The sequence below is a fragment of the Echiichthys vipera genome (assembly GCF_963691815.1).
Source record: "Echiichthys vipera genome assembly, chromosome: 2".
Taxonomy (NCBI): domain Eukaryota; kingdom Metazoa; phylum Chordata; class Actinopteri; order Perciformes; family Trachinidae; genus Echiichthys; species Echiichthys vipera.
The window spans coordinates 14,816,724-14,960,902 of NC_139827.1; the positions used below are offsets into that span (position 1 = coordinate 14,816,724).

Consider the following 144,179-nt stretch of genomic DNA (forward strand, 5'->3'; position numbering starts at 1 on the left):
GGCCGCGGCTGGGAAGTGTGCCGAGCTTAAGCACGGAACAGTTGTTCTCACACTGGTCCAACGAACTAGACTTTAGCCGGGCACGGTATGAATGGTGAGTGTAAGTAGATCCTAAGTGACTTCAGTGATTTCAATGCACAAAAGGGAGAGTGACTTTATTCTCTGTTCAGGACCCCAAGGTATTCTGATCTTTTAAGTTTTGACAGATGAGACAATCCTACTGAAAATTGGTGCAGTCTACTTTGCTTTAAGCCTGTTTGTCTCAGTGTTCCCATTTTGCCACAGTGGAGTTTGTGAAAGAGGATCCGCTCCCGATTTTGTTTTTGCCCTTTGAAGAACACCACCTGAAGGTTGCACTTTGGCGAACATTATATTTACCACTTTATCACTGCATGTACCTCATCGTGCCATGACTTCCACTGCTGAAACAACTCTTTTTGAAACAGGCTTCCCTCTTTTTCACTCTCACTCTCACTTGTTTACCTTATTATGGAAGCTCCCTAAGGGGATCCTTATCAGTTATATTCGACCTCACCTACCCCAGCTCTGAATGATGTTGGGGGGAAGGAGGGCAGACGTAGCAATGGAGGGATGATGGAAGAAGGAGTTTAGAAAAGAGAGGCATAGGTGAGAAGGAAGTGTGGTTAGATTGGAGAGTTACTCTGGGGATGGTGGGCAAGAGAACAAAGAGTGGAAGAAATGCATGCAAATAGGCACAGACACCCACAATTACCATACACCCACACACACACACACACACACACACACACACACAGACAACTACACAACTACACACACACACACACACACACACACACACACACACACACACACACACACACACACACACACACACACACACACACACACACACACACACACACACACACACACACACACACACACACACACACACACACACACACACACACACACACACACACACACACACACACAAAACTCCTTAGGTATTATCTGCACACCTTATTGTTACGCACCGCTTTGAGCAACACACAGCCTGCCTTCTTATTGAATACTGCAGGACATAAAGAAAGAAAGAGAGAGGAGGTGGAGGGAGAGGGCGAGGGAAAGGGGGGATAGATTTTCTCTCACCTGCTCACCTGGGGCATCTGTCATTGATTTGCCGCTCTTTTGAGTGGCTCTTTTACTTACACACAACTTTATTTATTCAGGCTCACGACGGCGCTCAGCCAATTACGTATGCATTATTGACGAGGATGCTCTTGTAGCTCCGATCTCCGCCACTCCTCCTCCTCCTCCTTCTCTTCTCCTTTATCTTCTTTCCCTTCCCTTTCATTTATCTTCTTTATTCACCCACCCCTCTTTTCCCTCTAATTTAATCATACCATATCACCTCCTCCTTTTAATTCCCTTCTTCCTTCATCTCTCCTCCCTCTCCACTCTTCCTTTTTCCCACTCTCCTAGTAGGTTTGGAGGTATTTTTACGATAAAACAAAGATGAATCACATCTCCATCTCACAGTGTTAAGATAAACAGTGAATTTATAGACACATCACACATTTAGATCTTCCTCTGGTTCTCAATTGATATGATGCCATTACATAAATACACAGTAGTGCTTCATCACTAAGGGTCTCCCAAGTTTCAACCCTGCTAATCTTCAGTATTGGCTCCAAGGAGAGAGAGAGAAAGAGAGAGAGAGAGAGAGAGAGAGAGAGAGAGAGAGAGAGAGAGAGAGAGAGAGAGAGAGAGAGAGAGAGAGAGAGAGAGAGAGAGAGAGAGACCGAGAAAGCGGCACATCTGAGCCGAACAGGAAACAGGCTCCACTCCACCTTGATGTGAAAAACCCAGTGGAGATCTGACCACAAGACTAAAGGAGCTGGATGCATTCTCCTCCTCCTCCTCTTCCACTTCAAAAGGATGTCAGCTAAAAAGCTGCTGCACCAGGGAACATGAGAAAGTACTACAAAGAGACAAGTGTTTGTCTTCACATCTGTAGCCGAGCTCGCACTTACAAACTCCACGCCAACACAGTGAGGCATACGAGATTATGCGTGTACATATAAATAAAAACAAACACAAATGTACACGCAAACAAACATATGATTGTATTATCTGAGGCTGAACGGGGACAGTGTGCTGAGTAAAAAAACAACAACAGGGAAAGAGGTAGTGACAGCCACACATACAGCAGCAGCGGCAACAATGTACAAACAAACAAAGTGTACGTCAGCAAAATTGTTGTGCCAAAGGTTTGGCGAGCAAATTGGACGTCTGAGAGCCCTTAGAAAAATGACACACAAAAGAGAAGAAGAATTTAAAAAATGAGAGTTGAGATTTGTGTGTGTTCAAAGGGTGGACTATGTTCTTTAGAGATGCAATGAGTCTGTGTGTGTGTGTGTCTGTGTGTGTGAGTACAGTATGTTTGTGCATCTGCGTGTATACTGTATGTTTGTGTGTTCGTGAGTGCAGGCTACCATGGCCACACATCCCCCTGTCAATCTTTAGCCAAGGAATGGCACATTTTGACACATTTTCTGTGAGTTCCATATTTATCATCCTCATTGGTTCAGTAATTATTCAGCTGTGTACATCAATCTGTTCCCGTACTGGTTAATTATTGTTTAAACAGCATCCATAATATGCTGGGATTCAAATTTCTTAACAACTGACAGACCAAACAGGACCGATAATGAGCTCATTAATGCTGCTTTGTAAATACAGTCGCCCACACAGCCTGGAAACACTAAAAACAGAAACAAAAAACAATAAGACGAAGCACGCATAAGCAAGTCCATTTACTCCAGTACTGTACTTACTTAAGTATAATTTTGAGGTAGTTGTACTTTGCTTGAGTATTTACATGTCCTGCTATTTTATACATCTATACCATGGCAAATCATTTCAGGTCTATTATAAATATGATTAACTGCTTCGCATACAACAACCCACCAGTACGTAATATCAGCTCCATCAGCTACAATATTAAAATGAACGCATTACATTAACGCATCAGTAATGATTATCCAATAAAATTAAGATATAATTACTTTGACAGGGGGAATTATGCCTGCATCATGGGTACTTTCCTTTTATACGCTCAGTACATTTAGCTTATAATACTTATAAGTAATTTTACTTAAAGGTGCTGTACTCAGGGCGTCCACTAGCTCACCTGGTAGAGCGGGCATATACAGAGACCGCAGTGAAAGACCTAGAAATGCTGACCACTCAGAGAAGACTGGGCTTTTTCAGGAAGGAAGCTTTAAAAGGGACCGTTGCCGACCCACTATGCATTTCTGTCATAAATATATTTTGTTATTATGTCGGATGTTCTTTCTAAACATGACCAAAGTTTTAAAAAATTAGGTTAACGTGTTAATGGGCAACCAGTCTAACCCCCTATGATCTGATCAGGACACAGACAGCTGTCAACGCTTCCTTTTTATTAATACTTTCTAGTCTGACAGAAAGTACAGCTATGCACAGCTCCGGTAGAACATGTTGCTGTTCACTACATGTAGCTACATCCCAACGGTTGTAATATTGGTTGCTTGTGTTGTTCATTGTTCCCTAATTTACTATCCCACTCCTGCTACAAAATGTCCTGTTGTGTTGTGTTTGGTTTATAAAGCATTATTTGGGATTTCTGACATTGCTTTATTCCCCCACAGTCCACTGTTTACTACAGTTAGCTACATGTTAATGGAAGACAAAGCTGTAATATTGGTTGCTCGTGTTGTGTTTGGTTTAGATGGCTTTATTTGCGACTTTGGATGGTAGAAAACCCCCCTAAATACTCTGTTTGCCGCCAGTCCTCTGCAGTAGTACACTGACAGAACAGAATAGCGGAGCAGAGACCAGGAAGTGCCTGACCAATCACAGCAGGCTGGGCTTTTCGGAAGGGGGGCTTGAAAGAGACCGATGCTTCAACAGAGGTGCAGCAGCCATGAGCAGTATGATAAAAATAAAATGTTATTTGAACATTAAAACACGTAAACTTTGAGACTTCAAAGCTGCCGATTTTCTTTGGCCACTTTGGGGCAAAAGATTGACAATGATTAATGTTCTACTCTACACACACACACACACACACACACAGGCTGTTTAGCGACTGAAAGAGAACTCATGAGTGTTAATGTCCTGTACTATAAATCTACAGGGCGCGTAGCTGTTTTCTGCCAACAATTTTTCACTAAAACCACATTTTAAATACAAATTGTAAGATCAGATGTATAGGACGAATCATCTCCGTCAGTTTTCCTTGTTAAGTTACGATGCACATGCAGCATGACTGGAATGGAATACAAAAAAACAGTGAATATTTAATATTTGTATGTATGCTCCTTCTCAGAGTAATTGTTTAGTGAGAGTCTTAGTCACGCATGAACCTCCTTTAAACAGAAGACGGATGAGCTGTTTTCAGTAGGAGACTTGATAAGGCATCACCCTCAGTGATCAGCTATTCTGTGGAAATATTTCCCACTGTGGCTCATTTTCTTGTGGATTTTACTCTCCCATCTTTACATTGAGTGGTGAATATTACCATGACTGATAAAAGATATACTTTAGATTTTCACATCTTGATGACACAACAATGACTCTCCTTGGTGAAGCTGTAAAAAAAGATGACTTCTATCATTTCAATCGAAGACTGAGAGCAAATATGGGCTGATAAAGCAACTGGCACTGACATTTCAATCCACTCATGGACATGTTTTGTGCACTATTTGATTCTGTTTCTTTACATTCTACAGTGTTTGGTTTACTGTCTTGGTGGAGCCTACAGTCAAAATGAACTGTGGAAACTCACAGCTAAAAGCATTCTGCTTAAAATAGCTGCCTGAAGGCATTTTGAGGACTATTTAGGCTCATGCTGTGCGATGTTTCTTCACACAAAGCCTGTGTCCTTCAGAAACAAGTCGAGAGGTTGGTGGTGGTGGTGGGGGTGTGGAGTTAACAAAAACAGAAAATGCAGCTGTTGAGAGGAAAAAACACGGCATCTGCTTCTTCAGCAGTCATGTGTAAAAGTTTGAAAGTCACCCTGAGAGTAGATACAGACTTTCAGAGAGAGCTGGAGTTTATAGGCTCAAATTAATATCTGATGGTTGTAATAAAACTATACTAAGCCTTAAGTGGTTCACTTTCATGTGCCTGCATCTACAGTATCGCACAGAAACTACCTGCAGATACCAAAACTGGGACCATAAACCTGGTCTCCTATAGATTACATTTATTATTAGCCAATTTGCATCAGTAATTTATATCCATTGTAAAGCAGGAAGCAGTGAGATTCGTACAGTGCAGTTGGTGAAGGTGAAGGAGGTCAGGTACATGCACACAGTGAGCATTTCATTTCTTCAGTGTTGGCCTGTGTTCAAGTCCTGTATCATACAGAAGGTAAACATTTTTCATGTTTAACCATACCTAGAATCTTTTTTTTTAACCATAAAAAAATAATTTGACGAAGCTGAAAGTCAGTGGCAAAAAACATAAATGGGAACTCAAGTGAACACAGAAAAATGAAAATTAAGGCCTTAAATGCCTTTTTTTGTTAATCCAGTCAAATCTGTTTCACCAAATTGCTTCCAACTGAGTACACAATCCCCTCAGTGGATGACACACAACCAGTTTTAATTAAATACTGAAACAGCTGTACAGGAAATAAAATAACCTCTTTGAAAAACTCAAAAGCATCAGACGTGCTTGGAATGGACACCATTCTCCTAAAGTAGTTTAATTTAGTCATTATAATTAACGCATCTTTTGATCAAGGGTATATCTTTCAGCCTCGAAACCTTCTATAATCACACCTATTTGTAAAGTGAGTATAACCTGTATAAATAATTACAGACCCATAAATGACAAAAGGCCTGAGGACCAACAGTTGAAAATTAGCCTTTTGGCCAACACTGGCACATTTGCAGTAATATTAATAAAGGTGCACTGTCCCCGATAAATAAATGATCTGCTTATTTGCATTCTTGAAGTGGCTTCCTGGAGTCTCCCTGATGGTTGCATGGCAAATTTACTCACAACTCACAATGTCGCGCTCAAACCAGAAGCGATGGACGCGTTAGAAGCAGCACGATTACATACAAAGTCAATCTACATATGCAACTTCAAGACAGGCAGCGTTTTACTCGCATTACTTGCGATGCGATATATGCTAACAAGATCGATATTTGCGTGCAACGCCTCCAATGTGCGAGCTGAAAATATGAAACTTTTGAGCCGAATTGCATGACGCTGTGGCACGTCAGCCAATCAGAAGGTAACAGGGGGTAAGGAGGGGATGCGAGTGACACTTAACCAACTTAAAAACACACTTATTGGTTTTGGTAGAAATTAAACAAACACTATAAGGTTTGAATTGGTGGGCTTTAGAGGTACTGGTAGGCAGATTTTCTTACTGTACAGAGTCAGGCTAGCTGTTTCCCTCTGCTTCCAGTCTTTCTGTTAAGCTAACTGACTCCTGCTCAATCTTCACAATGAACATACTGATATGAGAGTGGTAACAATTTTCCTATGTACCTTAGCAAATGTGAGGGCCAAACTCACCTCACAGCAAGAGGGTTTCCTGGTACAAATCTGTGCTGGTGCCCCTCTGTGTGAAGTTTGCGTGTTCTCACGGTGTTTGTGTGGGTTCTCTCTGGGTTCTCCGGCTGCCTCCCACATGCAGGTGTTAGGTTAATTGATGACTCTAAATTGCCCGTAGGCGTGAATGTGACTGTGAATGGTTGTCTGTCTCTATGTATAGACTGCTGTCCTGTCCAGGGGGTACCCCGCCTCATGACCAATGTCAGCTGGGATCAGCTCCAACCCCATGCGACCCTGTCAGGGACAAGCGGTTGCAGTTGATAGATGGACCTAAGCAAACGTCTATTACTTTGATCAAAAATGTCTTAGTCCCCTTAATCTAATCACACTTCATTTGCCTTAAGGTGATACTAGAGACATGAATAGTATTGTGTTTCCCTCGAAACAAATAGATAATGCTAAATGTGCTCAGCTTTTAATTCAAATGTAGGAATAAATTATGTTGCCACATTATCACGGCTCATTTGATATTGGAACCTTTCTATTCGCTACAGCCAGCTCTCATGTGCCAGGTTCAGTGAGAGAAAGAAGTGATTTTCTGGACGGGGCTTAACTGATTTTTTATGATCATTGTAAATATTTCACTCAAGAAGATGGATGACTTGTAGAAATGAAACATATTCATTGCAATTTGAATTGCCTCTGCTGTGATCACAGTGCGCTGGTGAATGGGGTGACATTTTTCCCCCATGCTGGTGCAGGTCAATGAAGATTTGATTAATCTACTTTCACACTTGTGATTTATTATTCATTTAATTCTACTTTAGTCAGTGGGATTCAGACCCAGAGCAACTGTTTCTCTAACACTAACATAGACACACGCACACACATTACATGGATGGCCTTCATTACTGTTGTGTTGAATATGGAAAAAAAAAATAGATTATAGTCAAAAACAAATACTAAACTAAACTGACTTGAATTGAATTGACTGAAGGTCTAAACTAATCTCAATAAGCAGATGTCTGCATATAAATGCAAGAGTCAGAAGAAGACGGAACAAGATTTCTGCATTCTGGTTTCTGTTTGTTTTTACCAATCAAGTTTTGATCAGGCTTTGGTTACAAGCAGGTAAACAGGTGAAAGTGCATTCTCTGTATGACAAAAGTCTGTTTTTTTAATAATAGCTCTTTTAAAATGTCTAACTGCTAATCATACCCGACACACTGAAGAGGAAATGTAAGCCCAGATATCGACAAATCGGATACTCGCTGGCTACGGCTAAACCCCAGAAATATTGGCCATTGCCCCCAAGGGCAAATCGTTTTCAGACTGAGCTGTTGGGTTCCTATACGGTCTATGGTTCCAGGATTGAAACCAAATCGACTCAAATACATTTCTATTAGAATTAAACATTTTGAATAGGCCTAATGCTGTGAAATATAGTGACTAGAAATAATGCAGACTGAATTTGGGTAAAAAGGAGATATCAAAGATTTGGGACATCTGAACAACGAGCAATTTACTGGAACTGACCAGGACAAACCCGGACGTCTGGTCTCCATCAACTGTGTTAACGATGCTTTTGCACTCAACTGCATTTTCATTTTCTGATTTAGCAGTTCACATCACACATGCTTAAACTGTCATCAGTTTGGGTTGTTCAAATTATTTCAGTTTTATTATTTCAGAAGTTATTCTGTAATCTATTGTAATTCTGTGCGTACAGTTTCTCTAAACCTGCCTTTTTAGCTTTACAAGTAATTCCCTGTGTTTCCCAGAATTCCACTGGACAGACTCTAGATTAAAAAATAGAAAAGTAGAACATAGAAAAGTAAAAGCACATTGTTGCCAATCTTATTTCTCCCTCTCCTCTCTGTCACCTTATCCCTCACTTCGTATCGACAGCTTCGACCTGTGCCAGCTGTCGCCTGCATGTGAAAAAAAATCAAACATGTCTCCCTACAGTCGGATTGATGGAAATGCAGATGAATGTGAATGGTGGGAGGATTGTAACAGACTGTCGTGGGAGCATGAAGAGAAGAAAGAATCCACTCTAAAAAGACTAAAAAGACAGGAAGTAACCAAGTGAAGACCTCAACACGTTGATCCGTTATAATTTTTTTATTTTATGATTTTATTTCCATCATAAAGCCGGGAGGACTCTTTAAAAATCCATTTGAGAGCTCCAAAGGCTTATTTATTGAAAAATAATCTTGTTCACTTTATTTTCATCCTTTCCTCCTCCTCTTTTCTTTTTGCGACAAGTCATGATTGCACGGACCGATGTTGACTCAGACTGGGGGTTCAGTCTAATAAATTACTCTGTCCATCATTGGAGGATGGGAGTAAAAGTGAGAGATAACCTGGTTGTCCATCATCCTTTGTCGAAGTGCAGAGAGGAGATTGGATATTGACCCGAGAATGCCGTCTCCAAGCCAAGATATTTGAAGACTCTGTCATGGAATGACACTATAGACCCGATACTGAGTCTCGCTATAGTCACAGGCTTCTTTAAGTGCACAATTTCCAACTTACTTTTGGTGTGACAGAGTTCCAAAAACGAAATGTGTGTATCAAATCACCATTCAACCTCTTTTACAAACTTTTATTCTGTAGTTGGAGGTTTAATGTGAAGGTTTGTTGGCATGGTGATGGTGGTAGCCCAAACTTTGCCCCTGGTTGTAATGACACCTTGTATCATTGGAGCCTTGTTCTATGAAGTCTTACTGCTTTTCATCTCTAGCAAGTTGACAGCTATTATAATAACTACAGTCAACCAAAGTCCTCACTTACATCCTGGCAGTCAATGGGGCCTTCTTTCAGTTCTTCAAATCCATGCATGCCTGTTCCTCAATATCCTACATTTACCGCCAATCTGTGTCTTCTTTCCTTCCTTTGTGTGTGTCCTTCACGTCCTGTCATTATAGACAGTCACTGCACAGCGCCACCTGGCCGCGGCGGAAGTCCCTGCAGGGGCAAAGACGTCTGTATTTTGGGGAGTATCCTGCACAGCTAAAGAGGAGGGGTTCCCGCTGGAGACCGCACTCCCGCCGCGCCACCGAGAAGGCTGGAAGGATATGGTTGATTTCAGAGTCCACCACCTCGCACTGCACATCCAACCTGAGGGGTTAAACAGAGGAGCAGAGCTCTGAATGCAACCAAAAATGACAGCTCACTGGGTTTCCTTTCGTATTCTTGAAAGGAAAAAAAAAAGTTATTTTTATTTGAGACAAGTAAAAGATAAGTAGAAATGGCATAACCTCAAAATAAATGGAAAGAAGAGACAGGACAGAAGAGAACAGAGACATTCTTTCACTTTCACAACACTACAGATGCCAATTTAAAAAGAGAAATTTAGTGGAGAAGTAACAAGGAAGTTGGAAAAAACTGTGAGGCATGAGGTGTCAGTGTGAGAAAGATAACTTGTGTGAGAGCAGACATGAGCTGGAAGGAGGAGTAACAGAACAGCGGAACTATAAGCCGAGACAGGAGGAAAAGAAATAAACACAAAAGATACTTGGAGGGTGAAACAGCAGCAACAAAAATTAACTGGAGCTGAAAGCAGTCAGAGGGGGATGTTTGAACACATGCAGGCTGCTGTTTGAGTCTCAGAGCTCCAGGATAGACAGAAACTTAAGTGTTTGGTTCAACTGCCTGGCGCTAGTACAGTAAGCTACTGTAAATAAAATAACCTGGTTAGATTCATCCTCACCTGTTCTCAGTGTCAACTAAGATACTGTGAGAGAAGTTTTCCATCAGGGCAATGCAGAAATACACAGTGGGTTTAATGCTATGACTTTGTTTGGATGGAGTGTAACCACAAGGAGCCTTTTAGATACAGAGCCATTGTTTTTCTTTGAGATGATTTGGATTTTTGTGCAGAAAGAGGAAGAAATATACCAAATTGCTTGTTTGTTTCCTCTTTATGTTCAATGTAAACAATATTGACAGTGTTTCAACTACAGATGAAGTTGAGAGAGCTGCACATAGAGAAAGGTTGCGATGAGATGAGAAACATCTTCATCATTTTGTGGGCAAGACCAAAGACTGCACCCGAGGAGTTGTTACTGCATTAAAAAGTATCAACACATGACTTATTTAATGGCAGAAAGCACCTGTCTTCTTGCCTCAGACATATCACTCTGGGTAAATGTAAGGTGTAACGGTGTGAAGAAAGGTTGCTTGTGGGAACTAACTGCTCCTTTAAAGTTTGGTTGACGGACAGCATGTGCGTGCGTATGCAGCTTTCAGCCAGGTGTAACTCAGATGGACTTCAGGCTGACTTACCTGCGCAGGGCCTCCTTGTTGTTGATGAAGCGGAAGTGAGCGGGCTCACAGATGAAACCATCTGAACGGCACGTGTCCACACAGGACTGACCCTCCTGAGATACGAGCAGCCTGAGAGAGCTGAGAGGCGGCCAAGCAGGTGGAGCTGTCACATTGGACGCCCAGCCAAGGGCTGTTGAATTGGGCAGGGGCAGAAACAGAGGTCCTGTAATCCTGCTGCCACCAACAGACCCCTGTCTAGAGAGGTTGGCTGAAATGAAGGGAGGCTCTGGGGCACAGAAGTCCTGGAGGTGAAAAATGTGGTGACATTGGTTTGTGCAGAAATATTAATGTGGTAGACTGTTGGAGGAATACCTACAGTAGGAGTGTGTTTATAGGCAGAAGAGTGAGGCAGCTCGGTAAAACACATACAGTATTAAGGAACTTGCCTGTCTTAGAACAATACTCACTGAAACTGTTTTTTTTTTATCATTCTTCTTATTCATACTGGCTCTCAAGATACCCCTTCCTAATTCACATTGCAATGCAGGTGATTGGAGACAAACCCTCAGTCATTCTAACGTTTCCATGAAGATGATATGAGGCTTAAGCAGTCTGAGTTGGTCAAATCAATCGTCCCTCTGCCAGGGTTCAGCAAGGGGAAGGACTGAGAATATGTTTATTGAGTTTGTTATATGTATGTTTGTTTATTTTTGGTTTTATTTTTACATGTTCAACTGAACTGAACACTGTCTAATGGAACAAAAAAGGGGGGTTGGTACTAATAAGACAAACTTTGATTATATACACTTGATTTGACAAACTCAGACTTCTGAAACGTCAACAATGTTCATGGAGTGAAGACTGTGGAGTATGTCCGCCATTACTTACATTGAAATCTCATACTGTCGTCATCAAGTAAACACTCTGAAGTTGCTCCACAATGCATAATGAAGGATTGGTTTTGTTTGCTTTCTTTTTTTTTTTTTTTTAAACCTGAATGAGCTGTATTTTATTCTATTGTAGCGTTCTTAGTTGTGACATAAACTCAGAACATTCCCCTGGAGCTCTCAGTGTCATCTACAACATCTTTCTCAATTTATCGTCTATGAAGCAGCTCCACACTTTATAGTTCATCACAAGTTTGAGTTTGAGCAATCTAGTTTTTGGATTTGGGACAGAGTTGATCATGTTTAATGATATGTTTGGACTGTCTCAGACCATAGCAAAAACATCTATACATTTTAGGGTTAGGGGTTAGGGGTTAGGGTTAGGGTTAGGGTTAGCGTCTAGTGCCCCTTTAAAAGTAAAGGTTGTTCAAAGAGCGAGTGGTTACTGATGTGTTTGCAGCAGGTGATGTTGGTGTTCTGTATTTTGGATGGGCGCTATACCACCACCAAAGCTGCTGGCTATATTACATATTGATAGCCTGTATAATATGCAGCCCGATTCTGCTATCCACCTACTGTAATTTCATAAAATAGAATAGATTGTTTTACACATGCAATTTATATATTATAGCAAGTCAAGCTAATGGATATCATAAAGAATTTTTCGCCCAGACTGGAGGATCAAAGATCAAAGCTGATGCAAGACGACTTTTGGTAAACATTATGTTTGTTCCCTGCAGGGGTAGGAGTGTAAGCTAAGCATAACTCAGGCGACTCAGTAAAAGTGTTTTGTTTTCCTTGGTTTGGATTTTGTGGTTGCCATGGTCACACGACAAGATGTGGCAGCATTTTTAAAAAAGTTCAACTCTCACTGTGTTTACATTGGAAAAAACGGTACTACTACTACTGTAATACTAATATTTTTTATCTGTATAGGACATGTGAAAGCCCGGCAAGGAGGGATGAGTTGTTTTGTATAGAACCTTTCAACCTTTTCAAAAATAAAAACAAAAATATGTAAAAAACATCCAAGATAGTGTGAGGGAAATTAAAAGAAGGTGCCTATCAAGCCAGCCTCGGCTGTTACAGCATGCCAGTGTATTATTATCAATGCGTATGTGCTGATGAATAAGTTTTCCTTAGTGTAGAAGAATAAGTGAAATAAAAAGGTTGACCAACTGTAAGCACTGGTCTCTGTGTTAAATCTTGATCGGGAATCTACTTGTAGCTTAACTTTCTCCTGTTTCTCCTCCGACAGTATAAATGCTGTAGTAGCGGTTTCTGTATCCAAACCAGCTACTAGTTAGGAGCACACGAAGACTGCTGAGGCACACCTCTGCAGTTTTTCTGACATCTAGAGTGGGATTATTAAAAAAAAAAAACTTTCTTTCAGCCCTTTCAATCCTCCATCATCATCATGGCCATGCGTCTGCTCTTTCTCCTCACTCATCCCTCCTCATTAGTGTCACGAGACCTTCTGCTTTAGAGCCGAAGGACAGATATGTGGTTTGTAATGAGAGTTAGCGTGTAGATTAATCACAAGTCCACATACATAGAGTACAGAGACACTGGCACACACTCACAGAGGCAGAGATACACGATGTTCTGGGTGTTGAATTCACACAATGATGAAATATTGATCAGAGTGGGGAGTTGGAGAGCTGGTGGAAAGAGTGTATATGACAGAGAGACAGAGAGAGAGAGAGAGAGAGAGAGAGAGAGAGAGAGAGAGAGAGAGAGAGAGAGAGAAAGGACTGAAAGAGAGAATCTCTGCATGTGTGTGTTCTGTTCAGAGCTCTCTGTACATTTACCTTGACATGGGCTGAACCTCACCTGATGCTGTATGTAAGCATGTACTCTCTCCAGCATCCCCTCACAGGTGTACTCATAAGGCAGATATGGCTCAACCTGAAGAAGACACAGGGACACACAAACACAGACAGCGCTCCATTATAATCTCCACATTTTGCACGCATCAAAATGTACTTTTTGTTGCTGTTACTTCATTATTCACGCCAATTGCAAAAAAATGTCTCCTCTTTTTGTTCATTTCAGCGATGAATGTTTCTATTGTCGGGTTTCTGCGAGGCCCATTCACAGTCTGCTACTGCTTGGAAACTCATTAGGCTTTATTTATATACCAATAGATCATCCCCTGCTGTGATGTGCCGTTTTTATAATTAAAGCACACTTTTGATTGGCCTAATTAGAGATGAGCTGGAAACACTATATAAACAGCAGATATTCTTTAGTGTTTCTCATTAATACATGTTCAATACGGAACAAACTGACACAAAGCTGGATAAATGTAAAATGGCTCCAAATGCAATGCTTGGATGAATACAAAGTGAATTAGCCTAATTATATATATATTTAAATGCCAATTAAAGTCCCATACTTGATTTAAAAGAAGTTGTTACAATAGTCTAACAAATGGAGAGATTGTTCTCCTCTTGTAAAGGTAGCAGCAGAGATCGAAGCTGCTTGTCTTTATGCCTCTTGATAATAATCTTTTCTTTCTGTCACTAATCTTTACTTTAGCAAGCAAAGGGTTGTAGTGCATGTTCTCATTGACAGGAGCGGCCTCAAGAGGTGTGTTACAACAACAGCGTAAGCCACAAAAATACCACAAACCAAATATATTGCGGTTTAAACAAAAACTTCAAACTACCAAACTTTTGAATTGTGGTACTCACCTCCTATTAAGGAAAATACCAATTTAATCGGATACAGCATTGAATATTGAAAAATAATTTGGCCAAAGACTGTGCAAAAGGCCTCCCACTGCAAACTACAGGTGAAAGTGATGCAGGGAGAAAGACTGAGGGAAAGAAACGAAAAGAGTCCGAAATAGGAACAGAGAAAGGAAAGGAGAAAAAAAACAAAGATGAGGAAGAAAGAAAGAAAAACACAATCAAAGAGATGAAGGATTTGTTGGAACATGAGGGCGTGTCAGTCATCTAGAAATTGCTTTGTCCTGCATGACTGAACATGAGCCTCTGCCTCATGCACGCCCGCCTGTGCACGCCCCCCGCCCGCACACACCCACACACACACACACACACAAAAAGACTCGCCAATGTCTGTAATGTGTGGGTACTGTGTTCTGATATGCCTGATCTATGCTGTCTCTCCAATTGCTTGTGTTTGGATAAATGAGAAGAATATTATCTGACTTTGTGTGTGTGTGTGTGTGTGTGTGTGTGTGTGTGTGTGTGTGTGTGTGGGGCGCATTCTGCCTCCAGTGAAGTGTGAAGGGGTTCATCAGCTCTCTCTCAGTGGCCTGACAGTGCAGACGGAGACAGGGCAGTCAGCCGGGGCTGCTGAACTGTAAACTGACAAAACACACACACACACACACACACGCACACGCACACGCACACGCACACACACACGCACAGATATCACCTTTATCGCTTAACTCCATACACGCCTTTTCTAATCTACTAAAGGCACAAACTATTACTGAATCTTTAACTGATCATGCAGACAGCTGTCTTCCAACTGCACATGATCCCTCTGTGCCCTCCATGCAGTGGAAATGAAAGCCTTGTTGGACCATTTCATCAGATTTTTCAATGAAATACAATATGGAATAAGCTAGATAGCTGAAAACGAAAAAATGCTAAAGCCACATTATTATGACTCGCGATTTCTTTCTTCTTTTTGCAGGAACCATGCATGAGTGCACTGCCTGAGACAATGCTTTCACTAGACAAAGCCATGTTCAGAATTGTGAGCCACGGCGTAATCTCTCATTTGGAGCGTCAATGTCATGCACCTGAAATCTTATGTTTTGTAAACAGACTTTGTTTGAGTTATAAAAGGTTTATGCTGTGTGCCTGGTTGGCACATTTTGCACTCTGAACACTTCTTTTAATGAGTAGGTAAGCTTTCGAGACAATGCAGACGTATAGTCGATCTGAGACTCCCTCTCTCTTTGCTTAAACATGCTTTATCGAGTTCACAGCTCCAACAAGAGGTCATGTACTTTACTGTAACTTCATCACAGCTCCCTGATGGCAAAGGCAAACACAAAACATAAACGCCTGAAAACAGAACAAGAAGTATCGTAAAATAATCGAGAAATGTATTATCACGACTCCAATGTTGCAAAATTGTCTTCATTTTTATTATAGTTTCTCTTCTTATTTCATGACGTACAGATTCTTATCAGGGAACTGAAAATGTCCCAGGTAGCCCCCAGTATTAATATTCAACTCAAGAAGGATGATTTCATGTGGTATCAGTGCAGAACATCTCTTCACATTTATGATACAGATGACTGATTTGACTGAAGGAGAAGCTCAAAGGATAGAAAAGGCTTTTTCAGTTTCAATTTGGCGTCACTGCCAGACAGCTTATCTACCTCAGAGAGAATTTAAAATACCAGCTTTACAATGTACACGCCTAGTTTTCTAACGTTCCAGTGCACAGTGGGTAAGAGTACCTTGGTCCTCATGATTTCCCTGATGGCAAAGTCGAACTCCAGGGAGTTGTTATAGTCCACCGTCATGACGTGAGGTCTGCCGATGTATTGCTCTGCATACGGGTGCTGGGATGACACCTACAGAAAACATATGCACAAAGTAAGAGCTCTATGTGTCTAAAATAAATGTCTTTACGGGTAATTGTGGGGAGTTGGACAATCATGATTGTTCTTTAAGAGATAATTTGTTACCTTTTATGTGGATGTGCAATCAGTGTTGATGGTAAATGTAGTTTATTGAAGCAATATATTCCTCAGTGCATGCAACTGTAAATTGACTGAGTAAGCTGCAGTTGCAGCAGGGCTGGCAAAAACTTTCTATTCAACTACAGGTAAAATATCAGGATGATGCATGTTTTCTGTCTGTATGAAATAACCACTTGGTAAAGCCTTTTTCTGTATACTCCTGTGTGAATTAAATTGGTAAATTAGTATTTTCTCATGTGGGAAAATGAACATAACAGTTTCATATATAAATTATAGAGAAAAGATAATTTTTCCAACAATGTTTTAATATATGATTTCATAATGATATGCTTCCAAGATGTTTTTCTCATATAAAGAATGCACTGACATATAAAGAATGCACTGTGCCAGAAGAATGCACTGCAAGAATTTTCTCCAAATAGATCGTGTTGTACCAGGAACGCCATGTTCCAGCCTCTTATCAAGCCCTAACATTGCCTGCTGCACCTGCAATTTGTGCCAGTTCTTTTAAAATATCTAATGAACAAAGTTACTTGGCAACTTAGGTGGCTGTGAAAACTGCAGTGGCCAAAATATTTTCATCAGTGACTAATGGTGGGGGAGTAATGAACATATGAGCATACCTCTCTAGAAGTGGGCTTGCCTCTGAAAAACTCATGATTGAGTGAGCTGTGAGGCAGGTGGAACTTGGGCTGCAGGAAAATGCAGCCATTGGCTATTGCTTCCAGAGGGGCCGGTCCTTCGTAAGGGAAACCAAAGCCAATGAAGAGCTAGAAAAACAGTCACCGATGTTATCTTGTAATCATGGTAATTAGCTTCAACATATTTTTAGATTAGAAAAGAAATGTATTGTGTGTGCATACATCAAAATCACTTTCTGGATAAATGTGAGCATACTGTAAAAGACAGAACTGAAGATTCAGACCAAGACTATATGCACTTAGAATGACACCATCAGTGTGAAATCAGCAGATAAAGTATGTATGTAAGCATTTTTTTTCTTTACTGTCTTGCCTTGGCTTTGCGCAGCAGTTGTTGCAGCTCATGCTGGGGCAGCAGGCCGTGGTTTTTCACGAAGGCCGGGACCTCTGGCGGTCTCTGAGTCTCATAGTACACTGTGCCGTGGACCTCCATGTACCTGTGGAGAATCTGCAGGAAACCCTCCTTGCCCTGCTGGGAGAGGATGGGGAAAAAGATAGGTTGGTGAGATCGAGAGTGAAGGGTGAAGAGGGGAGGGTGTAGGGAAGTTTTTCAGAAAAGAGCAGCAGAGAAAACATGATTAAAGAATCTGTGTCCAAGTACAGTGTGCTGTGTTTGTTTTGTCTCTGATCTTTGTGTGAGCTGCGTGCATAACTAATTTTATGTCAGTGTGTTTCTATAGTACAGTGCATCCTTGTTTGTCTCAAAATCTAAGACTGCATGTGTACCTTTTACATATGATCACAACTTGTGTGTCTACACTAGCATTTTCAAGTAATTTTCATGAGTTTTTTTTTCTTCCTAATAACCGCACTGCACATTGAGAAGACAATCAAACCTATTTGGAATATGTGTATTTTTGTGTTAGAAGCCCTTTTGCCATCGACTGTAAGAGTGTGTAGGTTTTTTGTATGACACTCATACCAGAAACAAGAAACACGTCCTACTGATACAGACTTCCGAGTTGACTTGAGAGATACAAAGGAGAATATAACAGCTGCAGGCTGTTAATGGTAAACATGCACATGAATGACAATGACTTCTGTCTAACCCCTAAACCGCTCTCAACTACTGCTACTACCGTCGTGTTTTCTCCCTGTTTTCCAAAAGATACCTTTTGGATACACGTTGGATAGTTGTAACCATCTTATTTTATGAACAAGTGAGAGGCTTCCTTGCACATGGCTTTAAATTGACCCTGAGGTACAGAATCTGGTATAAAAGCCTTTTGTAAAATCAACTGGCTATTCACTAAAAGAAAAAAGAAAAAAAAGTAATTGAACTGAGTGCAGTGGTTAGCTGATAGGTATCCCTTATATAAAATAAAGGCATTAATTGCACATGTTGTGCATTCATCTTTGCAAAGTTTTCTAGTATATATACTATAGTCTTTAAAATGTGTGAAAGGGGGAATCAGAGAGGCAAACTGTCAAAGTCAAAGTCAGGTAGAGCATGAGGATTGGGAGAGCAGAAACCGAACAGCATCAGTCAACAACCATAACTGGATCATATGAATGGAGCATGACCCTGATCCTGAGTATTGATCAGCTCTCGTGTGATGAGCAGATTATCGTATCCCTGTACCGTGGCGTGGCCCCCCACAGCCGTAATTGGAGGCTGTAGCGATCGATAGCTTCCTCTGTGAGGATTTTCCCAGCCAATTAGGAGATTAGTTCAAGCGCTAAGTGCAGCAGACAACATGAATTAGCAGAAGGTGAGACAGGAGTGTGTAAAGAGTGCAAATTCCATAACCTGGCTGCACTTGAAGCTTTCTCTCTCTGTGTCCAAGCTAACTCTCTTAACATGCATTGGATTAGGACTGTTTGTTCTGCTGCGATAGCTGTAACCAGCCATGACAGCAACGTGGATATTGTTTTTACTTTGTGGGTCTGTGTCAACATGGTAAAAATTAGGTCCTGGAGTCACAGACAGAGGTGTATTTGTATTAATTTGTTTGTTTATTTAAAAAAAAAAAAAAATGGGACACAATATATTAATGAACATTTACACGTTATATGTCTGTCTCTCTGTGGCCATATTTTGCCACTGTGAGAGTGTCACAACAGTGCACGATACAGTTACGACATGTTAGAGGTGTGTAGTAGGGATCAAAATGAAGTTTGAGTTCAAAGATAGGTGTGGTCTGAGCAAAGGCACGAGAAGTAGGGGGGTAAGTGCCCCGTTGTGCCCCTGGCCCAATTTGGCTTCATTACTGGTGTGATCCCATCACAAGATGGTCTCTAATTATCCCTCACATTGTTTTTTGCTCTATAGGGTTATAAGAAAGTTGTTTGCAGGGCATTCATTTGTTAAGTTTAATGATAAAGAGGAAGCGTATTTGTACATGCCTAATTTTCCTTACTGTTGGTATGCCTGTCAAGCTTTTCCGTTTTCGCATGCCACATGTTGTTTACGAAGAAATGGTGGCAGACTGAGCACACAAGATTCTTATTAATTTAGGAAACAATGGGTCCTTGATTCAGATAGAGGCAGAGAAAAGCAAGCTTCTCATTGTAGTCAGCAAAGCAAAAAATTATGAAATACTAGCTATAAATAAGGCGGGAACCATTTGAGACCACCAACATCATTGTGCATGCTGTATTGGCTACATTTGCCAAGGTATGTTCTCAGTTATAAGAAATTCAATCCTACATATTTTAAATGGCTGCCTGTCCTGGCAAATCCTTGTGCCCCTTGACAAGTGAAATGATAAAAAGATAATCACTATCATGCATAAAACACTTGTGTTCAGTGATGTCTGTTCCTGTGAATTCTGCAGTGCATCTGAGTGCACTTGTGACCACTAGTGTCTCATTGCTTTTTTGGATCCAACCCATGGACTGTATAAAAGAAGTGAAACCAATGTGGAAGTGCCTTAAACCAGCATTCTTACTAATAGCCAGCAGGGGACTCAGAAAGAAGTCAGTTTGTATAAAAGTCAATGTTTAAAATTACCATACATCCCACTTGATTTATTACCTCAGTTATTTTTTTCTTAATTGCTCTCATGGTTTCAATCGAGCTTCAAGTGTTCTTGATCTTGGAATTGACTATTTACTACCACGGCAACATGTGAGTCAGGACAGAGCATAGACTACATACAGCACAGCGAAACAGGTGAGCCTTAAGATAGATTTCAATGTTAAGTCTGAGGCACTTATCGTTATCGCCCTAATTCCACAGAGGTGGCCCCACTGCAGAGAAGGTACGATCCCTCATGCTCGCCAACTTAGTCCGTGGGACAGTGTGTAAATATATATAGAGGTACCTCATTTTAACTTGAATTGCAAGCCTATAAACAAATTGCAATGTCACCATATTTTATACAGTCTATGATTCAACACTAACACACTAATAGATGTCTTTGCATAAATACGTTTATGTCTTCCTTGAGATGTATACAGAGTAACTTTTGCTTTTTTGCAAATGCGTACACTGTGAGATGTCCTTAAAAGGAATATGTGGTGAAAGTAACAGGCTCTTACCTGAAGCTTATGAAGATCCAGCCCGATTCACCATAAGAGAAAGAAAGAAAGAAAGAAAGAAAGAAAATCAGATAAAAATGTAGGTAAAGAATAGAACAATAGGGAAAACAAAGAAGAGAAAGGAGACAAAAATTACACATTGTCGTACATTTTCCGCCTTTTCACCAGGCTTTTGTTGATTCGTTTTTTTGCACTTCTATAACCCCCCCATCTCACTTCTGTGCTTGTCTCTATCACATGCCACAACTATAAAGATATGCAGGGAATTGTACAGGCACACAGTGGAAAGTACTTGCAGCAAACATCTTCATAATCATTTCAACAATGGAGGCACAACTGTTCCGCTCCACAATAAGCAAAGGAACAAGCAGGCAGCTTTTGAGAGGAAAATTGCCTGTAAATTAAAGCTGCACAATTGTGTATATAGAGCCGCATGGAGCTGAGCTGTAATGGTGCAAACAGTGGGGGTGTGCAAAATGCTGTCATTGGATTTTTCTGTTAACACTGCAGTATATTGTGGGGTTAGTGTGTGTGTTTGTGTGTGTGTGTGTGAAAGAGAGAGAGAGAGAGAGAGAGAGAGAGAGAGAGAGAGAGAGAGAGAGAGAGAGAGAGAGAGAGAGAGAGAGAGAAAGGACTGAAAGAGGGAATCTCTGCATGTGTGTGTTTTGTTCAGAGCTTAGTTCAGAGTCTGCATGTATCGACGTTGAAAGAGACTGCTGTATAAGGAAATTCAAATTAACCTGTAGTTGCCTGCATACGTATAAGTACAATGTGTGGGTGTGTATTCTCTGTATAGACTGTGTCGCCCTCCAGGAAATGAATTTACTTTTTACATAAAAAAAACACTGAACAGTGATTTGTTTTGTACCTTCCACATGCTGGCCTCTTTCCCGTACACCACGGCCATGTTGTTGACTTTGTTCTGCTGGATGCTCCTCTTCTCCGTCTCATTCAGTTCCTCCGAAACAAAGCCCATGAATGAGTTGTCTGGTGTGTGAGCTGAATGTGTATGTGTGTTTGAGGGTAGTAAGGTAAGGTGGGATAGTAGTAACGAGAGAGAGAGAGAACAACACAGAAAGAGAGAAATAAAGTTGAATTGTTAGACAGTGAAGAAATACAGAAAAAGAGCCCTACATCTTTATTTGCTTCAGTTCAGAGGCTAAGTCAGTGTGATTATCGGCTCCCTAAGTTTTATAAACAGTAATTGTCATAAAGCTAGCTGCTGCTGGCTGTGTGAGGCTGAGATGGTAATGGTAGTTTTCCAAATACTAGGGTCGGGGGAGAAATCGATTCTTAGATGCATCGCGATTCACTCTAGAAAGTTTATGTCTTGATGCAGAAATGTCAATTAACAAAAACCCAGTTCTCAACATTGTTATCGTCCAACTTTGTTCCTTACGGCTGAACCATTTGGACGATCAAATGTAACCGACGTAAACACGTGCGTTGAGTTCACGTTTAAGGGTAGGCTACCTTGAGTTTTTGGTGAGGAAGGCTAAGCTGGAGCAACCGCAAATTGCACACAATCGTACCTGCACTGCTGGCATAAAAAAATCACATGAGAATGATTTGACTGAAGGGAAAATGGACCTTGTCTAGAGCGAGACTGTATGCAAGTTGTCAAGCACACTTTAGTTTCTTCTCTCGTTGATATATCTCGTTATACTGATATATCTCATTGTTATAACATATATCATTATAGCAGTTGTTAGCTATTCCATTTGTTACTACTTTTGTATAAATAAAAGTTAATGGAAGAAAATTCATTTGTTTATTTTAATCATGGATTTTACAACAAATATTCCATGTTTTAAAAGTAGCAAGTAGTCAAACAGTGAGAAAAACACACTTTATAGAAATCAAAGTTGTGATGCATTGTTGATCATTTTATAATCGCATCTTAGCTCTCTGAACCAGTATTGAATCACGAGGTATGCAGAGATTATCACCCCTACAAAGTACTGAATTTAAATTTACATTATCAAAACTTTTTATTGCATACTTTCAGTCCCTTTTTGCAGTGTACACTCCTGCTGTTCTCTCAGTTAATATGTAGTAGCATGACACAGGCAATAAAGGTTGAGTCAGTCCTAATAGCATAGGATAGTGTGAAATGTGGGCGTCTACAGTAGGCCGCATATTGATGTTATAGTGATTCTGCTCTTGAGTGCCAACAATAGCTGAGAGAGCAGGACCTTGTTGAGAAGTAAATACGAGAGCAGAAGAGAGTGAAGTAGTCAAGCTTTCGTCAAGACCAGCAGATCAGAATTATTGTGTAGCATGTAACAGAAAAAGAAAAGCAAACGTGAGGAAGAACAGATACCGCTCGAAGCTTTGGTGTTGCTTAAAATAGACACATTACTCCAAATTAATGTGAACAAGCAGCCAGACCTGTCGAAGAAAGTGAAAACAGTGTCAAAACTGGTGACAGATCTGTGTGTGTGTCTGTGTGTGACAGTTCAGACTTTTAAATTTCATGTTTTGAAATAATAAAACCTAAATCCTTGTGTTTTACACATTAAAAGATATGAGATATGATGTGAGAGTTGAAAAACATGTTTGTGAATCCTATTTATAATGCCATGTGTAAATCAATATGATCCAATCTGTAAAATCATTAGTATATTGACAGTATGTGTAGGGTATTATAGAAGATAAAAAATGAATTAACTCAAGATTTTTTGTTTATGAGGTTTTGTTCTTACGGAACATGGTCATGTACTGCCTGGCGTTGAGGTTCCAGTATCCCCAGTTGGTCCGGTAGCCGTGTAGCGTTGCATACTCCTCATGATTGTAAGCTGGCTCCGTCCCAAATGTGTCAATCACTCGGATATGACATCTGTAAAGACACAGCACACCCACCTTAAAACAAAGTGTTCCATTGTCATGTTTGTAATGATGTCATTATAGCTATGCTATACAGTGTTATCAAGCATTCAAGACCGGTTTATACATGGATAGAGTTATAAATGTTGACAAAAAAACAAGCTTGCATAAGCAATAAGCAAAGTAATACAATGACAAACACTAAAATTGTCCTTTTATTTGCTTGCAGGTACATTATAAAGTGTTCTCAACCATTGGTTAGTGTCTATATATGGCTACTACATTCTAAAAATGGGTCTGGTTTTAGTAAAGTGTTGCCAAAATATTCGATTTGTTTTGTGTTGACACACAATGTATGGTAACCATATAAAGGAATATGATGCTTCTTCATCATGTGTACTGATATACTTATTTCATAAAAGATATTTAGGCAATCAGTACTTAACATTAAGTAATTTGTGTGTCACGTGCGTCACTTTATTGCTGTCTCATTTTCCACAAAGTTTGTTAATGTATTTTAAGGTGCAGCTGAGTAAATCAGAAATCCTTAATCTACATCGGATCATTCTCATTTATTTTTGGAGCTTGGCGACCTCAGACAAATCTAAACTCTGTCTACCTTGCAGGATATGCATGGAGGGCTGTCCCAGGTGCTGACTAAATTACATGCTAGGTTTACACGCATTGTGAGCTCTGCAAGGCGCAGCACAAATCTGTCGTGCACTTTAAATCTAGTAAATCAAGTATACCTAACCTTGTGTGGTATAAAGATTTCTGTTTTCAGCTTTGAAAAGAGGCTTAGTAACAGAAACTACTAACAGCACAAATGCTAACAATATTCAGCACAAAAAGTACCTATATAATGGTTTGTCACTAAAAAACAAAAGACAGACAAACAATTGAGCAAAAGCCAACAAAAGTTACCAAGTGCAGTGTGGGAGGCTTGACATGAAAATGACAAGATGAAAAATAAATAATAATTGTGAGATAAGGGTTGCAATCACAAACCAATCGAATGCTTAGTAACAGAGCATGAAAACACTGAGGTTGTACATCAGGGCATATGACAGAATCACACGCACAACTCACTATGCCCTTGTCTGTACAAGTGAGTGTGTTCAATCTGACCAGTCTGTTAGCTCAGGGGGATTAACAAGAGTTAAAGGTGGCAGAGTCCACTTTCTCAGCTCTGACAGATAACTGTGTGTGTGTGTGTTTGTGTGTTTGTATTCAGTTGAAGGAGAAAGAGTGAGATAGTTCAATGACATTATTTATTTAAACGTCATTTAGCAGTTTTCTGGCACACCACAGGTCCTGCAGTAGTACACAGGTATTTACCCTCACCGGCCACTTTATTAGGGCACCTGTCCAACTGCTTGTTAATGCAAATTTCTAATCAGTCAATCACATGGCTTAATGCATTTAGGCATGTGGACATGGTCAAGACGATCTGCTGCAGTTCAAAGCGAGCATCAGAATGGGGAAGAAAGGTGATTTAAGTGACTTTGAACATGGCATGGTTGTTGGTATTATTATTAATATTATTGTTATATAATTGGTATATTGTATTATTTCAGAAACTGCTGATCTCCTGGGATTTTAACACAACCATCTCTAGGGTTTACAGAGAATGGTCCGAAAAAGAGAAAATATCCAGTGAGCGGCAGTTCTGTGGGTGCAAATGCCTTGTTGATGCCAGAGGTCAGAGGAAAATAACCAGACTGGTTGGAGCTGATAGAAAGGCAACAGTAACTCAAATATCCACTGGTTACAACAGAGGAATGCAGGAGAGCATCGCTGAACGCACAACACCACCTACTTTCTAGCAGGTAATAGCAGCAGAAGACCACACTGACACTTTATTAAGCACCAGGTGCACCTAATAAAGTAGCAGGTGAGTGTATTTTCACATGCCAACATTATTATATGTTTAGATGTAAGATAAGTGCATTATCTTTTCATTGTATCTTTAACCTTGCAATTTCCAACATTTCCTTTAGTTATTGTTCAGAACTGAAGTTGTTGTTTTAGGTAAATATATAAATCAAAATGATCATTTATCTATTTGATTAACATGTAAGTGCAGCAATGGTGATATATGCAAGAGTCCTAAAGGACTTCTGATGCAATCAGTTGTCTGTTTGCCTTTCATGTGACAGCAGTCCCCCGAGAATCATCTGTTCAGACAGGTTTGTAACCACATCCTTAATCAAATAAAGCAAGTCTTGTTGTTCTGTTTAATGGACTGTTGAAGCTGCTTACAGAAGAGAAATTGCCTGATGGATTTCTTACTGTATACTAATCAAACTAAAATATAATATTACAATCCTGTATCCTGGAAATATCTGGATGAGATGTCATGTTTTCTGTATTCAAGGCACGTATCCCTTTGAATGAGCAATGTCATTTCAACAGTGATTAGAGTGTAAAACTCCTTTACTAATGTATTTCCAGTCTAGTGTCTCACACACAAAAAAAAATTGTCGGATCTCTAACCTTAAATGGTCACAATTTCCTAGAGCAGCAATTAAATTTACATTCAGGCATCTGCTGCAAAGACAGGGCGCTTGAGTCAGTGTTTATCTATTTTCAGGAGATAGTACTTTGGAAGCTTCAATGCAGAAAAGAAAAACATTCCCCAGAGGGCATTCTAGTCTTGATAAAAGACAAGGTGAAGCCCCAATCTTGTTTGACACTTCTAACATATTTCTGTCAATGACTGCAGCATCCAAGGGGCCAACCACTAAATTGACAGTGATCTCGGGAAGGAGCATATAAAAATGGGCTGATCTGCAAGAGAGTAAAAACATGCACTTATCTGTATAGCTTGTTTTGAAGCACTAAGGATTAGATTCTGTGGAAAATGTGTGTCTATTTGAAGGGGTCAGAGAGAGCTGACAATGAATTATTAATAACAAATGTTAGTTTCTCTTGTCTCTGCGTTGTCTCCCTTCCTCCCTCTCTCCAACCTGCCCTGTGCTATCACATATCACCAGCTCTAAAACGGTGAAAATGTTTCTGCCTTAAGATAAGAGATCCCTGAAGGGAGGGAAAAAAAGAGGTATGGGAAGAAGAGGGGATAAGCGGAGGAGTAGCTGAGCTGAATATATATCGGGAGATCAGAGTAGGGGGCTAATCTGGGTTAAACGGCTGCTCAGCAAGGCTCAACAGTCCTCTGGGGTGAAGGGAATATGGGAGGGTGCTGGTGTGTTGTCACCTACAGTGAGGCTTTGGCTTCAGGGGAGTAAGACAAATCAAGATTTGTCTGGAACACAGACCCTTTAATTTTAAGCAGTTTTTTTATAATGCTTTGCCCAGTCCAATGGGCAGTTAAGATCTTCAATCAAGTTTTTTTTAGATTACAATGCCCATCATAGGAGCATTTGTAGCTAACCCACATCAGTACACTCAACGCAACATTGGTCTCAGATGCAGGATGCACTACAACAATTATTGGCTGTCAATCCAGAAGCTTCTGTCCAGTGTCCATCTTTGCTTCCATCTCTGTTGCTCTCTTTTCAAGTTTGAGGAAAAAGCAGTTACAGCCTTAGGGAGACAGCATAATGACACTCAGACAGTCACACAGACTTTTTATACACAACATTTCACTGTATGTCCTTTCCACGACACCCTAACGTTTCCTTGTACTGATGACTGGGATGATGAAATTAAGTTTCAGATGTCACTGATTATTAATATTATTTGGTTATTGTGTAATGTAATGAAGCTTGCCTACGTCAAACAGTCAAGTTGCATTCTACATCCATGTCTGTTCAGACTCATAATATATGCAGTGAAGACTTTAAAGGAATTAAGAACGTTATTAAGTGTATTTTATGGGAAAATGGAAGTTATCCCTAGTGAATAAATTACCATTGAGAAACATGCATTTTTACAGAGTAGAGAGGAGTGGTAGAGAGCTTTGTCAGTTTAAAATGATTCATGTTATGCGGTGTGTACCTTTTTCTCATTCTTCCATTCTTTCAGAGTGTAGTGATGTGTACAATAATCCATCTTTCATCCATCATTTATCTCCCATTCCTCTAGCAGATGCTGTGGCTTACCAACTATGTTAAACCCTTTAGTTTTAGACTTTGTAAGGTAGAACGTCTTGAGCATACTGAACTGGAGCCATGGTTTCACCTACATGATAATACGTTTTCATGTGACAGTACAATTTGTTATACAAAACTCAACTAAATGTGATTCTTTACATTTTTTTCCCCTTACTCCCATACACATGCAATCAGACTGCATGGACATTTAATATACTAATATAAATTGAGGTAAAGGCATGATGTTGTTATTACTATAAATATTATAACCATACCTTAAGGCTTGATGGTTTTGTTTTATGTTTGCATTATCTTAAGTTCTGTATGTCACCGTGTTTTGATGTTTATCTGTGTGTAATTGTATCTTATCTCTGTTTCTATTATTCGTGTATAAAGAAAAGAAACATTTGGATTTTTGCTGAAGCAACTTAAAATTATTGTTGCATGGAGCAGCAAACAGGACCCACAAGTCATCAGTATCTATGTTTTAGAGAAACTCGTATTCCGAATGACTTAAAGTGAGTTTGAGCGAGATGACAACTGTACCGTAATCAAAACAAACAACCAGCTACTGATACCTTAATGAAACCGGCTCTTTTGTGAAAAGTTAGTGATGTGTCCCCAAAGAGTTAGCAGACTCCAGAGGCGCACAGATAATTTAGGTCATCTTGTCTCTTAGTAAGGAGCTTTTTTTTGTTTATTTCCTTTTAGGTGTTCCCCTGAATATCTTCTCTGGCCTGCCTCTATCAGACCAGTAAATTCAGTATGCAGAGGAATCAATATGCTTGTCCTATTATCAGATGAGTTGGTGATATTTAAGACTGATCTCCTATCGCCTATCAGCATCTTTAAAAGGAACATGTGTGCATTTACACAACATCCCATGCACACGCAATCACACAAACAAAACAACACACTGAACAGGACAGCATGGTGTTGTCCAGGCATAATAAATGAATGTGGATGCTGCTGGGAACATAAAACAAAAGTAATTAAAGGGAGCTGAAGGGCCCCAAAGCTCAGAGCACTTGATTAATTATGCCTTTCAGCACAAAGGACTCAACTAGACTGGCCTAACCTGACGAGGCAAGAGAGAGAGAGGGGGGGGGGGGGGGGGGAGAGAGAGAGAGAGAGAGAGAGAGAGAAGGAGAGAGGGTGGGAGAGAAAAAGAGAGAAGCGAGGAGGGTGGGGGGAGAGAGAGAGAGCAGGGGAGAGTCAAATATACGAAAATATGATAAATGGATTAAGAGTCAAGACACAAATGCCTGATAAATAAAATATAAACGTAAAAAACGGAGAGGGGGAATATACAAATAATTGTCCTTTTCTTGCTTTGGATCAAAACAAAAGATTGGTGTGTTACACACTCTATACCTGGTGTTAATTTTTGACTTAATAATGTGCTGTGTGTTTATATAAATCTGACCAAATAATTTAATATCCTGGGCATACTTCTTCATATATTTGAATACGCAAAGCGCATCCTCTCGTAAAAGTGAGGATAGATGTTCCTCGTTCCGTCTGTATTGCTGAAACATTCAGACAATTCCCTCATAGCGAGCTTCTAGGCGAACAAAAGAGTGTCTATAACAAACACTAAAAGTCACATTCTGTTAGGGAAAGCAGAAATCAAGACTCCACACGGTAATGACAGAGTGGGAGGACTGCTGACCTCAGCAAGCAATTAGGTGCAGACTGCTGGCTGGCTGGCATCTTGTCTGGAGGGATTGTGAGATTGTGTGTGTGTGTGTTTGTGTGTTTGTGTGTGTTAGTCTGGGAGAGACAAATCATGAGAAAGAAAGAGCAGCAAAACAGGTTGTGTGCTGGGAAAATAGCTCCCCAGCACACCCGTAATGCATTTCCCTCTCTCATAATTGGATTTTAAAAATACATGGAGCGGTCCTTTATATGTGGTGTCAAGTTGACTCGAGATACCTTCCACTTCTCTCCTTTTTTTGTGTCATCTCTCTTTCTCTGTTCTCTCTTCTCTTCTTTGTTGCCACCTCTCTGCACACATTCAATGTTTTATCTCTTCTTTTCTGTTTCACTTTTAACCTCCTACTCAGACATGCCCTCTCTTCTTTTAACTTTCATTGTTACTTCTTAATGCTGGGAGCAAGAACAAGGGAGGCAAAATGTCAACCGCTGCTACTACATACACAGGGTAGACAGAGATGCCAATGTATTGCACTGGGAAGGATGGTATTGGGACAAGTTTAGCTTTCTTAAGGGACTGGAGAGGACACGGCTCATGCTGAACCTAATGTGTTTCTGATGCAACAACATGGAAGAACTCTGAAGACATTATGATGTGCTCTGCAAGATTGTGCAGCTGATCTTTTCTTTCAAACCCACTGTTGCACTTCATGGCCTAGCTTCCAAGTTGTCCATCTTTGTCACATTGCCAAAAGCCATTAAGCTCACTTCTCTAACAAAAACACCCCAAACTTTAACGTCCCACTAATCTTTCTTCTTTCTCATGAGGCAGATGTCTTGCTGTCTCTTCTTCTTTCTTAATTTAATTTAACCCTGCTGCTGACAGTGAGTCTTAAAACAGCAGCAATAACAAGCTACGGAAACAGGGTTTGATTGGACGAACTAATGTATGTGTCCAATGTGCATGCATGTTAATTTCTCATACGCCTCTCCTTGTTATATTTATATTATTCTTGCTGAAAAGAGCAATGGTGCGTGACAGGTGGTTCAATGTCAGTTTGTGTGTGAGTGTAAAGTTGTTCCGTTTCATACCAACATGTAAAATCACACATTTGACGTATTAGTGGATGGAGATGAGTGGTTAGAGTTAGAGAGATGGCAGATGTATATGTGTGCGTGTGCATGTGCAGGAATGTGTCTGTCAGAACAAGTGTGTGAATTTAACAAGCTGAATGAATTACAGTCGGACATCTGGACAGAGACATGTACATCTTATTACCAGCAATAATGAATCCATAAACACAGCCAATAAACGTACCTGCCGGCCTGGAAAATTGCTCTCACACACTCACACACACACACACACACACACACACACACACACACACACACACACACACACACACACAGGAAATGTAGTTACTAAAAATGACAATGCACATCCACTTACTTGTGTTTCTTGAGTGAGAGCCCCATGTGTTGCTTCATCTGCTGCATGCCATGGTAGTCAGTGTAAATGAGGTCAAAGGGCAGCGGGCCAGTCAGCGGACAACTGCCTCTGCCTGGGGGCACACCGAGGAACCTGCAACACACACAAAAAAAACCCACAGAGTTTAGACAAACATTACCCAGAGAGAAGAGAGAAGATTCACTCCAAAAGTAGTATGGACAATAGAGGAATGAATAGACTGCTCTTCAGACATGCTCTGAAGTTCATCCATCATCCAATCATTCATTGTTGACTTGGACAAAAACAATTTAGTTTTGTTATAGAAGGGGACAGTAGAGATGGTGAACATACAGTACAGCAGCGTTTTCTGGAAATCAAAGGCATTAATTGACGTGTGAAATGGGGGTGCTGTGGTTTCACTTATTTATTCATTTATTTTGAAAATATGTATTAGTTCTCTATTACTTTCTTCTGTGAAACAAAGTGTATCTATTGTTGACATAATAATGGAAGAGACATGGGTCAACTTCTACCAGTCCATTACATCATCACTGGTCATCAACCAGCCCGAACTCTAATTATAGAGAGCAGAGTTCTGTCGAGCCACATGCAGCAGCTAATTAGAAACAGTGGAAGCCTAGAGTCCAGATTATAGTTAATTACTGCTGCTGCCTAGTTATCAAGTATGGGTCATTTTGGGTCACAGTTTATCTCATAGATGTGGTGTAATTTATTAAACTATTATAATATAGACCTCAGATGTGATACTGTAAGGGTTTTCTAAAGCTTGAGGGTTTAAAAAGTAGGAAAATATTCTCATTGCGCTCCACTTTTATGGGTCACATAATATCTAATAATAAGCCTGTTTGCTCTTTCTGATTCACAATTATCCTACCCTTTGCTGTTTTGAAAAATAGTGGGCTACTGTTCAACTTGCTTACTGAGATCACAGTCATCCTATACTGCACATTGGCTTTCTCTCCGCACCCCCTAACTTCTATTGCCTTCTGGTATCTTAATGCATTTAAACCTGACCACATAGGTGACTTAGCTGGCTCAAAGTCTGATGCTTATTACACAAGTTTACTAATAAGACAACATATCTTATTTTGTGTATTGCTTGTGGCACGGCTCTACACAATAATCTGTTGTTTGGTCCACCACCCTGGTCCAGATACAAATAATGTGTGTTGGATGGATTGCCATGACATTTTGTACAGTCATCTGGAAAACAGGGTGTGCTGAATCACACATTCCTATCAGAAGAACTGAGTGGTTAGCAATTAGCATTTATAGCTGAATAGACAAAGAACACCATTGATTGACAGTCGATCTCTGAGAAGTGCCAAGGTGGAAGCACCACAGCAGTGAGGTCTTACAGTCGGACAAAATATTGAACATTTTCAGCTGGGACATGTAGCTCTATGGCTCGCTCTGTTGGTGGGTCCACAAAAATGCCCCCACCCTTTGGCTGCCACAGTTTTCGCCGTAGGAGGCTAAAATTTGGCTAGGAGGTCAAGTTTTTGTGTTTGTGTTGATGCCAACTGGCTAAAAGGGGACATGGTTGGATTGATTCATGTACATATGTGGTCACAGCTACTGCGACTATGCGCTTGTTGTTTTAAACAATCTTACCAGAGGTAAACCTTGAATGTATGCCTCTTAAAGAATTCAACGCCTCTAACCGGGAGGTGTTAAGCTCAACCTGCTGAGCCAAGCGCAACATAAATGAGAGAAACAGACTGAAAAGATGGCAGCATGAGGCCAGAGCTGGAGCACAGCATGAAGAGGGACAACGACAACAACAGCATGGTGTGCTCATATGATAAAGACCACAGGATTGCCCTTCAAATAAACTGCATTACAAAGTGACCCAACAAGGTTATGTGAAATAATCAAATGCCCATCACTATTTACCTCTCTACTTGTTTTGAGAAAGTTAAAAATCTAATTCCCTGGAGTGGTTAGAAGTGTGTTTGCTGATCAGGTAGAAACGTATGGGTTATGCTGAGTTCAATCAAAGTCAAACCAGGGAGGCCTTTGGCAAAATATAATTCAAACAAACAGGATGAAAAGAGCTGAATGCGTAATGACCTGGCTGAGTTGAACCTTACAGCAGCAACATCAGCAACAACAACAGCAGATGGTAGAGACGTAGAGAGAGAGGGAGAGAGAGATAAAGAGAAAGAGAGAGAGATAGAGAGAGAGATTGATGTGGTGAAGTTGTGTGTGTCAGATGCTTAACTGTGTAAGTGCATGCGTGTGATATATATATAAAACTGCAGTGTTGTAAGATCCAAATGCCTGCCCGTCTGTTTATGATACATACACGCCAACCACTTTTGATTACAAGACTTTGAAGACACACACACACCCACACACACACACACACGCATGCATGCACGCCAGAACATACCAAAGGAGAGAAGAGATATACGTTTTTGATGTTCTCTGGCCAGTTTCACATCCGTGTTTGACTCCATTTAAACTTATTGATTGACTGAGGGCCTCTCTGTTACCGTGCCGACAGATCTGCTATTGGATATCTGACCTGTGAGTGGTCTGCAAGCTCTTACTTAGCTCTTATTTCTGTGACAGATGAGGCCAGAGGCTAATGGAGACTGTAATGCAATTCGTACCCCCTGTGAGTTCTACCCTACTATGCTAGTTTTACGTTGGAGTCTTCTCGGCAGCACCGATAGTCCAAAGGGTCATTTGATAGTGTTGTAAAGCCGCACTTAAAGGAGTTGTGCCGGCAGCTTCTAACCAAAATGTGGTATTTCTGTAAACCCACAAAGCCAGAGTATGGTTTCTACACATAAAGGTACAGTGGCTGTTTTTGTCTGGTGTACTCATAATTAATAATGCTTTTGGTTTAACAACGCTTTTTAAAGGATAGGTTCGCATTTTTTCATTTTGTCTGTCTTCAAATAAATACTCAAATGTCCATATGTATATTGAAACGGCTTTGATCTCTGTAATTGTTCCTCCTGTACATTCCGTCCTTCCTAATGTCTCTTACATTTCAACCCACACAGGCAATAAAAGGTTTGAAAAACACATCTGTAATGTTGCCTGCATCCATGCATTTTAGAGGCTAGCCACCATTTGCGGTTTAAAGCCCTCTAACACATTATGGAAAAGCATGAGGGCATTTCAAGTGTGCACTCTGCCTGGAGTGTGGGCCTCTCATTAGTACTGTTCCATTAGAGATGCTGCCCCTATCCCTATAGATAATGGAGAACTCTCATAGTTAAAGAGTCCTACTAGAAGAGTCCATTCAATGAGTATCAAAGGCTGTACTGAATTAGGTTCTCAAATGAATCTTCATGCATGAGTTTTCAAAGTCCGTCTTCATATTTTGTGACGTCATCACCATAAAAGAAAAAAATCCTTGGGTTGCAGCTGTTCAGAAACGTTGAGATTCAGCCAACATATTATTCTGATTAAATGAGTATGTAGGCAGCAGGCTTATCTAATAAAAGCAAAATATAATAAAAAACATAATCATGCCTTTATGTTGCATTAACAACAAATGCGAATGACACAAATACAATCGCTTCAGACGCTTGTATCGCGCCACTTGCTCACAGTTGTCACATTTTTGATCAGTGCTTCATTCGCGTCAATTGCAGGTAGCAGCCGAGGCGGCTGGCTAACTGAAGCTAACTGTTGTTGCTGTTGTGCTAAATGGGGAGTTATGCTAGTGCTAAAAGGGATCTGAATAATTTTAAAAGAAGAGAAATGAGCTCTCAGAGGAAGTGTGTGGCTCTTAAAAGAGTTGTTATGTTGTAGTGAGATCAGGCCTCCAAAGCCGTACAGGTTGCTGCTGGTCCCCTCCTCAACTTCACTCTGCACTGACGGCTTTCTTCTTCTTCTTCTTCTTCTGGATTTCTGGCAGAATAGATGTCTAAAGGCACGTCACTGCCATATAGTTATATCCATTATATTATATCCACAGGAACAGGCTGGTTTCCCCCAAAGACTGCAACAATAGTGGCTTTAGTGCGTCCAGTGAGCCCCTGGATGTCTCAAGAGAACTTTGATGACGCTTACCGCAATCTCAACGCTGATTGGCTTCAAAGTTCAATATTTTTAACTTTATTCACTTTGCTTCACACGCCCCAGACGTGCAAGACGCTCTAGACGCTTCATTAGCGCTACATCTTGTCGTGCCAGATGCTCCATTCGTGCCGCCTCTGCCTGAATTGCGTGTCATCGCACCATTTACATTGATCTTCAATGTAGAGTTGTCACTCAATTCGCGTTTGGTGTAAACGCCCCATTAGGGTTACAGCAACATTATGCTAATAGTAGTGTAGCCCTATTTTCTATCTGCAACTGTGTAGAAGCAGGTTTAAACAGAATAAATGTACATGCAAAAAAAATAAAAAGCTACTCAGCATTCAAATGTTGATTTAGAATTTGAATGTTAATGTAATGATTAAACTCTTATTCGGTGCAGCCCAATAAGAAGCAAGCACATTTCAGAAATGACAGGGGAAAGTATGCTGTCTACAGCATCATTTACTGTAGACTTGTTACATTAAATTATGCCTTAGAAGCTACACTGATGTTCCCAACACCGAACTCAGAGTTACAACATTTGGATTCTTAATGGATTCTTTTCTTATAAAGCTTTAGAGAAAACACTTAAAGGGGTGCTTACAAGGCCTCATCACGAGGGCTTGCTTGCTTGGTACATCATTAATACTTATATATCTACGTGCAAAATTGTTCTCTTAAAAATAAATCTGAAGGTCAACGATGAGCTCTCTCTGTGGAAATGAGGAGAGGGTGCAACATAGAAGAGTAGGAGAGGAAGAAAAGGTTTGAGAGGAGGATGAGGAAGGAGATAATGTATGAGAGGAAGAAAAGGACAAGGAGGGAGAACATGAAGTTTTCAACCATGGACATGTTTTTTTTTTATTACGAGCAAGGTATTCAATTGAAACTGTGTGGTAACTGTGATGTTTTCTGCTTTTTTCCGTTTTAAAGTATACATTTTGCTAAACAGAGGTAAGAGATAAAACAGATTAGCATACAAGGGGTGTTAATGTCATTCTAACAGAATGAGCTCAAAGCTTGTTTCAATTCCCAAAGTACACACCACGTATTATTCTGTCTATAATACTCTTCAAAAACCCAGTGAAAGAAGCTTTTATTTTAGGGGTGTGGAGTTGAGGTGACAATCAGTGCTTGTGTTCATCTCAAATAAGGAAACTAATTGGAAAAGGGAAGGCACACCTGGCATGTGATTGGATGAACCATCTGTCAATCTAGCTCTTGCCAAAGTCAATCAGTAGAAGAGAGAAAACATCTTTTCCATCGAGAAAAGCCATTCAGTGTCGTTCTCTTCCTTCAATGAAGTTAAACTCTTCAGCTCTTGTAAAACTGATGCAATTGCAGCATCTAAGCTAAACTCTTTAGGAGCCTCCATTGTTGTTTTGAATGAGCAGTTGCCTCTCATGACGTTCACGTCACCCCCCCACTCCTCCTCCCCTCTCAACTGCCAGTAGCTCCTCACAGGATGCGGATTGGCCAGCTCACTTTTGCTCTGAAAACAAATGCATTACTTGGAGCCCAACAAGATTGATTTTTGTTGGACATTTGGAGCAGCCAATCTTGTGTGATCTTTTGTTATCGTGAGAATTCAGCTGCTGTGCAAGGTTAGTTTATCAATGTGTCAAGTCTGAAAAACAATCCAATTAGGATGACATGTTGAGGCTATTTGCTTGGAATCAATATCAGACTGCATTCATTTTCACATTATATTATATCAACATATATCCTTATCAACACTTTGTATCACACAGTCAATCAAGGACATAGACACAATTTCATCAACTGCTACACCATCTCTGGTTATGTGGTGTGGAAAGCTAGCATTAACACACACACTATATGTACAATCCATTTTCATTATGCAGCGCTGGAGCTCAGTCAGGCCTTTTGTTTGCCTGCAGATGTATATCAGTCACTCTGCGTGTAAGTCTGTCTGTCTGTCATGACAGAGAGGAGGGGGGGAATGAGAGGAATACTAACTGGGATTAAAAAGAAAAAAGTAAGACGGACAGAAAATAAATAAAGAAAAACAGACTGTTATGTGCCAACAGCTGAGAAAACAGCCGCATAGCAGAGAACGAGCAGCTCCTTGATTATTCATTTTCCATCAGCAGCCTTTTTCTCTCCTTCTTCTCCTCGATTCTTTCTCTTTTGGCATCTGTTCAACCATAGCATTACGGCCAAGAGTGAAAATGAGTTGTTTATTCTTAAAATAGTCTGATTTTTCTCTCTCATTAGCCAAGGAATGCTGAAGGATGATTTTGCAGATGCAACTACATTGAAAACCTGAGCTCTGGACAGCTGATACAGCATATCTGAATCAGCTGTCAAATACATTTTCCCTTTGATATACTTGGTCAAATATTAACAACCTGCTCAGACCTTGCACTTGACAATTCAATGGCATGCAACTTAATCTGGATGTACTGCTAATTGGACACAGTATCAGACAATGTCAGACTTGTAGGAAACAATATAGCTGAAATGGTGTTGAAAAGGACTTTAAAATTAATTAATTGAAGATTATTTTCATAATTATATTATTATAATTTTGAGGGGTACACAATGAAAGTATTACTTTTCCATAAAACATATATTTAGTCTGAATTAATATTGTAAATTTTTTTTGACAGGTTTGACAATGACTTTCTGTCACGTTCTGCTTACATTCTACCAGCCAATAGTGGCTGACATTGCAGGGTTGCCAGGGTTGTCAGCTGTTCAGTGTAGCTACTGTAGGCTGGCACTGGGTGAAATGGAGTTTGCCAATCCTGCAGCTGCTTCCTGCAGCTGCTGACTGGAGATGACTGGAGATGGGCAAAAATGAGAGTCAATATAAGCCAAGCATTCACTCAATGGACTGAGATAAAGGATTTCAACAGCATTAAAACGCATGCTGAAATGGCTATGTTTCTCCTTGATCAGTAAACTATCTTTCACGATTACTTAGCTGTAACGGTAACAGTCAAACTCTGCAATACTTGTTTTAATGGTGAGATTTGCCGGAGGGGATGAGTTCAGACAGATTTAAACAGACTCCGGTCTCCTGTAGGATACTGGACCAGTCTGACGAACCTGGCAACCTGACTGTTGGAATTATTTTTTCTTGTTGTGACTATGATCTTGAGACACTAGATGGCTGTGCTCTGCTCATTCTCCATATTCAACCTTTAAGTATGAAGTCATAACTTCAAAACTGGCAGTTTGGCAGGGTTCTATGCAGGTACATTTACATATCTGGAATTGTTTGCTGCCAGTGGTCAAAGGTATTCTTTTAGTTATTTTTATAATAAATAAAAAGGCTCAACTGCTGAAAACAGGGCTGTTTATCTTACATCACGGAAAGATGGCTTTTTAGAAATAGATGGTTTTTACAAGAAAACAACGCTATAAACATATTATGTTATTTAAGAATATAATGCATTGCTGTAGATTAAACTACCAAACAGTATAAAAAGGAGTAAAAATTAGCTCAACCTTAAACATTTACAGAGGTAAAATGTAACATACACATTGATGCAGAAGTGTCATTGATCCAAAAACATCATATATAAGTGACAGGAATATTTTTTTTGCAGAATAATTCCTTTTACATTTGGTACTTCTAAATCTTGTTGATCTTACATAATATTACTATTTTTATGGTGAAATCTGAAAATGTGCCCGTAAAATTAGCTATAGTTTGCAAATGTAAAAAAAAGAAACAATAAATACAAAGTTAGTTCCAAGTTGGATTGCGTTGGAACTTATGAGACACAGAATAGAGTCATATAGCACATAGTGCGTATCATTATACGGATCCACACCTTATGAATGCTGTTACACAGAAAATACCTGATTTAGAAGTTCAAGGACATCTGTAACGCAGACACGCACACGCACACACACACACACACACACACACACACACACACACACACACACACACACACACACACACACACACACACACACACACACACACACACACACACACACACACACACACACACACACACACACACACACACACACACACACACACACACACACACACACACACACACACACACACACACACACACACACACAAAGTATGGCAGCTATCCCAGACACAATTCGAGTTCCATGCAGGGCCACAAAGAAGTCCAATTATCCAAGGTACTCTTGTCTCCTGGCTGGCACTTACTCAACAAGCCCTCAGAATGAACATTCACACCAGGGCTCCAGACTAATTCTTTTCACTTGGAGCACTGGGGCCCCCAACTGAAGATTTAGGGGCGCAACCAGAAATTTTAGGGGCACACATCGCAAATCAATATAAGGTAAACTGCCAGCACCATCTCTGTCATGACAGTAGCTACAATATTAAAAAATATATATACTATACATTCATGTAGGACACATTGCCCCATATGTCGTCAACAAAAGAATGGGGAGACATATTGTGATGACACCCCTAGATGCCAGTCTGATCAGAAATCCCCAGTGCGTTATCAGACATCTCATCTCTCTCCCTCTCTGGCTTGTCTTTGCTTTATCTCTGTTCCTTGACCCAGCTACGAACTGGCCCTCCCTGCTTTACTCTCAGGACCTTTTGAACGAACCTGGAACTCATTGAAGAGTGAACAAAATGACGTCAAGGTCATTAAATGAAGAACCATATAAGACTAATTTATGTTAGTCCTCAAGTATTAATTTAACAGAAACTGTCAAACGATGAAATTTATCTGTTAACTAATGGAGAAAAGGCTTTCTCAAGAGATAAGTTTATTGCACCCTGACTCTAACTCAAGACCCTCGCATTTCCTCACAGAATCCTTTGACACTTTTTACGACTCTGAGCAACCCACAGACCTGATCTGGTAAGAGGCCCAGAGACTCACACTTTAATGTGTTCTTAAAGAAAAGTACTATAGGAAGTATAAACTGTTATAATGTGTATTTTATTCATCCATAAATAAATTAGTGTTGTTTTGAACGACTGGGGTTGTTCTATGATCAAGATTGCAGAAGTTACAGAAATACGGTAATATTTAACCTGACTAGGTTTCCATCAAGTTTAGTCCACATTACCTGTCTATACGGTGGTGGTGCCCCCTTTTGACGAGGAAAAATTAATTAGCCTAATTAATACTTAATAAGGTGATTAATTAATTTATTATCATACGTGTAGTTCTCTCTTCTTATCCTACATTCAGAATAAGTGGTGTGACGAGACTTTGCCATGGTATCAACAGAGGTATCAAGTTTGAATTACTACTATTTTTTTTTAAGTTTTGACATTCTGGTGAAAACTTAGTTCACTTTACAGTGTATCTGACATTTCTTCCTACTCCGTCTTATAAGGAAAATGATAATACTTTGTCAGATCAAGTTTGGACATTTTCAATATATTCAAGACCCTTCCACACAGGGATGTAGCGGGACAAAAATTTGGCCCAGTACATCCTTGGTCCACTTTGGGATGCAGCTGCCTTTTATGAGAGCGTGTGAAGGGCGCATGTAGATGCTTTGTTGGAAATATATTTAATAGGTAAGGTATGAAGGCCTATACCTTCTCAAAAATTTGATCCTTCATCTTCATCTGGCTCAACTTCCCCTTTGCTGGAGCCTGAACGTAGAGCACTGTAGAGCTACATCTGGATGAACATGAAGTAGTATAAATGACATCACTAACGTATACATTTACTAATTACTAACCATTGAAAAGTAACACAGATCTCAAATTGAGCAGGCCGTTATACTGTATTACATTATTAAGGCAATAGTGGATCTTCTCATCATTTTTGTTTTATATCATTTGAAACATAATAATTCCACTCCTGCTTCCACATACATTTGATCTGGGATTATGCCCCATATTTAGTTTTAGGATTGACTGGTGCACAAAACAGTGCTTCAATCTAACCCTATTATAAACCTTTTATCCATGATTTGATAGTCACAGATTTTCTGAAGGGGTTGACCTACGATCTTTAAGTTCGTTTGGTGGGGCAGTTTTGACTTTTAAGTGATGGAAAAAACACCTGTACCATGTAGTATTACAATACTGTAGAACAAAAACAAAATAAGAATTTGTCTCCTGACCCCAAAACAAAATAAATGATTTGTTTTGTCCTTTTGCAGATAGATGTGATCTTTCCAGGACATCAACTTTCTCAGATAAAAAAAACTGCTTAAAGCTTTGAACTGTTTGTCCATTCTGTATATAATCAGTCAACAGAATCTCAGTGAAATGCTGTATGTAATGTATGTGTTTGCAATATTTGTGTATTATTCTGTTATTCCATTCAATATCAAATGACTGTATTGGAACGATTAAGCACAAAAGCACAAAATGAGCAATAACACAGTGTATTGCTTGTTGATAGCTAATATCTATCATTTTGCCTTTAGGTCTAGTACTGTATATATATATATATATATATGTATATATGTGTGTGTGTGTGTGTGTGTGTGTGTGTGTGTGTGCGTGTGTGTTTGTGCTTGTGAACAGACGATCCATACTGGCCACAGGGATGTGTGTGACTGACTATCCAATCAGTGCTGTCAGCTAACTTCATCCCCACTGTCCTGGTTGACAGAGGGCACGCTGGGGTCAACAGTGAGAAGACAATGGAAGCAGCTGAGACTGTGAAGGAGAGTGAGAATGTGTGTGTGCATGTGTCTTTGTGTGTATCCTGCCATAAAAAAAAGACATGACAATACAGACTGTGATTATGTTTGGCATCAGATCCAGTTCACTTCCTTTTAACAGTTTTACTGGTCTTTTGCTCCATCCTAAGACAACACATAATATATTACATCTGGAGTAGGGATAAACTTTTTTTCAGGGTCAATAGAAATTATTAGTAATCGAGGAGACCAAATTTGGAAGCAATATACAGTAAATTTGCTGTAAGAATTAAGTTCTTGTTGGCAAAATTAAGAATAACACAAACACCAAAAATAAAATGAGTTGAAATGCCTTTAAGCATATGTTTAATTAAGAGATAACATTTCAACAGTATTTTAAAACAGAAAGATGGTTGGTTGAGTGTATTTTTTTCATTTTCAAAACTATAGAATGACAGAATAAAAATTCCTTTATTAAAAGGGTGAGAGTCTTTACTGTGCTAACTATTTTGCTAACTTTTCCCACTTCCTACCAATATTAACTGCTCTGTTTCAAAAATGTTAGGCTTAAAAAACGTGCATGCAGGCAGAAATTCACAGTGGTATTCTGAGCAGAGGAGGTCAAGCCGTTTATTATTTAATAAATAGCTAGTTTATATAGTATAACCACTGAAATACTGCCAGGCTGTGCTGTCCATCTCAGCCGAGGATGGAGAAATGTATGGCTGAGTCATAACCATAACCTTTGCACCCCTGACCCATCATAAGATGCCCTCTAGTTATTTGAAAAAGAAATAATCTGAATCTGCAAAGTAACTTTTAACTAAAGTTATCTGATAAAGAGGACAATATTAACGTAGTGGAGTAGAAGTATAAAGTAACAGAAAATGGAAATGAAGTACAAGTACCTCACAATTGTGCTTGTACATTACTCAAGTCCTACAGTACTTAACACAGACCTAACAAATAGTTATGTTGCGTCAGTCATAAATGCACAATAAACCAGGGTTTTTAAACAGCAGAAAGCAAGATGACGCTTGTGACAATATGTTACAGTGGCTACTTTTTTTTTAGAAATTATTTCTCAGTGTCACTGTCAAACTGGGTGCTGTCTAATTTAGAAGGATGTCTGAGCGCTGCTTGGGTAGAGACAGACGGAATTTGTGGTTGAGATGTCAAAGAGTGGCAGAAGCTACTGGGGGAGGCAAGGTGCATCTTAACACCGCGCCATGAAAGGTGTCATGTTTCCATCACTGCCTAATGGAGCTGGTGCTGATAAATACCTGTGACTACTGCAGAGTAATTTGTCTTGGGAATGAATGCTGATTGTTAACTGGAGGCAGCGGTAGGCAGCCCAATACTCCCATTTTAAGAAGACAAGTCTACTTTATATGTTGAGAAGTTACCTCAGTATGTGTGTGCGTGTGTGGTAGTTTAGATAGCTTAAATATAAAAAAATCCTGCCTGAAAAAGTAAATACTGTTGTGTCTCAACAGGTTCTTAATTCTCAGCGCAATCAAATGATAGTTGGACGCAAGCACGGACACACACACACACACACACACACACACACACACACACACACACACACACACACACACACACACACACACACACACACACACACACACACACACACACACACACACACACACACACACACACACACACACACACACACACACACACACACACACACACACACACACACACACACACACACACACACACACACACACACACACACACACACACACACACACACACACACAGTAATCAAACTGTCAAACATCCGTGTAATCATGTTTACACATCCGTCTTTGATTACACCCAGGGGATGGCAATCTCAGTACGTGTTGGCAAAGTTTCTCTTACTTGACGCACAACCACACACACCCATAAAGACAGATATGTACATACCATTCAACACAATCCTTTACACACAAACACTCAGATGCACCGAAACACCGTACAGTATATGGCAGAGCTATAAGCAGCTGACAGGCCCCAGTTAACAGCCAAGGCAGGGTGCACTAGAAAAAGGAGCCGCAAGGCATCATAAACACCAATACAGAGAGAGAGAGAGAGAGAGAGAGAGAGAGAGAAAGAGAAAGCTGCAGAGGGAGGGATGAATCAGAGATGAAAGAAGGAAGAGGAAAAAATGCAACACTCCTGTCGGAGAAAATAAAATTCTCAGATGAAGAGCTCCAGTGGAGAGGGCAAATTAGAGATGCTGGGGGAGTGAGAGAAAGAGAAAGATGGGGGAGCAAGGTGAAAGGGAAAACAACAAGTAAGTTGCAAAGGATGGGTAGTTAGAGAGAGTGGGAAAGAGAGAGAGCAGAGAAAGAAAGAGAGTGATAGAGAGAAAGAGAAAGAGGAAGAGGACAGAGGAGAGGGCAAGAAGGGAAAAAGAAACCAGGTAATGTTAGACAGAAAGATTAAGAGGTTAAAAGTCTGTGTGGGAATATGTGTGTTTGAGGGAGGGAGAGAGAGAGAGAGAGAGAGAGAGAGAGAGAGAGAGAGAGAGAACGCTATACAATAAAGTAATAAGAAAGGAAAATACACCTCCATAAACTACAGGGTCTCTGGATGAGATGTGAATTTACAGATAAGCCTACACACACACACACACACACACACACACACACACACACACACACACACACACACACACACACACACACACACACACACACACACACACACACACACACACACACACACACACACACACACACACACACACACACACACACACACACACACACACACACACACACACACACACACACACACACACACACACACACACACACACACACACACACTGCACCCTTTGCTAATAAAGCCAGCTCCTGCTTGTCTCCCAAGACGTCAGGCGGTCCGCCTTTTTCCCTTCGTCAGCAGCTTTTGATCTAATCCCACTAAATCAAGAAGAATAAGAGTCGGCATTGGTTGTGACGGAAGAAGTCGAGGGAATTGAAAGCACACACATACACCGACAGTCACTCACACACACACACACACACGCACACGCACACGCACACGCACACGCACACGCACACGCACACGCACACATATATATGAAAATGCATATGGTGAGATACTGGTGTGTAAATAGATACTTTGGCAGATATACATATCATTATGCTCTCACACATGGTGCAGATCAGATAAATCCACTTAGCAACCTGCCACCGGCACTCAGGAAGGAATCAGACAGAAGGAGAGTGCCAGTCAAATGATACAGCAGGCAGATGCCTTTCTCTCAAGTGTGGAATGATCACACCAATATGAATGAATGTGTAGGAACAAACACTCACAAATCATCCGAAGTAAAGTGGACGTGTGGATGCAAGTGCCACCCCACACACACACACACACACACACACACACACACACACACACACACACACACACACACACACACACACACACACACACACACACACACACACACACACACACACACACACACACACACACACACACACACACACACACACACACACACACACACACACACACACACACACACACACACACACACACACACACACACACACACACACACACACACGCGCGCACACGCACGCACGCACACGCACGCACACGCACACGCACACACACCATTCATTTAGTATTACCCCGCTGACAGGGCAGAGCCAACTGAGAACTAAATTTCATCAATGTGTGTTGTAGGCCATTGACCCTCTGAAGATGCACTCATTTGCCTGAATAGAGCTTGAGTCCACACCTGAAATTAGACTTTAAAACCCACACTGGCACCGGAGAAAAGAGTTTTCCAGTGGCCGTCAAACAGCAGAGAATAGTCCCAAGCAGCCATTTAAAAGTATCTAAAGTGTTAAATCTGATGAGCCGTAAAGGAAGTTTGGCTCAGAGTTAAAGTGATACTGCTGATTCTGTTGTATGCAGATAATTATTTTAGACTGTCCTCCCATTAAAAACAACAGCATCGGTAATTTCAGCAAATGCTCCAAAACAACACATGTTCACATTCAAGTTACAAATGGCAATCATTGGCGATGGAGGCAGTTGTTTGCTTCCAGTTTTCTTTCGACAATCAGTGAGTCAATGTTGGTTTCTTTTATTCATGATTCCAACTGATCCTTAACCTTGATCAAATGGCCTGGCTGTAGAGTCGGTAATGCTGATCTGTTTGTGTATTGGTTGCTCCAACACTTTGGTCCAAACTGAAAAGTCTCATAAACTGTTGGATGGCTTTGCAAGAAAATTTGACATTCATGGTGCCGGGATGTTGAATCTTAATGACTCACTGATCAACTGACTTTTTCTGTAGCGCCCCTAGTTGTCCACGAGTTACACACGTTTGTCAATTGTTCCAAAATGTTCCAAACAATCTAGTTGGTTGTTTGTTTTTTTCAAACACTAAGCACATGAGGAAAAATTATACTGTAGCGTCACATCTGTGGTCCATGTAAAAGCAGGACTAGGAGATGGGCGAGCTGCACAGTCTTTTCTCAGGCAGGGTTCAGCTCCACTATGCTCTCCCTTTGAACTCAACAAAGAATAAAGGATACTGAGAAGTACATAAAAAAGTGGTGGGATGTGGTGTATGCGGGGCATAGACGTTATGGCCTCTCGTACATCTTCTCACATCTCTCCATCGGACACATGGAGCAGAAACACAATGTTGGTTTGTCGGTGAAGGAGCTGTAGAGAAGCTGTTAGAGCAGAGTCTGTCTGCATGATACTGTCGGCATTCACAAAAAGTACTGCTAGTGTGTTTTATAACTGCATTTGAGTTGCCCAGAATTTGTTACACAAGCCAGATATATATATATATATAAAGAGAAGAGAAGGCTAAGCTGAGACAAAGGTGGGGTGAGAGAAAAGACAGCAATCTATTAAGATTAAGTGAAATCAACAGCTTTCTTCGCTCAGCTTAATTTCAGGGTTGGCTGCCCTAAAATGGCCCAATTTTCTCCTCAGAAAGGGCACAGACATTTCAGGTGTATGAACATCAGTTTGAGACCGGATTTGACAGCCCTTCACTTTTGAAGCCATTAGGAAGAGGATACACTGACAGCATCATTGAGCAAAATGTTTTGGCTTCTCGTGTTAAGTCTTAACTCCAGGTTGGCCTTGCTTACTATGTGCTTACATACTGTACCTCAGTATGTAGGCACCAAACCCAATTATGCTTGACTTTGCTCACATCAGCCGCATTTCAATGAAAGTGGAGATAACAAGAGCTCTGCTATAACTAAAAACCCTATTTTTAGCAGTGTTCGGCACAGACAATAAATTGCCGTCTCTGGTTTGGATGTCATTATAAGTGCCTTAGGTTTTCAAGATACAATGATTTGGTCTAATGGGCAGATAAAGAATCGACTTGACACTGACCTAGTACACAGATAAAGCTGTTATGATCAAAATGAATTACTGATGAAGTTGAAATAAATTATTTTGTGGGAAAAATAAGGATAAGAAGCCAGGATGTGAGGACACCATGTACTGTATGTGATCTTCTGCCAAAGGTGCAGTTTTACGATGCACGTAATTGATGATGTAGCTATTGTTATTTTCCTCTGCATGCTTTCAACTTATCAAAATTGATGACTGTGTGCTTGCTGTGCAGGTGCTGAACACCAATTTATAAGTTATGGTAATGCACCATTTAACTGAGAACCAATTAGGAACCATTATGATGTTGATAATCTTTCAAGCCAGGGCTCATTATTTCTCTTAACCCAAAAATTAATTTAGTACTATCAGCATCCCGATACAGTATAGCATAAGAGCATCACCATCAATCTTGTTGATTAAAAGTAAAGCTATTACACAAGCTCTTTGTCTACATCAAATAAACACTACAAAAAGACAGTTTTACTGAAGGCTTAGCTCTTTTTTGTAATTAGTATGATTTCGTCCAGTAACATTATCCTTTCAAAAGGCTGTCACTCAGCAGGTAAAATGAATTTGAACTAACACTTAATTTGTTCAAATTATATACTACAGTTTGCTTCCACTGCCTCAGTTGAGTGACAAGCTAATGTTACTCTAAGGTTTAATCAAATGCATCCACAACTCTTCTCAGTAGGTAAAGGACATTATCATATATTCAGCGATTGTGTTTTTCCACTTTGTGTTATAGAGAACAACAAAAATCCTACTTTACTCAGGATAAAGATGGAGCATTTTAGGAAAAGCCAGGTGTTACTACATGATATTTCCTCTGTCTGCCTCAGGCAACGTTTCATGAGAAATAAAGCATGGTGAGGGAAAGGAGGGGTGATGAATGGCTGATAGTATTGGTTTTACTGGAGCTCGTCTCAATATGTCCGCTGGCCTTGGAGTCTAATGTATTCAGAGCTAAAACACTACTTCCCTGTTTCCATTTACTCAGCACGCACACACGCACACGCACACACACGCACACGCACACACACACGCACACACGCACACACGCACACACGCACACACGCACACACGGTTTCCTTCTGTGTCTTTTAGAGAAATTGCGTGTACGTGCCCGTGGGATTAATAGAATAATTTATTACACGTGCGCGCTTGTGTGCATTGTAACTTGTGAGCAGACTTCATCACGCATAACAAGAAGCAGTGTACTACACTTGTGCACGTGTCTGTCACCTGTCATCTGTTAGATGTTTTCTTTTAGGCGATTACACGCATGTGCGTTCGTATGTTAATTGACTGTGTAGTACGCTGCTTCTTGTTATGTGCGATGAAGTCTGCGCACAAGTTAAAACGCACACACACACGTGTAAAAAATATTTATTATCTTCATGCAAGAATGTGTGCACACACACACACACACACACACACACACACACACACACACACACACACACACACACACACACACACACACACACACACACACACACACACACACACACACACACACACACACACACACACACACACACACACACACACACACACACACACACACACACACACACACACACACACACACACACACACACACACACACACACACACACACACACACACACACACACACACACACACCCCCTTGCTGTACCTGTCTGTCTAGCTTGTTTTCCCCACTCACTTTTCCCAGCGAGAGCCAACTGTTCTGGCCCTGCAGCCAGTAGAAGCTGACCTCCCTTAGCCTTTCTTCACAGTGAGAAAACTGAGGCAGTATAAAAAATAAGATGGAAACTCTCCACTCTACCCATGTCTCTTGGCCTGTCACAATTCTTCTTGCACACACTAGATAAAATGGCTTACACAGGGACAATAGAATTGTTTTTTCTGCAGACATGTTGAGATGTTATAGCTGGACAAGCACGGGTGTAATTAATAGCGTTGATAATGTCTGCACTCTATGTAGGATTATCAGGCCACATTTACACTTACAATACAGATGTGATTTGATACACTTTTGTTTACAACTAGCTACATACAGTTTGTGTTTGGATGCCAGAACACAAATCTGATTATACTCATTATCGTTTTCCTGGGCTACATGCAAATCAGAGTCAGCACTGCTCAAGTCCATGGTGTTGTGGTAATGCACCTAAAGATCATCAGAGATAACAAAATGCCCGGAGAATATGTATAATATTTTGGCATATTGATAATAATATAGCAAAATCCCTCTTTCCTCTTCTTGTAAAAAGTAAAACAATTGCTCATCTTGAACTTGGAGGTGTTCATACTCATCTAATAACATGTGATTTGGAAATGACCAAGTATAAATCATACGTTGTAAAAACCACGCTTGACCATTGGCCAATGGATAGCTTGCAGCGCGATATCTTAGTAGGAGGTGTACATTTGGAATTCGGCAGGCAGAAACTTTGTTAACATTAATTCAAATGTTTTAATTAATTCATCAATTAATTAATTAATTAACATGTCTCCTCCTCCTCCTGATCTAATTACACATGAGGGACATGTTTAGGCACACGGACAATCCTACAAGTCCATATCTCTATAAAGCTCTGTACTGAACAAGAATGCTGAGTTCTCTAAGCCCCTTTTTAAAAATTGAAATCAACTGTCAGGGATTTCAATACTTCTTGTAACTAAACCATGTCCACATATTCAGTCTAACTCGGAAAGTAATTACTGAAGCTTAAGAGGCAACAACTGCCATTTCATCAAGATATGTAGTGGAGATCAAAATTAGAGAACAACGAATCAATACTTGATTTATACTGAAATAGTAATCCATAATGTGATAGAATATCCGCTGTAGCTATACCACTGCTGGACTATCATGTTTTTTTTTTAATAACCAAGGCACTTCAACAAAAACATTTAGTGAAAAAAGCAGTGAGCAAAATTAGAGAACACTTTCAGATACCTCCCAGTTATTGACGTTAATCTGGCATCTGGTGACAATTTACTTTATTTTTGGACACATCCTATGTATCGGGCAGCTCTCCTGGTATCTTTGCAAGATGGCAAACTGCTCTAAGGTGACTGAAACCCTGCAACAGCAGGTTGTCCAGATGAAGGCCAAAGGGATGACCCTCTCAGCCATCAGAGAGAGTTTGGGCATTCCAAATCTGATTTCAAGAATATTAAAACTTGTCAACAACAACAAGTCAATTAATCTAAAAAGTCCCTAAAAAGGCCGGTCATCCACATAAAACAAGTGTATTAGAGGACAGGAATATGCAAAGACTCTCAATCGGGAATCGGTTCAACACTTCAGCTGGAGTTTCTTGACAGTTCAGTGCTGAACAGGGCAAGGATCTGTCTCGGCACACAGTGTCACGTCATTTAAGACAATTGGGACTGAAAACCTACTCTGCAGTGACCAAACATCTCATCAGCAGAAAGACTGAAAAGGCTAGACTTGGCTTTGCTGAGGAGCCCGTTGTGTGGACAGAGGACAAGTGGCCCAAAGTGCACATCAGTGATGAGAGGAAGTTACTGAACTGTGAAAGAGACTGAAGAAGAAAGGACTGAGATCAAATCAGAGCAGTGTGAGAAACTAGTAAATGTCCTGTGGGCGGAGATGTGATAAAGTCATTCAAAGCAAGGGCCTCTACACTTTCTATTCATTTTTTAATCCTATAGCACGAAGAAAGCATTGTTTAAATCTTTTCTTTTTTTGTTAAAGTGCCTTGGTGTGGAGTGGTTAGAGCAGTCGCCCCGTGTAAAGAGGCTGAAGGTCCTCGAGGCAGCAGCCGCAGGTTTGACTACGACCTGCAGCCCTTTGCTGCATATCTCCCCTCTCTCTCACCCCATTTCCTGTCCGTCCTATCTAAGAAAAGGATTGAAATACTGCCAAAAACATAAAAGTTTTTAAGTAAAAATCAAGTATTTATTAGTTGTTCTCCCCCCCTCTGTACTTCAAATCTGAAACAAAGGTCTTTACCAAGTGTGTGGTGGTGGTGAATATCTGTGTGTGTGTGTGTGTGTGTGTGTGTGTGTGTGTGTGTGTGTGTGTGGTTGTCGTCTGTAAGGGGTTAGACATAAGAGTAGTAGTGATGAAATGCTGTAAAATCTGGAAAGTTGCTAACAAGCACATTGATTTGAGCTTAGAGGGGAACAACAGAGAGAAAGAGTGAGAGGGAGCCAGGCTAAGACAGAAGGAGAGGTTATGAGACACAAGGCAAGAGGAGAGGAGGTGAGAGGAGCTGAGAAGAGAGGAAAAGGGAGACAGGAGCTGAGACGAGAGGAGAGGACAGGAGAGGAGAGACCAGAGCTGAGAGGAGCATAAAGGGAAAGGAAATGAGAGAAGCTAAGAGGAGCTGAGAGGAGCTGCCAGTGGAGAGGAGTTAGCAGTTTGTTTCTGCTAACTCACACACTTCAAGAAGACAAAATGATGCAGACGGAGCATACTTCTCATTTTCACGCTCTAGTTTCTAACAAAGAGACAAGCTGACGCTCTATCTCACAGCACACACACACACACACACACACACACACACACACACACACACACACACACACACACACACACACACACACACACACACACACACACACACACACACACACACACACACACACACACACACACACACACACACACACACACACACACACACACACACACACACACACACACACACACACACACACACACACACACACACACACACACACACACACACAGATTAATGTTAATGTGCTATAGTTTCACAGAGAGAGAGCTTTACCTCACAAGTCTCTTTAGGAGATTCTCACACCTCAGCAGCTTCTCTTGAATAAAGCGATCGGATACACACTCCTCTCATATATCAAAGTTTGGATATTTTTAATAGTAGACACTTCTCCCTCGCACTTACAGCCAAGTGTATAATAATACTTCGAGTCATCTGCTTTACAAGTCATTTCCCTGTAAACTTGCATAGCTGTTGAAAAATAAATCAGAAGCAACAGAAGAGTACTGAAGTTATGGGGAAAAAAGAAAAGAAAAAGCAGCGATGTAAGGAAAGTGAGAAAAGCTTAATTGCCAGAGAGAAGAAAGGAAAGCAAGATCAGGATTTTAAAGAGGATGTGTATGCATGTGTGTGTGTGTGTGTTCTTATCTCCTTGGGGCAGGTATAATAAGGCAGCTCATAGTCAGCCTGTGAGAGAGCAGGAGGTGAACCGAGGTCATTGACTCCAGTCTCTCTACACACTGCACTTTAATGACAGCAGAAGTGAGAGAGTCAGACTGATGAGGGAGAAGGAGAAATAAGAGGGTTTATAAGCTACAGAGTCACACAAAGCATTACTTTGACTTAACAGAAAAGCATAAACACCTCAGAACAAAAAGAGGAAAAAGCAGTAAACACCTAAAAAAGATAGTACATCCATTTGCTTATTCTGCATATTATAAAAGTAATATTTCTGAGCAGAAATGCATTTTTTTCCTAGCTGAAAGTGTGCAGAGATAATTTGTACCGAGTTTGTCTAAATACAAAGTATTTCACCTGGTATTTTAATAATCTTAAGCCCAGTTCAGAAGATTAGCAGCGACACAAAACCATTTTAGAAAGGTAAAAGTTGCAGTGCTGTGAACTAACCTGTCTCATCTGGCCTCAAACCGGCGCATGTTGTCGCCTATGACTCAGCTTGTCAAATCGCTAGCAGCTGTTTTTTTAACGTAAGGCACACACCTGTTGCAACAGCCAATTAAGACTTAGAAAAGTCCGCTGGTCATGTCACAAACTGCCAGCTTGTTGATATGGCAGTTATGGACAGTGCAACAAGCTTGCGAGAGAGAGAGAAAGAAAGAAAGATTGAAAGAGACAATCCGTTACAGATCTGCACGTTGCAAGTAGTTGCAGGCAGCTGCAAGTAGTTGCAAGTTTCAACTCATCTCGTCGCAAATCTATGGTCTGAACTGGGCTTTAGACGTTGCCACACAAATAATGTAACAAGGTCGGAACACAATAATTTCACCAATGCTGACAACCAGATAAAGGGAGAGAGGAAATTGTAACCAGAAGCAACTGGATATACTAAGAACACAGCAAAAAGAAGGAAGGAACAAATTAAATGAATGTGAAGTGGCCATAAGGAGAGCTGAAAGCAAGCACGAGAGAGAGAGAGAATGAGAGAGAGAGCAAAAAACTGAGAAAAACAAGTATGCAACTGAGAGAATCTGAAGACCAATCCAGTTTTATAAGGCATTACGTAACCTCTAGTGGATAGCTCTTTTTGCATTAATCTCTTGGGTTATGCAAGCCATTTCTGGGCCAAATCACTAGACTTAGAGCAATGAGCTTATGATGCAAACTAGCTTTGGTTCCTTTACAGCACACAGTCACTGCTATAGTAGTACATGCACATTAATGGATTCACAAGAACATGGAGCCTTTCTCTTCCTGTAAAATGCTCCCTTTAACACAAGAAAGACGAAGATATCTGTAGACGCTCTACTCAACCGATACAACAGTCAAGTTGTAAGTACATCTAAACTGTCCAGACTTACATAATAAATAAAGTGGAATTTAATTATAGGTAATTAAAGGTATGAATACATTTTTGTTGAAACATCAATGCTTCACACATCTTCAACTCGGCAGCACAGAAGATCTTTACAATCACCACAGTTTCAAGATTAGTGTCATCACTTCAGTATCCAACCAAATCTCTCCCCTTCTGTTCCTGAGTTACGGCATTGAATAATGAAAAGTAATATTATGTTGTCACAGTTTAGTTGACCTTTGACCTTTTGGTCAAAGTGGACACTTGGGTCACGTTTGTAGAAAATACCTGCAGGGGTTCCTGAGATATTGCATTCACAAGATTGAGACAGACTTATGGACGTATGGACATAGGGACAGACTGACAACTTGAAAACATAATGCTTTTGGCCACAGCTATCACCTGTGCGGAGGCATAAAACGTTTGTGGTTTGGGTTAAAATAAGTACACAAACATTGATCCACTGGGTGAAAGGTGTTTTGGGACCCATCCACTGACCCAATTTCCTACCTATATGGATTTTGGTGCTCTTAAACTATGTGGCCTGATTTTCTTCTTTGCTCTGGTCAGTGTGGGGCTTGATATGTGGATTACATGTGCATTACTTCTCGTAGATGTATGTATGAACAGTGAATGAGGACAGCCTGCTCAATGTGAAACTGACTCCGCCAGGGAACTCTCAGTTGGAGATCTTTTGGGAAGGGCCGGAAATACTGGTTGCTGATTGGATAGATCATCCGTCTATCACCACTTATGTTGGTGATAGACAGACCAAATCAACCAATCAGATCAAAAAAGCTCATGACATACTAACAGAGCGTACAGGCAAAGCTCAGAAAGTAAACAACATGTCCGTAAAGGATATTTGCCATTTGTGTAACACAAATTTATGGATAAAAGGCACAATTTCAGGTGCCAACAGAAGGATCCAAGAGAATAAAGCATTAGTGAACGGCTTGCTCGATAGCTGCACTCAATTTATCCGCGGATGCCGCCATGTTGTTTACATTGAACAGTCACTTCTCGCTGCGTCACACTACGGCCTGCCTTAAAAACCAACGCTGATTGGTTTGGTCGCTTGGAAAACGTCTCCAAATTTTCTCTGCCACAGGTTACCAGACTGATCTGCAAGTAAAATACAATGGAGCTTGCAAGATCAGGAATGATCTCGTGAGGCTACTTCTATGTGCCTAAAAGCAACACCCACTGTTGTCCTGCTTTACAACTAGACACAATAGGCTAAACTTTTAAATTTGCTGACCAGTCCAAAAGCTATAAACGTCAAACCTCACTCACCAACATACCTATGTACACAGGACGGCTGGATATTCTTGTGGTGGTGTGAGAATGGAGTAGAAAAGACTTATGAGAAAACACACTGAACAAAAGACACTGATTGAGATTTCTTTTGTTATATGAATGGTTGACTTTGATAGTTTGACTGACAAAAATAGAGGACAGGAGGATACGTCTGAGGAAGCAGAACTAGAATAACTGAAAAGAACAGGGAACATAGCTGGCAATGTACAAAGGCACATAAAAACCTTTTGTGGCACGGATTAAACTTGAAGTGCAAAAGATTTGTGAACAGATGGCCTTTATAGCAACTGTTAACCATTACTAAAAGAGCTGTAAACATTGATCTTGACCACTACAGAAAATTTAACCATTACCTTTAGACACATTGTCATCTTTTTTGGTGAAACAAATTATAAGAAAACAGCAGCATTAACTTTAGCAGTAATTCTCAATAATAGCACCATTCATTGCATTATGATTGCAACTCGTAACAGCAGCATAAAGCCACATTATTGCCAAACAGCAGCATTAACTAATAAAAGTAAGCTGTTGGGTTCAAAGACCGATGGACAAATTGAGAAATGGTCTGAAACGGACTTATAGACTTTGAGGAAAAATAATAGAAGAATAAGTTCAGCTAGGCATGTGCATGAGCAGTGCAAACTATGATTGAAAATCTATTGTGATGTTTTTGCGCAGTCCACCGACTCTTGTAGTCTTTACTGCTGTACACATGCTTTCATGTGATTTGAAGAGTTGTGAAAGCAGGTATGAAATAGAAAATGCATAAAAATGTGTTGTGTGTGATACATATGAATAAATGTAGACATACGTTATCCATAATGGCACAATCAAGCAGGTGTTTTTATTTAAATACTTAGTTGTGATGATAGACCACCTTCTATCCTAGAAAGACCAAAGACATTGAATCCGTCTGGAAAAGCATAAAATAAAGCATTTGTTTTCTCCACTGCTTTTGGGATGAGTAGTCAAGTTCTCTTTTTTTTCTACTTGACCGCCACTTCAAAGTCAAAATTATTTCACCAAGTGAAAATCAAAAAGACTGTAGGTCAACCCCTTGAGAAACTGAGCCTGCCACAATAACACAGTAAGGCTGTCCAACAATATTGTCTGATCCAAACCATGTCCTGAACAATGGAAACACATTTCTATCATCACAATGGAGGTTCAGGGTATCACAATTTTAATAAGGTTAGACTAAAGCACCATTGTGCACCAGTCAATCCTAAAACTAATTACGGAGCTTAATCCCAGATCAAAAGGGGTCTTGAATGTATCTTCTCCGTGACTGTAATGTTAAATCTATGTACCCATGTTTTTTGTCTTATGTGTTTTGAGTTTTGTGTTTGTTGATGTTGCAATTGGAGCTGTGGGGATGCAAGAAAAAGTTTAGACTTGATCTGACAATAAAGTATTATAGTATCATATTGCATCATATATTGTACTATTTTGTAATATTGCAGGAGATACAGCAAAAAACCTTTACCTTAAAAACGACACAAATATGCATATTTCCGTTTTTCTCGTAACAACGCCAGGACTAAAAAACACCTTGCACTCACTGTCAGCACATCTCAGGAACAAAATATACTCGATGCTTTTGGATTCCTTACTGTTTCTCTTTCGTTAACTGTATTGGAGGGGTTGATTGGCTGTAACTCTCTTTCCACCTCCAACCCCAAAAGGCTAATCTCCATGGCAACTGAGACATTACCTGCAGTTGGGATGAGATTGTGGGCCTTGACAACTCAAGAGATGAAGAGGGAGTGCACGAGACAGAAAGAGTGAGTCACAGAGAGAACCAGAAGAGAGTATTAACTTCAGTTGGATTCTAAATCGGTAACCGGGACACATTCCACTTGGAAAAATAGTGAGCCTGAGAAATATGTATAAAGACAAACATGTATTTTCCGATGTTCTTGGCCAAAAATGCTAACACAGAATATTGCTTGTTATTAATAATCCTATGAAGTTAACACATATACAATATATAATAACAGTAACTTATGAGAATTAACAAACGAAACAGAATCTAGCATTAAAATAGATCTTGCGTTCGACCCTTCACTTACCCTTCGGTTAAGCTTTGGACTGTTCTGTGGAGAAATAAGAATGTGACAAACAAAAATCGAAAAATAAAACATTTTTCAATACAGTGACTACTTCTGCGGTCCACATGGCATGCCCAGTGTGTGCTACATTACAAAAGGCCATATCTTCCTATCTTTTGCCAGATTCTTTTATCTTTCAGGATTACTGAACTTTCTATATGTCTCTTTACAGTAGTGACAGGATCAGACACAAAGGTGCTGACCACCTACCTTCACATTGACTGCAGCAGCTTTCAGTGATCTGCACCCTGGAGTCTATAATGTAGAGCAGGCAGAGTCCTGTCTTTTCTCCTTCTCACACTAATACATCTCAGGTGCCTTACCAATCTAATTGGCACCACATTTTAGCTTCATTTCCATCAAGCTGCTCAGTTGGCCCACATTGCGAAGAATGCACACTCAGCAAAGATGGAGACATGCAAAAACCTCTATTGAATTAATTCAGGTTTGTGTGCTGTTGTGTGTGAGCACGTAAGTGGGTGGTGCAAGAAAAGTGTCTGCTTTGTGCAGAAAAGAAAGACAGTGCAAGATGCATTTATCAGGGAGTCGTCAAAAAATAATCCAATGCAAAAAGCCATTTTATGCATATTTGAATAACACAAGTCCCAGCCCAAACTCCAATGATGCCAACTCAGCACTTGTGCTGCTCTCCCCTCTCCGCCCAAGTCTCCCCTACTTGCTTCTCCAGTGAAATGTTCTCATCAGTCCATCCACCTGCACAGTGAGCCTGGAGACTGAAATATGTCACAGAAAAGAGAGATTGTATGTGATTATATATTTCCTATAACATTATGACTTCCAAGCCACAGCACAACACACTCACTTTAATACAGAGAGCGTTTGAAAACTGATTAGAATTCAAAGGATATTGCATCTCAAGTTAAATCAATGGAAGTTGTTTTGTCCATATATTTTGGTTTATTTTCACTCCTAGCCATTGGGTGTGGGCAGCAGTATGTTAGTGAATCTCTGTGGGCTTCGATCATGCATCTCTAGTGAATAAAGTCCAGCCACCTGATTGAACTACTAACTGAAGACCACAAATCAGGGTGTATGTTATATACAGTGACACAAACCTAAGGCCAATTCATCCCCTCAGTGGCCAATTATAGCTACCTTCTGCTTCCTCCTCAGCCAACTACAACTCTCAGATGAGGCCATAAGAACAATGTCACACACACACACACACACACACACACACACACACACACACACACACACACACACACACACACACACACACACACACACACACACACACACACACACACACACACACACACACACACACACACACACACACACACACACACACACACACACACACACACACACACACACACACACACACACACACACACACACACACCCACACACACACACACACACACACACACACACACACACACACACACACACACACACACACTTTTTGTTCAGTTTTGTTCCAATAATGGTCAGTGTTGTCCAAAGAAAAGCAAAGAAATGTCTCTATATCTGTTTTTGGACTCAACTTCCACTAAGCAGCCTCTCAATTGTTGTTTGTGTGCCTTGTTTTCTATTTGTCTCAGTCGGCCTGCCTATCCAGATTGTCAGACCATTTGTCTGTTTGTTTTAGTTGGCAATTTTTTTTTTTATCTGTGTGTCTGGCTACATCTCTGTGTGTCCTTGTGAGTACTCTTGCACATTATTTAGGACAGGATAAACAATGGAAAAAGTGCAGTAAGATCATAAAAATGGACAATACTAGGAACATGTGAGAGAAAATTCTGGAATGTAATAATAGACAAAAACAGTATAGTAAGAAATCTGATTCGAAATAGACTGCAGTGTACATATTTGAAGTCACACTGCAATCATAACCTAACACAATGTAACAGGACATTGTTTACCCGTCAGTATGCCCCTTCACATCCTTCACACCAGCATGCAAAACTCGGACTTAAAAACACATCTGTCATTTTTTATTTGAGTGACATTTTTGTTGAATAATGATAGTGAGCTATTCAAGGTGTCACTATTGCTTCTTTCTTTCTTGTTTTTTAATGAAAAAAAACAATTGCATTCGCAGTGAAACAACATACAAATGCTGTAGATTTTCTGTGCAGAGAGACTGCTTTAATTACAAAGAAGTACGGATCTGTATGCCACTAATAGTTAAAACATTATATTGTACTTTTAGCAGCATCTGTCTGTTCAGAATTGATTTGTCACTGACGGTTTAACTGAACCAATCCTTTAGGAGAGAGGGTTTCGAAGTCTGAGACTGTGGACCTCTCCTCAGATAAAACTTGAAAAGAGGTGCCACTTCAATAGTTTACTTGCTGTTTCCCTCAGTTCTTGGATGCCTATGGGATCATGATTATGTTCTCTTATCCCTTAGATGCTTAACAATTGAGCCAAGATAGCCTTATACTGCCGTTTGACATAATTTCAAACTACACCTCATTCATTTTTAAAAAGTCTGCCCTCAGGCATTTATTAGTTTGGGACTCTGGGAAAGTAGGAAATTACTGTTGAGGCAATTGATCTTCTTTTGATAGCTCATGTACATGAGCTCAACAGTGACCGCCCACTTTTTGAAAAGCTCCAGTTCCGGAAATTATTTTCCCCATTAATTTACTCCATTGACGTTTCAGAAAATCCTTTTATAAAGAGGATTTTCATTTCGGGGACCACACTGTTGAGCGCTATAACTAATAGAATATATTTTCACTTCCATTCAATGAGCCTCCCTTGACACAGTTTTGAACCCACTCTAGACACCTCTGCTTTATAGTATAGTATAGAATGTACATTATAATGTAAAACAAGTTGGCTGTAAGGTTTTCTAAACATTAGCCAAAGATCAATAAAGGCATCACAGATTTAGTGGGAATATGATTTATGCAACTCCATGACAGCTAAACTGCATTAGCACATAGTTCAACCATAACACCGAAATGAAAGGTGTGAGAACAAAAAACAACAACAAAGAACGATTGGACACACTGCATAACCCTTCTCTGTTCCACTTTACTGCAGCAAACCATGCGGAAAGATTGACCACATGAGGCAAAGTTGATGTGCCATTTCTCTAACCAGTGTTTTTTAAGGAATTAGGATCTGAATGCAGTTTGAAAAAAGATTAGACTGCTCTCTCAAGTAATCCAATTTTTTTCCTTCCAATGCCACTCTATGTGGGCGAGGTGCACAAAATAATTCTTCATGCTGGTATGTTAGATTGCACTTCACAGTTGCCTAAAACACATTGCGGCCCGGGTTATGAGAAAGACAGATTTTAAAATGTGGTTTCCCGAGACACTATAGTGACACGCATGCAGTAAAAATCATCCTGCCATCAATTTCAAGTCTGGCAACTGAGCTCAGCGTTGTGGATGATTTTATTTTTTCCATCTCCAAACTCATTTTTAAAAATAAAATTCCTCTAGATTTTCATACTCCCTCTTGCTCCCTTCAGAGGTGTTATGTCTCTACAAAATGACTGCCAAAGGCAGGGGTCATTACATACCTTTTCTGTGATTTGTGAGAGTTGTTGCAGGCGGTGCACAGTGCAAGTGTGCAGCAGGGTTTCTATAGACATCATTATATTGATCTACCCTATATCTGTGTCATCACATTTATCAACAACTGCAGAACGGCAAAGACTATTGGGCAATCAAGGCTGAACAAAGATGTTACCCATTTAAAGTGTGATTCAGTTGCCTTCTCAAACTCATACCTATTCATAATTCTACTGTTCAACATAAGCAAGCCATCTTCTCAGGATCCTGACAACCTGTGTGATTTATTCAGGCTCAGCCATGAAGTAGATATTGCATAGACTGGACAGAACAAGCCTGAGGGATCTCTCCCAACAGGGTTGATTTACATTCAGCCACCCGTCTGTGTGTGTGTGCGCGCGTGTTGGCTCTATAGCTGTATCCGTCAGCAGAAGCATGCAGGCGCGCTGACACAGGGCATAAAATGACACACACCAACGCAGTCCCACTGACAGGAAGCTGTGGAGTGCGTCAGTATAGGATCAATACAGCAACAAATAAATCAACAGGACCTTAGAGCACTCATAAATAATCTTAAGTGAGAATGGGGTGTTTTTGGAGCACAATGCTCACTTAAATATGTTAAATACAGTATGTGGGTGTGCAAGCATTTCCTTGTCTGAATAATCCCTGTACACGTAATGTCACCTACTGGATTCTTTTAATGCCAATTCAGATTCAGAAGAAAACACTGGTTGATTGGATACATGAGAAATGAGATTAACATATGCATTATCATCAGCTGCTCAAAAACAACATACAGCATGGCATTTGGTAGCTTTAGGGTACAGTAACTCACCCTTGCAGCTCCTTGACAGACATGGAGATCTTTAGGTTATGTCCCAAAACATGGAGGGCAGTGAGGATGTCAGCCCACTGGACCATCTCTCCCAGAGGACCCCCCTTCAGCACTTTGGGGCTGAAGACGTCTCCGGACTCCTCTGTTAGGAAACCCACATGGACCAGGATCTGAAGGAGGACAGGGACAAATTGTGGCAGAGAGTTAATAAAAGTCTTTGGAGAAACTCGATAACAAAAACTCCATTTGAAAAGAATATGGACATTAAAAAATATCATAGGTGCAGAAGCTTGTTGAGGCTGTTAATGACTACTTCATAATCATAAGTGGTCTCTAACTAACAAGACTTAAAGCTGGGGTAGGCAGTTTTCTCAAAAAAAGCAAAAAATACGGCTTACTTCATAGTGGGATCAGTGTTTTTATTACCCAAATGATGACCTAAACTGAAATTATTCCTTTATGTGCTCCAGCAATGTCAAGTTCAACAGAAAAAAATGCCCACACATATTTCTTTGTCTATATTTCATAAATTATTTAACAAAAGTTTGCCCGTTATAATTTAATAATTATTAATGCTGTCCTGCTGCAAAGTATTTCACACTTGTATTGTATCATTGTACTCTGAACTCAAAGAAGCATAAATATCTAAAAAGCATATTTTCCCTGTTAGTCAGTAAGCCTGAACGCATCCAGTCCTCGTTATGATGTACCATAATGTACCTCTATCACTTATAACTTATAAAGACAAAATGCCCAATGTCATAAACTACATCTAATTTAATGTGATTTATATCATATCATTTATAGATTTGTGCATACTGTGTTGTATGAAGTTAAGCTCCTTGATAATTAAGCTTCTGCAGGGTGCACTGTTTTAATGAGTTTGAGGATTAGAATCGTTAGCATTTCAGACCCTTCCAAAGGAAATTATGGAAAAGTAATTCTTAGAAATCCCAAATGATTTATCCCCTAGTGCTCCGTTGGAACATCACGCACATTTCTCATTTCATATGCAGCGTATGTCTACATACAGATAACTACTGTAACTAATTCCTAGGCGCCCGATGGGAAAATCCTTTTTTTTATAAAATATCATTTAACACATGTGAGGGAATGATCACAGTTTATATGTTGGACTATTATACTTACAGGCTACAGTGCTGTCATGCATGTCCACCTAGCTACTGCGTAATTAGTGCAGCCCACCGAGAAATGAGCAACATGTTGCCTTTTCACAGCGGATTAGACACAGCCATGTCCAAACGCTGCTCTGCGGAGTAATCCTGATTAGTTAACGCAGCATCAACAACTCCATGCAACATAATGAGTTTAAGGCAAAATGTGTGGAGTTTGCCAGAAACTTTTGACAGCAAATGCTTACTATGTGTCTCTCTCTATGCTTTTATGTAAGTGCATGTGCGTCCTATGGTTGTACCTTCATGGCTTTAAGCTGTAGAGGTAATGAGTAAAAGCTTCCAAGAGCTTTTTAGAAACGAGCCGCAGTGAACTCTCGTACAGTATTACTTTCTTCCCCTCTCCATCATGCCACATTAGCCACAATGCACTAATGCTTGAAGGTTACTGAAGGAGTCAACACAGGCACAAGCCCACAACAAACAAACGCACATAGTGCTCGTAAATATTGCACATTAATGATCTTGGAGAAGATTATGTCTGAATAACAGAAAGACAAAGAACACTGGATATCTGTTTATTAATATTTTTATATAATCATAAAAAAATCATATAGAGTGCAGGGTTGATTGTTATCATATATATATAATACAATTGTTAAAGTCATTCCACTAAAGTTGACATGTACAAAATGTGTGTAAAACATTGGACAATGATGTGCATGCAGCAAGTCAAGCTCCAGTGAGATTCCAGCTAGCGTGAAAAATCCCCTGATTTAATAAGCCTGCTCTATTAACTTCTGCTTCATAAAAAAGATAAGTGAAATTTAATTGCAGTTTGGGTGGCAGATGGCAAGAGTGAGAATTCATGGTGCCAATACTATTCACTCTCTTGGCTTGGCGGTGGGAATGGTGCTGGTGAGAGTGTATCACACAAACACTGGCAACCATACAAAAATGGAGATACGAGTAGGCAAATTTCACATACTGGCAGCAGCACAGTAACACTGGTAAATATGAGAAATATCACACAGTGGCTGCAGAGCTGAATAACAGTGTACTGGAAGTGGAATCCACACACAAATGAAAAGTTCAGAGGGAGAGAGCTGAAAGTGCTTTACAAAACCTGGAACCTTGCACCAATGATCTAGACCGCAGAGGGGGTATTTCACTTTCTCTGTAATAGCTAGTATTTATCTCCATTTGCAAATGTTAATTCCTCTGTACGGGAACCGAATTAGAGTGGAGTTCAATGACACATATCAGAGCAGCACTGGAGAAGTAACCTTTATATCACAGAATAGCAATCAATAGCTAGAACAGAGTGGAGAGAGAATCTAGTGTGGGTGGGTTCGCACTGTCTTTTACCGTGCAGATCACCATGCACACACTCTCGCTGGCAACACAATCTTGCATATTTACCTGAGCACTCACTTGAAAATAATGATGTACGGGTTGGAAAAGCCATGCAATGGAATGACGACAAAAGAGGGAGTAGCTCTGAAGCTAAAGCTGTACATCCTCATAAACTCGTATCACGGCCAGCTGCCTCCCTCAGGAATCTGATCACACACCAGAGAGTGGAGCTCTTTATACAGTGGACTTATTGCACTCCCAGATGGTGTGTGCCTGAGAGTGTGCTGACGGATTTTGAATTTTTGTTTGTTTTTGATTGTTTGCCTGCATTTGTTTCACACTGACATACATCAGTGAACTTGTGTGTGGTTTGGATGCTCACTTATTCGCCCTGTGCTCGGGGGATTCTTAGAAGGATCTGAAGCTACTTTCTACTGTTAACGTCCCGTGGGGATTGAGCACAGAGACCCGCCAAACCCACTGAGACAGACAGAGAGGTATGAGAAAATTGCTCTCATGCTCAAATCTATCACTCACCTTTAAAACGACCCATCTGCCGGTGCGTGTTCACACGCCACCACTCTTGCAGGTCTTTTCACAACATTGTCCCTATTCTGTAAGCTCTTTTTTATTTAACTGAGGTAAACTGTGAAATAAGGAAATATATTGTCTTTCATGTGCTTATGTTATGAATGTTTAATGAACTACAGTATGTCTAAGATGAATCTTTGGAAAGTCCTTGGTGCGTTCATATGACAGTAGAAGTGGCTCTCAAGAATGTGGTACCACTTCATTGCTCTGCTCCGCTCATCACTAACTGGCTAACGACAGAGGAATGCTAATGCTTGTCTAAGCATCTGTTAGCGCAAGACTTCCCATGAATGCATGTGTAAGTGTGTGTGTGACCCTGTGCACTGTGGCCCTGATGAAGGTTGCTCACAGCTGTCCGATGGAAGGCCACGGGGGGCAACACAAGCTGGTACTGCCAAACAGCACTACTCTACCCTTAATTTCACCTTCTCTGTCATCATTCTGTTACGCTTCTACAGACTTACTTTCCCCTCTTTATTTATCTCCTCACGTCTTTCTTCCTTGTTGTCACATTCCTTTAAACTGCTCCTACCTACCCCCTGCTCTTTCCTCCTCAGTCTGACTTTTTCTTATCCCCCACTACTCCCCCCTCATCACTCCCTGCTTTATATTCCATATCCCATTAGTCTCCTACACTGTCTGCACGTCATCAGTCAGAGGTCAATCAACTCTGAAGAAGGCATACACAGGGAGAAGGGAAATTAACAGTGTGGCATATGCTGACATACAGACTAATTGTGCATGCTCAACACACACCAAGTAGGCACAGAGTCACTTGGTGAGACACTTAAACTAACTCCAGACGGGAAGCTGTAGCAGGTTAACAGGGTGAGGTCAGTGTCCTTGAATCTGTAATATTGTCTCTTAAAAGCCTCTCCATTATGCCATAGCTTAGCTGAATGTCTCCTGTGATGTCTAGGAAAAAATAGAACAGCAATTTGCTTTACACAAAATAATCCATCAGCTACGTCATAATGGATGAATGGGTTGACCCAGGCTTTTGATTGAGTTTGATAACGGCACTTAAAAAAAAAAGGTGAATTCTCTCGAATGTGTAACTGCTTTCAAAGTGAAGTGCAGCACAAAGTGGATTGTATTCTTTCAGAGCTCCACAATCACTGAGGAAATAGGCAGATTAATCACAAAATAAAAGAGACTTCCTACAATTTTTAAGGCAGGCTTCGTCTTCAATCAGCGCAGCACCCTGCATACTAAATCACTCAACGGCTATCTCTCAAATATATTTGACTGAATGACTTGACTTCCGAATTTGATTTCACGAAGTTTCCACAGTCACTTTCATGCACACACACCTCTCTGTTTCCTATCCTTGCGTCTGCCACTGAGAGTTCAAAAGAATCATTTAGCTTTTTCTCTCCCTCTCGATCATTTCTCCCTGTACACTTTCCTCTCTTCTGTGCTAATTTATTCTTCTCGGAGTAAACATCCACTATGCTTACAATCAAAGAGAAAGGCAAACAAGGAAACAGAACTGAATAAACAGAGCCTCATTGGACTTGCAAAGATTGCACACTCAAGCAGAATGCTAAAGTTGCTATTGGAAGCGAGGGATTTTGTCAAAGACAAAGGTTAGGTGAGTGCAAAACTGTAGTCAATTCACATCAGACAATGTTTTTTTTCCCGAGGCCAGAGTTAATTAAGCTCAAACTGTGTTCTCCTTCTAGATGTTGAAGTGAGCGTTTATTTTAGGGTTTAAATGAAAATGAATCTCCCTGCATGGGGGATGGTAAAAGTCTAAAATGGTGCTCTTGACTGCTACAAATTGAGATTCAATTTTCAAATAAAATACTTGACACTGCCTTTGGATTTTATTGCAATGATGTCAAATTAGCAGTCGTGCACGCATACATTATTATTTCCATTTCTAATTATTGTAATACACTGCTTTTGACAGCCATGGCTAACTCTTCCAAACACCTGGACATCTGCTGTTCAGATAGCTGCAGCACGTCGTAAGGCATATAGGGTGTTCAAGCAGCCAAGGAGCCATGAGAGAGGATAACCAATCCCCTCAGTGCACTCCAAGAAAGGAGAACATCAATCTCAGTGACAGAGGACTATTGCCACCCTTGTTAACTTATTTTAGAAAGAGATGGGGGCAGAGAGAGACATTTTGGGGAGAAGATGCTTCCTTCTTACATTAACTCATTCATTTATCATTATTTTCTTAAAGGTCCCAGATTGTGCTCATTTTCAGGTTCATACTTGTAGTCTGGGTTTCTATTAGAACATGTTTACATACTTTAATATTGCTTTAGTATCCATCCTCTGTCTTAGTGCCTGGCTCTTTAAGACCCCCTCCTGAAAAAGCACAGTATGCTCTAAATGCTCAGCATTTTCATTTTTTCTCTCCCCAATAAGCATCTCTTCAGCGTTATTTGTACTTTGTACCTATATTGTATAATTGTGACATCACAACCGCATGGAAGTCCTGACAGCTCGTTTAAAGACATAGTTTCTGATATAGGCTGTGTGCATTTCTCTGTGGATTAAGCATTTTTTTTACTTTCACAGTATTTGTGCAGAACCTTGACCTGCTTAATTATAAAAAATCTCATAGAATCTAAGTTTTTACAATACGGGACCAAGCAGGGTAAGAAATCTAATAATTAGGGAGGCTCGACAAACCTGAAACCTGGTGTAGTGATAGGTTACATGCAGCAAAAAAAGTTTCAAGGCATCCAGAGTTCAATGGACAAAATTCCGCTGTTTACAATCGGAAAAGTAAGCCTTTAAAATACACCCTTGGTTTTATATTTTTGAACAATTTTTAATGAAATAGCCAACAACCAAAGACACTTCGGCCTATCGTTTTTTTGTTTCCTGTTCTCCTCTCCACCTCCATCCATCCATCCTTCCCTAATCCATATTCTACAATACCTTCCCCACTACCATCCATCCCCCTCGTGCCCTTCTTTTCTCATCTTATTCTTCTCCCTCTGGCACTGACACATGCTTGGCATTTCATCATCACCTAAATCATTCATAATCATCATTTGTCATCTCCTTTCTGCCTTTCATTTCTTCTCTCTCTCATCTATCTTTGCATCTTTTTTTCCTTTCTCTCACAATAATCCCTTGTAACTTTGAGAACTATATTTGAACGGATACATAAAGACAGTTACAAGCCAATTACAGAATGCAGACTGCAGCGATGGATGAGAACCTGTCACACCCTTCCCTATCATTTTTTTCCCTACGTCATTCAAACTGAGAACCCTCAACCAGCATCTAAAAAAGATTTTATATGCCCAACCTCTTGAGTCGAAAACAGATTTTTCTGTGCCTCGGATCTTTGAATGAATCAAAATGCTTTTAGCTTACCTTAAATCCTCCATTTTACAGTATTAATAGATCAGATTATCTGGTACTTTATACTGCACTGTATGTGTTCATGTCTATCTGTAAAGTTACCTTCTCCCTTCTACAGTGCCTTTTTTTTAAATAGACTACCACTGTGGTGCATTGTAGTGTATTATGAAACATTTTCTCACTCTCACTTTCTCATTCTCACCATTTAAGCTCTTGATCTCTTTGTTACTGAAAAATCTTTCGCACTTGGCATTCAGCCATATTAAAAAACCCCATTATAAAGCATTTAGCATCAAACAAACATTTTCAATAATCAATCACCCCTTTTGTTTTCTTCCTCGACTTCTCTCACCTTCTTCTGGTCCCTCCATCGTTGCTCCAGTTTGGCATCCAGGTGGTTGGCTGCCGTGGCCCACTGCTGTGCGAGCCGACGGATTCGCCGCTTCATGAAGCTGAGGGACTCCTTCCCTGCCCCGACCTGGTCCAGCAGCACAGAGAGGTCTGTGCGGAAGGCAGCCTGGGAATTGATTGAAAGTAAAAGGAGAGTTGGAAAGAGGAAAAAGTGTGAGAATGTGCAAATCGGACAGAAAGAGAACCACAGTCATTTTAAATTTTGCACCAGCAATATGGGAGTTAATCTCAAGCTTTTAGCTATGCTGCTGGTGTAACTCTAGGGTAGGGGCAGGGTTAGGGCATGGCTACTTGGGCTCAAGCCCCGGAGGATTTTGCCAAAGCCCGGAATGTTTACAGTAGTAGGAAAAAAGCTCAACATGGTTTATGTCAGTCTCCCTCCTCTGACTGCATCAGAGTCTGAAGTGTAGTCTTCCTGCAGTACCGGAGTCTCAACATAGAGGCAGCAGCAGCGGAAAATAACCCTTGTTCATAACCTGCCCAGCTGAGAAGAAGTGTGTCCTCCTCTCTGATTCTGTTTCCTGTGTTGATTCCGCGAGTTTAAAATTGGGATCTGTCCGATCTGTCAGATGGACGTAGTTACACATAAAAGTTTCTCAGCAGCAGCGTAACGACCCACCAGAAACGCCAATGCCGGAACAGATGTTACAGGTCTGTGAATTTTTAGATTAGCACTCGATGTGTGACAAGTTACGGACTGATAAAGTCTTTTTTTTAAAACTTTTCATAGTGTGTTGCATCCGCTGAAAAAAGAAAATATGAAACAAAAAAGGAGTCCAACTGATTATAAGCATTATATTCAAATAAAAATGATCTTGCAGTGCAACAAACAAGATTTAATAATAATTATTAATAATTATTAATTGTATTCTTTTACATTTGATGCTGGCTGGCACCTCTGCTGTCTTTAATGCTCTGTTCTTCACTCCGTTCTTCTAAACTCTGTCTCATCTTGTGTCAAGTCATTTTTGCTTCACTGTCCACTCCTTTCCTTTCCAGCATTAGTTTGATATCTTCAGTAGGCCTACAAGACTCTGCTCTAAACTCAGTATCATCTCTTGAAGAGAAACTGAGAAAACTGAGATATCAATCTAATGCTGGGAAGGAAAGGAGTGGACAGTGAAGTAAAAATGACTTGACACAAGATGAGAAGGAGTTTAGTTGAGTATATGTATAAATGAACTTCTTGTTCATTTGTTTTTCGGTTTTGAAGTTTATGAGATGTCAATCTGGATTACATGCACTGCAAGATCATTTTTATTTGAATATAATGCTTATGATCAGTTTTAACACCTATTTTCTGTATCAGCAACAAACAAAAAACAACCCAGAACTTTGCACATACGTCTTTCCTCCCTCTGGGCTAAGCCTCAGATCTCCCATAATCCTAGATCTGCCCCTGCCCTAGGGATGGCGGTGTGAGTAGTTTAACCACTGAAATATCTCAACAACCGCTGGATGGATTCCTGTGAATTTTTTTGCAGATATCTATGGTGCTCAGAAGATAAACTGACTTACTCTGATGATCCCATGACTTTTCCGCTAGCGTCACCCGCAGGTTGACATTTTTGTTTCAGAGTGAAATGTCTCGATAACCGCTGGATGGATTACCACCTGATTTGAAGCTGACATTCATTGGATTTTTGAACTTTAGGGACTGACTTTTCATCTAATGCCATCATCAGGTCAGAACTGAAATTGGTCCAATATCTGGCTCATCCTTTAAACTTTTAAAAAAATTTTTTTTATAAAAAAGCAAGACTGCCTCATAGAGCCTGTTTACACTTGTTTTTAAAATGTGTTTGGGGCGATCATATCACAATCGGACAGCTCTAAAGTGAAGTGCAAGCGACTACCACGAACCCTTGTGATCACCCAAACCACTTGCTGATGTTGTCTGGGACGCATTTGATCACATATTTTTTGAAATATAAATGGTCCCCAATAGGAAGTAGCATGAAATGCATAAGGTGGGGACAGAGCGACAACGTAATATAACTTGGCCATTCCACAACCAGTAGGATGAAGTGTTGCGTAACGCCAATCCTTTTGCCCTGTGGAAGGAGATGTGTTGGATTCTGCTGAACACGATATTTCCAGCTGTACTGACATGCTAACTGCTAACATGACTGGCTAGAGTGTGGATGTAATAACTTTGTGCAGGGCCCTTTGACCTTCTAGCAGAAATAACGTAGGTAGTAATAAAAAGCGAACATGAACGAAGTGGTCCAGCCGCGACTGTGAAGAAAATTTCAGCATTCTCCACATTGAGGGATACTCTGTGAGAGCTTGTGGAGGCAATTCTAGACCACTTTTTTTCAGTTTTTAAAGTACAGCTTCTTCAAGAAACAAGCCAATAACTTGAGCAGGTAGATTTTTTTCTTGTGTGTGATAGTAAACTTTAAGAGAACTGTGTTCACTTTGCTTTTTGGTTTACTATTTTGTGTCTGGCATTAGTCCACCCTGTCAAAGAAGAGTTACAACAATATGCATTTTCTAAGTAATGCTAACACGGAAGTCATTTCTTTCCTGAGAAAAAAAAAACATGTCTCAACAATATTTGTGAGCAAGATAAAGGAAGACTGTAATCTACGGTTTAGTAATTTTGGTCACAGGTTAAGATGGAGATATTGGTTTTCATTTGCAGTGTATTCTACTTTACTTTTCTGCGCTTCCACAAATTAATTACAGAAAGACTGAACAAGCCGCTGTAACTGGGGACAATACCAAACACTCTAGCCAGTGTGAAGTGTTCATGAAGACTTTCCTTATTCCGTTTGGTGATCATCCGAATTCAAAGACATTTATTATCACTGCTGAGGCCTACCCCAAAGGGCAACTTCACCTGTACTGTGCCTCTAATGTGAGGTAGAAGTAGTTGATATTAAGGTTTAGGCAATTTCATTGGCCTGTGATAAAAAAAGCAGTCGATGTCAACTGTGAAATTTAGTGCAGAAAATGTTCTTTTCCTTTATAAAAGCCAGCAAAGAGAATTAGCAAAGACTTTCACTGCTCATTTCATGAATGTCACAAAGGGTGTTGCTGTGAAGAAGCTAGAGAGCAAGAGAGTTAGATACTACATGTGTAAGCACGTTTTTGTGGATATCACCCTGCAAACTGCTCACACTAGTGTGTATTAGTTTGTCTGTGTAAGGACTTAAAGTCTTACTGTTCCATGACCTCAAAGTCAATGTTGAGGAAAAACAGAGGGTGGAGGATAATGATGAGGGGGATCAGGCCTGTTTTAATTAGCAGAGAGTGAAGAGGGTTGGATGAAGGTTAACTATTATGTAGTGACAAGGGCAGACTTCTATTACTGACCAGCATCTTTTGAACAAAAGGACTGTTAGCACTCTTATTCTACCTCTTTTGTTTGGTACTCTGAACATGTGACTGACTACTTGATGACTACCATAAATCATTCTGTGATGTGGTGAGTCAGCTTTCATCCACTTTGCATGTATGTTTATGAGTGTATCTGTGCATAGAAACATTTTATTTTGCTAGTGTCTCTTTTGCATGACTGTGAGTACTCCTCTCACCTGTCTCCTGGGGGCCTTTGGTTGCAGTATATACTGGGTGGGGGGGCTGCTGTGGTTCCTCCAGGTCAGTGGGGGGCAGAACCACTCTACCTCGCTCAGGTAGATGAGGAAGGAGCAATCTGAACCATCAACACCATAAAAGGCATAGCAAGGATCCGATGTCCAACGTGCACGCATCCACTGGATGGTATACAGAGAGCACATGCTGTATATAAGTGAAATTTACATTTACATACCAAACAGTGGTTCCAAAAGCCCAGGATCATACACAGATGAATTGCCAGTAAAATAAAAAGTTTAGAAAATACAAAATTTACAGGCTTTTTCTGCTGTAATGCATAATCACACCACCAAAAGGATACTTATTTTGAAGTAGAAACCGAGTTAAATTTCTATCCAAAACTTTATCTTTAGTTTGGTTGTGACACCCCTGCTAACCGTGCCACCACCTGTTGGTTGGTCCACCACATTGCCCTCAATAAAGAAAAAGGTTGATAACACATAATGTAACATCATATTCCAAATGAAAAGAACAGATTGACACTCACATCCACTTTCCCAGGACACTCTGGAAAGCGGGGGTCTCTTGGTACTTCACATTGGCTTGACGTCCCATCTCTCACTGCTGAAAAGACACAGTCAAATTTTACCTTCAGTAATTCAACATGCACATATTTTTATAGGCTGAATGCCAGAGGTGCTAGTAAGTCACACATGCAGATCCCAACAAGACCCAAGTCTTAAGTCTCAAGCAAGTCCCAAGAATGTTGAGAATCAAGCGAGTCAAGTCGAGTCCTATGGCAACAAGATCCACATTTAAATCAATTAAAAGAAGGTGGTTATGAAAAGTTGAGTTTTTTTTCAACGTTAACGAAAACTGTTACAGCCTGCTTACACCTTCAACCTCTGATGGTCTGCTGTGTACTTGTAGGTTGGCTCCTCCAATCAGTTTCAACCAAAATGCAACTTCTCAATAGCTAGAAAAATACATATATATAATTTCGAGTCATCTGTGTCTCAAGTCGTAAATACCAGGTCAAAGTCAATCAAGCAGCTCTCAAGTCCTCAAATTAGGGACTGACTCGTGTCATGTGACTTGAGTCCCCCACCTCTGCGGGATGCACTAGAATCCAATCCCATTTTTAAATATCAAGCTAAAGGATAAATTAATGTATGACTCTTGTGAGTGAAATACTTTGCTTCACCCACAGCTTCATATGTCCGGGCTTAGTTCACTGAAGTGAGTTGGCTAGATCGATAACTATTCCAGCGGCAATCAACCAGTGTAATATTCTCTACCAGCTCATTTAGCAGCATATGGTGCATGTCAAAGCCTCTTAAAAATGCAGATTTTATTTCTTCTCTGCAGACGTGAACTTGTTTGACCCAAAGGCTCACCCCTTGGGGCCGCTAGCTTACAGTGTCACTCACATTACAAATGTCGTCTCCGGACGTTTTGGCAATATTCGCTTCCTCAATCATCATTAACATCATCCCTTCCAGCGTATGCCATATGCGCAGTCAGTGCCCATAAATCCCTGTGGTTTCCCCTTTGCAACATTGCACCGTATCTGCTCTACTGCAGTGCACACTATTCACTGGGCCTGACAAAGTAGCACAGCCCATCTCCCGCTGCTGCCAGCCATCCTAGTGTTACGCTAGCAAATACGTCTGCTCACTTAAGCTACGCTCACTGCATTAATTGCTCCACTGACTTAGTTAACTGCTTCCCTGCTGCTGATGTGAAAGAGAAAAGAGAGACGGAGAGAGAGACTATTATTGAATTGTATTATCCTTGATGCTATGGCAATATTGTTCACCTGCTGTTCATTTGCCTCCTCTCTAGATTCTGTCCATTTCCATTTCCCTAATGAAAAACAGACATTTCTCCACATAAGTCTTCCTCGGAGCCTCTCTCCATCGACTACACACACACACACACACACACACACACACACACACACACACACACACACACACACACACACACACACACACACACACACACACACACACACACACACACACACACACACACACACACACACACACACACACACACACACACACACACACACACACACACACACACACACACACACACACACACACACACACACACACACACACACACACACACACACACACACACACACACACACACACACACACACACACACACACACACACACACACACACACACAGCTTAGAAATATGATTACAATAGCAACCACTTAAGCAACATAAAAACTTGACTCCTGTCCATGCAACACTTCAAATAAAAGCTAGTGCTTGAGGGGAAGGAAATTCTAATCATGTCCTCTTTCTCTCTATCTCTCCCGTTGTTCGCACATGCCTGACCACGAGATAAATAAACTACCACTGAGCCATATGATAATAAAGTCTGCCGGCAGTGTTTCAATTCATCTGTGATTAGAGAAAGCAGCAGTGTTTTCAGTTTGGCGTGTGCCGTTGTTCCTGCAGATGCAGCGGGGAAAACAAAAGAAGAATGTAATGCTAATTTTTTCTCATGTAAAGAGTTGGGCAATTACCCTCAGGAGAAAACATGAGAGGGAAGAATATGGAGGAAAAATGATCATAATGGGGGTGATTATGAGTGTGTTATCTTGGTATTGATTAGAAATGTGCAAGAGCAAGAAAACAACAGAATAGAAGCAATAAAGCTATGAGATATACAGAGGAGATCAATTTGCAATTCTATTCGATTCTATCCAAGCTAGAAAAGGCTAGAAATCATACAGCACAGGAGCAACTCTCAGATCTTAATGTTTTAATATTTTTGGCTTGATGTTTTTGATCACCTCTTTTTAACTCCACTGCTGTAATGCAAACATTTAAGGATATTGTTTTTGATATTGTTTTTGTTATGGTTATGGAATATCAAACTGTCACCTGTGTATTTTGGCAAGGTATCAGAAGTGATTTTTGTGAGCCAGATATCCTTGTTTAAGTAACTCTGTAACTGTGTGTGTGTGTGTGTGTGTGTGTGTGTGTGTGTATGCGTTACTCTGCATGAGTGATGTGCAGATCTGTTTTGTATTCTCCTCTGTTCTGTTGTGTATAACAGCAGCAATTAAAGTTTATCTCCAACACAAGCTGACAGCTGTGCATGAGTCCAGCTGTGTGCGCTTCAAGTTGAACATCACTTATATATATTTTTTTTTTTTGAAGGGATGTTTGTCAGTTTATATTCACTCTCCTTACACCCACTTAATGTTGGTGCAGTGTAGTATTGTGTACTGTTAATCGCTCACACCATATTGTACAGTATACAGCATGTACTATATCGTATGTTTGATTTTTTTGACCACAATCGACCGTAAGTCGCTTTGGCCAAATGTGTCCACAGTAAATAATAATTGCACTGTGATGTAAAAGACAGGTTGCAGATGGGATTGTCAATGTTGATTGTGAATGTGCACAAGTTTGAGATGAGTGGATTGGATGATATGGTTTGGCAGCTAAAACTGTTAACTTAATTATTGTTCTTGTGATTAATTGTGCAGTCTATTTTTTACATGGCTGTTTGTAATTAGGGATGATCTACAGCACGTTGAAGTTTCTAAGTCTCGTCAGTATGTTAAAATGATCATACGGGTCACTTCTTTTTTCATATGTTATGCTTTCTACATTATATCTTATGTCTACATGGTGTTAAATACAACAAGGGGGTAAAAGGCATTTTGCACCAATGATGATGATGTTGATTAGTACTGTACCTCTTCCTTGCACCATGCTGTTTTGCAGTATCTGCTCCACCCTGGTGGCCATGTTGGAGACATTCTGGGCTAAAGCTTGGATCCTCTCCACCAGGCCGGCTGGTTGAAACCTGCACACATAAAAACACCACACAAACAGAGTAAGAGGAGATAAGGGGGTGTGGAAATGAGAGGTACCTCTGGATCAAGTAGAACCTCTACTTCACAAGCTCCTATCATCCCCCCCCCGGGCTGTCCTTCTTTGCTTCTCCCTCTCTCCTTTTTTATATCGCAACAGATGTAGAAGTGTTAGTGAGAGATGCAAATTGTTAGACACTTGGTTGGAGCGTGAAATAGAAAAAGACCTGAGTTGTTAATACCACTTCCTTTGTAGGGTGAGAGACTTCCAATTCATATGATGAGAAGTGTGTGAAATGTGTGTGAGTGTGTTTGTTGTGTGTGTTTGCATGTTTGAGTGCTCATTGTAGTTCTGCATATTTCCAAAGCATCTGACTGCATGATTGCACATCACGCAAAGCCGAGGCCTGCGTACCCACACATGCTCATACCGCTGTGCCCATTATGTCCATTCAAATTACTTGATTTCAGTGTGAATTGTGTGTGTGTGTGTAAGTGTGTGTGTGTGTGTGTGTGTCTTCCTGTTTCTCTGTATTTTTTAATCAGCAGATGGTATTAATCCTCATTAAAGTCAGAAAATATGATGATATGCAGGGTAAAGATATGCAGGGTAAAAACACATCATTAAAATGTGATGATCAGAATTATTGATAATGTAGGTGTGTGTGTGTGTGTGTGTGTGTGTGTGTGTGTGTGTGTGTGTGAGAGTGTGTGTGATGGTGTTGGTGGTGGGGTTACAGGATGAAATGCAAGGCTGCTTCACTTACTAAAAGTCAATGGACTAATGTGAGGAAAGTATGTTGCTTTACAAAGTGTAAACAACAGAAAAGGCGGCAGCCATCAAAGTCACAGGCAGTCTCTACGCTCCATTAACAGCTTTGGAAGTGTCACATGTAAACGTTGCTAAGTGTGTTTGCGTCCCATTTAATATGTTCACTACAACAGAGAAGTTACAGTATTCTCTAGTGCATGTGTATTTCAGGGGTAAGAGCTATTTCCAAAACATCACATTGTGCAGAAATGTGTTATTTCAGTTGCGATAAATAAATATTTTATATAGACAGAAAAAAATATACAGTGTCTATGTTAGCTTGTCAGGCATACATTAAAGGATCCTGGAGTTTTCTTTTATTAAATCAAAAAGCTTTGATGATTAAGACTCCTGTCTAAAAATAATAGATACAAAAAAAGAATGTACATTTTTGTATTATATTATTCAGTATTTTACATTGCTATTCATAATTCAACATACATTATTTTGTATTTATATGATGTGTTTATGTTCTGTGTCTTTTTATCTTGTGTTTCTGTTTTACTGCTGCACAACCAATTGCCCACTGGAGACAAATAAAGTAAGAGTGAAAGCAAAATCTTTTCCAGTCCCCGAGACTTCAGTTAAGCATGATACTCCATCCATTTTTATACATTTATGCGTGTCTGGGGCCGCTGTTAAAGCAAGCAAAGCAAGGTAGCCCATATGTTCTTCTCCCATCTATGTCCTCCAGCTCTCCCTGGGTGATCGTTCCTATGCCAAATCTGACACATAATCCTTTCAGCATGTTCTGGGTAACAGTATTTTGAAATATGATTTCATCACAATTCTATTGAAAGATGTTAAATTGTCCTTTGAATTATTGCCCAGCCCAAATCCAGCATTTCCTGTAAGTGATCCCATTTTCCTACCAGAAAGGGAAAGACAATCGCCAAAGTTTAAATAAACCTTTCCAAACATGCACTGTGTGAAAGCATCCTGAAACAGTTACTGTATCTTAATAAAAGCATCTGAGAGAACTAATTATAATTTCTACCTTCCATTCTGTGTAAGTGGGGCACATACAGCGTACGCATTAGTGAAAGTTATTACCTTATATTGTCTTATAATGAGAGCGAGCATTATGTTTGGCTATAAAGTTATATTAAAACATTAGTATTATTACACTGAGCATTTCACAAAAGTCTCTAGCAGTAGAGAATTACAGCTACCATGGCACAAGTGCTTGCTATGTATTTGGCCTGAAGGACAAAGCCTTTGCTTGTTAAGCTGAGTAAACCCTGTTACTGTAAAGTTCTCATTTGGGGAAAGCACTGTGACTGTGCAAGTTGGCCTCTATATGACTTGACCGTCTAATCTCACCTCAAACATCCATGAACTCATCCCTAGAGATGAACACAGAGAAGAATGGGAAAGTCATAGCAGTAGAGACTAGGACAGAGAAACGGATGAAAGGCTGCGTTGGAGCAGAGATGACTGCACAATGAGATCCAAAGAGGACAAGAAAAAAAAGATAGACAGAGAAACATACAGTAAAAACTGCAATACAAGCAGGCAGAAAATAAAGAGAAGGAGATCAACCATCCACAGAAAACAGACCGAGAGTACCACAGGGACCTTTGTCTTAAGAAAGCAAAATATCCTCTGTGCCTTCACATAGAAGCTAACAAAACAGATAGACTGAAACATTAAACGATGATTATGATCAAAGAATACAAGGAAATACATATTTGATGGCCCACTGTTGTGTGCTACTTGCAATGAAGCTTCCTCCCTTTTGATGAATGTAGACAGTTGGCTCTTTTACAAATGAGGGGAACAAAACAGAAATGAGGAAGAGCAAAGAGAAGACAAAACGGGAGGAAAGTAGGGGAGAAGAAACGACAAAATGAAATCCGCAGACGGATGCCAAGCAGAAGTAGAATGCTCTGAAAAGAATAAAGTGAGAGACGGAGAGAGGCAGTAAAGAAAATCAATGATAACTAGAGGATATAAAAATGTGTTCTCATGCTTTCCTTATTTCTCTCTGCCCCTCTCTCTTGTCTAATGAGATCATCCTCTTAAGGGAAGAGGACAGTTCTGACAGCATCCCATCAACGAAATCTGTCCAGGGCAAGAGATGCATGTGACTAAGTGTCAGCATGAGGGTTTGTATGGTTGTTTGCTGACAAACCACACAAAAAAAAATCAAGCTCAAAGGCACGTACTCCACGCCACCGCTTATTTCCACATATAAACAAACGTGAACACTTGTTTATGAATGTGTGAAGACGCACACACACTAACTGTTTTTTCACATTCAGTGGTATAGAAAATTAGGTTTGAACAGCATGCGTGCCGTTGTTTATTTTCCCCTTAGTCTCACAAAGCAGCATACTCCAGTGCTGGAGTGCGGACTGGCTTCCCTGGGTTATGGGGGAAAAAGCTCTTACTTGTTTACATTTCTTTTAACCAATCACAATCATCTTGGGCATTGCTAAAGCAGGTAGCAGGCAGAGATAGGATCAGTTGAGGAGAATGCCTGACATCCAGTGCATGAACACACGCTGAATGTCAGGCTTTATCCCTGAGCTGTACATCTGGTAAGCCAGACTATTTCTCCCACTCATCAATGCCCAGAGCAACTAAAATCAGAAAAGATGAAATAAAAGAATTGAAGTATGTCCTTCCCTTTGCTGCCTACTTCCAGCAAAGCCACAGTATGACATTGACTTGTGCTGCAAAAAAAAAAAAGCCTACTGGGATAAAGGTTGTTACTGACGGAGCTTAGATGGGTGCTTAAGGGAGGAGGAATAGGTAAAGCAGAGCCAGAGCAGTGATCTTGAGAAAGCGCAAGCCTATGGGGAGACTTATCAATCTTCCCTCTCCTCCACCGTATGGTAAAATGGAGTGAATCAACTCTGCATCCTTTCCCCTCCTTCATCCCCCTCTCTAGTTTTCTCAGGCTCTGCCCTCCCTTATTATATTCCCTCCGTTTTCTGCTCTAACGAGTGCCTGCCCCATGGGCGAATCACACGCTGGGGCCTTAGACATCAAGTCCCATTCGCTGCTACACAGGAGTGTGTCAGCACCAATGAAGCTCACGTAGATGAGACCCCCACCCAGTGTGGGTGTGTGTGTGCACAAGTGTGTGCGTGCGTGTGTGTCTTTCTGTGAATGCGTGCCTGACTGGCCTGAATTTAGGATATGTTTATATAAAGCTCTTTCTTCCCATTTGCTCCTCTCCCGGCTGGCTACAATAGCACTTTATCACGTCACTCATACTTAACACCCTTATACACCCTCTCTTGCTCTGTGTATATTTGCGGGTGCAAGAGAAAGAGAATAGAGAGTAAAAAGAAAGGCAGAATAACACACGCACACGTCAAACACATTCATCTATTTCTTCAGCGGGGAGCCATCACAGGTACATACTGTAATCAAAGAACAAAGTGTGTGTATGAATTGTACTGTATATGCCCACCAGTTCCCTTCGTCGATATCCTTTTCATTCTGCTCCCTGAATCAAAACTTTACTCTAGCTATTAAAGCTATTTTGCTTCGAGGATCCATTCAGTTCAGACCAGACCACAACAACATTGTACTTAGAAAATAAAATGTATTTCTTTTTGTTTTTCTGATTTTGACATCATATTGTTCACAGAGCACTGCTGTCGAAGAGAATGGCTTTCAAGGACAACACATCTCACAATTAAACAAACGTCATGTAGCAGACGTTTATATGATGAATCCAGGATTTGGGACAAAGTTTTTTTTGACTCATGGATGTCTCTGTGGGGAGTTTCCTGTTTATAACTCATCATGGCTTGCATCAATTTGTACAAACATCATTTTAGACAAGCCATGCAAGTCATGTTTACAAGTCACACATGCTCAATTCCAGTTTTCAGAGCTTAATTTAAAAGTAGCAGGAGAATATTTCTTCAGTCCAGTGAATCACGACATAAACAAAGAAGACCAGTGGTGAAAATCAGTAACATGTCCTAAGATTGAACTGAAACTATATGTAGGGGTTTCAGGTTTGTTGTTTTTTGTGATCACATATTGTATTACACCAAAACATTGACCCATGTTGCTTTGTACTTTCATTTAGTATGGCTGTCGCAATGACTACAATACTGCAATAATGTGTTATTGACAAGCCAACCAAAGGGGGTGGCAAGCAACTGCCTGTTCATGATTTTTCTTTGTTGTTCATGGTGCTGGGTCCTTTGTGTTCTACAATTCAGTGCATGGGTATGTCAGTTAAATACATTCATAATGAATGTAAGAGTTAAGAGTGTATTTTTTTACTTGCACCCCAATCTGCTTGTTATGCTAATCTCACCACCTGTTGCTATCAGCGGACAGCTAAAAGTTAAGAACTTACGAACTGCATCACGTTCAGCAATCATGTAGATTTGTGCTAAAACGATATGGCACTGTTGAGGCCACCCTAAACCACTGCAGGGAAATTCCTTCACTGTGGCTGGCATTTTTAGAGCCCTTTGCAAAGAAATGTTGCAGATTATGGAAATGTAAAGTTTTCCATATAATGTGATAATGTTAACCAGTCATTATTATTTCCAAAAGGAGTATACATATTAGGGGGAGACAAATAAACATCAACATTTCTTGAAAATGGTCCTCAACTTTAAAGTAACTAAATTAGCATTGTAATCCCTACTACAAATGCGGGTGCTAGGTTGAATAGAAGTTGCATGTCATGAGGTGTCTGCTGGCACTGCTGCTGGGGGTGTCTGCAGCGGTAGGCAAGACATATTCTTCCTCTTGTGCCACTCAGGCAGACCAACTAAACCCTAATGTTATACGATTTTGATCACGCAGGCTACATTTCACCCCCACAAGGCCGACTCTGCTGAAAAAAACATGCTGATCTATTCAGTAAAGGTGAAAATGAAACCATAGGTTAATGCAAACACTGTTGCGACAGCCTCGGGGCTGGACATGTTTTGCTTCCCTTGTTGGCTGTTTTACCCTCTCTTCCAGGTGGTTGGAGCGGTGGCTGATTGAGGGATGCAGAACACCTGAACACGGCTCAGGAGGCTATTTAAGCCGACCTGCCGCAGACGCTCCTCTTCTTTCCCTGAAACATAATTTGTTTCATGCTTTGTTTACACATTATGTTATTTGTTAACTTTATTTAATTCAAATATGTGTAATTTTGTGCAGACTGTGTGGTCTGAGGTCTCCCTTTTGTCACACTGTCAATTGACATCTTGAATAATTAGAAGGCTTGAGTGCAACTCGTAAACATGCAGATCCTTCCCATCTCTGCCTCTCATCCTACAACATGAAATCGGCAAAACATGCACTGTTATTTTTGGAAGACAATGTGAAAATAATTATAATTCTTATTAATTATAACATGTTATGCCCCTTTTGATGTACTTCATGTACTACATCACAGTTTATTACAGACATTTTAGTACATCTCTCTGTTATTTAGCAAAGTTTTAGGCTGACAGCAAGTCTAGTCAGAGCAAACTGTTCATTAACCATATTAAAAACAAGATCTTGTGTTTGACCCCAATTACACCTTGACCAATACCCCTTTTACACCCAAAGCACCCCCTTGAAGGCAATAACTAGAAATTGATTTCTGCTACAGTAACAATGCATGTACTGTGCTACTTACAGTCCCTGACAATAGACACCCTTAGCAGGACACTTCTCCCCAGACGTGCCCTAAAAGTAGAACGGCTTCCCCCATATTAAACAGCCCATTAACAGACATTGATTGCAGTTAACACCAACGCCAGACCATATTAATCCTTCCATCCTTCCGCTCTAGTGCTTCCGCGCAGATCTGAACCTGAGCGCTTATACGGGATCATTTACTAAGGTTCGAAGAAGTGAGGGGATTTCTGTCATTGTGTATCACATCACTCCTGCATAACAGAGATTAGTCAGGTCTGATCAGGGGTCAGATCGGAGAGAACATTGTATAGAGAAAACAAAATTTGATGTTTTGGTACTGACAGGTAAAAGAGAGGAGCCTTTTGATAAAAGCAGTAGCACCAAGGTCAAACAATGCTTGTCTGTTTGCAGCAGCGATTTTAAGGTAAAAGGCAGCAATTTCCAAAAGAGACTGTAAGAGGGGAAGAAATGAGGGTGAAGATAAGAGCAAAATACAGTAAGGTTAGGAGGAAAAGGAAAAAGATAGAATTCATGATGTGATGTGCAGTGTGAATGACAATTTCCAGGGGGTGGGGTCAGTGCCCCTGGACCACCATCTGGCCCTGCTAACTGTGGCAAATATTTTTGATCTCATCTGACATTACCATCTATAAAAGACTCAATTTAGGCTAAACTGAAAATTTTGGTATCATATGAAACTACATAATCTAAAGATTCATTGTTACCAAATGTCATGCTTGCACGTGGGAAAGGGATCTAAATAATGTCAATAATGTAAATAAAGTTAGGCTGAATTTTGGAGAGGGAAAAACTGGCCTTGCCATTTTCAAAAGGGGTCACCTGACCTCTGACCTCAAGATATCTGAATATAAATGAGTTCTATGGATACCCACAAGTATCCCCTTTACAAACATACCAACTTTATTCTAAAGGTACTAAGCCTGCATGCATCTAATTTTGGTGAAAATCTCACAATAACTTGTTATGTCTAGCGAGTACTGATTAAATTAATAGGAATTTTGACAGTTAGACACAGAATCAAACTGTAAAATGTAAAGTCAGCGTACCTGTTGATAGCAGAGCTGAGCTCATCCAGGCGCCGTGCGTCAGAGCTGGAGGTGTTGTCGAGTTTGGACAGGCTGTCCATCCTTTTCAGAATCACCTCCAGCATGTCACTGATCTTCCTCAGCACACCACGTGACTCCACGCCTCCCAGCACTGAGCGGAGACACAGACATAAGAAGAGACAGGAGATGAATAAAAAGCTGGACAACAAACTTGCAGAACAGCATGCAAATTAATCGCAAAGCCTGCAGCTCTGCTGGCTCACCATACTGTCGTTTAATTTTGGCTGTGCCCTTGTTTTGGACAACCGTCTATGCATTTTACTGCAAAGCAGATTAAAAGCAAATTCATTTCTGTTGTGTGCCAAACAATAAAGAAGTCTCCAATTACATTTGTGTAAAAGCACTCACAATCTACCTTCTTTCTGTATTGCATACCAGTGTTCTGAATACATTTTATGAATTCCCCTGAAAGTAGATTTATTTTAAAAGCCAAAACTTCTCTTTAAGTGGGATTTGCATAAAAGTGAAATTCTGGTGTAAAATCTACTTTAATAGTTGTTACACGAAAAAAATGGTCTTGATGGTCTTGACCCAATTTGCCAAAAAAGACCCTGGGATGATTTTAGATTGTAATTTCACTTTAATAATAATTTTAGTCCATCACCCTAAATGACAAAGTGTGGCCGCAATAGAGTAAAGTATCAACTGTAGATTGACCCTATCGACCCAAACAAATTTGGTCTTTGTTAAAAGTGGAATACAAACGCAGTCTTCGATAGTAGTCAGGGAGTAGTAGTCAGTGTAGCCTAAGAAAGTGGAGCCACAACAGTGTAATCCGTGCCTCCATGGATTTTTAATTTGGGGGGTCAAACTTTTATTTCATTCAGTCCCATATTTTCTTTGAGTTGAGCCTTCACATGTCAATTTCTGCAGCTGCATTAAACATCCAGTGACATACAGAGAAAAATATATAAACCTAATAAAAAAGGACCAGTGTGCGTAGGAGATAGACCCCTTTAACCTTATGAGAGCAGTGTCTCTTTACTTGAGCCTATGTATAATTCCTCATCTTAAAGTCTAAAAGCCAACCGTTTGATTACATCAGACTTTAACCTGTATATCTAAGCTTGATCTCTCATTTCCTCTGCCTACAGCAGTGCACTTCACCCGGTGCTGTATTCTGATCTCATGTCATAAACTGGCTTTTGTAAAGGCCAGACACTCTGGAGTCTAATATCTGAATATGAGCTTACCTTTATATCCTTTGATACCCTTATGAATGATATGAGAATAACTTCCACCAAGGCTATGAGTTATGAAAAGCCAGGAACTAATTACGCTGAGGCTATTTTTTTTTCTTGTCTCTCTTTCTGTCCGTGTCTGTGTGATGGCCAATTTATTTCTTTTTACCCAGCACAGCAGAGAGGGCTCTCTGTGGACAGAAAGGAGACGTCTGTGTACGTAGTTGTGTGTGGTGAGTACTACATCATTGGCCATCAGAATTGAAAAATGAGTATTGCACATATGCATGCACACACAGATGTAGCTTAGAGACAGTGAGGGAGAGAGGTAGAACATACTCTGACTGGATAAAAGGTGGACAAGACGTCATTAGGATAATTATACAGACACTGCCAGGGTCAGAGTGTCTGTGAAATCAGTGATAATGGCCCAGATCAAAGAAGGTGACTGAAAGGTGGAGACACAGATGAAAAGCTTAATGTCTTTTCAGAACTAATCTCTCCTTCATATATCATTGTTAAGTGCTCATGCTCAGAAAAAAAGCAACAGAATAATTTTATGATATAAAAGGTGGTGATGAGAATGAGAGAGAGGGACAAAATTGTGGCTCAGGTAGTCCTTTTTTAAAGGTGTGTCATTTATTATTTCTATTCCGCTTTCAGCACACATACTGTAGCGGTGTCACGATTTCAATTCTAAATTGTAAATAGATGGAAATGAGCTTTCAATTTCAGCTGGATGGGTGAGTATCCAATTTAAATAAATTATATAAATTTGACTATATGGCCTTAGTGTGGTACAAATATAACACTTGATACCATGTAGCCTACAGTATATTTTTAAAAAATAAAATATTTCATGTTATTGAGGGAAAACCTAAATTTTAAGTTTTCAGTGGCTTTCACCCCTGGAAACAAGATGTTTATGGATACAAACTATTGTGTGAAAATCCAATTAGTAGGTAGATACAAATCTAGGTGTCAGGAAACATAAATCTTATTTCAGTGTGTACACTGTAGATGCATTTTAACGTCAGTTTAAGTGGTATGTTCAACCCAGGTATAATAAATCCAAACACAGTAACACATATCGCAAAATAAAGAGGGCGTGAGGGAATCTGTCGACTTCAATTTGATGCCACTATTAAGTCTTCAGTAACAAAACATGATGCGGTAAAGACCCTAATGAGATACAGCCTGGGACATAAGGGACAAAGAGGTCAGAGTGTATTCTTTTAGCCTCCCATCAGAGGTTGGTAGGGCCCACATTGACACTTCAAACACCTGGATTACACTGTCCAACCACTCAGTCAAACCCCATGTCTGCTACTTGACAGGCAATTACAGCCAATGGGCTCCTGTGCCTAATGGCTCCGGTGCAAGGTCATTGTCTGGCTCAACCCGTTCCAGTAGCCAAATCCTAAATTCACTGACTTATCTTCCCAGAGACAGATGTATTCATTCCAGACTGGCAGTGTCATGTCCTTTGCCTGTAATGGATCGCTGTGTCAGAGTGTGCCGTCAGAGTGTGCCGGTGGGTCGCTCTGGTGACAGCTTTGTGATTGGCTGATAATGAATAACTTCCACCATGAGGGTCAAGCAAATTGAAGCAATGGCCATGCTGACAAAAAGTTAATTTACTATTAGGGTTAAACCAAAAATGGCTTAGTAGTGTTCACCCCATAAATTACAGTTTTGGCAAAGCCTCTTAAAAAGCATTTAGATGACTCAAAGTACCAAAGTACATTTTAAGAGTTTGTTTGCTTTGCTAAAATCATGCTGAATTCGGCACTTGGGTACTTTGTAATACAGGCGATTCACTTTGTACTTGTCAATAAATGTGAGATGAGTATTATTAGAAAAAAACAGCAAAGTAATACTGCAAAGCCCTTGCTGATAGAAAACAGCCACAAACAGCTGTGATGTTCAGCAGTGCGATGTTCACCCTGCCGAAGGACACACTAGAAATCTTTTCATTTGGTTGACTGTGGTGATCAAATACCAATTTATAGGACAAGTGCCAATATTCTCAATAGCTTGCTTAAATGATACCATTACATAGAAAATGAATGCCCTTATCTACCCTTATTTGATGAAACCTCATTCAGATCTCACTGATGTAATATATCTGCAAATGAAGGACACTATGACCACAGATACTGTATGTAATGGACATGAGTGGAAAGAAGATAAACAGCAGCAACATTACTACAGAGATGGAAATGGTTTGACTTAATCAAGCTCAAAGGGCAGATGAGTCAAAAACAGCGAAGTATGTTTGTGACATTGGCATTACATACAAAATAGCACCAGGAAGAAACTGATGACAGAAATATGCAAATCAAGATGGGAAAAAAATAGTAATGAAATAAGGATGGAAAAAAATACATGGACAAGACCCAGAGTAAAAGTAAAGAAACAACCAATTTCCCTTTGTGAGTAGGCTTTGTGTAAAGAGTCTCTGGATATTGTCTGTAAACTCATTCTGATCAGTCCTTCACTGATCACAGATTATATTTAAGTTAACACCAGGGCTATCATCTTAAAGTTACAGGAGTTAGCACATTGTTTGGATGATGTATTGACAAGTTCTGGCTTCTCAGTGCAATAATATCATCAGGAAACCCAGTGCATGACAAAGAACAGCTTTAAAGGGATGCAAAAGTCATGTAGTCAGTACAAAATTTACTAAACAAATGGGGCCAAATGTCAGAGGACTGAAATAAAAATTGCCAAAGTGAAATTAGAAGGAGTAATTGATAAATACATGCTGTAAAGCAATAAAGTCTGATCATTTAGGTCACATAAAGTTATCATCCGTAAGAATTGAGATACGCCGTTTCTTGCGGCCGCTTTGAGGGTAAGATGTAATTGCAGGTGAGCCTCTGGGACCTCATCTCTTACAGTTCCGTGTTCCTTTCAAAACCAAAAAGTGTCAACTGTATGATTCAGTATACTGGCAGCTCTCACCTGCGCGATGCAGTGTTAGGCTTTCACATGCTCTGAGGTCCGAAGAGAGAAGGAGAACGATGTAAAAAGCATCACTAACTGTGCGGCACATTTGATTTAAGCATGGGAGTTGCCACTGACACTCAGCAAAGCAGCAAATACAAGCCTTTATTAGTGGGTCATATGCTCAATCACCACTGTTTAAACTCACTCTTTGATAGATAGTAATTTAATTAACTAAAATCTTACTGACTACAACTTTAAAGCACAGACCATACGTTACACCTCTGATACTGCAACAGACCATACTTTTAGTCACTGTCCCAATTCCTCCATAGTATTGAGTATTGCAAAATGCCTTGTCATTCAATGTCAAATGTCAATACAAGAGTAAATCTCACTGGTGTCAGTGAGCCAATTAACATGCTGCTAACTTGTACCAAAGTCTTATAATGCTGGTGATTGGCTGTCTAACATTACATGTTGTAGAGACATGCAGGAAAAACATTACGTTACACACAGAGACGTGGCTCACAAGTTTGTGTTGCTGTATTTTGAGAACCAATGCTTCACATAGGTGTAAAGGAGTTTGGCTGCATGTGCATGTTAGTGCATTTCAAAACACTCTTTTAATTCACTCTGTGCCCACTTGCACTATCATGTACTAAGGCTTAAGTTATATTAAGGTCCCTTTGAAAGCAAACTTTTAATAGTGAATTTTGCCTCGAGGACTTAAACACCACATTTAGCAAGTGAGCAAATCTAGCCAAAGGGGATCAAAGAACAGACTGATGGAGAGCACAATATGTTGTAGTAAGTCAACCACATGTTTGAGTCTTGGCAATCAAAATGCATTATTAATACCAAACTTCATGTTGAATTTGCTCATCTTGATCAATGCATGCATTTATTTGGTAAAAACTGAAATCCCTGCAGTTCCAATTAAGGGACCTTTGATCCCGAGAGAAGGATAACATGGAAGATTTAAAAAATGGGTAGAAAGTGTAGACTTTTAAACTGACTTCAAATAACCACATATTTACTTTAATTAAAATTGTGCTGCAAGTTATTTACTATGCATAAAGGAATAATTATCTTAAGACATCAAACAAAATTATTTGTTGGGCCTTCAGTCATGAATCTAGCTGCTGTACTGTCGGTGTGACTACCTGTTTGTACAAGATAAATGCAGACTTAAGATTCAATGAGAGTCAAAGCAGTAAGCTAACAGCATACTATTTCATGGTGTGTTTGGATTCCCCCACTGGCATGAGGTGAAATAAATCAGCACAAACACAGACACTACCCTTCTTTAGCCACCATATTGGACAGAGTATTTATTGTCACGGCACAACATATCTCCTGAGGACTGAAATGTGTGAAGCGTGAACAGAATCCTTGTTAGTATCTCTAAACAGACTACTAAGACTGAGAGGGAGACTGTTTGTATATTGTGTGTATAAGTATGTGCACATACTGTAGCCTACACAAAAAGTTGTCATTTTCCCTTCAAATTTCAGCTTCTGAGCTGCACAATCTCGACAGTGGTAAGAATTAACATCAGGGACTGGAAATTAAACTCCACAGCCAGATGGAGCTTCACTAAGAATCCATTAGTGCTGCAGTCAACCAAAAAAATCATTGCCCACAATTCGGAAATTGTCGACAAAGTGGGCCTGTGGATATTCTCATTTGTCCAGGTCATTGTTATCCCCAAAGAAATGTAAGTCCAGTTGCTTTTGACTTAGATTTCTTTGGGGATGTCGAGAAAGTGTGCTTTCTTTTTTTATTCCTGGGGAACACAGTGTATTTAGACTCTGCTAAAAACACCAGCAGCGCAACGAGCTGCTGAGCGTCTATTCAGTGCTGAGTGTTGCACCTTTGAGTTTTTTCAGGTTACCAAGAGTTGAAAAATGCCCTACTTAAAAGCTGCACTTGTCACGTCACCATTTTTAGCCAGTCACCCAATCACAGTGAAGGAGGGGCGGAACAAATAGGCTACCACAAAGATCAACCGTCACTTCCTACATACAAGTACTGAACAACAACGGAGAAAAAATGAATACTGTTAAACCATGTAAAACAAGTATTCAACCTTGTGCCAACATATTTAAAAATAATAATAATTCTGTGGATATTTCACAACACAGCATTGGGAGTCTCACGCAAGCCTCCACCATAGCGACTTCCTGGTTGATCCAATACGGAAGTGCCAAAAACGGCAGTTCTCTGAGTGGTCTGGTAGTTTGCACAATAGAGCAATTTCTCATTGATCCCCATGTTAAATAGGCTGTTTCACAGCATAATTAACACCTATTTAAGGACTGGTAAAAAAACAAAACTTTCTAGTCTGTATGTTTACATCATATCACCATGATAACACTGAAGGGGGGGATTTTTTTTTTTTTACCGGCTAGTTTTTATTTTATTGGAGATCAAAGTTTATGAATAATAAGAGCCTTTTGAGTGACAGCTAGCTGCTGGCCCTCAGTTCTCCTCGACGGTATAAGTCAGCCAGATGGCCTAATGTCCCTCTCCCCAACGTCACATCAATGCCGTTTTTTGGTGAGAGGAAATTAGGCGCAGTTAAAGTCTGATGAGATGGCGACTCCCGTAGGTGAGTACGATTAGTCCAAGTTGAGAGAACAGACCCCGACGAGTATGCTACATCCATTTTTTCATACAGTCTATGGTCTCACGATATCACAAGAAAAAGCTGCCCCTCCAAGCCACTCTGCTAGGCATTTTCAGAAGTGTGCCTGGTATTTCAGTTGAATTTAATGCTTTTTATGGAAACACAGCCTTATGAAATTAACACCAGTAACTGTTCAACCAAACAACCAACTGACCAGAAGACGTCAGTCCTAAAACAAAAAAATATATACAGAATACTAAAACTAATATATAAGTCACTGTTTGTGTCTGTGTGTAAACGCTATGTGTGTCTGTGCTTCAGAAAAGGAGAAATGGAATAGTGTGTCTGTCTGCTTGAATTCATTGTAATGGAAATGACAGAAAGGGTCACTCAGTACAAAAAATAGCTATGGCATCCCTCCATCACACTCTTTTTTATGTCACCAACTTAAAAAAGAAAAAGAAAGGCATTTCACCAAGGCTGGTAACAGTATTCCTCTGTGAACTGCAACAAAAAAAAAGACATTTTATATCTCAACACAGTAGGATGCCACACTAAATGAGACAGCACTGACATGGGTGTGTTTGTATAGTATAAGTATGTATATGACTAAGGCAGGGTGGAATTCAATAAATTCCCTTCTTACGGTTGAATGCAGGGCAAAGCTTTAAAGCAGTGGGGTTACTTCCATAAAAATGTGATTGTGCCCAGAGGTGCCTGTGTGAGTATGTGTGTGTGTGCTTGTAAAAAGGACAAAGGTCACAGAAAACGCACTCTGCAGCTGGGTGAAAGAGTGGGTGTGCATTATTATTAAGCTGAATTACAGTGCGAAAAATGATGAGTAAAATATATATATCCATAATATGACAGAATGTGTATGAGCTCTTAATCAGAATATTAGAAAGGTGCTTAGAAATGGATTAGCAAAGCCTGAATTGTGTATAATGTAATATTGAAAGTCTAGAACTACAAATAAATTGTGGCATGAATCCATAAAAATAGCATTTTGAAAATGATGAAATCTGATGTGGAAAAAAACTCTGAAAGAAGGGAGAAATGAGTTTTCACCTGAAGCGGCATTATGGTGCTTCTTTGAAACACTTCCCTGTCTCCACATATCAAGCGCGATCGAGCTCTGTCTTGGAAAATGAAACTGTCTTGAAGCAGAACTCTCTATCATTTGAAATGTGGTGGGTTTGTAAGACAGCTCCAAACTATAATCCTTTATACCGTGAGTCAGCCAATCATGGTTGTCTGTGTGTGTGTGTGTTTGTTTCATTGTGTGATATAAATGTAAGGGGGGGGGGGGGGGGGGGAGGTTTGGGGTGGCTTTGCATATTCATGAGAAGGAAAACCATTTGTGGTTTGATGGATGCTGACAGAAGGGCCTGCTGGATATGAGTTGACACAGCTAAATTAACCGGAGACCGATGTCATTTTGTCAAGGGAGCACACACACAGAAACACACTCACAGAATAGCAAACAGTACTGAAATCTCCTTAAACATTAAAATCCACCCTAAGACTAAAATTGTGATGTTCTTTCACACGTTAAAGTCAATCTACAAATAAACAGCAACCAGAAAACTGTCCCCCTTGACCTAAAATCTGAAATATAAGACTTGATGATGTCACATGATACATGGCAGGGTTTCATCAGTGCTTAATAACTTTGTGGGCTCATAAATGTTTAAAAAAAAAAAAATATTCATACCCCCCCAGTGAGTATAATTTTAATGCATGGCTTCCAGCTGCTCAGAAAACGCTGCCATATCCCGGTAGGATCTATGGTTGCTGTCATGGTTCCCGTTTTTCACTGTCAACTCCAGGATTTGTTTGAGATGACATCATCACTGCAGTCTGCCTCAGCTTCTCAGGTTAAAGAGAGGCTTTCTCAAGATCCCTGACTAAAACCAATCTGTGTAATATACTAATAAAACAAACACATAATAACCTCCCTCTGATACACATGTTTATTCACACATGATGCATGTTTACCTCTGCATACTCTCAATCCCTCTTCTTCCTCTCTTCTCCCAAATTCCATCTTCACCCTTTACTTCTTTCTAAACCTCTTCCTTCTACTCCCTCAACCCCATGCTTATCTCTCGTCCTCCTCCTCCTCATACCCTGTTCTTATTCCTTCACCTAATTCTTCATCCTCCCCATATGCTTTACCCTCCATCTTGTCTGCAGCAAAGGAAACAACGCAATCAACAGTAAACCTCATCCCTCAGTGGGCAGACAGACAGACAGACAGACAGAAAAGTTGCTAATGCCCCGCTACTGCTTCAGCCTCCAGTACATCTCCTCTTTTAATTTCCACACCAACATTCAATTACTACAAATTACATGCGGTTTAATTAGTATGGCACAGGAGCTCTACTGTTCATTAGCTTAAAGAACGGCAAGACTGAGTGCAGACAGAAAAGAGTGGGATGTTTTTTTTTTTTAGCTGCACAATGAGAATGGAGAATGAAGTATGGAAGCAGGGTTTAGGCAAATGAAAATGCAGCAAATGAAACGTGAAGGAAGTGAAATATCACACTAGCAATGATGTAAACACAATGAATGTCAATGATCTAAAAGACGATTGAAACAGATGTAGGACCACCCATAATGGGGATGATCAATAAGCTAGCTTGTGCCCTAAATAGAATAGTATAGAATCAGCTGGTGATGGTAGCAAAAAAAACCCAACAACAGGATTTCTCCTCTTGGTTCAGCTTTTCAAATATTTATTGTTCATCTGGTTTTGACATGTTCTCCCCATTCACTCAGTAATGTAAAGGCAAATTAGATTTCATGAAGGGAGATGGGGTATAAGAGAGGATATTAAAGGATACAAAGAAAGACAGCTACAATGCCTATTAATGCTTGCAGTTTCTGTCACTTCTTTTTGAGTGCTTCTCTGTTTCGAAGTGATCGAGGAGGAGGAAGAAAGACCCTGTATGGCTGTAATCTAACGCTTTGTGCCTCAACGGTTCAGCTTCGATTCAACCATCATCCTTTTCATCCTCCTTTCCCAAATTATGTTTGCAAAGGCCCTCTGTTAGCTGTCGTTTTATTTGACTTGCACTTTTTGTTTTGAAGATGTCAAATTGAAATTGGACAAGAGCTCTCTTATAATCTTCCATCCTTTGTCAATCTCTTATCTTCAATTCTCTATCACTCTTTAATTGTCTGTTTCCCTATCTGTCATCTTGATTCATCATAGTTTACCTTTTGATGATGACAGAAGATGAAGAAACTGGTATCAGTGAGCTAGCAAAACACACAAAGCCCTTGGGACAGTCAAATAAAAAACAATATTTGAATTAGACCAAATCGCATATACACATAAACAGAATGAAAAGTCTAATCTGTTGACAAGTGCGCGTGTGTGAGTGTGTTTGTCTCTTGATGAAATTGTGATGAAATGGGGCGATAGCGGTTTCTAGTTTCAAACCACAATTTCAAATGGAATACAAAACAACGTTTTTTTTCATCAGATAGCATTGTTCCTCTTGGTATTACGCATCAATAATGCAATGACTTTATCCACTGAACTGAATGGTGGTATTATGACCTTCCTTATGATTGCTAAAACACACACACACACACACACACACACACACACGCACACGCACACGCACACGCACACGCACACGCACACGCACACGCACACACCATATATAAGAACATACAATAACACTTGTCCTCATCCATTATCCCAACTAGCTTGACAGACAGAAGCCATGGCCCTCATTACCACTTCCACAACCTACTCAAGTTTTCGGCTGTGTTCAAAATTGAATACTAACTTAGTATTCATACTTTCATGTAGAAATGCCCAGATTTATACTAGATTAGGTGGTATTTCTGAGGCGTGATCTTACTGGATATATTCAACTGTTCCAAAATGCATTCTTCAGTTAAAGCCATTAAAAAAATGAAATAATTACGATTGATCACTTGTGATGTTATGGTAAAGGGAAAAAGCATAGAGTGGGAGCATACATATACAGTATAATATACTGTAGAAAAATGTAACAATAAAATATTTAATACTCTTCATTTGCCTTGAGATAATACTGGAAAAAAATTACATTAAGATGAAGAGATAATGTTGATTTACATTTGTGATAAACAATTTTCATTCACTGGTAATGTTGTGATCAGTAACTTCAAGTGATGCAGAGAAAATGTTTTCCTTGAGTTACTTAAGTGTGAACAGTCTGCAATAGGTAATGGAATACTAAACCGTTAATTTAATAAGCAGTATGCAGTACTGACTTCTTATGTAGTATGCAATATGCAATATATAGTATGCAGTATGTTAGTATGTCATTTCAAATAACACCGCTGTCTTTCAGAAAGCATTTCGCTGTTAACTTTCACTACTTCAGCAGACAGACACACAGCCGCGGGGGCTCCTTTCACCACAACAATGTCAATGTATGTTAGTGTGACAGAGCATTGTGTTCCAAACCAAGACTAGCAGAGATGAGGAGGTCGAGTTTAGTGTGTGTGTGTGTGTGTGTGTGTGTGTGTGTGCGTGTGTGTGTGTGTGTGTGTGTGTGTGTGTGTGTGTGTGTGTGTGTGTGTGCATGTTAGATGGGGGGTATTCAAGAACTTAGACGGGAAATATGTGTGACGTGACCTTTTCAGTGTCCTGTGTGACTGTACTCCGGGTGGCTCTGGTGTGTTTGTGTGTATGAGCAGGCCCTACACAATGTTAAGTCTCTTTAAGGAACTTTACTGAAATTAACACAAGGGTGTGTCTGTCCAAACAGAGGGTAGCCTTACTGGGTTAAAGACCAGTTAAAGACGAATTCCAATTAATTACTTTGAACGACAGACTTTGGCTGATGTGAGGCCTCCATATTTGTTTGTTTTTCAGGAGTATAAATATTGTTGAGCACCAAAGGGAAATGTACCAAACAACAAAAAAGTAAAAAAAAGTCTGGGTTGTAATGTTTAATTATAAGTCAACAAAAATGCGATTTATCAGTTGGAAATAACGTAATTACAGTTACTCAGATATGACATGAACAAAACATAAATACTGGCACTACTCCCCACACCAGTTGGGACTGAAGACGACAGTCCATCTCAGATGGAAAGCAAAATGTGATTTGAATTTAACTCCCATCAGATTAGGCTTAAGTTGTTTGCCGGGGTTGCTTCATGGGGTCAGTCTTGGTGGTCAGTCTTACTGATTTTAGTTCTGGACATACATAGCCGAGCTGTAGTGAGTATTTCCATGTGCTGTGCTTCTTTGCCTGTCCATTATCTTTCACTGCATTACCTGAAGTCCTCCTATCAATCAACATCACAAACATGGTTGAATTACAGCCCTGAGGGAAGGATAAGTGAAAGGCGGAAGAGCAAGAGAAAGACAGCAGTAAAACTGGTTTAAGACAAGTGGATTTCAGGGGCTATCTATTGGTTTTTCGAGAAATAAGATGCTTGCCAGAGGCCAGTGTCACATTTACTTTCACTATACAGAATACACAGTGAATTGTAGTATTTCTAGTGTTGTGCTTTTCTTTCCCTTCCACTTGTAATATATTTCATTGTGCATAAGCACTTGCTCCAGTTTCTAGAAATGCGCTGAGCTGTAGACCAGTCTTTGGGATGAGACTAACAGAACAGCAATTCAATCTCAACTTTATCCTACCTTGCGCCCTATGTGCAAAATCGCAACTGTGTGCTTTGTCAACTGTTTAAAAGTCTATATACATGGCATATATTAAAAGAACATGCCAGAGGGTCTCTTTTTTTGGTTATTATGTGTAATGTGGAACAAAGAATTTCCTTATTATGTTTTGCTTCTCCTTCAACCCTTCCACTACACATTCATCCTGTACATACTTTAACAGCTATTTGGGCTAAAAGTAAATTCCCCCTTTGAAATCAATTTGTTCTGTGACCTCTAGATAATCTTTCTGTTGATTGTCTCCATTTTTCTCTCTCACTCTCTTTGATGTGCCCACAGATTCTTTAACCTCACTATTCCCAACTTCTTCATTTTCCATTCTGGCATCTTTCATTCCCTATTCTATGATTTAACCAATACTCTCCTTGTTTCTCTCTCTGGACCTGTAAGTGTTTGTCGCTATAATTCAACCCTCAGCAGATAAATAAGCATCTGTCAAGGCTTTTCTCTGCACCGAGAGCTTTGGCAGAAGCTGCTGGCTTTTTTTTTTTTTTGTTCAATGGCACACTTCAGCACCCTGGCACCTTCACTCAACCTGTTATTTACTCTTACTCACAGGTAATGAAGCAAAGTACCGGTGAAACCGTGTGTGAGAGAAAAGACGTACCACTGTTGGAGCCAGAATGGACATCTGGCCTTGTGATACTGAAAGGCTAAGTTGCTAACTGGGGATATACAAATGTTTACAGTCAAAACTAACAGCCGGGCTGGGGGGCAGTTTAGGTGTACGGTGCAAGAGGTGTTTATCTGAAGGCTTTTAGCCAATGGCAAAAAACTGAGTTATGTGTTTTACAGGGCCAAAGTAGTGAATGAATGACATGCTTCAGGGCCTGTTTTTGTCCATATAGCATTTTTTTCTGTCAGGAAGGCACTAGCAGGGCGCTGGGGGAGCTCTTCATCCCAGCGCTTCAAAGCACTGCCTGTGGCTTTTGCTTCTATAATAATGGCATTAACGGTAGCTAACTTAACACTACATTAACAGGGGGTTGACTACACAGCTAACAACAAACTAACAAAAAAAACCTGCATTGCATATGGTGATAAAAGTACAACACTCTGGGGCAGCTGTGGCTTAGGAAGTAGAGCAGGTTGTCCACTGACTGGTCCTTTTAATGCCAGGCTCCTCCTGTCCACATGTCGAAGCATCCCAAATTGTTCCCAATGGTTGGCCAAAACCTTGCATGTGACAGTAGCTGGCTGAAATCGGTGTGTAAGTGGGTATTAGTGTGTGAGGTAGTCATTTTCAAACTTGGAATGGCTACATATGAAAGTTATTAAAAAATACATGACCAAGGCAACCACAGGAACAACACAGATGTTGGCTTAATAATGAGAAAACAATAGTCAACTGCACATATATATTTTTTTCTTATCAAATTCAATTCATTAAGACTCGAAAATAAGATTCCACTACATCCCAAGGAATGTTTTTTTCAGCTAGCATACATCCTGTGGGAGTGCAAGCAGCTTATATGCAGCTCCTAAGAAAAGGATAAACAACAGTATTTGCTTAAACAGCCATCAAGGAAACATAGCAGCTAGCTTAACTCAAAGCTGCAATAAATAATAAAACACCTTTATTATGTTTTCATGTATGACTGATTTTGGTACATATACATATACAAGGATATAAAGTCTCTGTAGAGTAAAATAAAATGAACATCAATTAAACATTAACACAGCATTGAGAAATCAGTTGGGTATGGTACCTTAGCTTAAGAGTCCAATACAATTTTGTAGCTTTTATAATGAAAACAACTTGTATGACACAGAGCAAATAAGAGAAAGAAACCAAACAGAGAAAAAGGGATGAAGACAAGAGTTGCCTCTGTTTCTGATTGACACTTATTGTGTAATCTGCAGCAGGCTGCTGCACCTGTTTCGCTGTCTCACTCATTCATATACACATACACACACACACAAATCAATACATACATATACTAAAGCTCAGACTCTGATCTGTCTCCCTCCCAGCCTAATCTGACAGCCGCGTCAGCTTCAATAAGCCTCTGTTTGCAGCTGAGGCTCTGCGGTCTCTGCCTAATTGCATTATCTTTCAGCTACCTGAAACGTTACAGTGTTTCATTCCACTGATGCTGACACAGAGATGAGATGTTAGTGATTTTACAGAGAGATTTGAAACAAAGTGCTCCCTGTGTCAACAACATTGCTGGCCACTTAAAGGTGATAGTTTGCGATGATTACAGTTGGGGAAGTAGAAATAAGTATACTCGCATTCACTCAGAGGAGGCAGCATGCAAATTATAACACCATGCATGCAAAGAAGATACTAATTATATCCCTCTGGAGAGCTGATAAATTATTAACTAATTCCCCTGTGCCAAGGATGATGTTCTTATGAAACATTGATGATAGCGACTAGACCGTTTATGTAGTTTTTGCATTCATGTACAGTATGTGAATGTGAAGGCTGATAAATAATATAGTCTCACAAGTTCTTTTGTGTGTGGCATATTTAATAAGATCTTCTCCAATATATGTAATGCAAATTTGTTTCTGTTAAAGCTGAAAGACAGTCTCATTGCTTTACAGCAGTCTTCCACCTTTCAGTGCAACAATGCCAATAAAGTATCTTTGAAGAAGAACCATCCCACGCAAAGTAATATAAATATAAGTTAGTGTGATATTATTTTAAAATCACAAAATATGTGTTTGAGTTCAATATCAACTATTTTGCAAAGAAGCTTATTTAAAACCTTTTCACGGTCAGAAGGCCATTATTTGTATTAATTTAAACTGACTTCTTGCTGACCTCCAGCAGTTAAACTTGAGTGCTTTTTGAATTTGATGCCAGCAGCACGTTTCAGAAAAGTTGGTAAAGTTGTGACAAAAGCCTGGAAAAGTGAATTAAAAAAAAATACCTCATGGAACATCTCACAATTAATTAGGTTAATTGGCAACAGGTTAACACAATGACTGGTTACATAAAAAAAAGTATTCCAGAGAGACTGATTGTAGTGTCTGAAATAGTGTCTGGGGAGGGTTCACGACTCTCTGAAAGACTGCGCCCGCAAATAGTGCAACAGTAATGTTTCTCAGTGTAAAATTGCAAATAATTGGGGGATTTCATCATCTACAGTACATAATATCATTAGATTCAGAGAATCTTAAAAAAATCGCTGTACGAAAGGGACAAGGCTATACCAATGTTGGATGGATGTGATCTTTGGGCAGCACTGCATTAAAAACAGACAGGATTCTGTAGATGTCATCACTGCATGGGCTCAGGAACCCTTAAAAAAACCATTGTCCGTTTGTCACTGCATCCGCAAAATGACAGTTTAAACTGAGTAATGCAAATAGAAAACTGTCTTTAAACAAGATCCAGAACCACCACCTTCTCTGGGCTCAAGCTTATTTAAGATGAGGAAAACTGTCCTGTGGTCTGACGAGTCAAAATTTTAAGTTGTTTTTGGAAATTATAGACAGGGTGTACTAAAGAGGTGAGGGATCACCTGGCTTGTTATCAGAACACAGTTCATGAGTAACCTGCACATTTGTGAAGGCACCATTAATGCTGAATGATGTATACAGTTCTGGAGCAATAAATTCTGCCATGTCTTTTCCAGGGAAGGCCTTTGATTTTTTCAGCAAGACAATGCGGACGCAAAGGAGTCCTGAAAGAGCATCCATATGTGACAACTTGGGCTTAGAACAGGTTAATATTAAAGCAGATATCATCATATTTTGCATAAAGTAAACAGTCTTGATACAGATCCTTTTTTTTTTTTTTTTTTTAACAACATAGCTTAACCTCAACTGATTTTGTCTGGTGTTGACAGTAGTGAATGACACTGATTTGTCTGCTAATGATGGTATGGTATTGATTTGTTCAGCTGCAGTCAGCAGACATTTAGGTTAAAAAGTAAAGGCAGTGGTCCACTTTCTGCCGGCCACTTTTCTTTATGGGAAAAAAGAAAATAAGACTTGAGTGAGGGAAACACACCAGACAAAGTAATGGTTAAGAACATGGGTTCATGACAACTGGCTATAAACTGCAGTGTATGCTATTTAAACCATGTCAAAACATGACAGCATCAAAACACCTCACTGCTTCTACAAAACATCCAGAGCAGAAAAATGAACCATGCCTGCATGTTAAATGGACAGAAAAACATATACATGCATAATGTAGTGAGAACACAGAGAGGGGAATCATATACTTACATGAATAAAACAAAAAACGGACAGACTAAAAGATCTATAATTTACACGATCAAAACAATCTCCTGGGATCATAGAAGAAGATACACTAATTGCTCTACAGCTGGGTGCATTTAAATGTAGATGTAACGTACATTTAATTGCTGTGAACAATTGCTCTAGATGCAAATCTAGATGTGAATGTGGCATGGACTTTATTTGCACAAAGCTCTGCTGAGGGGTTTGGGGCAATTTTCTCCATCAACTTGCTAAACTGTCTGAGCTCAGCTGCTTCAAAAGCTTGTGGGTATAGTTAGAGTAGCTGCGTGTGTGTGTGTGTGTGTGTGTGTGTGTGTGTGTTTGTGTGTGAGAACATGGGTTTGTGCATATATGACAATGTACATATACATATACATATGTGATGTCCTATTTGGAAATGATAAGACCACTGGACTGCATGTGTAATTAATCTACAGCGTGAACTACATGTTTATACAGTATGTGTTCCCAGATTTTCTAACCACAGGATGCTAATTTAGACACATTACATTTTTCTTAGGCTGATAGCCCCCATGGAGACTGACGGCGCCTTGAGCAGTTCCATTAAAGGAATGAGAGCGATCAATCAAAACGGATTAATCCAACTTGATCTCCCAGAGGCAGACAAAGACATTTAAATCTGGACCAACCCAACCACATTGGAAGCAGAGACAAATACAACATGTTGGCACACATGCCCACGTACATACGTGCACTCACATTTAGACACATACGTACAAAGCAGTGCACAATTAAATTCATTTTGAGACTGCAAAAATAAGCCAAGCTATAATTAGAAACTGTACAACTATGTTTTATTCTTTGCCTTTATGAGTGCAACCCAACTTGTGCTTGAAGTGACACTATTCGCAAATCCCAGGAAAGTGACTGTACTTCACAACGTCGATTTTAAGGTGAGTGTTTCTGACAAGGAAAAATGGTTGCGCTTGTTAAAGCCGTTTCCATTCAAACATGATGCATTTCTCAGCAGGCAAATCTTCTGAATGCTACATGACAGAAACAAAGAATGAGAGATGTGGGAAAACCTTTTAGAAATTGCTTTTTGTCTGTTGTGCTTCAGCATGTCTTTTATTTACTGAGAAATGGATGGGCCCTATCATCTGAGCGGACAGGTAATGCCATTTAAACTTTCCCAGAGAGAGGAAGAGCCCAAGGCTTAGCAGTACAGCACAGACACTACCAGACCAGCTCAATAAGCTGCTAAAAAGATGCTTGAGCAAAAGAAGGCCATCAGCGGGCAGGCATGTACGTCTAGGTAAAGCATTGAAGTGCTTGTTACCATTCAATACATGGCCATAGAAAACAATACAAAGCTTGACGTTATGCATACTTTACACATATTCTATAGATTTCTGTGAAAACAACCATTAATTACTGGCTGTCATCACCCAGTGGCATGAAGGTAAAACACAGTAATAAAGTATTTTGTATCAAATCAATAGACATTGAAAATGAAATAAGTGAAAAATTGTAAGATCTTGGCCAGTTTCTATGGATATGTATACACTACTGTTCAAAAGTGTAGAATCCCCAACCACTAAAGTTTGATTGGGTACAGTCAGATGTCTGAGTGGCCAACTTTGTATTTTTAAATGATCTTTCATGCTTTTAGGGTGTAGAAAGTCCTCTTTATAAATAGATGTTATTTTGTATGAAAAGTTTGCAAAAAGTAGCAACAAATTCATTGAGCAAAAATTAAATGAGAATTGAAGAAATCACCAGTGGTGGGAAAACCGGAAAACTTAGCATCAAAATGTGTGCAGATTTAAATAGGCACATGTTCCTGTTTCAGTGTGCACAATAGCCTATAACAGGCTGAGAGTACCAGGTGTGTTGCTTAAGCACAGCTATTGTCAAAACTTAACAATAAAGGTAGAAGGCTTTCTAAGGTCAACACTATTGGAATATCAGCGGAACATGTGGACTGACCAATCACAGTACAAACCTACTCAATTTAACCACTTTCAGCAGACTGCCAAGGGCCCAAAGAAACCAAATTGCAACATTGTGGTTCAATAATGACTGAGGATCACTTACATTTTTTGTCAATTCAAAGGGTATTGGGGTGGTTACAACAGTACCCCCTCCTGTCATGCTACACTATGGGGACATCCACATAATGGGAGTTCTTTGAATCATATAACTTCTAATTTCTTTGGGGCCCAAACTATTTCACATGTAAATAACCAACCAACTCCTAACAGAAATATGTTATTCGACACAAATGCTGATAAGGCACCTATGAGAACATAGCTTTTGTGAGTGTTCGTGTGTGACAAGGCAGGCGCCAAACACCAACAGCCTTCTGACATTATCACATGCTGCTGACAGATGTGCAACATAACAGCTATTATCACCACTGCTGGTGTGATTATTGCTGTCACGTGATTATTGGAAGCACAGAAAAAATGTGTGTGTGTGAGAGAGAGAGTGGTGTGATAGAAAGAGAGAAGTGGAGAAAAGAGAGATGCAGTGAAGTTGACCATAAATCCACATGTGTGCATTACGAGTGTGCAAAAAGGCAGTGTTTTTGCATCTGTTATCAGCACATTTAAATGTAGCTGTATGCCTACGTGTATCCCCTTTTTCCAAATGAAAATATTTCAGCTGCCCTGAACTAAGCTTTCTCCTTCACACACACACACACACACACACACACACACACACACACACACACACACACACACACACACACACACACACACACACACACACACACACACACACACACACACACACACACACACACACACACACACACACACACACACACACACACACACACACACACACACACACACACACACACACACACACACACACACACACACACACACACACACACACACACACACACACACACACACACACACACACACACACACACACACAAGAGATACTCACTTGAGCTCCCATTCATTTCTCTCTCTTTCAGGTCTTTTTTTCAGTGGTCAAACTGCTTCTTTCATTCTCTGCCATTACCTGTCAAGAGGAACTGTTTTCTGTGTTCATCTTGCAGGAATGGAGGAGTGAGGTAGGGTTGTAAAGAAAAGATTTAAGAAACTGCCTCGAACGTGTGAGTATAGCTTAGGGACAGACAGAGCTAGGGAGTGTATCCATCCTTGCATCTAGCTGTCTTAAAAGTGTCTGTAAGACAAATAGGTAAGAGCTCAGGATGTATGTATAGAAGTATATTTATTTTAAAAGTTTTTATATCACATTCACATTGACAGATTTCAATCAAATACAATCTCATGAAACAGATGTGCAAAGTACTCTTCTGTTAGATTTAATCTGAAATACCATAAGAAAGCAAAATACCAGAACTCAGCCATGGACTAAGTGACATCATGTCCACACTGAATCTAAAATATTTGTGTGTATTTCCTACTCATATAAACACACAATGTATCCTAATATACCTTGCATTGTGTATAAATATGCAATGCATTTTTCCATTCATTGTTTTTTCCCAGAAACTTGTAAACTAATAGGTAGGTTTTGTATATGGTAGTTCAATTATGTGGTGTTGTCTACAGGTGGAAACAGTGGTCTGCAGTCAACTGATTTGACTGTGTTTCACATGGTGAAATGAAAACTTGACGCTGATTTTAAATGACATTATGTTTCTAATTCTCAAGAAAAAAACAACAACTCATCAGTAATTTATAGAGCTGGTACACGGGCAACCCATGCAGTCAATTGTTCTTAATTAACTGCACTGATTGTGTCCCTGTGTGTCAAACTTCCAAACCTGCAAACATTACATTCACTACATCCTCGAGCCAAAAGCTAGATCAAAAGACATGGGGGAGAAAAAAAGACATATTGACAGCGGTGAAACAAGAACTGCCGTGTCAATGCAGCAAACGATGCAAATCAAACAGCGTATTGCACTGTGAAACAAACAAGCAGAGCAGAGTTAACTCTTATTAGAGAGATCTCTTTCATCCATTGTTTTCTCCTCATCTGTCTATCTTTACTGCATCTCTGCTGCCCTAAGAGACATGCCACTTCCCCCTTGCAGCGTTTCCTGAAATAGCAGTGCCCTCATAGGCATTGTGCTGCTACAGCACTTAAGCACCGTATCCAACAAAGCCCTTCGAATACAGTATATACACTGTGCCACTAATCTAAAATCACGTTGGTAACCTAATTTATTCATGGTAGCTTATGCATGCATTTCAAAGCCTAGTTCTGCTCTCTACCCATGTATACCAGGGGCAGTTTCATTTTTGTGTTGTACACAAATAGAGTGTACACTTTGGTTCTCACTACCCTCAATGGGCGCTCAGGCTTTTAGATGTTCTGCACCTAGACTCAGGACCTCACTCCCACCACACATACGAATGCTGGACTCCACTGACACCTTCAAGTCCCACCTCAAAATACACCTTTTTAAATGGTCCTACTCCCTATAATTCTCTGTCCCACATACCAATTTATCCTTATTTATTTATCTAGCGACATTGTTTTTCTTATTTGTATGTATTTATATGTGCAATTGTATTTAATGTTTTTTGTTTTGTTCTGTTATTTTAACATGTAAGGTGACCTTGGGTGTTTGAAACAAATAAAATTGATTATTATTATTACAAAAAAATAAACACTTGATACACAACAAGGTGCACTGATGAGGCCCCGAAGGCTCCAATGTCATGGCAATGCTTCCATTTGTTAACTTTATAGAATTCTAATATTCTAATATTATAGGGCAAAACCAGTGATGTTCTGTCCATTTTATAATGTTATATGACTGCCTTTAGCATCTAAGTATTTTGTGAGTGCATCTGCGCATATATCCATCTTTAAAACTATCTAAAGAAAGATAATTTCCAATCTTTTTCAGCTGGCGAAAAGACATAAAAAGAGGCAAGGTCTACTGCACATAAAGAGGACCGTCTATGTGAAATTGTCTCCAACTGCTTGTCTGCTAACAATCTTTATAATTTAGAGACAAATCTGTCAGTTTGAAGATATTAAAGTGATTCAGAAAGCTTTATTTCTTTGCCTTTTCACCACCCTTCTACTACTTTTTGAGTCACATAAATGAATACCCCTGCATTGCAGCGGTTATACTGTCACTTTTGAGACAGGGGCAGAAGTGGGGTTTTTTTTGGCAGTGAAAAAAAACTGTCTAACCGCTTTCAACACAGGACAGCATGAGAGCAAAAAACAGGGGGCAAAGGAATAAGCAGAAGTAAGCTGGGGGAACAAAGAAAAAGCTACAGCTACCTTATAATAACTCAGTCTCACACTGTGCATAACTGAGTGGACAAAATGAGAGAATGAGAAGCAAGAGGAGAAGGAGAGAGAGGAAGGAAAACAGGTAGCTTGAGCAAATAAATAATGTTAAATCATGCTCGGTGTGCTTTTATAACCTTATCAGCCCACACCAGTAAGCAACCAGACAAATACAGCTGCGTTGTTTTGTCAACACAGACATAATACAATCGGTATTCTTCCCAAAACTGTCAAGCAACAGAGGCCATGGCATCGTAAACACCATTAGAGTGTATCTGCAGAAAGGAAGCACAGGCATGCTTTAGTATGACACTATCAAGACCTGAAAAAATAACCAGCTTATGGCAGAGGAAACGATGAGCTAGCGACCTGTAGACAAAGCTTGATGTAGGCTGGGTAATTGAGACAGCATATTGCTGCAGAGTAACCTTCCCAGAGACATAACCATAATATAATGTGCAGTGGAGAAATTTCTCATTTACGGCTGGGTAATAACACTTAGGTCAGAACAATGGCCCTCTCTACTTGGAAATTGGATAGGCTTTCTCATTAATATGTATTGGTGTTAGGAATGGGCTAAGGATGGAATAAGACGGTGAATGGCCTGAAGTTTGCACAGAGGGGAAACAAAGTTGGGGAGGAGAGTTATAAATGTGGATAGTACATGTACATGTGTGTAAAATAGATACAGGTGCAAATACACTGTGGATGGTGAAGATATAGAAACTGAGAAAAGGTGTATGCAACTAGTTTGTTTGGAACGAATATTGTCACAATAATGAACTTTGGTAAAATATCTCAGGAATCTAACTTCTATGCTGGTGGTGATTGTTATTACTGGGTGCAGAGGGACCTTACAAATGGAGCATAGTTTCAGTTCAAGCAGAACATTGAAGTTGCACTACGCCCAATCATATTATATTATATTCATTCAGATGTGCTAATTATAACGTGACACTTGTCACTATTACTCTGCTAATACTCTATCCTTGTGTCAACACCATTTCCTTCTGTATCTCCACTACCACCGGTACCTCCTCTTTAGTGACAGGTTTTCTTGGTATTGTTATTTTAACTATGGTCTAATGTTTATGTATGTGTTTGTTAAGGGGGGAAGTGTTATCCCAGCCGGATCCTTATTGCTCCACTAATTCTGCAAAGAACTGTATAACTGTATAACCATATGCTGCATACTGACATTGCTACAACTTTCTCTTACTTTCTGGACAAATAATATGGCAGCAAATTGGTCACCTTTGTGCATCTACACAGCACTGAAACTGCAATGGTCAATAAATAGTCAATAAAAGCGGGCAGCTAGAGCAGCTTGTCCACTGATTGCAGGGTCGGCGGTTCAATCATCAGCTCCCCCTGTCCACATGCCGAAGTGTCCTTGGGCAAGATGCTGAATCCCGAAATGAAACTGCTCACGATGGTTGGTCAGCACCTTGCATGGTAGCTTGCCGCCGTCGTTGTGTGAGGCTAAAAAGTGTTTTGGATAAAAGCACTATATAAATGTCTTTTTTTTTTTTAACGGATCCTCTCATTTTTAAATAAACTTATAGCCATGGTGTATTGCCCACTTTTCCGCAAGTAAAGAGTTTTTTTTAATCCAAACCTCAATGCTGTTAAGTACAAAACACAATCTATTTACCCCTGCTGTGCAGCAATATTACAACAGTTGGGGGTTGTGTGCCTTTTTAAGACACATTGGTAAACATAAGTAAATGTTCAGTCTCCAGTTTGTTTTAGGGCTGCCCCGGAGCAAGGATTTTCTTGGTTGACTAGTGGTCGTCTTTTAGAGCAATTAGTCGACTAATCCCACGCAAATTTTTTTTTGGTCGACTAATCCCCTGCTAATTATTTTTTGGTCGACTATTTGGGGGCAGCCCTAGTTTGTTTACTATTCAGGGGATTGATACATAAAGAATCAGTATCAGAACTTCCCCACTGGAGAACTGTGTTCAGAACCTTGCAGACAAAGATTATCATAATGTTCTATGGTACTGGCCCACCTAAACTGTGCAATGTGTATGTAATTCTATGAAGCCTGAATGATTTCCATGACTTTCTAATGACTTGTAAATACAGTCAACCATGATTAAGCTTCCCTTAACCACATTAATCCCTTCATCCCTGACACTAAATCACTGCACCTACCATTACATACTTACCAAACTTTTTTATGTCTCCGAGTTAAATCAAGGATCAACAAGCATTTGTCACTCAATTGAATGCAACTAGGTTATATAAATCTTTTTAAAAAATAAACATTTAAAAATAAACCAAGCTGAGCTAAGAGCGACATTAAGTATTACATACAATCAATCTGTCATGCATACCATACACACACTATACCAACGCTTTGTTCTAAATTATATCTAATCTTTTATCTGTGCAAGGTGACCAAATCAGGTAAACTGGAATGTTAAAGCACCTCGTAAATAACACTCCGGTAAAGTGAAAATTTTCTAAATTGACTTGATACAGAATTTGGATTTTTCTTATATTCTATATTTCAATATATGTGACGACACTTGTTAAGGAACCATATACTGTATAAAACATGGACGTAAGCTCTCGAACGTCACCCATAGGTTTCGGAAGAAACACTGTGAAGCTTATTGTGAGTGGGTCCACCCATTGCCATCTTGGCAGTGCCTGACTCCGCCTGCTTCCCAGCTAATCCAAAAATTGGCAAACACGTTGAGAGTGGAAGGGGCTGGGATGGGCCGGATGAAGCCTGAATGCTGAGCTAGTGGCCACACCCTTAATTATGCAACTTTAAACCTTAATATAATTTAAACAGGTGAGATATATTAAAATGTACTGCCCATACATTTGTCATAAATGGGGAAGTGGAGACCTCAACTGTTTTTGTAGCAGGCTGTAAACATGTTTATTTCTGCAGTAAAGCATTTTAACATTGGGGTCTATGGGGATTGACCCGCTTTTGGAGCCAGCCTCGAGAGGTCATTCGATGAACTGCAGTTTTTGCCTGAAGGTTTCCGCCTGTCAGGAACACACAAATACACTTACTCAAACAGACAGACACAAATACACTCAGACCATCCAAACCATTTCATATTTTTGGCACTTAGTTGATAGTGTTATCCAGAGAGAATCCCAAACCCATATACCCCCCCATTCAAACCCCCCAGGCTAAGAGTGCACTGATAAAGTGTACTCCCCGACTGACTCCCTTGCTGCACCTAGCACCAACTACATGCAGAAGATTGTCATGCCAGATTTGTTTTACATGAAGCTATGGGAAGGAAACATAACTGCAGGGAATGTGTGAAAGAGATGAGCATCCAGTGTGAAAAAAACATGAAAAGGGACCACAGAGCGGGGGTATCTGGGGTGCTCAACCGGTACCAGCTCCTGCATACTGATGTACTGAAATATACAGTACAAGCACTTTATAATAATAATAAATGCATATGCATGTAAGCTGCTGTAGATTACCTGTTTGTTAGTGTTTCTCTCAGTCGAGGTCCTCTTAGGACACAAGTAGAAATGTCTTTTGGGAATGTGACACATTCGTGTCTTTTTGTGACTGATGGTGTGGAAACTTTCAGACGAACATCACAGAGCTAAGTTTAATGCGAGTCAAACAACCATTAGTCTCGGCCCCTGCTTGGATCTTAGCACAGCAGCATTTCCAAACAGAGTGCTCTCTCCTCGTTGCGATTAGAAGTCTTCCATTTTATAAATCCATCTTTGATTGGCAGTATTCTCAAGCTGTTAGCCATTAGACCTACAGAGATGAGAGAACTGCAAACATTTTAAAATCTCAAAATCCTATTCTCTCTCCCAGCAGAGACCCACCTAGGCAGTGAGAAAGCCCATAGTCTTTCAGCTAGAACAAACACTAGTGAGAAACATGCTTAGGGCGAAGGGACTGTCATGGATCCTTGTTAATGTAATAAACTGCTATAAACAAGCTCCATAGGGAGGGCCTTTGATCAAGCTAACATCTCCCTTATTTCTGATGTATTTAAATATAGAGAAAAACAATCTGGTTATGTATCTTTTTATGTTTCTTTTTTGTGAGCAACGCAACCTCTAAAAAATCGAATTCCCTTGCTTAATCACAAATGCAGGCACAAACACATACAATCTCCATTGTACTTCCAACTCCGTCTTCGTCCCCCACTTACTCATTTTCACTATCGAGCCCCTACCTCTCCATCTCTGGCTCACAGTTCTTGATGAGTTTGTGAGTCACTGAGGTGAGACGGGGATTTGAGCGACAACCCAGCACTCTGAACCTCCAGTGGAAGCTGCTAATCCATGGAAGCGATAGGCGACAACGAAATTCAGTTAATACCCAAACAATTGGTATCAGTGCATCGCCCACTAAGGTGACAAAGCCCTACACAAATTTGTCTGGTATTGTGTGCAAACAGAAGGTTAATATCTATGTAAAAATGCCTATGGCAGGATGCGATATAAAAAAAAGCCACTTGTGTTCCTTGTTTGCAACACATAACACATAAGCCTTAGATGACAGCTGCAGACATCAACAGACATCCTCAACTCAGGACAGAGAAAGCCCTGTTATATAATGACATTTAACTCTTTTAAGGCAATAGGGTTGCTGTGGTCTGTGAGGGACAAAACTGTTATGCATATGTTGTCAGCAATGGTTTAAAAAAGCAGTGTTAGTTCTGTATGAAAGAATTAAAATCCTTGAATTCACTTATCATTATTAAGTAAACGCTTCTTTTGGAACCCACATTTCCCCATGCCATCAGCCTTTATAACATGCAGCTTAATACACATTTTTTTTTTAGCTGGCCACTTGCACTTCTGCACTTTTATTCTGTTCAAATTTTCCTGTTTTACAGTTGACTGTTTTATTGCCTTTATTGCATTTTATGTCTCAATGTAATAAGATGTGTTTTATTATGATTATTACGTATTTTTTCTGTTTGTTTTTACTGTGCATTGGTATCAGGACACTGGATCAAACCAATTTCCCTGTGTTAGATAATGAAGTTGATCTGAATCTTTAAAGCACCTATCCCATTATTGTGATGAAGCATTTCCATTTAGAGGTCATGTTTGAGAGCGAGATGGAGGCAATGAAAAAAACAGTTGGATGTGTAAGAAGTCACTTCTTTGTAAAAAGGCTCTGCTTTAACTTGGAAATGAGGATTTTACAGAAACCTAGTGTACTGTATGCTGCATGAGCTGTATGTAAATGTAAATGTAACATTTTAGACGAACGCTAAGATATCAGAACTGCTCCTGGGGATGAACAGTTTTAGGCTTGGAATTAGAGGGCGGTATTTGTTGCTAACATAGTACTCAACAAGAACACCATGTCAAGTTAAGAAAACTCTACTCCTAATACACTTATTATAACGGTAGCTTCACAGATCGGAGGACAGTTGCCAAAAACCTGCCACAGTTTGTATCTCATGAACAGCTAAGGACATAGCCTACCAAAAAATGATACAGAGCAGTGTTTCTGCTGGCACAAAACTGTATTTGGCCAAGTGTTAATTGTACTGACACAGAAATGCAGAGAGAGAGAGAGAGAGAGAGAGAGAGAGAGAGAGAGAGAGAGAGAGAGAGAGAGAGAGAGAGAGAGAGAGAGAGAGAGAGAGAGAGAGAGAGAGAGAGAGAGAGAGAGAGAGAGAGAGAGAGAGAGAGAGAGAGAGAGAGAGAGAGAGAGAGAGAGAGAGAGAGAGAGAGAGAGAATTAGCAGCCAACTCACAGAACTAACATTCATTTTCACAGAAACACAAAGACACAAAATTGTACTTAAAATTGTGGGTGTTGTGATTTAAAAACTAGTTATTTTTCCAAATATGATAATACTATTTTTGTAATTATTAATAATATTTATATGATAATATAATATCATATAAAAAGAAAGAATGAATCATTCAGCTGCTCCAATCATAAATCTGAAATGTCTTGGCAGCTGTCAAATGGTCAGAAACATGGTGATGATAAAGCCTATCCTGCCTGTGGAAATATTTTCAAGAACCTACCTAAGTGAAATGTCTTCAAGGCAAATAAAAATGACTAGAGCTAAAGACAACAAAGAATAAAGAAAAACAGTAGCTCTGCTGGTCTGTGTAAAATGAACACAACCCAAAAAACTCTAATTTGGCAATGGTGCATTTTCACATGGAAGGTCTGCCAGGCTTGACATGTATTTAATGAAACACGCGACCAGAACTGTGTGTGTGTGTGCGTGTGCGTGTGCGTGTGTGTAGCTGCTCTGCAGGTGGTGACTAGAGGCTTAATGAAAGGGCCAGTTGTTTTGCTGGCTGATTTGCAGAGAGCAGATGGATCGGTCTCTCGGTCTCTCTGGTCTCAATCTTGTCCCACATTGCTGCTGTCGCCCCATTTAACAGCCAATTTCCTGGCAGCTCATCACAAACACATATACGCACACACAAAGGGAGAAAGCAGCAAAAACAGTGTGAGGTAGAAGACCACAGAGATGAGCATAAAGGGAGAAAAGAGGGTGAAACAGTGGGGCATAAATAAACAAATGTACCCAGGCACACTGTAGATGGTAGATACACGGCATCTTTTGTGCATAGACAAGCACAAAACTGTTCAAGTGCATAAAGGGATATGCACCTATGCATGTAGCCACACACAAAGTAAACTCCTATGGGGAAGCATGGGTGGACACTATACCGTTTTTAATGAGCTTGCACCAGATGTCTTCCCAGGCTGCCATGCATGACTAGTTGATTAAGTACATTTTACTAAGAAACACTGGCACATTAATCCCAATTTATCACACAAACAAAGTAACCTCAATTTATCACAAAAACAGTAATCCCACATGACCCCACGACCCCCATTATCTCTCTCTCTCTCTCTCTCTCTCATTTCCACTGGTTCATCTTTCTCTCTGACAGCTTACAGCATGTACTCACACTCACCAATACCTGACTGATTCACACTAATAGTAGCAGTTGCACCATCTTTCACTTGCTCTCACACCCACGCATATTGACACATGGCAACTTCAGCTACTGATGTGCATTCCAACAATGACGCTACACACATGTGGAAGCTCCCTCAGAATGTGTGATTTCTTATTCTAACTGCAGCAGTAGTGAGAAGTGGCTGGCCTTCACAAAATGACCTCTGCCTTTCAATCTTTGCACCTTGTACAGCAGGAGATTACAGCACACTTCTTTTTTTTTGCATTGCTACTGGCAATCAGCCTTCACACTTGGTCATGTGATATTGCCTGCCGGACAATGTGTTAATGACATTTCTCTGTTGAGATATGGTTTTGCCATACGCAGGTTGCAGTGTCCATGAAACACAGGTACAGCAACTATTGTGCAGTATTGTGGAAATTCATAGTTGTAACAGTTTAACAGTGTTTCACAGTTATGTATGTGGACAAATGAACGTTCTGATATGTATCTATGTAAAGGTATGATGCTACCTCTAGGTAATTCTAACGTTTTTTTGTTGTTGGCTCTGCTCTTGTAAATCAGCACTCTCTCATATCTTAATATGCAGCACTAAATTAAGTTATTATTAACTTCAGTTCAAGAGCAAGACCATACCATGCCACGCTTTAATTCAATGTCCTGCACCTGTCAATATAGGGATATCTAACCCCTTTCTCTCCTGTTTGTCTCAGTTCCCACAACCCTCACACCCACATCCTGTTCATCCTCCTCTCTCAATACAGGCACCCTGGGGGGATGGTGAAGCAGGAGCTCAGCAAGCTGTGCCCCCACCCTGAGTCTCTCTCCTCCATTTACCCCCTCTCCTCAACCTCCTTTCATCCCTCCATTCAACCCATCTAGTTGTTTTTAGTGAACGTTTGTGTTGTGCCTGCCAGTACTCAACTCAACTTCGGACTCAACACAATCTCAGGAAGTCTTGGGAAATTCAATACGTCATCAAACCATAATTTCCACTTGTGGTTGCATCAAAAGTTAAATAGGCTTGCTTTAATGGACTTCCATATGATAGAGAGTCTTACAGAGAATCATGAGAGGGTTCAGGGGAGCTGTAAAATGCATTTTACGCTGGGTTGCTTATTGTTCCTTGAAAGTCATCAAAGATAGTGCAAGAAAAAGGCTGAGTGAATTGCTGTCAGTCTTTCACTACTAAGTGGATTAATTATATCGTATGTGATGCAGTTTTGTTTTGTCTTGCTGTAAAGTACTCTCAGTTGAGCAAACAGCATTTCACCAAACATATATATTCACATGTATTTTCATATGTCTCAGATACACAACCCCAGCGTACACTGTTGGTGCCATCAGTGCAGTACCCCTGAAAGTAGTGAGTGTATTTATTAGCCACCCACTCTGCTGTCACTGCTGGGGATCAGACCAATAACTTCCAAGCTACAGGCTGGCGTCTCTACCTCTTATCCCATCTACCGTATCAATCTTTTTTTACAAGCATGTTGATTTATCTCTCACCACTTGAGTACAACTATAGAAAAAGCAGATTTTCTGCTGAAAGTAATATGAATGAAATGCACTGGTCATACTGGTTTTGCAATGTAATTTACTTGTACTTCATAGTTTCTTTACCTTATCCTTTTATTCCAGGCCATTTTAGGCTTCTAGTGACAGGTGGTGCAGCTTTGACAAAGGGGCACATGGCAGTGAAGTGCCAGCAAGACCATGGTGATTAATAGCACAGCAATATGCAGTGACATTACAGTATTTTAACTCTGTGAAGGAACTGTCTACCCACAAACACATACATATGTGCTCTCTCTCACACACACAGCACATGTCAGTACCTTCTGTGCGGATGGTGAAGGGGGAGTCCCCCAGTCTCTTGGCTGAGAACTGCCCCCCCAGAGAGGTCATTAGAAAGCACAGGCTGAAGAAGCCTATTCCCACCACGAATATCCTGTAACACAAGGGAGGAGAGGGGAAATAGATGAAAAGGGAGTTAAGATAGATAGACATATTTATAGGGAAGGGCAGATAAATAGATGTTTTGGATGAGTAGTTTGGAAAAGTGAAGATGAGGAGAGAGAGGGGTGGATAGATATTTGGAGGTGGAAAAGGGAGTGGATACAGAGGGAGAGGCCTGAAAAACAGGAAGAAAAGAAAATGAGAAATGTAGGCAGATGAACAAGCCAACAATTATTGAAGGCAGGTTTGCTGGAAGGAATGATTGGCAGAGAGAGAAAATAGAAGGAGGGAAAATAGAGATGCAAAGACGGGGAGGTGAGGGGAGAAGATGAAGACAGGCAAGAATCAGCAGATAGGAGTTCCAGAAGGCAAAGTAGAAACTTAAAGCCAAAGGCCACTTGAAATATTTTTGTGTTTTGATGTTATCGGTAGGCGTACATCTAGGACAACTGCCAGTAAGGGTGAGCAGTTTTTTCTCCAAGTGCAGGCGAAATGGATGTGGTTGTTTATGTTATATTAGACATTTACATTCAAAGACCAGTTCTCTGACAATGCTTTGTTGAAAGTAAAATGTCCTTATAAGTGACAAAGTGTTAAAGGATAGGTTTGCATTTTTCAGGTAAATACTCATACAATCTGTACAGTGCAGAGGGATCGGTTGATGCCATGATTTCTTCTGCCCATAGAGACCCCAAGGAGATGCATTATTAATACAGTCTGCCTCAATGAAGCTTATATGAGGCTGCAGCAGTTAGCTAAATCAAGTTGCTCTCCTCATGGCCAGTATGGACAGCAGGAATGATTTCAGCCACCAAAAACTAGAGTACATGTGGGCTTGCTTACTTGATAAATGAAAAGTACTGAGTGTTTTCTAATTTTATTAAGAACCTAAGTGCAAAATTAACAGTTTCAAGTGAAATTCCAGCTATACAGTAACTATGTTTACATGCATGCACACAAATAGTCTGATATTAGTGATAAAACAAAACTGCAATCTTCAGATGACGTTACCTCAAAATATTTCACATCAGATTTTCTGAGAAACTTGATTCAATCTACATGACGTAATTGTATATCACAATATCTCGATATATGATTTCATAGCAATACGATTCCTTTGAACGATGATAAATTCTCATACTGAATCATTGCCTAGCCCTAGGTCAGGGGTCTGCAACCTTTACTATCAAAAGAGCCATTTTGCCCCCTCTTCCACCAAATAAAATTTGTCTGGGGCCAAAAAAACATATTTGATGTCATAGCTTAATAAGGTTTACATATAGTTCTATGTTATATATGAAATTATAGAATGTAGAATTTTTCACCACGTATCAAGCATAACGGTAAGACATCATCATGTCAAAGCAAATTAAAGTCCACCGACACTATTTTCCTCTGATTATTTTTTTGGGGGTATTTACTGTATCCATGGTTAGCGTACGGACAGCGCGGGTCAAAAAAAATCAAGATTAGCCACCTGCAGTGAAAGGCGCTGAGCCATAGAGGTAGGATGTGAAGCATATTTTAGTTTCACTAGATATTTTTTTTAAATCACCTTGAACTCCAAGATAACAGGTGCTTCCTTTGAAAGATTGTCTACTGTGCAAAAAAACCCAAACATGTTATTTATTTCCATTTTAGTTTTTGGCAAAGCTACAGGGAGCCACTGAGAGGGGGCGGAAGAGCCGAATGCGGCAGAAGAGCCGCGGGTTGCAGACCCCTGCCCTAGGTAATCATGTTAAAATCCATCCGGGTGTGGACTGTAGTGCAGATCTTGCTTTGAAACATAAACTTCTTCTTTACCCCACTCTGTGGCACAGATCTAATATTTGAATGCTACCGTGAAAGGAAATAAAGTTAGACTCCCTTCAGGTTCCCCCTTGTTAGTAAGCCATGAGAGAATCAAATATTTCACTTAAAGGAGTTGAACATGAGATCTATTATATCTGTGTAAATCCTGCCTGTAGTTAAGCTACTCACTTCACTGTATATGGATCAAAGGTTATCTTATGATGCCAAGACTCTTTGGGGAACCAGAGAGGCAAAGCTGTCTGTAAATCTTATCCGCTGGACAAAATTCCAGTCAGCGTCCATGAATAACAAGTCCAACTTAAAAATATTTGCTGCTCTAGCCCTCACAAGAGAAAATTCTTGGAAGATTTTGTTGAAGTAGTGCAGGACAAAGGCAGATTTATGTGACAAAGAATGGCTAACACTCCAGTACCTAGGAGAATACTACATAATTTAGCAGCTGAGGCCATTTCCCCAAATACCCTTGTCGTGTACATTTGTTTGTGTAAATGCAAAATAAAATGTAAATATATAGCTCCAATAACAAACAAGCAGTTACAAAGCATACCAGGCATATGAGGACAATCCTAAACCTTACCTAACCTTTGAACTTGTAACTTCTGTACCAGAGGTTCGAAAGTTTAATGTTAACACAACAGATGAATTAATGATTCATAACGATTGCTTTCTGTTCAAAGCCAGGCAAGAGCTGTTTGCATGAATGCATGGCCCAGTGTGAAATCTGACAGCACTTTCTGGAATGGTAAGTAGCTCCAGTCACGCAAAGTTCTGAACAAACCATCTTAATATTGATGAGGCTGTAAGAAATGAGTTCCTATCAACAGCAAGAAAGAATGGCCACTTAAAAGGACATTTGCTGGAGTGATCCGATTGACCCAAAGGGATCAAGATGATGTCGAATAATCTGTTAAGTACAGAGCCTGGTGGTTTGGCAAGCTCCCCGGGTGACTTTATATTCCAAGACAGAGCCAATGTGTCTTGTGTCAATGTGAGTCGCAGTACAGCAGCTTCAAGGACAGACGATACGATGTGGCTCTTTGAGAGGAGACTCTTGTACAACACAAGATACATATTATTGACAGTAAACAATAATCATCATCAAGGCTCTTATTTATTGGGTTGCATCAAGCACACTAATGTGGTCATTTATCTTTGTTTTCCAAACATTTGGAAGTAAAGTGATCAGATTACATTTTGAGTTGGATCTAATGAATCACAGCACTGATTACACTTGTATTCATACACAAATTACAGTTTGTCTTGTTTCATGTTGAAATTATACAACCTATTCTGATTATCAACTTAATTTGCTGCTGGTGGAAACTGATTATTAGACATAACTTGCATTGCCAGACGTATCTCCACAGCGCTGTGTCAATGGAGAAAGGTCTAACTGCACGAGAGAACATTCTTGGATTGGAGGAAAAAAACCTTCTTGTTTTTATTTCTTTAAACTAATCACAATTGTTTTGGGTGCCGGTAAGCCCTGGATGCTGTGATGATGCCCTTGCAGTGGATAGCGGAACCAAAGGTGCTAGCTGAATTAGCAGGTAAATGGCATGCTTTATCCCAACAGTCTACATACACGTGAGTCAGAATAGACTAGCTGCAAGCAACAAGCTTCAAAGCGGAGCTTCGTGTTAATCTGACTTGTCAGATAGTGTGTTACACAGAACCAAAAGAGAAGCGGTCATTGGAACCTGTTTTGAAAAGGGCAGGCACTTTCAAAACGAACCTGGTGATTGGATGAACGATCCGTCTATCACAGGCTGCCGGGAGAAGGGTTAAAACATATTTTACATCGAGAAAAGCCCCCAGTGCCGTTCTTTGCTAGCCCCGTATCACCAGACTAATCACAAATGCTCATTAGTCCGGGCCATCTCAGTTATTTTATTTTTTATTTCCAAAGGGCGTTATCAACGGTGCAGAGAAAAATGCTTCTGGACAGAACTGGCTAGATCTACAACCAATAACAGCAATGAACACATTTTATGCAAGAAATAGGCAACATTGTAACAGAATAATGAGTCGCATTTGATCAGCGCTGCCTAGTGAGACAGTTTGATCTGAGTTTCATGAGCCTGAAAAACTGAGCTGAACGGACCCGCAGAATGGACATTGACGCTGTCAGTCATCGTCTTAAACCCATCACTTACCAGGGCCAGGACATCGGGACTGGAATTCTGTCAAAAGGAGCCAGACGTTTGACAGATTTGTCTGATTTCCAGGCTATTTCATTGCTCATCTTTCATTTAAGAAATACTCTCCAGTTCTGATATAACTGGTGCTATTGCAGCATATCCTAACCTCTTTCAGAGCGGCCATTGTTGATTTGAAAAAAACAGTTGCCTCTCTGTATTGTCATCACCTTCCGTTCCCCCCCTCGCCCCTCAAATTACCAGTATCTTCACCTTTGTTTGGAACACAAACACATTACTTGGAGCCTTACAAGATGGATTTGTGTGATTTCACTATATTGCAAGAATTCAGCTGCCATGCAAGGTAACCTGCATGTAACATTTCTTTATTGATTTAAATTGAAAAGATGGGGAAATTAAAATCATACTGTATTCACAAAAAGTCCCTGCATATAAGCACCTGGCACATGCTCATTCACTATGGTTTCTAATTTACCTCTCTGTCTCTCCTAGGATGCTGTAATATTATGAAATAATTAAAGATTACTCCCGTCTGTTCAAAGCATATTGCAGAATGAATTAGAATAGCTCAATCACTTTCAGAGGACCAGAGAGCAGCAATACATTAACTGATTTGAATCTAATCCCAAACAATCTTCATGATTAAGGGATTATTTGTCATGAATACCAAGCTGTGATCCAGATCTACTTTACCTGCATGGATTATGCACTTGCTACACTATTATATGGTCAGCAAGCCAAGTAGGTGGAAGCTGACATTTAGAATCACTGACCTGATTTAGTACACTAAAATGTACATTTGAGCTAGCCTATCCTTTGTTTTTCATTCTCACCCACATTGCCTTGCCTTATTACAGTCAGGAAAACTGAAGAAGCCGAATGAAAAGATAAAGGGATCACACAGAGAACATGAAGAAGAATAAGTGGATTTCAAAGGTTACCATAAAGTTTGCCAAGACAATTTATCTATTATTTCTGTGATCTAAGGAATAATAATCTTGTATTTATATGTCTGCGAGAAGAAGCGGCAATGCACAGCGATTGATGGAAAGAGAAAGGAGGAGAGAAAAATATTCAGCTCATGTGGGTGTGAAGAAGCTGGCTTGATGCCGTCCTAGGGCGATCGTTTCCTCTCTTATCATTTAGCCGTTTTCCAAAGTGGCGTTAGGTGGGTGATATGAGAGGATTAGGCACCAGTCCTGCCTGACGAGTCTTTAATTAACAGGCTTAAAGTAAAAGCTCTGCTCCCTATAATTGGATCAGAAGGAGAGATCTGCTATCAGCTAATTGGCTTCCTCACACATATAGACTTATCAGATTTTGCCTCTAGGTACATGTAGATTATTTTGGATGCGAGTGGAGTTCTGCCAGGCCTTGTGTCGATATTAGTTGTTTTCCAAGAAACTTTTCCTGGGACCTGATCTAGTAAGTCAGAACAAGATTAGATGTGTCAAGTAAAATCCACCTAACTTAAAATTCAGGATATAGTACCCATCGTTATTGTCTAAAACCCTCTTTTTTGGTGCTCCAGATACATATTCACAATATCTGCAGTGTTTCTCTTGCAAGAAATGATCCATCAAAGGCAAAATATCACCTAATAATCTAGCCTACTATTCATAGTAAAATGACTGAAAGTCAACATCTGGCCTAGAAATTGGCATTTCATTTTGAACATGATACATGCTCAAATCCCCCGTGACTAACTCTCGTCGTCGATGTTGTCAAGGCTAGGGTAGCGTTGTCAAAAAGCTAAGTGTGTTTGAATAAGTGCTTGATCTACTGAGGAGACCGCAGGTGAAGTAATTCAGTGCAGCATGAATGTTGAACCATCTCTCCAGCACGCTAGATAGCTTTCTGTTTTTTAAATCCAACAGTATTAGTAGGTGGAAAGTGAGTAAACGGAGAATGGTAGCATCCACTGGACGAGATTCTCTAAATTTTGTACCACCAATGGTTCTTTTAATACCCGACTCCCAGAATGAATAAACACAGAGGAATTAGTTTATGAAAAGGCTATTATTCTCTACATACTAGGGCAAATAAAGAAAAGCAGGTTGACACAGCATTTCTCAATGGATCTTATAGTATCAACTGTTTAAGTGGTTAACATGTGTAACAGATTCCCCTTTAAACCCATCCACACAGGTAATGGAGGTATCCATGCTGTAAGAAATGAAGTTAGATATCGCCTGACTGGTAGTATAAGGGCTTATTTACAATGGCTCTTTCATGCTGTATATAGCTGCGTGTTGTCCTTGTCTCCATGTGTATCTTAATCTGATTTATTTAGTGGGAAAAAAGCATCTGGTGCATGTCTGTGTTCAGGTAAGTGGTGACACACGTGTTCCACATAATGTATACAATGTCATGGTGGTAGTTAGTGCAGTGAAAAAACAACAACACATTTTAAGCAACCACAATGCTATAGAGGCAAAAGAGGAAACTGGGTACAGAATAACGTCGTCGGCTCTTTGTCTCTTACCTGAACGGTTTGAACGTTAATAGACATCTTCTGACCATTATTTTACCGTCGGTGCAGCTGCCAATAATCATTTCCCAAAACGAGCGAGCCTTGACATTGTTGCTAACCTCCCAACCTGGAACTTGACGTGACCGAACATTTTTTTTTATCTGCGTCCCATCCAGCGGTCCACAGCGGCAGCCAACTCGGTTATTTCAGACGAACACAACGGACACAAGTGCTTCTTTATCTGGGGGAAACGGTGGAAAAGTTTCATTCAGCAAGTCTCCTTTCCCGTGTTTGAAAATTTCCTTTAAAGCGTTGTTTCCGTTGTCTGGTAAACACTGTGAATCTCAGGTGAAGTCGCTCCAGGTTGTGTCGACCGTTAGAGTCAGTATCCGATATGAATTCAAACAAGATAGTGAAACAAGTGGTTAAAAGTGTGAGTCGTGTGATATCTATGTTCCTCTTCTCCACGGACGCTTTAACTTCCCAGCGAAGCCTGCGCGACTGTGGCAAATCAGCCCCGTACCCTGGTTCACTTCTTAGGGGTATGCTCAAGAGGCAAGTCGTAGTTTTAGTCCTCAATGATTTCCGGTTTATCTTTTCAAAATAATAGCCTTGTCATGGTGACACGAGGCATAGTAGCCTAGCAATAAATAAACAATCATGTCAAGTCGTGTCATTTATATATATATATATATATATATATATATATATATATATATATATATATATAACCCCCAAAATCACAATTTCAGCCCCAGAGGATTTTACAAATAATATGTTTCACATGCTATCATCCTACCCTACAGTGTCTACAAAAAGAAGGAAGGAAAGTAAGGAAGGAAGAAAGAGAAATGTAGCCTATCTTTAATAGAACAAAACGTCCTAGAGATAATTTGCAACCTCGATCATTTTTCTTTTGTAATTCCTAAATTCTCTCTGTAATTTTTTTATTTATTTATCGTATTCTGTCTGTGTTTTCTGTGTTTATCTATAGATTTTTTTCTTCGTCTGCTAAGCACAAAATCGCAAAGGTCAAATTCCTGGTATGTAATATGTTTACATACTAAAGTTGATTCTGAGTCTGATAGAGATATTCTTGTTTTACATAACCTACCCAAACTGAAAAAAAAAGAAAAAGCCACAAAAGAGTGTACATGTTCTGTCTGTGTAACCTGGTGATGCTGTGGTGGGATATTGGTCGAGGTTACAGTCTTATTGTTATGTTTGATATTATTGTGCTAAAACGCAAACACATTATCCTACAGCAGGTCTAAATATTATTGATTAAAAAAAACGTTCTGTAATCAATTGTGCAAACCCACATTTTGTATGTTGTTTTATTTTGGAGGCAAATTCACATCACTTCCCGTATCATTCCTTCCTCTAACTGACTTAACGTTGGTCCAGCAGCGGCACAGTGATGGGCAGATAAACCTCTACACCTCCGCAGCCGCATTCACCTCTATTTGGTGCCACCTACGGCTTTTATGTTGTGACTTGAAAAGCACTTAAGTCGCATTCAAAACGTCAACTTTCTATGTTTCTGCCTTGGTACGAGTGCGTTAACTGCATGCAGTCTGACAAAGCACCATGTCTTTATACGGCTCTTAACTGTAGCCAAGTCAGAGTCGATTGTTTTAGAACCTGTAGGTAAATGTGTAGGTCTATTCGGTTACAGCACCACGGACAGCGAATGTTATCAGGATGCAACAGCGACACCCAGCGGCAGATGGTGTTACTGTAGCAAATGTCACAGCAGCAGCAGTAGTGGAAGTAGTAGTAGTAATAGGTTTCTGTGCAGTGTAAAACTTGAAACGGAAAACTACAGTCATAGGCAAGGATGCAGTACTGCAAATAATTCGAACTTTTTAAAAACTTTTCTCAGTGACCACTTAAAATTATCCTACACAACGCACAACTTCTATCATTACATAGAATTAGCTCAAGCGCGCTGAAGGGAGCCCTGAGCCACAACTTCAACACTTTTTATTTGTTCCATTAAATGATTTACGGTCAGTTTTAGTTGCAGTTGCAGATTATACAGTCTTTGTGGCCACCAGAGCACTGGAGCAGAAATAGAGGCAGAAGGAGGAGATCTATAGGGGACTAGACTGAAGATGACAGTGAAATCTCAAACTCCCTTCATGCATCCCTTACCCTGGTACATGGGGGTTTGAATGACAGCCCACCGCCCATGCAGGCTGTCCCTCTCTGCAGGTTGTGGGAATAGTTAGTTCTGCTCTATCAGTGGGAATCCTCTGGGTAAACATGGGATTTTTACATCTTTTGTTTTTAAAATGGCAAGGTCTAAGGAATTATTTCATTGTAAGATCCGAAGAGGTATTAAGTCCAATTCTAGAGTGGAGAAAGTGTTGCAGGCCCTGTGGCAGCTATAATATGCAGCTTTTAGCTTTTACTGGTCCACGTTCTGTTGGTTAGTTCCCTCTGCAGCACTTCACTATTCTTAATTAGCTGTCTACCTTGAAACAGCATCCAGCCCAAGGCTGTGCTAACCAGCATCTGTAAAGACACCACAGGCACAGAGGAAGTGGGCGATGTGTCATAAAAAAACAAAAACAAAAGGCAGATCTGATGTTCACTGTGTTTGTCATAGCTTTTGTGCTGGGCATTTTATACTGTTGTGTTTTCTTTTGGTAGAACTTTGTTGTTGATCTTTATGTATGACTTTTACACCTAACTCATTAGTGGCCTTAGCAAATCATATGAATGCATAACCACAAGGTGAAATGTATCATATATATATTTTTTATATATATATATATATATATATACATATATATATATATATATATATATATATAAAACGTCACGTCATGTAACGTAATGATATCATATCATGCGACTTTGTTTTTCCAACTAAAATTTAATAATGCCCATAGTGAAAGAAATACTGCAATATCACTAGTTAGTAGTAAGTTAGCTTGTAAGTTAAGAAATAAACAAAAATAAAAATATAATTTGAATTTAATTGAATAAGGATGGAAATATAACATAAATTGCAAATGTTGCACCAGACCATACAGACAAACACTCACAAAGAGATAGAGCAAGTGATTTAAAGATCAAGAGACAACATTTCTTACATATGGTACGCTTTACACATTTTCTTGGAGGATGGATGACTAAACTAGAAGTTGAGAATGATCCATAAATCAGCAGACACGTACAAAGGGTGATGAGCATACAGGGACATTTGTTTCAACTGTTTCACAAGAACTCCTTTTATCTGGCCCACAAAGTTGTTATCAGATTTCTGCCACAACAAACTCTCTTACCAAGGGGGAGTAATGACTTTGAAAATAACAGTGCAAACCATAGTTAGTGATCATCGGGTACAGTTCAGTGTAGGCAAGCTATAATCGAGAAAGGCACAGGAAAAGAACATCAAAATCCATCTTCGTAGGCAGAAAAGTTATACGTCCTATGGAAATGCCTGTAATTCAATTACAAAGACATTTCATTTGTACTTAAAATAAATCTTTTTTGTGAGACTGGATAAACAGAATGTTTTGTTTTTTTTTGCTTTTATTTATGAATATTTAAATCTTTAAAAAACCAGAGCTAAGATTCCTCCTCTGAGCCGAGTCTCCAGCGCCTCACCTAAAAATGCATGGGGAAAGGATTTGGGGGTAGACATCACTGATGACCAGCGGAGGGACATTCTGAAACTGGTCCACTGATCCTCGATTTGTGCCAGGCACGGCCTATTACAGTGGAAGGTGCTGAATAGAGCCCATTTCACCAACGCTTAATTGGCTAAAATATACCCTAGTCACAGTGATGCTTGTAACCGCTCTAAGCAGTCCCCAGCCGACCACCCACACTTGTTCTGGACGTGCCCGAAGCTTGCTGAATTTTGGTCTGATATATTTCAAACCCTCAAACAGGCTCTTAACACAAATTTGGAACCACATCCCCTGACTGCTCTTTTTGAGCTTCCACCGTCTAAAAATCTGCCCATTACTACACAACATGTCGTTGCCTTTACCACCCTGCTCGCCAGACGTAACATTCTCCTTAAATGGAAACATGTTTCTCAACCGACTCATAATAGTTGGATCCGTGAAATTCTACAGTGTCTCCGGTTGGAGAGGTTAAGGTTTTCACAGAGGGGATCTTTGGAGGCACTCCGCCAAACCTGGGACCCACTGCTGACTTTTATTAGTAATAGAATCACTGTTATTCCTGACGATGCTGAGGACACTTCCTAGTGCTGGAAGGAGAGACCCCCAGCCCCCCCCATTTGATTATTTTTTGTTGTCTTTCTCTTTCTTGAACTACGTTAATTGTGTTTGCTCTTAGTTTTAGTGTGTTTTTCTCTTTCTTTTCCTTTTTATTTGTATTATTATTAATTTTTTTTTTACTTAATCTTACGTTATCTAGTCTTGTTACTTGTTTTTTGTTATTGTGATCGTGTCTGACGTGGATTGTTGGGAGGGATAGCGGAATTCATGTTGGGGTATTTCTGTTTTTGTCTGTGGTATTCTTTTTTTTTTTTCACCCTAAAGCAGATGTACTGTACATGTATTTTACCTGTTTCTCTGTCAAGGTCTGCAAAAATCAATAAAAAAATTTGAAAAAAAAACAAAAACCAGAGCAGCCCATGAATTCATGATTATGGCTGAAAGAAAGGACATTGGATTAGACTCATGACACATGGACTATATGCGCATCACTAATACTTTTATCACTTATCACAGTTTAATTGAGCTGAGCATGATGTTACAAAGCCATTTTTGTCCATGTATGCCTTGTGGTTTGTTTTTTTGTTTGTTAACATACACATACACTGAAGGCTTACAGCTTCAGCGTGGATGGATTTTTGGGACAATGGCTCCCTGGGCACAGACATGCAAAACGGGCTCACCATCTTTTCTACGTAGGAGGAAGACACAGACTGTGTGAAGCTTTTGCCTTTTTTGTTGTGGTCTTGTCTCTCTTTAATTGTTACACATCTCTATGTTGTTTTACGTCTCTCTTTGACCATTTTACACCTCTTTGTAGTCCTTATGCCTCTTTGTGCGGTTTTGTGTCTCTGTGGTTTTTTGTCTCTTAATAATGTGTCTCTTTCAGTGACAATCTGGATAGAGGGAGCAACACAAATCTGAGAATGAGATAATGGCAGATCATTGCATGCAAAGAATAATAAATCATAACAATTTAATGAGCAATTATAAAACCAATCAACGTTTAACAGACTTATATTTGATAAAGTTGCCCTCAATTAATCTCAATCATCCTACAAGCCTCATTTTGCAAGTTATCCGATTAGTTTGTAAAGAAATAGACAAAATCCAAAGTTTTTCTTGCGGAATAACTGAACATTTTTTTCATATTTCAGAGCTCCTACTTAAAATAAGGTAAGTCATTATCTGACTCATATTCTGAACATCAGCTTGAAATGAATTTGTATAATAGTAAACTAACAGAGAACGAGAACTGAGAGTACAGGGTTGCTATAGTACAATATGATGATAAATTGCACTGCAGGACATTTTTAATTTCAGTCAAATGTGAACAAAACGGTCCCTCTTATTAAGTTTGTTTCTAAAAAGCATATTTTATTTAATACTGGCGCTCCCGAAATGATGCTGTAACAGACATTATGTGTCTGGATAAGGCCGATGATCCTGTTTTCTGAGCCGATGGAGAAGTAGTTTATTGGGACGGCAGCATAAATTGATTTTCTGCTTCTGAAGCCAGCAAAGGTCAGAGCCACTTCCTCATTTCTAAATGCATCTCGTTGGAACAAAGTGTAAGAAGAGTCAGCTAAACGAAATGCGGTTCTAATGGAGTGATTTATGCTGGTCATTATAGAGGTAGGTTGCTGTCACAAGAGGAGTTGAGATGAGGACAAGAGACTTAGATCAGACTCCAAACTCTGATCACATAGACAAATCACACATCAGTGTCTCACACCCGTTGCAGTCAATCAAATTTAATTTTCTTCAGCAGTAAGGAAACTGCAAACAAACAAAAAGAAAACGATGTTATTGTTGCAGTTTTTAAGATATGGCAAAAATCACAACACCCACATGGAAAGAGAGAAGGCTTCAAAACACTTAAACAAACAACTTTTGTTAATATACAGGCCCGTCTCAATGTCTGAACAGTTTAAAGGTGTAAATCTGCTGAATCACACACAGAAAAATATGTTACTAAGCCTGACCACAACCAAATGAATGATGTTGTTTTCATTAAAGGTCAAAGGCAAAGTCCTGCTGGACATTACTGACTGCTGAGAGGCCAAAGGTGCAATGTCAACCATACAACTGCAGAATCAATTTATATTTATAGTATATTTATAATCGATGGGATATGAGTTTTTCCCAAGTCTTTATACAACACTCACATGCCGTATATGTTTTGGAAGAGTTGTCTTGGGTGCTGTAATCATTTCTCCTCTCCATGTTTCAAAAAATTTCAGCTGAATTTAATGCAGTGAGGCTTTAGTTATCCAGAGTTACCTTTTAGCATTAAATTCCCTCTTTGTGTCTCCTCGCACAGTATTATTTTGTTGAGCTTTGGCAGACGGATGCATTCCGGCAGTGACATGTAGGTTTCATCTGAACTTTGGAAAGCACTTTCACAAGGAACTTGAAGTGAAGTGTTGATTTTGTCCTCCATTTTTACAGTGTAGTCGACATAGAAATAAATTAGAGTAGATCACACATCAAAGAGAAAATGGCAATTGTTATTTGTCATGGTGACAAAAGACAGTCAGAGGGCCGCAATGTGTGTCACACTCATTGTGTACAAAAGATGCCTAATACATGTTTGGTATTACTTTAGTACTCCATTGTTACAAAACTCCTTCTCAGTGAGACCGCCACATGCTGCAAGTTGTTTTATATGAAGTTAGCCCACTGCAGTGGTCACAGTTCTTTCTAATGGCAATGGTGCAAATAAAAAAGCCACCACTCTGACCATCCTGCTGTGTTGATCTGATTGGGAATGTCTCATTCTATATCTATGGTACTCGCTTTATGAAAGTGTCACTTGCAGCCAATATGTAGACGAGGAATGATTACAACAACCTAAAGCTCTTTCAACATTCATATGTGAGTCTTGTATTATTATAGATTTGGAAAAAAAAATATATCAACCTATATGGTAACACCTTGTGTGCATAGAAGCTATAATAAATAGTTTTATTTTAACAATGGATCATGTCAACTTGTCATATCAACTTGGCGGTGCTTGTAATGATAAACCTATATATATAATTATCATCCAACTGCAGGTCCCATCAGCTCTACAGGGCGTTGGGGCTATCTTTAAGCTCATAGTTTTGTTTTTTCCAGCCTGCAACTTTTTCTGTTTTTTTTTCTAACTCAGCCATTAACAGGCTATTTTCCAGGCTCTAAAAACCACACTGTAAGCTACCTGCCCAGCACCAAGCAGCACCCAGCCAAAGACAGCGATGAGCTAGTGAACATCGTGGAAGCATTTAAGAGTAAGTAATGTAAGAACCAGATCTTTCCCCTAGGAATTGGTCAAAATATACCGAAGAGGAAAGTGAAAATTAAATAATTCCCATAAAACAAAACTGCATTCCCAACTGTGAGGGAACGTATTCTTAAACACATGGGTAATGTTGTGAATTGAAACAAAACTATTTGTTTTTTTTACTGTGAGAAGGTCTTCTGGTCCACAACACAAATCCTTTACATTTCAGTGGCTTAAACTCCTGTTCAATCAATTTTTAAAACTACTCTTGACTAATAGAGGTTTCATTTCTGCTACAGGATTGAACTGAACCAGTTTCTCCTGCACAGAAGTTAAAAGAAAAAAACACATTTCTGTTAATTAAGACCTACTGAGTTTTTGTCTCAAACTCACTCCTTCCATGCTGTCCTCCACGGCCCCCTTAACAAAGACAGGCTAATTGGGAGTCTGGAGTCTGCCACAAAAAAAAAAAAAAAAAAAAACAATCCATTACCTCTGAACTGTGATTGAAAACAGAGCCTGGAGTTAATTACTAATCGTTAATCATCCCCTTCACCTCCAAATACTTTTATCCTTTTTCATTCCATCAACTTTTTTTTTTAGTAACAATTACAAAACCTGCTTCTGCATGGCATGGATTGAAACTGTCGAAAGGAGGGATAAATACTAAAACAGATCAGACAAATGGAGAGTTGACAGAAATCGATTGAGAGAAATAGAGAATAGCCAGGAGAAGATAACATAATAGGATAACACAAGAGTGATTGATTTATCTGTAATGAATGAAGGGAATGGCTTGGTGGAGTGATTTGTGCCAGTCAGTGCTGATTGACAGTTCAGGACGACAGGAGAGAGACAATTTGCATTCTCATTACATTTGAGATTGACTTCCTTTTCCTGTGTGGTTTGACACTCACACACAAACACACGCACACAAACACACACGCACACACACACATGCACACACACATAGTAATACAAACATGGACCAATCATGGCCGTGTCTCCACGCAGAGCCTGACCCTCTGTATCTCTGCAGTATGAGCTACACACTGAATTAGTGAGGGATTTGGAAATTGTTGCAAAAGTAGACCAAGTGGTTTAAAATCGTTTTGCTGTAACCTAACTGATAATGAAACAACTTATTATTTCAACATCAAATAATCATGAATAAAAAGGGAAAGTGCAATCTTTTCATACCCCTAATTTTAGACTGCTATAATGATGATACTTTTATAGCTCATATTTATGTATTTTTGATATAACACTTAAGAAATAGCTGAAAACTTTAATGAAACCAGGTTAATTGCTTTCCTAGACAAGAAAGTCGATACCACTCACACACACACACACACACACACACACACACACACACACACACACACACACACACACACACACACACACACACACACACACACACACACACACACACACACACACACACACACACACACACACACACACATATATACACATTCTGACAAGCACTTTTGTAAAGCAGACTGTTTTGACAGCCAGCAGCCCTCAAACTGAAAGGCACAGTCATCTGAGAGTGGCATCACTGAGGAACGCCAAAAAGGAAAAGCCTTCTGGGGCCACTGAGGGCCCTAATACTGACACTGTGACTGACAGACCTACAGTCCCAGTCTGTGACAGCAGGGCATGGAATATACAGAGAAGACAAGCTCCTGAAAAAGAATCTTCCCAGAGACAGAAAAGAGCTGATCCCTCCATTGTGATCCGAAGAGAAATTCTCTTTGTGGCTTACTGTCTCAGGCAGAACACACCGGGCAGCCAGCAGCCACAGCACAGAGATTCTGTCTTGGCAGAAGAGGTGATATATATAAAATGTTAAAAATAGATTCTCATGTTATACACACGAGGTAGGAGAGCCTCTACGTTATCCTCTTAATTCTCTCTTTCTGCCACCTAATTCTTTCTTTACATCATTCAGTGGAAAGAAGTAAATATAGTCTAAAAGGAATTAAATAAAGCAGGTACTTCTGCATGATACTATACAGTATTTATACTTTTATTGTTTTTTCTTTGTCTGGAGCTGTATTTCTGCTTTAGGCTAAACCACTTATACATATATAATACATTATATATATATAGCATACAGCTACATTGCAGACCAAAGTGTGCTTCCCATTTTCTGACAATCTAAAAAAAAGATGGTTTCCCCATGTTAGTGTGAAAGAAGTCAAGAACTATACTGCACAACCCCTTGACCTCAACCTCATCAAACACCTCTGGAGGGAACTGGAGCCAGGCTTTATCGCCCAACATCTGTGGCTGACCCCACTGATGCTCACTTGGCTGAATAGGAGAAAATTCCTGCCAGATTCCAAAATCTTGTGTGAAGTGAAAGCTGTACAACAACACATGAATGCCAACAAAATTTGAAAGAGATGCACCACATATGGATGTATGATGTGCTCAAAGAAAATGTGTTAAGTGAACCTCTTTGGCTCAAATGAATCTCTTAGCTTTCCTTTGTGGGAGCTGAACCCCAGTGTCTTTCACACATGGAGTGAAACATCAACATCCCAGATGCCTCCCCGCTGCATGCCCTACTTGCTGCGGTTCTTATCTCCTCTGGGGCGACATCTCAGCAGATTCACTCACTATGATCCGCTGTCATATTTGCATGTAATTTGCTGCCCTGCTTTTGTTGGGGAAGACAGTGCGGGAGAGGACAGTTGTGGAACGTCGGGTAATAAATGAAGCGAGAAAAACAAACCGGGAACTATAGGAGTGAGGGGTGAATGAGCAGTCACATCCGTTTTGAGTTGACTTCAGATGAACCCCTTGTCTCTGTGAGAGTTAAGTCCCGGGATGAATTTCTCAGCCAGCAACCTTCCGACTCACCACGTACTGTACAGTGCTAGTGTCCTCTTGTACTCTGAGGGCAATTCATGTGTGAGGTTACTTTCTCTTTAGTTTCTCATTGGTTTCCCCCAATAGTGGCATAGTCACTACTGTAGTTAGACACCACCTTAGTTTCAACATACAATTCAATATCTCCTCAGTTCATATTTGGCATATGACAGGACTTCACAATCCACTGGTGTGCCTATAGAGCCACTGAGATCTCTAACAGAGGAGGAAAATGGAGAAAAGAGGAGTGATTGAACTTATCCACTTCCCAGCTTATGGGGCAATAAAAAGACAGACCAGGGAAAAATCAATAAAGGTTTATAAAGGTTGCTGTTGCTCTGTGGATATAGTGTTATGACCACATGAGTTAAACCGAACGAGGTGGAGGCAGAGCAAGAAGGGGATGAATATAAAGCTGGTTACCAAGACAAACTGGCCTGTTATTAGATGAGATTCGCATCAATATGTAGGATAAATATTCTTTACCCAGTTTCTGTGATATTTCAGTGATGGGCACAGGTGAGATATATGACCTCGGAGGAGGCACGCAAGAAAACAGCTCTCATCACTGGTGAATTGGGGATGACCCAGTATCAATTTCACAGCAATTCAACCTGCGCCGCCTGTGCTGTATTTTATCAGCTCCACACAACACTGAATCTCCAATATCTAATTGTCTACAAGGGGAGAGACAGTGTCCTAAATAGGACAAATGTTGTGAGTGCTCCGAGAAGGCAGTGATGTGTCAAACCCTGCCATGGTTGGTAAGAGGTTGGAGAGCCAGAGTGATTAAAGCAATGAATCACCAGTGGGGAGGTCTCTGCCAGCTGCTGGCGTCATCTCACACACAAACTGGCAATTCAAGGCACCCATAAGCAGCAACAGCAATTCTTCACTAAAACTAGAGACCTGTTTGTGTATGTGTGTGTGTGTGTGTGTGTGTGTGTGTGTGTGTGTGTGTGTGTGTGTGTGTGTGTGTGTGTCTGAGAGGGAGAGATGTTTCAATGTAGTCGTTGTTGTTTAGACAACACTGTATAAATGTGTCCAATTTCATTCTAATTCTTTGCCAACCGAAACAAGACTCATAAATCTAGATGGTACATGAGTACGACGGGCCACAATCACTTTGTAATGCTGCGAGCAAATGGGTTCTGTGTGTTACTGTAAGTGTTACTGACAGGTGTGTAGTGGACTTGAGAGAGGCTCTACTGTGCTTATGCTTAACACAGCAAGATGTTGGAGGATCAAGATTTGATTATCCTAAACTAAAAATATGATAAAAACATCACTGAATAATAATTAAAAGTGAACACAAATTCTTAGAATAAGAGGATGTTTTGAGCGAAATGCACACAGTATTAAGATGCTGATGACATTGCCATCCCAAGAGCCACACTCCTAGCCATACAAGTGAAATGGAATAAAAGTACTACTAAAGTAATGCACAAAAGACTATGGAAGCCCATTTCTGGCAGTTAAAAAAAAAAGGGACTGAAAACTTAGTGTTGATGATAAAAATATCCTTATGGTAAATCATAATTATGAGATTCAAAGACACAGTTATCTCATAATTATAATTTTCTATTGACTTTTTCTCAATATTATTATGACTCACCATCAAGGTATCAGTCTTTTTTATCTCGTGGAAATGGGCCTCCATTTAAAACTGAGACCCAGAAAAAAGTACTGTAAATCCCTACTTAAAATTAACAGCATTAATAGAGCAGCAAACTCATATTTTCTATGTAAAGACATAGTGGAGTAATGGCGTCCTGTGCACAGAATGAAGTCACTCTCCCTCCATGTGTGTTGTAATCCAGTGATTATCGACTGGTGGGTCCTGACCCAAAAGTGGGTTGCAGGGCCGTTTTGAGTGGATGTGTGAAAAAAATCTATACGTGTGAAAACAAATATATGAAAAATTTCACAAAACATTTTTGATGCGGCACTTTTGTTTGGAAGTATATATGTTTCCCAGCAAGTGCGCATGCGTCGGAGTAACACGCTCTCTAGCGAGCATTTGTAAACATGGCTTAACCGCCTCAACGCAAATATGATGCAGAATACATTAAATACGGATTTTCATGCATCGAGGAGAAAAAGGGATCAAAACCTTAGTGTGTTATGTGTAGTGAAGTACTGACGCATGAAATCATGAAGCAATCAAAACTGTCACCGCGATGAGGTCTGTCCTGTCTTTGGGTTTTTGTCTTGTGAATTTCCTGTTTTATTTTGAAAAGTAACTCTCCTCTCGTTCCAGGTCACTTGCTCTTCCTATTGTGTCACTAGTCTGACGTCATTCCCTGATCCTTGATTGTTTCCACCCGTGGCCCCCCCTCCCTTCATGTGTATATAGTCCGTATCTTTCCCTGTCTCGTTGCCAGAATATTTCATCCGTTATGCCGTTTTTTACAGCCTTGTTCATGTCATAGAGATCTTAGTATCCTCGCTCAGGTGTTTGTATTCCCTGTTTTTTCATAGTAAGTTTAACCTTTTTTTGAAAGCTCTTTTGCTCACCTAGTTTTTCTTCCTGGTCGGAGCGACTTTGTTTTTGCGTTTTATTTGTTAACTTTGATGACTGTTTTTCCTCTTGGACGGAGCGACTTTGTTTTGTGCTTTGTTTAATAACTTTGATAATTATTTTTCCTCCTGTTCGGAGCGACCTTTTGTTCTGTGGTTTATTGGCTCTGTGCCTCACGTTTTGGATTTTAAGAATAAAGACCAGTTTGATCTGCGTACCTCAGCATCTGAGTCCTCATTCCTGCCTAGGTCTGACAAAAACTAAAACGCCATTTACAAAGTAAACCCTCCATCTCGGAAAACAAACAAGTCGAGTACTTTCAGAGGACTCCAGGGGCTTAGGTTATCACAAAGATGCCTACTGTTGACATGTTCAAAGCAGGAGCAGGCTTGCATGCATGTTACCATGTAGCTCACTGAATTGCAAAGTGCAAAAAGCCTCACAGCATTGCGGAAGACCTTATTTTACCTGCAGCCCTTGACATAATAAGAGAGGAGCTGGATCAATCTGAAGCAGATAAACTAAAGACAATAAATCTCATAAGAAGGCAGATTGAAGAAATGTCGGAGGACATCAAACAACAGGCGACAGCTCTCATCAAGGCCAGTGCTTACTACGCATTTCAGATCAACAAATCTACAGACCTCGCACACCATGCAGTTTTACTCCTTTATGTTAGACATGTGTGGGAAGGGGACATACAGGAGCAGTTTCTCTGCAGTAGAGATCTTCCCACACGTAAAACTGTAGAGGACATTTCCAGTACTGTGGATTTGTATTTGGGTTTGGTGGGCCTAAGCTGGCATACGTGTGCCGAAATCACAACGGATGGTGCTGCATCTATGCCTGGAAAACATTCAGAAGTAGTGAAGAGAATACTCGAAAAGGCACCAAATGCCACTTGGAACCATTGCTTTTTGGCACTAGCAGCCAAGGATATGGTGCCAGAGCTCCATGAAACTTTAAAAGATATCATTAAAGTGGTGAACCACATGAAACGGAGCGCCAAGACGAGCAGGTGCTTTCAAAAGCTGTGTAAAGACCTCAGCAGTGAGCATATACCGTAGAGGTGCTGTGTCATGCAGAAGTCCTCTGGCTTTCGAGGGGAAAGGTACTTTCACACTTCTATGAGCTTACAACAGAGATCACGGCTTTCCTTTCGGACAACAGCAACTCACCTCTCGCTGACCTGTTTAATGACAGCGTGTGGCTTGCACAAGTTGCATATCTCACGGATGTGTTTGAACAATTGAACACATTTAATCTGTCTATGCAAGGTAAGGGACACAACATTTTTTCAGAAAATGAAAATAGAGGCGAAAAGAAGTACCATTGTGGGCAAGACATGTTTTCAGAAGTGGAATTGACATGTTTCCCAATGTTTGTCACAAGGCACAAAAACTGGACTGGAGGCAAAAATGCTCTGAAAAAAACTGTCACTGCACATCTAACTTAACTGCAGGAACAGTGTAATAGCTACTTCCCTCTGAAACGGGGATGATGACTGCGTGGGTACCTGATCTCTTCTGAGGCGATATCCAAAGCGTCACGTTGCAAAGCAACAAAGAGAGTCAGGTGGGAGAGTTGTCATGTGATTGGCTGCTGTAAAAGAAACTCACTGAAGTAACCCTCTCCCAGTTCTGGTGCAGCCCTATGGGGATGGCTGAGTATCCATTACTTGCTACCCATGCAATCAGAATCATCCTACCATTCAGAACTACCTATCTTTGTGAAAGTGACTTCTCAGCTCTGGTACAGTTGAAAACAAAACAGAGAGACAGACTGGACATGAGCATTACCTCAAAATTTCTCTGTCTTCCAGCATCTTTCCAGACTTTGAGACTCCCAGTTATCACACTAGTTACAACTCAACTCTGTTATGTCAGCCCCATGGTAAGGTTCAAGTGAAGTGCTTGTTCTTGACAGAATAATGTTCAGTAAGCTGTTTATCCCTTGATAGGTTAATCTCTGCTACAATTAAAGTGTGTGTGTGTGTGTGTGTGTGTGTGTGTGTGTGTGTGTGTGTGTGTGTGTGTGTGTGTGTGTGTGTGTGTGTGTGTGTGTGTGTGTGTGTGTGTGTGTGTGTGTGTGTGTGTGTGTGTGTGTGTGTGTGTGTGTGTGTGTGTGTGTGTGTGTGTGTGTGTGTGTGTGTCGAGAAAAGTCTGCCTTTTTATTTTATATAAAGAATTTTTTTACTGAAACTTGCAACATCAGCTGAACATGCTTAAAAATCATGTTCTACTGTGTAATGAGCTTGAAACCATGACGTGGTGGTAGCCATTGGTTAACTTACTCCTAAGTTTAGTCAGTCTATTAATTTAATTGTTTTTTTTTTGCCCTAGTTTCACTTTTTTGGTTTTGTTTATTTCACATTGTGTATTGCTGCACTTCTCTTACCAATAATTTGGATGTTGAAAATGTTCACAAATTTGAGTCGCAACTTCATCTCTTAGTCAAAAAGCGGGTCTTAAGGCTAGACCAGTTAAGAAACACTGTTGTAATCTCTGTTGTTTGTTTTGATATCTGGTCCGGCCATGTGTGCTTGTTAATGCACGATTGTCTTGTGCATAGGTGTCAGATGCCGAGGAGCACCCCAAAACGTCATTATGTAATGAATTCTGCAGGTAGAGCAGGGTGACTTTAACATCTGTCTAGGGACTACAGATGAAAACTAGCCTCTTGGCTAATTCTGGCGCATTTACAGTAATGTTATTAATGTGCACTGTCCCTGTTTTCAAATAAACTAAACTTAAACTTAAATTGGGGAGCAGCCAGTGAGAACCGTGTCTACAGCACCTTTAGAAAGAAACAGGACTGGATTTCAGATACAAATGCAGCACAACTAATCTTGGCCCTGCTGGCCACACTGACACAGACACCAAGCCAATCCATCTTTGTTCTTCATTTCACATCTTTGCTTGCATCGTTTATCCTATTCAAGTGAGGCATCAAGGCCAATATTTAACAATATGAACAGTGATTGATAATGACATCCAAAGTCTGCCACAGTAACTATTCTCTCCACAAAAAAAATAGACAGAAGAGAAACAACACAGCCGTCCTGCAGTTGTTCTAAGACACCTGGGATACTGCTCTTATCAACAGTCGTGTCAAAATTAAAACATTGTTACATATACATATAAAGCCAAGTATTTAACTTAGTTTTTTTTGTCTATTTGCCCTTGTTTTCATGTTTTACGTATTGTTTTTTGTAGAATACCTTGAGCTGCATCTCTTGTATGTAAAGTGATCTATATTTTAAGTTTATTAACATTACTGTTAATAATTTAAAGGCAATAATTTACCACTCCACTTTGGACTCCACTTTAAAGTCTATTTTCAACCTGTTAAGACTACGTCAGTTAAACTAAGCCAATGTTATTAGAATAGTGGTGAGATTTTCTGTAGTAAACTAATGGTGCTATAGCAGTTTCTGAAGTGAATGTCTAAAATACATAATGCAGGACTAAAGGAAAAGAAAATGAAAGGGAAATGGTGTTCCTGGCCACCTGCAGATAAGAAATGATCCCATGCCAATCGGGCACAGTAGTGGTTCTTGGAATTGGACACCTGCAATGAGCTGCAAGACTTCTTGATCAGAGCTGGCCACCTCAGACTGAAACTCAATCAAATCTGTTGATATAACCTCAAATCCATATCTTACCAAATCCAAGACTGAGTTTATTGTTAAAAGATCTAGTGATGGCATCGCAGTACTACACTGTTCGACTTTTTAACTGACTCACCGTGAGAGGGATGGAATCATTACCTCAAGGTAGCCATTGTTATAAAATGCTAATGGCAGTCACGCATCATTCCACTTGTTCTGGTTAGGGCCGTGGGCATCAGTCAGCTGGCAGGATTTAGGTTTATTTGTGATGATGAGTCCACAGGGAGAGAGGATCAGAGAGTCGGAAAGCTGTGAACTGAGGCCAAGTCCATTTCGATTCAGCAGCATATATTAGTATTTATGATGCTCAAAGTCAAATGGAAAACAACCCTACAAGTGACTTGGAAATACACAGGGTCTGTGGAAATGCGTTAAAACGGGTTTGTCAGTTGTGTACTGAGCATCACTCACACACACACACACACACACACACACACACACACACACACACACACACACACAATAAAATAGCAAATTAGACTGTGATGATTATAGTGGAGAGATACAGTATATATAATAAACAATAAAAGGAATGGAGAAGAAGAAGCTGTGGTCTGTTATAGTATTATTTATTTTATTGTAGGTATATTAGGTTGCTATGTTGTATACATTATATCTTACGTGATGGATGCCCTGGGGACAAAAGAGAAGAAGACCCAAGAGTGGAGCACACCGTGCTGTCGTTGCACCTCGAGGCCAGCCAGCAGCAGACAGGAACACAGGGCTGTGTGTATTTAAACCTTTTAATTTTGTTTTGGAGATATTTCCACCCATACGTTTCATTATGTTGCTTTAATATTCATTTTATTTTTATTTACAGTATTGAGCTTGTGGATGTTCTCATTTGTCCAGGTCTTCGTTATCCCCCCAAAAAATGCAACTGGACTTGGTTGTTTGTCTTCGAAGATGTTTTACCTCTCATCCAAGAGGCTTGGACACATTTGCAAGTGAAGGTTGCTGTGCTTATTAAGTGATGATGCAGATCAAGTTGATCCATTGAAAACACGGTGTGCTAGCCTGTATGTTAAGGTCATTTAGATGTCCTCTTTGGTTTGCTATTACTGTATGTCCGCAACAAAACTATACACAAAGAGCAGGCATCCTTTTGTATATAATTTCTCTAGAAGTACTACCCGGCGGCAATGTAAATATTCAAGATTTCAGACACTGAAATCAATGCAATGCAACATACCATATGAAAGCAATATTGAAAACTCTTTATTTTACTAAATGTATTCAGTCATCTAGTTTACAGATGACACACCAGCTCCGATGCTCACTCCACAGGGAGGGTGACAACAGTGATCGATCACTGCGGGAGGCCACCCATCAAAAGGTGACAAGTTAAAAACTATTTTTCTTTTTTTTCTCTGAGATGAATGTAAGTTTGAGTTTATTGACACTACTATACTCTCAATATGTTTGAAATATGTTTTTTTTTATATAATAGGAGGGCTTGAATCAACATATTTGTATTTGATTGTGTAACTAACCCTGCTTTTGCAATTCAGTTTGGCAGTCAGTGTTGCTTGGATGTAAAGCAGTAACATTCAAGAAGCTGGAAGACAGAAATAAATAGATTCTATTTACAGACACCTGCTGTGTCTAGACAACCTAGATATGCCAATACTTGATCTGGCACAATGTGACTGGCAGCATTTATGCCTAAATATCTCACGATTGTACCTGAGCACAGAGGTAGATGTTTTGTGCTTCTGGGTTGTTTGATCAGATGAAAAGAAAATCTATTCTCTCAGCCTTTATACATCTCACATGCTTAAAGAGAGAATTGTTCAATCTATCTGAGCCTAGAGGGGGTGGTGTCAGGCAATGTTTCCCCTTCTGCTCCTTCTGGTTCAGAAATACTCAATACCCACACACTGAAGCTACTGTATCCCCACGCTTACACAGTAGGCATTGCCTTTTTGTGTAAAAATTGTGGAAAATACCAAATGCTGCCTTATGAAGCTCATGCATGTCTCATGGCCCAGAGTTATTTTCTTTCTTCTGGTTTCTAGAAGTTTCTCTTGCAGCTCTAGGGAGGACTGGGTGCTGAATTGGTGCTGTTATATTCACACAAAGAAAAGAAACAATCGACATTCATACTGGCACATTATCATGTCCACAATACTCCTTGGAGGGAAAGTCAGTACGTAACAATTTCAGACACATTGGTCGATAGCTCTGTCATTATTAACAAAGTCAATTGAGACCAATTTAAACCCATCTTGAGAGGTTAGACATGTCTACAATTACTCATGCTAAATGTTTCTAAGGAGCATAAAGGAAAATGTAGCCATTTGAATGTATCAATACTGTATTGCACATGGCAGCACATTTCTCTGTTTTTAACGGTGGGGATTTAATGTAATGGTCACTTTTAATGGTTGTAAATACCTCTCTTATACTTCATATTTTATCTTTGTGTCCACACATGAACTGTGGGGGTTGAAATAAAGTTAATTGAAGTGAACTAAAATGAAATGTGCTTCTGTTCCAGATGAACCATCCTCCTAAGAGTTTTGGAAGGAAAGTAATTTGCAGTGTGTTGCCGGAAAAAACATTAGTCATCCCCCACCTCAACAGACATAATGTGTTTATCACCTTCAGCCAGTTAGAAGAGGGGAAGAGTGAAAAACAAAGACTAAAAGCGTCCACTTGCATGATGTCATTGTGCCCTGTCTGCCTGCTCCCTGCTATCTCTCTCTTTAAACTCCCATTTACCATTCACACTTATGGCTCTGGTATTTTAGACAATTTAGGGTCCCTTTCCAGCAGAAAGGACGGTGCGATCGAGCGTGGAAGAGAGCTAATTAAAGTCCGCTGACACCATTAGCACACTGCCATCAGGCTGACAGCCAGTCGTATAACAAGAAGCTGAGGGCAGAGAAAGAGAGACAGTTGATGATGAACAACACAGGTCAGACCACATCTCCCTTAACTAGCCAAAAGAGAGAGGGTGGCGACAAGGGCAGAGTGAAATGCATGAATATGTACACACACACACACACACACACACACACACACACACACACACACACACACACACACACACACACACACACACACACACACACACACACACACACACACACACACACACACACACACACACACACACACACACACACACACACACACACACACACACACACACACAGGTTCATACTTTTAATTTTGGATTTCTACTAGAACATGTTGCTTTAGGTCCTGTTTAAACGACAACGCTGGCGGGTGAGAACGACAACATTTTATCAGATGTGCGTTTTATTTAGACAGCAATGGTGTATTCGGGGCTTAAAACGTAAAAAAGTGAAATTCCCCTCCAGAGTGGAAAGCTTAAAAATGCTCCACTGTCGGCGGTTCGATCCCTGGCTCATCCTGTTTGCATGTCGAAGTTTCCATGGACAAGACACTGAACCCTGAATTGCTCCCTGTGCTGCGCATGTGAATGTGGTGTGAATGGTTAGATCTAGATCAGTATGAATGTCTGTGTGAAGGGTGAATGTGACAAGTAGTGTGAAAGCGGCTTGAGTAGTCAGAATACTAGAAAGTCTTTGTATATATATGTAGACGCTATATATAAAAGTACAAGTCCATTTACCATTTACCACTAGTGGCACTTTCTCCTTATATCTAGTATAGTTGTGACATCATAACCATAGGGAAGACCTGACAGCGCGTTTAAATGCACAGTTTGCGAATACTGACGTGCGTTTCTCTGTGAATTGAGCTTGAGTTTTGTTACTTTCATGGTATTAAATAGCACCTCTGCCTGCTTTATAATAAAAAAAATGACATGGAACTCACACTTTTTATAACATGGGGCCTTTAATAGTGTATTTTCACAGACTTACATACTGATCTCTCATGCAAACTCATAAACATTTTCTAAAACTTAAACGATGCCAACTAATCCCATTACAAATTCATCTTATTGTGAAGCACACTGGTGTAGAACTCTGCTTCTGTACAAACACGACAAAAAAGCTTTGTATCTACAAAGGTCATTAAATGCAGTGACCTACTAGCTCCTGCCATGCACTGGCCTTTATCTCTATGGCCCACGCTAATGTACCATGACTGCTGCCTTTGCTGTAAGTCCTAACAAGAGTGCATTTGCTGAAAATGGGTTTTGTTGAAGAGTTTCAAAGAGAAGAGGGTGGGATAATGTTTATGTTATTCAGCCTTTTAGCCCACACAATGAATAAATATGCATTTTATTTGATCAATTATGTGTTTTAAGGATCCCCCAGCACCAACTCCTGCTAGTTACCTACCCACAGTGGAAATCAAGCGTACATGCCTGGAGGTGTTAACAATATTAAACCATTAAACTACCTGCAGCCCGGTTCAAGAAGCTCCACAGAAGGAGCCTAAACATTGGGCCAGTAACGTGCTGATCCATGGCATCGTCTCCCCCACTGTGCTGTGGATTTGATTTGGCTGTGACTGTTTTTATTTCCCCTGGGCTGCACTGCTATCACAGTGAGGCGAGGAGGTGAGCCATCTTGCTGAATGGAAATGCTCCCATAGATGTGCAGTAAGTGAGAGACCAGCCCTTGGGACCAATACCAGCTAATGGCTATCTGATTGACTAGGCAAAGAGAGGAAGAGAGAAGAGGAAGTGAAGACGGCGAGTGCAAGATGACAAGTCTGTCTGTTCTTCCTGAGCTCTCAAGTATGATACTATGTAGAGTGTGTTCATGCATGCTTATCAGTCTTTGATGTATACAGAACATGTGTTTGTGCCCCCCCCCTGCTTTTCAGCCTATGGATCTAATGAAGGCCGCTTACAGTATAATGAGAGTTGAGGTCAGATAATGGAGGAGGTAATTACTCCAGTGCGCACCAGCTGCTGGTTAAGAATTACATTATTGATCGGTCGGATGCATCAGCACGACAGGCCAGGGCGAGGCGCGAAAATAGAGAAGGGAGAAAAATCAACTCCTAAAATAAACAGTGCATCTGTCTGGCTTCCAATCAAGGCTGAGGCATGAGGCGCACAGGTGAGTGGAGTGTGTCCACAAACACACTGCAGCTGAGCAACTTCCTTCAGCAGGGAACATCTGCAGTTATATGATTGTGCAGTGATCCAAACGGCTCCATTGAGAAGGGAAATGTCTGGGCTGCAGTTAACCCTAGTTAAATGTTTGTCTATAAATGCAGAACTGTAAGCATGACTATAAAGAGATATATATTTGTAAAACATTCAATTCACATTCAATTATTTATTAATGATTTAATTTTCTGTGTATGAACACTTAATCTGACAGCTTTGCCAGTATGTGCTTTTTGCACATACTTCATAACATAAGTTTAACTGCAGGTATTGTTCCTCTCTACAGACACATTTTCTTGTGAGAGCTTTAAAAATGGTTCTGCAGACTAAACTAGTTAATTTATGGGAAAGAATCTGGAGACACTACTAAAAGCAAACATGTTTAGGAATTTGGTCTCCTACTGCAGAGTAGTTAAGACTTAAGCTGTTGGTTAGTGCTGGAGTTTACAACCTGATAGTATTATAGTTATACAGCACTTAAAGTATGTCAGCTGTAGAAAGTGGACAAACACAAAGACATGCTGCAAACACACACCAGACACATTATACTGTACACACACAATAAGCATTATCTCGACTCAAGCTTTCATCCCCAGCAGCAATCGATACACTATATTGAGTCACTCTTCGACGGCAACTTGTAAGACAGGATCTTCTCTAGTTCCCCAGTTGTTCTGACCTGCCCATGTTAGATCGTTCGGCATCAGAACGTGATGACACTGAAAGTATACCTTGCTTATAAACATATACAAGGGACCTCCTCGCCACAAACACTGCCTTCAATCATCAGGCAGAATTGACATTCCAACATCAATCTTCCTTTCACCAGGCAAACAAGGTGGTAACGCCAGTTGTTAAATGCCAATGGGACTCTACACAGCACAGGTAATTATAGACCCAGGTCTGCCTCCTGGCTAACTGCAGTGTGTAAATAAGATGTGTATGTCAATTTGTATGAGGGCTTTGTGTGTATGTGTGTTTGTGTGTGTTTGTGTGTGTGTGTGTGTGTGTGTGTGTGTGTGTGTGTGTGTGTGTGTGTGTGTGTGTGTGTGTGTGTGTGTGTGTGTGTGTGTGTGTGTGTGTGTGTGTGTGTGTGTGTGTGTGTGTGTGTGTGTGTGTGTGTGTGTGTGTGTGTGTGTGTGTGTGTGTAGGTGATTGCTAGGGCTTTAGCTTTTTATCAAAACAGAGAGCCTGGCAGACCGACACTTCAATGTATGTCCCCAGAGGCTACCTTTTTCCACAAGCTCAATGCAATCATTCACCAACCTAGAATAGGGAGAGATGGATGTGAAGCAGTGGACTGGATGGATGGATGGATAGAGGGATTGATAGAGGGATGAAGTGTGGAAAACAGGATTGATGATCACGACTCAAGTCCCTTAGTTTTAGCTAGAAGGCCTTTTGGGGGCAACAGGGGAGCAAAGTAAAAGGAGCTGGAGAAAAGAGGAGGGAGGTATGCCAAAACAATAAGACTTATAAAGTATTATTGTTATTTATCTGTAGAGAGTTTATTGTGTAACCTTTTTTGCATTGCTTTCTTCACATCACACTCTCCACTTACCACAGTATACTGTAAAAACATAAATGATTAATTATTAAAGTATACTAAACTTGAGTAATTAAATAGCTAATAGTAAAACACAGAAGTACAGAAACTATGGTTACATGACATTTTTTCCCACCGAATTGTAACAATCCAATAGTCACAAATAAACAGCATGAGGTTTTATTGTCATATTTGTCCGTCTACCTTAACATGCCAAAATAAACATAATCAAAATACATCACAGACCCTAACCTGACAAAACACACAAAGGAAACTCTTCCAATCCTTCTCCCATCCAGGAAATAAATCAATACAACACAACTCTGAGATGTAAAGAAGTACATCGACACTCAGATTCTTCCCATCCAAAGTTTTTTTCAGAAAACAAAAAAACAAAGAAACTGATCATGCAAAAGAGATGAAGGGAAAAAAAAAACGAATCTCTTTTTGATCGATTCAGTTTTTGTGCATGCCATACTAAAAAATACTGCAAAGTCGGCATGAGGCAGTGTTGATCCAAAAGTTCAGAGCAGTTGCTGTAGAGCATTAGTGCAGCTCTCTTCATAAACACACAGTAAAGAAAATAGTGGCAAAATATTATTGACAGAAGCCCATTAAAACCTTATTACATTCGCAGCTATGGTAACAGCAGAACATTGTGGCCAAGTAAAGTGTGCTAAAGCTTGCTGGTGTGGTTAATGGTAATGGAAAATCTCAAAAACCTTTCAACCCTGAGAGGAATTTAAAACTATGGAGAGCGTAGCTTCATTTCATCCGGTAAAGCATGCTAATGTGTCTGGAAATGCAAAGTTGTGCCTCAAAGTTTTAGATTAAAGCCTTACTAGATTAACTGAATTGTTCAGCATATTCTGTTAGGACATTTGACCCAGTAATTCAAATTTAAAAAATGGCTGATAATATTGAGAGAGAAAACATTTTGACTAAAATGGAAACTAGACTAAAACTAGTCGAAAATATGGATAAAAATGAAATAAATATGATTAGACTGAATCTAAAATAGTTGTCAAAATAAACACTGAGTGGAACCTCGCCAACCAACTAGCTAGCTAGTGCTAGCATTAGCTGGTGATTTTAGACACATTTTG

General features: G+C 40.0%; 1 protein-coding gene across 1 annotated transcript; it reads right to left on the reverse strand.

The window, feature by feature from the left end:
- Positions 1 to 9,366: 9,366 nt before the first annotated feature.
- LOC310961368 (alpha-1,6-mannosylglycoprotein 6-beta-N-acetylglucosaminyltransferase B-like) lies at positions 9,367 to 120,004 on the reverse strand (the record flags this gene model as incomplete). The annotated part of the gene is made up of 17 exons (XM_083933400.1): positions 9,367 to 9,645; positions 10,813 to 11,096; positions 13,515 to 13,589; positions 16,132 to 16,248; positions 17,001 to 17,147; positions 17,392 to 17,550; positions 21,430 to 21,560; positions 23,267 to 23,400; positions 30,549 to 30,680; positions 60,896 to 61,065; positions 67,661 to 67,825; positions 71,262 to 71,441; positions 71,810 to 71,886; positions 75,003 to 75,112; positions 82,599 to 82,749; positions 113,357 to 113,469; positions 119,934 to 120,004. The coding sequence occupies 17 exons, from the start codon at positions 120,002 to 120,004 to the stop codon at positions 9,447 to 9,449; spliced, it is 2,415 nt and encodes an 804-aa protein (XP_083789526.1). The 3' UTR covers positions 9,367 to 9,446.
- Positions 120,005 to 144,179: the final 24,175 nt, after the last annotated feature.